Raw genomic sequence first — 106,625 nt, 5'->3', positions numbered from 1 at the left:
CTAACTGCACGCTCCTATTTATTCTAGATGATATGCAGAAACTTGTGGGATTACCCACATGGCCAGGTCAAGCCTGATCAGCTCTGACTAGGATATATACCCCATCCTTTTTTTGCCACCTGTAATCACAATCAACAGATGGTACTAACAGTAGATAGGCAGTAGTAACTGATAACTAAATCAAGGCCTCAGCCTAGAAGTCTCTCTTAACCCAACTTTGATATATATACTTTGATATAAAGTAACCTGGCTGGTGTTTTGGTATCATCAAACACTTCCTTTTATCTCTTCAGATATAAGAATTTATGCATAGAGACAGTAACACTTATTTTCTTGATCAACAATCTTGGGGATGCTCTGACATCAGTTTTCTGAGAGACAACTAGTGGCACAGTGGGTAGAAATCTGAGTCTGGAGTCAGGAAGACTGGAGTTTAAATTCATCTCAGAATCTTACTAGCACTATGTGCCTGTGCAAATCATTCACTTCCATTTGCTTCAGTTTCCTCACTTATAAAATGAGGAATAATAATATCTACCTCACATACTTGCTATGAGTCTCAAATGAGATACCATTTATAAAAATCACTCAACATAGTGCCTAGCACATTATAGGACACTATAATGTAATGCAATGTAATATAATTCATATAAATAAATACTCATTTCCAAATGATAAGCAGAGAAGCCCAGCTAGGACATTTCCCAAATACCATCAAATGTATCCTTTTTCCTAACAGACCCATACAGATTAACAGGCTATAGATTCTATGAATCCAAAATCAAGATGAACTATTCAAAGTCTTATGGTATTACAGATATGCATGATATACATGAGAAGCAATGAGTTTTATCTATAGATGTCAGTTATAGAAAGCAAGGGTCCCTCTATAACTACAAGCTCTAGAGACAGTGAAAAATAATCACGACTTTTCGTTCCAGCTGTTTCTGGCTTTGAGATACGTTGGGAGGAAGTAAGAGACTGAAGAACAGACTATTCCATTTCAAGTAAGGGCAAAGGGGTGACCTTGAGTTTGGTTCCTTCCAAAGAAGACTTAGTCAGCGGATGTTGATTGCGTCTCTTAGCAACGGAAGATGGCTGAGCCTGAGAAGCAAGGTCCAGGGTGAGGGGAGCTACCGGCATACTGATGGGAAACGAGAGAAGGAGCTAATCGGGTGGAGGGAGACCTTAGTGAAGTAGAGCAGAAAGTTCAGGGAGCATCTTCCTCAACTTTTTTTTTTTTCCTCTCTTTCAGGGTCTGGGCTTCGACCCTTCAGTTTATTTCTTGTCTCTGAGATTTCTCCCGTGTTTTTTCTCTTAGCCTTTTCTTTCAGCTCTCTATCTCCTCCTCTGTCTTTTGTCCTGCTTTGTTAATCAGTAAAAGGTAACATGTTCCAACAGAATTTGAAACTAAGGCACTCCAAAGGCAAGTAGAAAATTAATTTATTACAAGTCTGTTCAAGACACACATTTAACAGTGGTTTACCTGAGACCTCCAATATTTTCACTAGTAAGAAGGAAAAGGACACTCATCTCCAACTTGTCTCTCTTCCAGACACATCCCCTTTCTCTCTCCCTTCTTTCTACTTTCTACTTATATTTTCTCCCATTCCTTTTCTCTCTTCCTCACCCCCTTTTTGATCTCACTCTTTCCCCTTCTTTCCTCCCCTTTTTTCCTAAGGAAAAGATCTTAGAGAACATTTGGTCCAATCCTTTAATTTTAAGGATGAGGAAACATGATGCCCTTAAAAGTTGAACAATAGCAAATAAACTTTAAAATTAATGGACTACATGAATGTGTAAGGAGCACAATGAGATCATCTATTCTTTGCAGTTATTCTTAGCCTTATAATGCTTGAAACATTCTGGGAAGATGGGTATGCCTATTTTAGCTGTCAAGAATAGCAGAGAGATCTGATATTATAGAAGCTGTTGCTAATCGCCAAAGTTCCACATTGCTGAGAGTCTAGTAGATATCCTTCCTCACCCACAGTATCATAAATCCATATCATGAAGACTCTGTCTATATAGAGAAATGACAATGGATTTGGAATTAGTGAGAAGGGAGATTTATAAAAGAACCAGTATGAAATCTCTAGTCCTTTATTCTTTGTTATAAAGGGGAATAAATACTATCACTTTATAGGACAGAATTGTACTTTTTATGTTACACAGGTATCTGATGTCCTAGAAAGGGATATGTGTGTGTGTGTGATCCCTACATGGTGAAATGGATTTTAAAAATAGTTACAAGATTCTTTTCTTTTTAGTATGTTTTTCTCTGGTTTTTGTATTTTTGCAATTTTGTCATATAATCATACTCAAGATAATATTTCTGGTCTTGCTTTATCCAGATGCAATGCTATTTTCACTTTTCATATCATTGTTATTTGAATCTATTTTTTAAATTGTTTAACTGATACTAGGTCCGAACCAGAAACTGAACCAACTTCTCAAGATTTGGAAGAACAGCAAACAGAAGAAGATGGGGTAAAGTTACAGATATTTATGACTAACATTAGAAATTCAAGTTAGTGAGAATGTGCCGAAGGACTTTATACATTCTTCTTGCCTTGTTCATAAAACACATAGATATCAATCTTAGTGTGAAAGGTGCCATGTAAGCATGTAAAAGAAATTCTACCATTAGATTTCCTAAATTATTTGAAGCCAAGCCCCTCTTTTCCTTCAAAATAACTAAACAGAATAAAGGAGACATAAAAGGCAGTCTAGTGAATAAAAAATTGGCCTATTTGTCAAAGATTCTAGGACTAAGTCCCAATTCTGACATTCACTTGCTATATGATGCTGAGGAAGTCATTTAACATCAATGTCAAGATACAAATTATCTCTCTGCTTTAGTAAACAGTAGTTTCCTCAATTAGAGTTTCATACTTTAAGGAAATTCCAGATCTGACTTAAAAAAAAAAAAAGCTAGTTGATGTTTAAGTTTAAAATATAGTTGTTTTGCTAATTCTAGCATTCTTTCAATGTAATTTTTGTGAGCATAATTATTGTGTTTCCATAATATGCTGATCTGCTCCATTTTTGCTTCTGTTGGTACAGCCAGTGGGAAGTGAAGAAGAAAAAAAGGCAACCCAAGAGGAGGCCAGTGAACCATCTCCACCAGAAGAATATAGCTCAACAGAACCAAGAGAAGAACCCAGCTCAACAGAACTAATGGAGGAGCCTAGTTCAACAGAACCAATGGAGAATGCCAGTTCAGCAGAATCAAGAGAAGAACAAAGCTTGATGGAACTAAGAGAGGAACCTACCTCAAGAGAGCCCATGGATGAACAAAGCTCAATAGAATCAGAAGAGGAAGCCAGCTCTACAGAACCAGGAGAGGAAGCCAGCTCAACAGAAACCAGAGAGGAAGCCAGCTCAACAGAACCAGGAGAGGAGCAAAGCTCAACAGAAACCAGAGAGGAGCTCAGCTCAACAGAAGCAAGAGAAGAGCCCAGTTCAACAGAACCAAGAGAAGAAAGAGTTAGTTCTGCAGAGCCACCCCAAATTCCAGATGTTTCTGAAACTCCCACATCTTCATTTCTATCAGTGAGTCGGCCAGAATTCTGTTGTGGCAAAATATTAGATAATATTCTCTGTTAGAAATTACATATGGGACCTAGGAATAAGAATCTAATATATAAAATTTTAAGCTCTTAGATCCTACTTTCTATTGTATTTTATAAACAAAAAGTATATCTGGGAAAACCAGATAGCTTATTATTAAAGATAAGTTATAAAGACAATTTCTATTTTATGTATGAGATCGATAAAAGTAAACTAGACTTGATAGCACATTACTTAAGTTTAGAAGTTTTGAACTGCTAAATTAGGTATCTGCATTAAGTCTAACACCCAGGAGCCATTCAAACTCTGCAAAGGAAATGTAAGGAAGAGTTATTTTCTTTATTTACTCAGTTCTCAGTGCTAGAAACAGAGAATATAAAAATAGAAAGACAGAGCCTACTTAACACACTTATACCTGTCATTTTTGATATCATATTTAATCCTTCTAAAATTTGAGTTTTCTAAAAGGGAGAATTGTCAACTCTTTACCTTTGTATTTGAGGCTGAAGTCACTACATTATCTAGAATTTTTAAAGAATTCTATGTATTGAGGCAGCTAAGTGGGGTAATGGATTGATTATCCTTAGCCTTAGATTCAGAACCTAAATTCAAATCTGGCCTTAAACATTTGACACTAGCTTGACTCCAATTGCCTTGCAAAAAAAAGAATTCTAAATACTTTATAGACAAATATCTTCTGAGAACAGTCTCTGACCTCAGGTAGTTATAATTTGACTTGGGAGATAGGAAAAAGATGCAACAAATGCATCTATAATTATTTATCTATAATTAAATAATAAATTCAAGGGTATCTTTCTATTAAGGATAAATAAGTATATGGGGATTTTTGGGAAAGTAATATGGATAGTAGTTGATGTCAATCAAGGAAAACTTCCTAGAAGAATTTTTTTTCGTGGAAGTCATCAAAAGTAAAGGCAGATAAATGGCTAGTAAGAAAAACAAACAAGAAAATCAATAAAAAATTTTGAAAAGTATAATATACAACAAAAAGAAATACAGAAGAGGTCCAAAAAAAGCAATTTAGTTATTCCTTTGTTAAATTTATAAGTATATTATAATACACAGTATAATTTCATATAATAATAATTACAATATAACATTGTTAAATTTGTAAGTACATTTCTTTTAAAAATAAATTATATATATATGTATATATGAGACTAGAGAATTCATAGTTTCTTATATATATAATACTCTTCCTAGCTCATTTTTGTATTTGAAATATTTTTTGGTTTTGATGATTAAGTTTAAAATGTTTTAAATTAGTTTAAAATAATAAAGAAAAAAATGTTATTCCTAAGTGGACAAAAAAGAATATATGGTTGGTAGCTTCAAAGTAGAGCCTTCTAAAGGATCATATGAATGCTGAAACAGTAAGAAAGTGCTACTGAGTGAATCTGACAGAGGGAATAATAATAGATCACATTTCTTTAAAGTTTAAGATTTACAAAGTATTTTTCTCTTTTTTGAGAGATGGAATATAAGTATTAAATCAGTAGCTCAATATGTCATTCGAGACCTGTGATTGTTACAAGTATGTGTATTCCTTCCACATAATTTAGAGAGTTGTCTGAAGCTCTGAGAATTAATTGACTTGTGGAGAGTATAGCATTCTGTCCCCTGTACCTTATATCTCTCTTGTATAAGTATCATTGTCCCATTTTAGAAAAGAAAAAACTGAGACTTAGCAATAACCAAAAGGCTATTAAATGTCAAAGCTGAGATGTCTACCTGAATCCAAGTCTTTTCCATGATCCATAGATGATAATATTTAAAGATTTCATATAAATAGATGGTCAGAAAACTTATCTGTATTGCAGACCATGAGAGATAAGGATTTCTCAAAAAAATACCCAGAGAAGAAGGATAAAATAGAACATATTCCATTCAGTGACCAAGGCTATCTTCTCCCATCTTCAAGAAGCAGGAGCTCTCCAGGAACATCAGGGGGACGAGACCCGGAGCAATCAGGTAACTTTGACAAATACTAAAAGTATCCTTTATTAACATTATTCATAGCCAATGTTTTGAGCTTCTTGAACACATTAAAATTAAATTTAAACATATTGGGACTTCAGAAAAATAGTGAAGGGAGAGACTATAATGGAGCCAGACTTCCTATTATCTCACTCAAAAAAAAAAAAAAAAAAAAAAAAAGATAGATTGAGGAGCTGCAAAGAGACTGGCTCTTTCATCTATTCTATGTGGATAAATAGATAGGAAGAAAGGAAATAAACATTTATTAAGTACCTATCATGTGTTACACACTCTAAGGGCCATACAAATATTATCTCATTTAATCCTTACAACAAATCTAGAGGTGCATGTTATTATCCATTTTGTTCAGTTAAGAAAACAGAGACAAATACATCTAAACACAGATCTTCCTGACCTGATACTATATCTACTTTATCACCTAGCTGAGAAAATTATTCAAATAGATCTGCTATCTCATCAATCTGACATTTCTTTCCAACAATTCAGATCCCAATCCACTGATTCCTGTGTGATTTTTATCTGATTTATTTGCCACAACTAACCAGCTAATTTGACAGCCAACATATGAAAGATCTTATTTACTTTTCTTCCAACATTTCAAGGGTAACATTGGAAGGCTTTGACTGTCTACCTGTCATCCTTTGCTCTTACCATAAAATCAATCATTCAATTTCTTGAGGACCTTCTTCGATCGTTCTTTAGAATCTCTCATGTTGTCACCTGCTTGCATTCACCATGTACCTTTTCACTGCCTTCTGTAAAATGTTCATTCTTTTTTTTAATATATTTTATTTTATTTTATAATAACTTTATATTGACAGAATCCATGCCAGGGTAATTTTTTTACAACATTATTCCTTGCACTCGCTTCTGTTCCAATTTTTCTCTTCCCTCCCTCCACCCCTTCCCCTAGATGGCAAGCAGTTTTATATATGTTAGATATGTTGCAGTATATCCTAGATACAATATATGTTTGCAGAACTGAACAGTACTCTTGTTGCACAGGGAGAATTGGATTCAGAAGGTAAAAATAACCTGGGAAGAAAAACAAAAATGCAAATAGTTTACATTCATTTCCCAGTGTTCTTTCTTTGGATGTAGCTGCTTCTGTCCTTCATTTATCAATTGAAACTGAGTTAGGTCTTTTTGTCAAAGAAATCTACTTCCATCAGAATACATCCTCATACAATATCGTTGTCAAAGTGTATAATGATCTCCTGGTTCTGCTCATTTCGCTCAGCATCAGTTCATGTAAGTCTCTCCAAGCCTCTCTGTATTCATCCTGCTGGTCATTTCTTACAGAACAATAATATTCCATAACATTCATATACCACAATTTACCCAGCCATTCTCCAATTGATGGGCATCCATTCATTTTCCAGTTTCTAGCCACTACAAATAGGGCTGCTACAAACATTTTGGCACATACAGGTCCCTTTCCCTTCTTTAGTATTTCTTTGGGATATAATCCCAATAGAAACACTGCTGGATCAAAGGGTATGCACAATTTGATAATTTTTTGGGCATAATTCCAGATTGCTCTTCAGAATGGTTGGATTCGTTCACAACTCCACCAACAATGCATTAGTGTCCCAGTTTTCCCGCATCCCCTCCAACATTCATCATTATTTTTTCCTGTCATCTTAGCCAATCTGACAGGTGTGTAGTGGTATCTCAGAGTTGTCTTAATTTGCATTTCTCTGATCAATAGTGATTTGGAACACTCTTTCATATGAGTGGTAATAGTTTCAATTTCATCATCTGAAAATTGTCTGTTCATATCCTTTGACCATTTATCAATTGGAGAATGGCTTGATTTCTTATAAATTTGAGTCAGTTCTATATATTTTGGAAATGAGGCCTTTATCAGAACCTTTAACTGTGAAGATGTTTTCCCAGTTTGTTGCTTCCCTTCTAATCTTGTTTGCATTAGTTTTGTTTGTACAAAGGCTTTTTAATTTGATATAATCAAAATTTTCTATTTTGTGATCAGTAATGGTCTCTAGTTCATCTTTGGTCACAAATTGCTTCTTCCTCCACAAATCTGAGAGATAAATTATCCTATGTTTCTCTAATTTATTTATAATCTCATTCTTTATGCCTAGGTCATGGACCCATTTTGATCTTATCTTGGTATATGGTGTTAAGTGTGGGTCCATGTGACTTTAATTCTTAAGAGATAATGGTATTCCTTGCTGCTCTGACAACACAGCAACATCAGAAAAATGTTTGTGTTGATAATGTTTTGATATTAGAGGAAGCTTAGAATCAGTAATATCATGAAAACAATCCAGTTGGCTTTCTTCTTCCTTTTCAATTATATTGTCTTGGATATACATTTTATTGGACAAACTCTATTGTCCATTCAGAGGCATGTTGAAATCTGAGCAATAAATATGTTTTATCCATGTGGTCTTTCCTAGATAGATAAGTCAAACTCTTTTGAATGATTGAAAACCTCATTCAGGAGCCTGTTCAATATCTTTGACCTTGATACAATTAATAAAATGTCATCTACATATAGATTATTTACATTTGTTTCTCTAGCACCTGTCACAGTGCCTGACTCATGATAAGTTCTTAATAAATTCTTATTGATTGATATACTTGATCCACTCTGTCCTTTCCCCTTCAGTTTTTATACTCTTTAATACTATTTCTCCATAAATATTTTAGGGACTGTCAGGTGTTAGGGTCCTTATTTATGTGGTAGCTCCATTCTTCTTGATGGAGAAAACTATTAGTTTTAAGTTTTTGCAGACCTTTTTATATTTTTTCTTTTGTTTATAACTCTCTTTCTGTTTTTATTTTTTATTTACTGGGATGATTTGACTTATTCAGATATGTTGCTAAGTTTTCTTTAGGTTAGTATTGCCATCTACTACTTCCTTCTATTTTATGAGACAATACAGTTCATTTTTATGTGTAAGAATTTTACAGATGAGTTTATAGTTTAGCTCAGTGTTATCTTTGGTTGCTCTATCTCTCCATTTGGCAAGTAAGTCAAATGCTTGTTGACTATGGTTTTGTTCTGGCTTCTTTTTATCTCCTTGTAGCACTTAATTTGTTGATTTAATTTCTGGATGAAATTATCTTAGTTGGTACAGACACCATTTTTATTATCCATTTCTAGTTTTTTCAATAAATTGTTTAAATAATTTAGAGTTAAATCTTCTTAATTAGACACAGTATTTTCTCATTACGATTCTTCTTGCTTATTATTAATTCTGATATTAACTTTAATAACTCAGTGGTCTGATTAGTGTGTGTTGCCTCAAGGATGATACCCAATCTGAGATATCTTTCCCTACCTATTAAAGGATGGGAATGGGGACAGATTAGAACAGGACATCAGAATGGCAGAAGTTTTGATATCCTTTTTCATTCTGGGCTATCATGAGGGAAAATCAAAACAGCAAAGAGTTTTTAAAAATTAAATTAACATTTGTTAATTCTCATTTTAATCAACAAGAAGTTACACATGGGATTCTTATGCATAATAATGCTAAAAGATAAGCAAAGTTGGGGAAGATTAAAAAGATAGATTTTTTGACTTTGCCTTTTACCAATATTGAAATAGCAGGAACAAGTTAAAACAAGCTATATAGATGCCATACAGGTGTGTCACCTATGTCCAAACATATCCCAGTATATGTATGTGTGTGTATAAAATATTATTTCTTATTTTAAAGTAAAGTTTAATTTGTAAAATTGTTTTAGTTTTTTTAGTAATGAATTTTTAAAAGTTTTCATATAATTGAAGACTCAATAAACGTTCACTTTTTAAAATTAAAAGCCTCCTGACTATTTTGATGAAATATATTTTCCATGTATTCATCTCCAGGGGGAGAGGTAAGAGTAACGGATTCTAAAAGCAATAAGCCTATAGAGAACAGTAGAGGGAGACAGATAAAATACTTGAAAAGGGGAAAACATAGACTCATTGGTCCAGTAGGTTGTAGAGGGGAGTATTTGGGTCTTTCTTTATCTATTGGCTTTTTCCTTATTACTTCTAAATATTCCCACATATCCATTCTATAATCTATTTTTTAAAATAAATGAGTAAAGTCAATTAGCATTCAAAGTTTACTTTGACCATCCTACCCCGCAAGCTATTAATATATTTTTAAAAGTTTTTTAGTGTATTTAATTTTTAAAATTATACTTACAAATTATCTCTACTTCATGAGAGGTCCCCTGTAACAAAGTAAAACAAGTAAAACTAATAATTTGTTCTTTTCAATGATGCCCAACTCTCTATGACAATTTGTGATCTTAGATGAAAATCTGGAATGTTTGTCACTTCTTTCTCCAGATCATTTTACAAATGAGAAGCTAGGGCAAACTGGGTAAAGTGACTTGCCTAGGTTCACAGCCTGTCTGAGGCCATTTTTGAACTCATAAAGATGACTTTATAGTTCCAAGCCCAGTGTTCTATCCACTATGCAACCTAGCTACCCCAAACTAATTATATAGTAATATTATCTGAAAATGCACACATTTCAACACCTTTACCTCTCTATTTTAAAATTTAGTTTAAGTTATTATTATATATCTTACCTCTTTTTCTCACTTAAAATCCTACGAAAATGTCTTTACTTATTGTCTCCATATCTCTCCTATTACTTCTCAACCCATTCCAATCTAGCTTCCAGAATTTTTCACACAATTGATACTGCTTTCTCCACTGTCAGTGATAATCTCCTCCTTTTTTTTTTTTAACATATATTGATATCTGGTTTTAATATCACCTTTATCTACAAATATATCCCTTTTTTCCATTTTCTTCAAACTATCCCTTCTAACAAATAAAAATGAAAGAAAAGAATGTTCAGCTAAACTAACCAATACATCAAATCAATTTGATGACTATATGTAATGTTGCATGCCCTTAGTTCTCCAACTCTGAACAGAGGGGAAAAAAGTACATTTTTCTCTTCTCCTCTAGGAGAGGATCATCCCCTCTAAAGCCATATTTGTTTATTATAATCATACAAAATCACAGCTTTTTCTTTCAATTTACATTGTGATAGTCATTATGTATATTGTTTTATTTTTTAAATTATTTCTTCCTATATCAGTTTTTTTTTTTAAATCTTCTTAGTTGCTCTGAATTCTTCATATTCATTATATTTATTGCATGGTCATTCATACACTATTCATACACTATATTCATTACATTCACATACTAATTGGTTCAGCCAATCCCCCAATTAATGAACATCTATTTTGCTTCCATTTCTTTGCTACCATAAAAAAGGTGCTATTAATATTTTTTGATGGGACCTTACCAGCAATCCTCAAATACTAAATCTGATAGCCTTCTTTTAATCCTTAGATTTTTTTGACTTTTCTGTAGAATTTTATGTCATTGATTACTCTCTCCTCCTACATACTTTTTCATCTCAGGATTTCTATGACATTGCTCTTTCTTGATACTTTTATTTTGTGGCCTCTAGTTCTTCTCCTTTGTTGAAGAATCATTTTTTTCTGTCCTCTAAATAAAGATGTTCTCCGAGGTCCTGACCTGTGCCCTCTTCTTTTCTCTCTGTTTTCCTTGTCCCTTGATGATTTCAAAAGTTCTCATTGATTTAGTTACTATTTTTGTATCTGGTACATGTGCAGATAATATCAGTTTGCTGAAATGGAATCATATTCATGGAAGAAGATAGAGAGCTCTTTTTGGCAGACTGGAGGCCTTGAACATGTGTATACCTTTGACATTGGCCTACTATTTCACTGGAAGCATCCTTTTTCCAATTGACTGTTTATCTAGAACTACATATGACTTTAAAATGTCCTGACTCAGCAACAGTCAAGGTTTTTTTACTATATTCCTTTATGAGGTTGAAGAGGACTCCTTCAGGTAATAAAAGGGGGAAGACCTGAAGGCTAAAATGCAGAATATCCATAAAATCTTCAGCCTTGGGAAAGTAGTTCCCTATCATATTCCAACAGATTGTGTCACATTTGCCAAAAAAAAAAAAAAAGCATTACATAAGACATATCTATATATCCAATTTAATCTCTCCTGATCTCCAAGGCTGTATTTATTAACTGCCTATTGGACATTTTTAATTGGGTCTCCATTAGGTATCTGAGACTCAAACTTTCCAAAACATAACTTAACTTTCCTCCAAAAATATACTCTAGTTCCTAATTTCAATGTTTCTGTTGAGGTACCATTATCTTCCTAATCATATGAGTTCATATTCTCAGTATCATCCTTGACACCATTCCCTCAAATTCAATCAATTGCAAACTCTTTTTAATTCCATTCCCACCATATCTTTTGCCTCCATTTCCTTTTCTTTGCTCACACAGCCATTATCCTGGTTCAGACCCTCATTACTTTTCACCTGTATTATTTCAATAGTCTTCTAATTGGTTTCCATAGATTCTAATCTCTTCTTTCTCCAAATAGGTCAGATGTTGTCATTTCCTTGCTTAAGAAGTTTTATTGATTCCTTTTACCTAATATAAAATAGAAATTCTTTTACTAAGTGTTTAAAGGTCTTCAAAATCTGATTCCAAGCAGTCTTTTCAGATTGATTTCACTTCATTTTCCCCCAGTACTTTCTGTTTCAGGCAAACTAGTCTACTTGTTTTCCATATGTGATATTCAATTTTACCATCCATTGTACCTTTACATAGAATGTCAACGCCTGGAATATATAACCTCCTTCCCTCTTCTTTATAGAATCCTAACTTGTTTCAAAGGTCAAGCAAAGTATCAATTTCAACACAAAGTCTTTACTGATTCTCCCCAGGTTTTAATGGTCATTTGCCTCTGGACTACTTTGTAATGTGTTTAGTATTGATTTATCTGTGTGTATATTATAACAGAATGTAATCTCCTTGCAGGGAGGGACTCTTTCTTGTTTGTCTTTCTATCTCTAATGCATAAAATAATCTAGCACATAACAAATACTTGTTAAATATATGAGTAGATAAAGGAATGAATTCTTATAGAGCTATTAGTTGAATTTGATAACTGTTCAGCACCTTTTAAATTCTATGATTCTGTGAATTTGTCTAGAACTTTAGAGTGGATGCTGTAGAGTTTTACTGGAGTATATCATTTGTAATAAACTGGTTAAGTGAAATTGTGAGTATTTATAAAAACCAGGATTTTAATTGTGTTGTGTTTGTAAGGAGGTATCAGAACAAGCATGTGCATGTATGCATGTAAGAAAAGATAAAGAAAATAATTGATAAAAATTCAACTTTGGATTTTAATGCATTTAATTCACTTATAAAAAGAAAATTAGTTACAAAGTGGACCCTAAAATGTTGCCTTGCTTACATGTCAAAGACAACAATGATACCTAAATATTTATAAGAAATTAGAATAAAAATTCATCAAAAAACCAGGAATTAAAATCCTTACTTTAGATAAGAATACTTTTTAAATTAAAAAAAAACCTATTAAGATAAATAGGACAACTATATCACAAAAAATATCAAAGTACTCTTAATATTAAATAAGCATGCACATACTTGGACTTGTCTTGAAACTTCATTTTTAAAGGCATAATTAATTAAATTACAAAATGATAAAAACTTGATTAGTGAAATTTCATGGTTTCATTTTCTGAATATAATAAATGAGAAAATTACAAAATTGAATATTATATTGGAAATTTTTGTTTTATATATATATATAAAATTTAATGGATTCTTTTAAAACATGAGGAATTGAAAATGGACTAGAATTTGGGATTTTGTGATTCAGAGAGACAAGCCATGAGAAGAAATTTGGCCATCACTTTTCTATCTTACATGTAGATGTACAGATGTACAGAATACAAGATTAAATTTGTGTTTATTCCTTGTTATGAAAAAGAGAGAGGGAGGAAGGAGAGAGAGAGAGAAAGAAAGAGAGAGAGAGAGAGAGAGAGAGAGAGAGAAAGAGAGAGAGAGAGAGAGAGAGAGATTCAAAAAGATAGAAACAGAGAAGAGCTGACCTAAAACAGAAAGAGGAAAAATCTCAGTGGGGCACCAGGTCCCATTTTAGAATGAAGAACTTGGATTGAAGTTGCTATTTATTGCATATCAAGGAGGCATAAAAATTCCAAAAGGTCGACTTTTTCCCTAATTTCTGCATACAGCTTTTACAGAAATCCTACTGGAGCTCCCCTCCTTACCTTATATCATTCTAGTCAGTGTTGTCACTGAGAAATTCTCAGGGTCTGGATTTGCCAAAGCCAAAAGCAATAACATTATAAATGTAACCATATATACATATATCAAGGGCATCCTCAAGAATGGGAACAGGCAGGCTTTCACAAGTGATATCCTATAATGGACTATACCATTTTTGCCATCTCATATGGTAAAAGGTGTACAGAATACAATATAAAATTGTGTGTATTCTTTGTTATGAAAAAACCTTTGATTTAGAAGAATGAAATACCTTCTTATAGGATATTTGTTGTCAAGATATCTCATCCACATGTCAGTAGTCATTCAAGATTTCTTGACAGTAATAACAAGAGAAATAACCTTATTCAACAAACATCTTATCATAAACATCAGAAAATCTACAAAATATGGAGATGTAAGCTAGCCAAAGGTTTTCATTATAGTGATGGAAGCTGTCCAGCATATATTCCAAGTTTTAAAAAATTCCTTTTGGATAGTGAGATCCTTCAGATGCTATTGTTTACAGATGACATTTCAAGCCCTCAAACACTGCAAGGTTTCAAAGAAGAGATTCTCTCTCTCTCTCTCTCTTTCTCTCTCTCTCTCTCTCTCTCTCTCTCTCTCTCTCTCTCTCTCTCTCTCATACACACACACACACACACACACACACACACACACACACACACAAAGACACAGAGAGAGAGAGAGAAAGAGAGAGACAGAGAGAGACAGAGAGAGAGACAGAGAGAGAGAAAGAGAGAGAGAGAGAGACAGACAGACACAGAGACATAGAGACAGAAACAGAAAAGAGAGGGAGGGGAGCAGGGAAGAGGGAAAGAGAGGTAGAGAGATGGGAGAGAGTAGTAGAGACAAACAGACAGAAAGAAACAGAGAAAGAAAGAGCTTGGCTTGACTATTCAATTCACATAGGAGAAACCAGATGAAGAATGTTTCTTTCTCAGATTATGCCATGCAGTTAGATGGATATGTTATATAGAACTTGTTCATCGGTGTGTATATATTTTAAGTACTTATTACTATCAAATTTGTTCTAAATGTTGGTTATAAAATACAAAAGTGAAAAGTAGTCCTTGTAAATGAGGATTTTTTAAAAATTAAATATCATCTTTTTGAAGCGTTTTTAAAAAATTTTTAAATCAGGGCAGCTAGATGGTACAATGGATAGAGGACCTCCATGGAGTCGGTAGACCTGAGCACACATACGATGTGTGGTCCTGGCCAAGTCACTTAACCCCAATTATCTTGCCCACCTCTCTCCAAATTGTTTAAATATTCATATGGATAGAATTCATTGGGTTATTTATTGCAAGATATGGGATATTAGCATTAAAGCCAGGAATATTTGGATTCAGGTCCTACCTCTGACACATATTAGCTGTGGGACTATGAGCAAATCACTTAGATGTAATTTTTTAGAAAATTCTCTAAGATTGTAATTGGCAGAGGAGGTGTTGACCTACATGGGTAGAGATTTTATTTTTAATCTAGGAGTTGCCTACATCAATGAAATCACAATTCCAATTCCTAGCCCTATTAAGTTGTTGGTATGACTATAGATGTGAGACTATATCCTAAAATTGTTATTACAAGGTGAGAGGGGGAGGAAATATATCTATACAAAAATACTTATAGCTGCTTTATTTGTAATTTTAAAAAATCCCTGGAAACAGACCACAAAATCAAACAATTGTAGACTAGCTGAATAAACTATAATAATATAATGAATTATAAATATATATATAATCAGTGTAGTGAATGCTATTGTGTTCCCCCAAATTTCAAATATTAAAAAATAAAAAGATGGAAATATATATGATATAAAGTTAATTTAGATTAATTAAAAAAACATACATTGTCTTTGACTATTCTGAAAACCCAACATAACAAAGCTTTATAAATATTGTTTAAAAATTAGAAAGGAATGCAAAGCAATAAATTATTGTAAAATTATTGCTATTTTGTTAAAGTTTAGAATTTTTATCAAAATGTAAATAATATTTTATGGATATACTTGAAGTTTAACTACATAGTTTATTTATTTGTATTCACTCAGAGCATTTATAGAAAAAATTTATTTTATAGGAAAAAAAAGCAAATAGCTTTTTCCCACATGAATAATACTATTAATGAGAAGTAAAGTACAATAGTGATTAGAATGTTGAACTTAAGAGTCAGGTAAGACCTAGATTCAGATCCTGCCACACTATGAGACTATAGCATAATCTCTCTGAGTCTCAGTTCCCTCATCTGTAAAATGGGTATAAATGATACCTGTATTATCTAGCTCATATGGTGTTTGTGAGGATCAAATGAGATAATTTATGTAGTGTTTTGCAAACCACAAAATGTTCTACAGATGGCCAGGTTTTTAGAATGCTTTAAGATTTTTTTTATTTAATGCTTTTTTTTTCAATTACACATAAAGATAGTTTTCAGCATTAATCTTTGTAAGATTTTGAGGTGGGGACAGAATTGAGGCAGGGAGATCAATTAGGTGGCTGAATGCCTGGATCCAAAAACCAATCATTAATAATTAGATATCAATTTGGAAAAAAATCTCTATGGCGTACCCCATGGATCTTTCTTTCAGCTTTTGCTATTTATGTCTATATCAATGATTTGGATAAATGAAAATATAGTATGCTTATTTAATGTGAAGGCTATACCGAGCTAGGAAAAATACCTAATATACTGGATCACAGTCAGGATCCAAAAATATCTTAAAAGACTAGAACACTGGGATAAAGCCAATAAAACAAAATGGAATACAAGTGATACAATGTCTTATACTTGGCTTTCAAAACATCAGTTTCATAAGCACAATATAAGGGAGACGTGACTTGAAGTCAGTTCTTCTGAAAAAAGTGATTAGAGAATTTTAGTGTGCTGCATATTGGATATGAATTGACAGTTTGATATGACAACCATAAAAGCCAATGAATACTTAGAAAGCATGAAGAAAAGCATTGCTGTCTGGATCTAAGGAAGTAGCAGCCCTGCCATATTTATTGTTCAAATAATTTTAGAATAATGTATTCAAAACTATTAACCCATTGTTTATGTTGACTTCTAAGTGATTTTTCTTGCTGTACCACCTGACTTCTCATTTTTTCTTACCTCCACCCCTCTCAATTACAATAGGAGTCGTAACAGCTACTCCATTGTTGGATGCTATTAATTTCTACAGTCCTGGGGGAGTTGAGATGGAGCATGTATCAGAATCAGAAATAAGTGAGGAAGCAGAAGAAGAAACTCAGTTGGTGGTTTTGGATCCTGACCATGTAAGAAGATTCTTAAATTTTACTTTTGACATAAGCAGCTGAAGACAGATTGAGAAACAACTAGATTGATTAGCAACTGCATTTTATTTTTTAATAATTTATTTTATTTAAAGAAACAGAATAAGAAAAAAAGAAAAGCAGATATGGAATACAAAACAAAGTGAAACAAAACAAGAGAACATTGTCATGTGCCCACCATAACATCAGGGAGAATTCAAAATATATAACTACAAATACCAGTTCAAGAAAGTGTATATATTAATAGAAGAAATTATATTCATGAGTGTCGACTCTTTCTTTACTTCCTTGTAAATGGTTATTTTATTCTCTGCTATGTTCATTTTTTACACACATACCTTGACACATATACATACACACAGGCTGACTCCTGACTCTTGCCTTCATTCTGCTCCTTAACTTGCTATTACTTTCCCCCCACCCATGGATCCCTCCCTTGTCTTGTTCCCTCACCCTTTGCTTCCCTGCCTGCTCATCTCTTCCTCCTTATTTTTTTATTAATTTTGGAGGATGCTATACCCTTCATGTTATCTATGAAATGTTGCCTATTTAACCCATTCCCTTTGTGAGTAGGTTTTCAGAACTATGAACCCTCCTCCCCCCTTTAATGACTTTGAATTTATTTTTTCTCTGCACCTCATTTGTATAACATAATTACTATTTTTACCCTAACTCTATCCCAATCTTTCTTTTAAGCTGTCCTGTTGTTTATGTCAATCATAAACTTAATGCTATACATTTCCCATGTAAAAAAAAAAAAGATAAAACAATTTGTCCATATTGAGTTCCTTGAAACTGATCTTTGATATTAGCTATGTTAAATTTACAATTAAGCTTGAATTTGGTTGATAGGAAGTACTGAAAATCTGCAAGTTCATTGAATGTTTCATTTTTTTCTCATTCAATATTGTAGATAATTTTGCTGGATATTTTATTTTTGGGTGCAGGCCTAGTTCTTTTGATTGTCAATAGATGTGATTCCAGGACCTTTAGTCTTTTATTGTGGCTGCTGATAAATCCTGTACAATTCTAACTGTAGCTCCATTGTACTTGAATTGTTCTTATTTCTTGAAAAAATTTCCTTTTGATCTGGGAGTTTCGAAATTTGGCAATAATTTCCCATGTATTTTCCACAAAGGCTCTCATTGAGGTGGTGATCAGTGGATTTTTTCTATTTCTAATTTCCTTTCATGTTCTATCACTACAGATCAGTTTTCTTGGATTATTTCTTGCATTGTTGTGTCAAGGTCCTTTTTTTGATCACAACTTTCAGGCAGTTCAAATATTCTTATATTTTCTCTTCTTAATCTGTTATCCAGATCTGTCATTTTTCTTATAAAATATTTTACATTCTGTTCTATATTTTCATTCTTTATGATCTCATATGTTATTTTTTGGTCTCTCATAGCTTCACTGGCTTCCCCTTGTCCAATTCTGATTTTCAAAGAGTTATTTTCATCTTTGAGACTATATCTTTTTTTCTAGTTACTTTTTTCCCATAATCTTCTTGTTTTTCCCAAATGGTTTTTAGTTTTTAGCTTTTAGTTTTTTCCCAATGTCTCTCATTTGATTTTTAAATTCTTTTTTGAGTTCTTCTATAAATTCTCTCTGAGCTTGGAGCCATTCCATGTTACTCTTTGGGGTAGAAGATTTTTTTTTTAACTTCAGTATCCTCCTCTGAAGATGAACCCTGGTTTTCCCTGTTCCCATAGTAAGTTTCTATGATAGGGTTCTTTCTTCTTTGCTAATTCATTTTTTTTAAAATAAAAAGTATTAGTATAACTTCTGATCTTGGAGTGCGGGGAATGATGTTTCTAGCTTTACTTCAGCTCTCTCCTTTGACCAAGAACCCCAAACCAAGAGTTTTCCCCTCCAACAAGTGCCTGCAGCCAGCAGCATCCCTATCCCACTGCCCCCTGTACTCACTGATTGTAATGGTTTCTCCTCCTCCCGTGCCATGCTTTGCAACACAGCTGGGCCTGGTGTTCCCAATCAAACAGATTCCATCAGTCCTCTGGGACTCAGACCCAGACTCCATAAACAGTCCAGGAGGTGAAAGTTTCTGAGGTTCCAGTAGAGACTGCAGCCACAATCAGCTAGACCCCCCAGGGTTCTCCACTTAATGTTTCTGTGGAGTTAGACCAGAGGTGTGTTTTTACTTTATACTGGTTAATCCTGTCCCTCAGGTCTTTCTTCCTATCTTCTCAAGTTGTACCTGGAAGAGCCCTCTTCTGCCCCAAGTCTTCTTGATTTTTAACCAGTCTGTTTGCTCTGAGGTGCAAATTTGTTCTATTTGTGGGAGAAATTGGGAGAACTTGAAATTTATCAACCTCCTCTGCTATCTTCCCAAAATCCTCCCCAGAAGCTGCATTTTAATCATATTTTCTCCCTCCACTGTACCTAGCCATTTCCTATTTCCCTGACCATTCCAGTCCAATGTTAACCTCTCCCTCCTCTAAATTCTTGTCTATGACATTCACTTGTCATTTAACATAGATTGTCATATATTTTAATCGCACAATGCATTTATTTCCTCACTCCTTTTAAGAACAAAGACAATTCCTGACAGATTTTTTTTCTGTTCATAATGCATAGCATTATTGATTTTTCCAAAATGATTATGTGGCTTATGTGAACATATTAAATGCAAGCCAATTTGGTGGATTATGGTTCTCAGGCTAATAGAAATGGGGAATTAGAAGGATGCTGCCAAAGTGACCAAAGTAATGTGCAGGTTTTTACAGTTAAATTTTATCACAAATTTTAATCTTACCTTTAACAGTTTATACCTTTTCTAAAACCAAGATAATAGTTGTTTGCCATGATATGGTATGTATTATGACCCTGTACACCTGCCTCCAACTTCTACTCACATTGGTGAGTGAGGTCCTTGAGGGATGACAGACTACTACTTACTTCAGAATTCTAGGGGTAATTTTAAGAGATTAGGTTTCTAGTTCTGTCATTCATGAATTTCTACCACCCTGCTTCTCACTAACATCAGTCAACCAGACTAGTTTTTAGAAAAGGGTATTTGCTAAGGTGAAATAGTAAGAATGATTGATACAAAACATACCCCTACCCCACAAGCTACAGGTACATTTGGCCCTTCTATACACAGGGTCTCTGGAGAGAATAGGCTCAATCTTAAAATACAAAAGTAGTGAGGTACATATATAGGGATCACATTAGGCAAAGGAATATCTCACAAATCCTAGCAAGGGAGTCATTTTCTTCTTTGGGGAAGTCCCATGGAATTTCCCTTAGCTGTAGCGCTCTGGAAAATTCCAGGAACTGATGCCTTTTTGGGATCATAGCTGGCATTCTCTCTACCAAAAGGGATTATATTCCTAGAAGCTATTTTCCTCCCTTGGGTGGCTATTCTTCTGAATCTGTGTCTATCCATATTTGTTCTCAATTATATTATGTTCTCTAGTCTCAATTATATGTGTTGTCTGCTACTGGTCTAGAATCTCCAGTAACGTGATCAATGAAAAAAGGAGAAACAGAGACAGATAAACAGAGAGACAGAAACAGAGAGTGGCAGAAACAGAGAAACTCAGAGATAGAACCAGGGACAGAGAGACAGAGAAAGAAACAAAGAGAAAGAGAAATGACTCCATACACAACAGCTGCTGCCAGTGATTCTCAATGGTTCAGTTGGAATCCTTAGCTACAAAACTTGACTCTTGCGCTTCTGAGCTCAGTGCTTTTTTCATACATAGTTCCAGAGATATGTCTAATTCATCTAGCTAATCTAATTCAATAGCTCAATAGCTCGAAGACCTATGTTCCTTTTTTATTGTTCAAACTTTGTGTTGAAATTGTGGGAAAATTCTTTAATACCTTGGTAATGTCATTCATTGATTAACTAATTGGGGGAGAGAGGGAACTGTGCTCTGACATTTGTTTCTAATAGCAGGAGTTTACTAAATGCTCCCTTGTGCAAGCATTTATCTATGCACATGCAAATTACACAATGGTAAAAACAAACATATAAAACATTCTTATTTCCCAACACTGGATTGTAGGTAATAAAAATTTCGGTTTTTCTTTCTTTCAGCCCTTGATGAAAAGATTCCAATCTGCACTGAAGAATTACCTAAACAAACAGATAGATAAGCTGAAACTGGATATCCATGAGCTGGTACAGTTTTTACTTGATCAACTACACAAGTTTTGTCCAATGTAAGTGGCACTGATTGACTTCTTTTCTGTACAGACTGTGGCTACAAAGCATGGCAAAACTCAGAGGGAGGAGCTTGGTGTACAACTTTATGGTGTGCAGCAGCATTTGGCCCAGCTACAGATGGAACTGGAGAAGCACCACGATCAACATTCTGTTCTTGAGTCAGAGAGGAGGCAAACAGAGGAGGAACTACGAAACACAAGGGCTCTCTACAACAAAACCATTGCAACTGCCAAGGAGGAACAGAAAAAAAGTACATATCTTTATTATTTGCTTTTTTCCCTCCAATTTATAGTGCAACCTTGTTGTGTCTTTCACAACACAAAGGGCCCATAGAACTTCTCTGTTCCTGGGAAAATACATACATGATCCCCAATATACTGAGATTTGAAAACATACAATTTGCAGTATTACAGAGTAAAGTTTTATTAGGAAAAGAAGGAAATGGAACAAACATTTATTAAGTAACTAAGGACTTTATAAAGTTTGTTCAATTTATCCTCACAACAACCCTGAGATATAGGTGCTTTTATTATCTCCATTTTACAGTTGAGGAAACTGAAGCAAATGGGGGTAAAAGCATTTACCCAGGTTCACATAGGTAGTAGTGTCTGAGGCTGGATTTGAACTCAAGTCTTCCTCAGTTCCATCCCCAAAGCTACCCAGATGCCTCTTTTACAGTGAGGGAAATCAAATAAAAATAAAAGAATAAGTAATCAATTGTTTTAAAGCTCTTTATGAATCCACAGAGGCATATATAGTCCTGATTATGGATCTTCTCTCATAAATACTGGTTGGTTTGCACAAGGAAGGGGGTAGTGTTTTGGTTTTTACTCTGTGCTGCTCAGGGTGGGAGAAGGCACGAAGTTATCAGTTTTCCATAGCCTGACTACCACTCTCCAAGTTTTCAGATTAGCAAGCAAGTCTTTACAGACTCCTCTATTTTTCCTTGACACCTCCTTCATGTAAGGGAAGAACAAAAACTGTCTTTGGAATCCTTTCCTCATGGCTAACAACTCCCTACAAGCCATTTCTTCTTTCCCCATACATCACTATGCTTTTGGCTTGGAGAAGACACTTTATTAGTGTCTTCAGTTACTTAAATAGTAAAGGAGCAGGGAAGAAACAATTTCCATCACAAACTACAATATTATACAACATACTAAACATCAACCAACAAGTAAATACTTATTTTAAAATTAAAATGAACTTTTATTGCCTTTTTAATGTCACTTTAATTTGTAAAAACATCTTCTCTCCTTTACCCAACGAGCCCATGTAAATGAGTGGGGGAAAAAAAGGAAGAAAAGAGATCTTCAAAATTAAGGAAATATTTACAAAACACTACATCAGGTATTATGAAAGATGTAGAAAAGTATCAGATGAAGTCCCTGACTTCAAAGTATTTATAATCTCATTAGGGAATGAACAAATTAATAAAAAATCAATTATTAGATGTTTAATATGTGCCAGGTACCATACTAAGTGCTGGGGATGCCACAAAAGCATAGGGGAGAAGGGACAGACTTAAGGTTTCAGGAAATATAAGACAAAAGCTCTCCCATCAGAAATTGGGATGGAGTTCAGTGTATTGTGGACAAAGGTTGAGGAAGATGAGCAGAGCAGATGATAGGACCAGTATCATTGAAGACCAGTTTCTACTGATAAAATTAAAGACTTAAAAAAGAGTCGGTATTAAATAAAAAGATTTTATCATTTCCTGGATAAGGGCCTAGAGAAAAAAAACCTTATGAGAGAAAAAACTTATTTATATTTTATAAACTTCCCAAAGCAAGTTAAAAGCATGAATACAATTTTTCCCCGTTACACAAAATAATGAATTCAATAATAGTTGCCATCAGCACAGACTTAGGATACTGCTTGTGGTCATGTTGCATTGTCGATTGTCTCTGCAAGATGGAACTGACAATGGTGACTAAAGAGTAGGCCATACCTAGTGGGAGTAGTAAGAGAAAGACTGGAAAAGAGGGGTAACATTCACATCTAAATGTAAAGGCTGAAGTAAAGTGAAACTCTTACCTCATTACTCCTGCAGCAGTTTGGCGGGTGAACTTTTTATGTCAAATAAATAAATCTCATTGGCACACCTCCAGATATTCATTATACATGAATATCAATGACAATACAGAGTAGCTAATATTTAAATACTAAATGTGTGGTATATATAAACAATTCCTTACTTGTCTCTAAGACATCAGAAGCATAAGAAACCTAGATTTCTTCTTACCAGTTAAAGTAGATCCCAAAAAATAACTAATCCCAGTGGGATTTAGATATACATAGAAAAGAGATGAGAGAAATAGTCTGAACAGAGAAGTGAAGATGTGTTCAAGGAATAATGAATAGACAAGTTTGACATGAAGATTAATATAGAGAGTAAATTTGAAAAGATAGGTCAGGGCCTGATGTTGGAGGACTTAGAATATATTTTTATATTGAATCCATTTTCTATTTCCAGAAACAATAACTTAACAGGTATTATACATTTTAGTTAAATTAATTAAATTTATTTATATATATTTTTCTCTTTCAACTGCTCCTCAACATTAATAACATTTTAAGATTGAAGTATTATTGTTTTTTGTTTGTCACAATAATTTCTTTCAGTATACCTTCCCCTTCCTCTATCAAAGAGCCATCTGTGGCAGGTCAAAGATGAAATGACTGAGGAAAGAAAGGTTTGAGCTTCTGAGTTTATCTATTTATTAAGCAAATCTCTGCCAATTGCTCAACAAAATTGGGATGGATTGCTTTCCTCAACTTTGGGGCTGAACTCCAAATAGAGGGAGAGACATTTTTATACATTGAAAACAAATAAGGCCAATTAATTAACAGGAAACAATTAATCAGGTTACACTAGGTAACCTTATTTCTAGTTGGAAAAGATTAGGAACTTTCCAAGTTGGAAGGGGAAAAGCAACAGGTGCAATTCCATGAATTCAGAAAAAGATTGATCAGTATGGACAAGTTTTTAGATATAGATTGCTTGAAATGTACAATTATTTTCCTTATATTGATCTTTGAATCTGTTGGGCTTCTGGTCAGCATAACTTGGGTCCTTAATTAAGAGTCTTTCTAAGCAAGAGATAGATATGGTTCAACTTCCCAGGCATGCAGGGCTAGGTAAACAACACAATATCGTTTTCCCTCACAATTCCCACAATTGAATAAAATTTTCTGGGAACTGGGCTAGTCCCATAATTGAATAAAAAGGTAATTGAACCAGCTCTAGAACTGAGTCACAAAATGGAGTCAGTGTAGTTCATTCAATTCCAAAAATAACTTGCTGCTCCAATTCCTTCAATTCCTTCAATTTTCTCCTTTTGATTCATGAGGGAATGAACAACCCACTTCCTCCATATATCATTTACAGTTTTTTCATATAATCATAATCAAAATTACATATCAGATTACAGATCAAACTACTTAGAAGGTTTAACAATGAACTAATTCTGAGAGGAAAGATTGCCAGAGCAATACAATAATGAATACATTAAAATTCACTTATATCAAATCTTCTTGTAGCTTAGTAATCCACTCCCCATGTCCATTTAATCAGTACATTTTGACTTCTAGTTGTCTCCTGTAGTTGTTTACGTAGTTGTTAAGGGCAACTGTAAAGAGGACTCTGCTCTACTTCTCTGGTTCCAACTCATTTATTGAGATTTCTAGATAATTCTGCTAAAATCTGCCAGTTAGTCCAATTTCTTAAATTTAGTTCTCCAAACTTATTTCAGAAGACAGTTGTTATTTTTATTTTCCTTTACATAAAACTTGTAGCTGATATTAGAATAAAAAAAATCATTGTTGATCTAATTTGTAAAATAAATTCTGTTATCTTTTAAAATGATAAAAGTACATAGAGTACTAAAATGGGAAAATAATTTTATTTCCTTAACAATTATAAATACAATTTTTTGTGGAAAATTATTAATCCAATTTTGAGTACTTATTACCAAATAATACTCAAAGTTTAAATTTTCATACTAGATACATTGGAAAGCTAATTACATATATGTATCTTTGTATATAATTCTTAGAGAAAACAGTCTAATTCTGTTAATTTCTCAAAATTTACTATTCCGTTTAACCTTTATATTATATCTTTGTCATATTACTTTGTCTAATTTACCCTTTTGAAGAATATTATCCTTATATTAATTTGACCACGAATACAGATTAAAATTGGAAGATTTTTCATATTTGTATCCTATTATATTAATTCAGAGTGTTCTAGTATCAATCTACTAATTAATGAATTTAGTATTGCATTTAAATAATGTCTACCGCTCATTATTACAGGAGGAATATAGTTTTTAATAATGTCAAGATTCATCCCTTATGGGTACAGATTGACCTGACATATAGTATAATAGGAAAAACTCCTTTAACTCTGTTTGATTCTAGGCATGATTCATATCTGACTGCTACAATCATGTAATCAAAGGTTATCAAAAGTAAGGCTCAAGGTAACCAGGTAGAGAAATTTCTTATTCAAAAAAGAAATAGTTTTACTATTGGATTCATGACAATTCAGACAACAAAAATTTGAAACATGAGTATAAATTATAGTCTCAATAGTTTTTAATTCAAATAGCAAAATTTTACCATCTACAACTTAGTGCTTGAATATTAATTTTCTTATTTTTCCTTAATAGTTACATTTCACTTATCCTTTACTTATACATTAAATCTAACCATATTCTGGGTTTCAGACATATAGCAAATACTTGAGAATTGACTCACATTAATATATTACATGCATATTACAAGCATATCACTTCATTAAGCAATGCATGCCAATTGCCCAAGAAATCAGGATTACATCCCATATAAAAACAGTATTTTTTTAAAGACAAGAAGAAAAAGAAAGAAGAAAAAAGTCAGCATAATTGATCAGTACATCAATACAAGTAAAAAAAAGTCTGAAAATATATGCAATATATAACACTTGTAAGTGAGCTACTCAAAAGATCACAATGACTTTTCATAGATCTTTTTTTGACCCATGAATTTTTTTGGCAACATTCAGTTTTGAATTTTCTTTTTATTTTGGGAGTGTTGGTATTTTTTCAGTTTGCATTGTTTTAGTCATATTGTTTTTCTTTATTCATCATATTTGTCATTTTGCAGCAATATTCCATTATAATTACATATCACAATTTCTTTAGCCATTCCCTGACTAAAAGACATCTGCTTTGTTTCTAATTCTTTGCTATAACAAAAAAAGTCCTACTAAAAATATTTTGGTGTACTTGAGGGCTTTCTTATCAATGGCCTCCTTGGGGTATAAACTTAGTAATGGAATCTCTGGGTCAAAGGGTCTGGACATATTAGGCCTTTATTTACATATTTCCAAATTGCTTTCCATAATGGTTATAATAGGATTAAAATAACAATCTTCTATCATCAGTCTTTGATCTTTTGTTAACTAAAGCTTCTCTACTAATTGAGTTTGTGGAAATGTTCAACACAGTCTCCTCTATGCAATGAACAGAGGATTAATTCAATTGTAGAAATTAAGGATATTAGTTGTTTAAAGGAAATTTTGCCAGGTGTAATCTATGCTAAATGTGATTTGGAGACAGGTTTCTGATGATAAGTAATATGTCAGTTAGAAAATAGTCAACCTAAAATATGAAAATAATAAATAAATTTGAAAATTATGGCATTATGAAAGTGTCAAAATGAAAGATAATATTGTAACGACTAGATCATATAGAAGTCTGGTAGTCATCATGAATTCCATGAAAAGGAAAGATAAAGAGCAATAATTTCAGCATTTATCTGACAGGAGAATACTGTAATTTTAGATACATTTTCTAGAATAGAAGAGCAAACCATGTCTTGATAAATTATATTCATATTTTCTCTTTCCTAGTGGCTTCTCTACAAAATGAGTTGGAGAACTTGACATTACGGCTGTTCTACATGCAGAATATAGATCAGGATGTACGAGATGATATCAGTGTAATGAGACAGGTGGTAAAGAAAGCTGAAACTGAGAAACTAAATGCAGAACTTGAGAAGAAAAAACAGGTATTTAACAAGATATATATATATATATATATATATATATATATATATATATAAAATCATTTCTATTTCCTATATGAATTTACCAAGGAAGTCTTAAGTTTGCTTACAATGTGGCTCCTACACTCTGGATGGATCTGGTGGGATGGATTTGAGACAAACCAAACACTAGATGTTCCTTCTTACCTTATTTTAACTCTATTTTTAATCTTAATGATCCAGTGTATCCTCTATATTGTATATCTTCTCTGCTAATTTTTCAGGATCTATTTGTGGATCGGCTCACTAGGAATGCCAACCAGTTAGAAGAACAGATTGCTTTATATGAAGCTCAATTAGCTTCCCAGAATGAAGACACAAAAACAATAAGACAAGCAGTGGGAGAGGTAAGAGGAGATCTTATAGCAATAAACTCTTATATGTATATGGGCCTTATCCTAAGATAACATTGACCCTTGCATAAGCTTTTGTTCCAAATTTTCCCCTCCTTCCCCTCACCTCCTCCCCTAATTGGCAAGTAGTCCAATACATGTTAAATATGTTGAAATACATGTTAGATCTAATAATACAGTTGTCTTGCTGCAAAAGAAAAATCAGATCAAGTAGGAAGAAAAAGAAAAACCAAGAAAGAAAACAAAATGCAAACAAATAACAACAGAGAGGGTGAGAATGCTATGTTGTGTTCCACCCTCTGTTTCCATGGTTCTCTCTCTGGGTGTAGATGATTCTCTTCATCACTGCATAAGTGGAACTGGTTTGATTCATCTCAATGTTGAAAAGAGCCACATCCCTCAGATTTGATCATTGTATAGTCTTGTTGTTACGGCTTTAAAATCTAAACAAAGGCATTTAGATTTTATCCTAAAGGCTAAAGACAATATGAAACCAGTCGAGTTTATTAAGTAGAGGAATAAAATGGTTAGATGTGGATTCAAGGAAAATCATTTTGTCAGTTGTGTGAAGGATAGTCTAAAGTGAAGAGATTAGAGACAGAAGAATCACTAAAAAGACTGTGACAATAACCTAAACAAAAGGATCTGAACTAAGGTGGTCATGTAAGTAGATAATAAGAAGGGGTTGGATTTGAGAGATTTCATGGAGATAGAAATGGCAAGATATGGCGACTGATTGAATATATGAGGTAAATGTGTAAATAAGCATAATGTCAAAGTGGTCTCTTGAACAGATAAAGAGAAATTTGAGGAAAGGCTGTAGTTTGAAGGAAAGATGATGGATTCTATTTGTTTTTTTTTTTAATAATATTTTGTTTTTTCCAAATACGTACAAATAGTTTTCAACATTCATCTTAGCAAAACTTTGTGTTCCAAACTTTTCCCCTCTCTCTCCCTTTCTCCTTTCCCCAAGACAGTAAGCAATTCATTGTAAGTTAAACATATTTCCATACAGTCATACTAAACAAGAAAAATTAGATCAAAAAAGAAAAAATTTGAGAAAGGAAAACAAGGAAACAACAGCAGCAACAAAGGTAAAAATATTATACTTTGATTTACATTCATTCTCCATAGTTCTCTCTATATATGTGGGTGGCATTTTACATCACAAGTCTATTGGAATTAACCTTGAATCAATTCATTGTTGAAAAGAGTCAAGTCCATCACAGTTGATCACCACATAATCTTGTTGTTGCTGTGTACAATGTTCTCTTGATTTTGCTCATTTCACTCAGCATCAGTTTACATAAGTCTTTACAGGCTTTTCTGAAATCAGCCTGCTCATCATTTGTTAGAGAACAATAATATTCCATTACATTCAGCTCCCATAACTTATTTAACCATTCCCCAACTGATGGGCACCCACTCAGTTTCCAGTTCCTTGCCACCACAAAAAGGACTGCTACAAATATTTTTGCACATGTGAGTCCTTTTTGATGTCTATTTGTATAAGTTGAATTTGTGATATCTCCCAGAAAAACAAGTTTTAAATTTTCAATAGACAGCTAGTGATAATTATATGAAGATCAATTATTATGGATGTGCCTCTTTTCAACAATGAGATGATTGAGGACAGTTTCAGTGATCTTGTGATGAAAAGAGCCATCTGCATCCAGAGAGACAAATATGAGAAATGAATCTGGAACACAATATAGTATTTTCATTTTTTGTTGTTGTTTGTTTGCATTTTTTTTCTTTCTCCTCTTTTCCTTTTTGATCTGATTTTTCTTGGGTAGTATGATAATTGTATAAATATGTATACATATATTGGATTTAACATACATTTTTTAACATTTAACATATATTGGATTACTTGCTATCTAGGAGAGGGAGTGGAGATAAGGGGGGGGGAATTAGAAACACAAGGTTTTGTAAGGGTGACTATTGAAAAATTCTCCATGCATATATTTTGAACATAAAAAAGCTTTAATTTTAAAAAGAAAGCTAGTGATAACAGGACTAAAACTAGAAGGAAGACTGAGACTGGATAAATTGATAACCATAGAAATGATAATTAACCCTGTGAGATAGGATAAGGTCACCAGACCAAAGTATAAAGAGAGAAAAGAGGAGAGACCAAATCAGAACCTTAGGGAACACATCTGGGGACCATGATGGATTTTGATGAGCCAAAAATTGAGGAGGTTGAGAAATAGTGCCACATGTAAGAGGAGACACAGAAAAGAGGAGAATATGTAAGGGTTCCAAATGGTTGTTTATTTCTTTATTCTTATTTTATCCTGGGTAAAATGAATATGTAAACTCTATTTGTAAATTAAACTTCCTATCTCCTGATATTATCCGTTGGCAGGCCTGCACAGAAATAGACACTATCAACTTAGAGAAAAAGCAGCTATTACAGAACTGGTCAGCCAGTTTGGTGGGAATGAAACACCGAGATGAAGCCTTCACTGCTATTTTAGAAGCTCTCAGGTATGGGGACTGACAACAGGTAAAGGAATAGGACACATCAGGTCTTTATGCTGTTTTGATAGGATTAGGAATAAGAAGGGACAAGATCTCCTCCATAAGGGGAAGATAGTCTCTTCTCTATTAGCCTCCTCTTGGTGAGCTGCTTCAGGGAATCTCCTTGCTCACTCCTAACCTTGCTTAGCTCTTGACTCTTCAGTTTAGTTCCCAACTTGCTCCTTCCTAGCTTTACAGGCCCTTTTAATATGTGGTCTCCCCGTCCCACCCTCTCTTTAAGATATAAACTACCCAAGGACAAGGGTTGTCCTTCTTACTCATGTATATATTCCCAACACAGTACAGTACATAGAAACTGTTAAATGAATACTTTAACTAATCTTATTTAAATGAAATAATAATTCTCACCTACCAAAGTATAAAGTAATATGGTATAACTAAAGAATTTTAAAGATATAAGGTACTCTGTAAATACTGTAATAAAAACAGACCATAATTAAAGACCAATCTGAGCCTTCTTCATGTATATACTCCAGTGACTAGTCAGTAGAGGGGATATCTCTTGCATTTCTTTTGTAATAGGATCTCCAAAGACCAAAGACTGTACATGTAAAAATATTATTCAGTGTTAGGTTAAGAAGGGTGGGGCTGGGCAAAGTCTTTCTAAATGTTTTTATTTATTGCTATAGTAAGGACAATAATATAAGGTTATCATTACTTTCTCATGGCAGTGATGTGTTAATTATCATTCATTTTTTCCTCTTTCTCTCCCTTTCCCTCAAATTCCCTCTTTCTAGGTCTCTTTCACTCATTCTGACTCTCTGTTTCTCTCTTCCACCCATTTGTTTTTTCTAAATATGCTAATTAGATAGCTGTACAAAAATAATTATAATGTGATGTCATATATTCTTATTCAGGACTACCAATTATTGTAAGAGGAAGAAATGGACAGCTGGTAGAAACACATCATGGATGCATTCTGTCAGATTCTGGACTATAAAATACAGCCTGACCTTGCATATTTTTTCCTGGGTTTAGTCTTTTCTAATTTAGTTTAAAATTCAAGGTAGAATTTTGATCCAGTATTTTTAGCTGTAGCCTAACCCTCTACAACCTTCATCCCTGGCAGTGAGGATTTCATCCCACCTAGTGAGTCCCACTGAGAAAATCCCCATAATTGTTTTCTAAGATTTCATTCATTCTTGAGTTCTTTAAAAGTGCATATTGTGCATAATCAGCAAAATGCTTTCATACTCAAATTTCCTAGGAAGATTAAAAGAAAGAAAAAATACTCATTTTGGAAAATAAAGCTCTTCTTTTGATTTAATTTCCACCATCTGTTTGATACTTTCACATTTATTTATCTTCTTTGTTTTAATCTCTGAATTTGAATCTGAGAAGAATGAAAAGCTCCATTGTTATCAAATCATTGAGTTGATGATAAAGTTCTATTTGGAGATGTTTGTATATATTTTTTTGGATTTCATGGTTCTAGGAGAGGTTGCCAAAGTATATTTTTGGGAACAAATAATGTGACTGTGATCAACTGACATTTGTAAGATCAAGGAATTGGTGTAAAAAAAAATTTAAAAATAGCATAAAAGATATATATATCTCAATAAAAGAAATACATTTTCTCTGGAAAAATTTTATATTGTGTGGAAGAATCTTATAGTTAGAAGGGACGTGAGGGATCATCTAGTCCAATGGGCTACAAAAATTTTTGATAGCATACCCCTATGTGTAAAAAAAAAAAAATTGAGCAGACAGCTTCCATTACTTGGTTACTTATAAATTACTTTTACATATGCTATTATACTAATAATCATGTACACTCTATAACTCAAGCAAAATAGACATTAAAAGGATGATATTGAGAAGAAATATTTCAAAAATACTCAACTAAAGTCCTACCTCCTGCAAAAGCCTTTCTTTATGAGACTACTCTCAACTTATCCAATATATATCTTGCTTGCACAGAGTTGTATATATGGTATCTCCCCTATTAATTGAAAGCAAGGATTATTGTTTGCTTCTCTTAGCTAATACCTGACACATAGGCATTTAATAAATGATATTTTATTGACTCACTGATATTTTATTAATGATACAAAAAATCTTTTTGCTTTAACTAAAAATATCATTGTTAATCATTTTAAGTGAGAGCAATGTGATTGAATATGCTTCAAAATGATATAATACTTTGTGATAGAATGATTTGAAAGTCAGATTGTAAATTCAGTTTATTTTAGGAATTAGTCTTAATAGTTGAGTAGAATATATGCAGTAGGGCCATATATTATAAAGAGACCTATGTGTGATATGGATAGATATCAGATCTGAGATCTGACCCATTCTGTTTTTAAAGAGGCAGCAAATGGAAAGAATCTTGAAGAAAGCATCCAAAACCACAAGTAAAGGGTGGAAGACTTTAACAGCATTTAAGTATGCTCACTGAACATTAGCTGGACAAAATAGACTCCTGCAGCCTTCCTGAGGAAGAGGACTTAATTTGGGATAACTATGTCATGTTCTATAAATGGAGTAAATATTCTATATATTGTAAATATCTATTATTTGGAGAGTAAGAGAATGACTGTTGGTATTGCAGTCTAGCAAAGAGTGGCAGGCAGAATCTAGGTTCTTGGTAACTAAATAATCTCTTCTTCACTTTCCTATCTCCAAAAATAATATTGACTTGAATTTTTTCTAATTAATTTTTTCTAACATCAAGTATTGGTGGTCTAGGGCTAAGAGAGATTCAGGATGAAAGTTTTTTTCCTTGGTTATTCTCAAGGCCTGGGGTGATAGAAGTGGTGATGATGGTAATGGTGATAGAAATGATGATCCTTACCTTATTCTTTCTAATTTTACTCTGTCCCATCAAATGCTAGTTAGGGAAATGACAGTCCCAATATCTAATATGCCTCCTTAACAAGTATGAAGTAAATAGAAATTGGGGATATCTTACAGATTAGAATAGACAAAAAAAAACCTTAAGAATAAATGACTTCTTAAGCTCAAGGAAGGAAGAATAGAATGATTTTACCAAGATGAATTTACTCTTAGTAGTCTTTAGGGTTGCAAGCACCAGAAATCAAGAGTTACTGTAGGATATATATTTCTTAACTGTCTGTGACTCTAGGGAGATGACCAGTTTGCCATTTAAAGCTAGTGCTTGCCCAAGCTCTCTCCAGCTCCCTTTGGGAACTGGGTAGGAAGCATAATGGGCTCAACTTATCTATCAGCCAATCAGAAGTCCTGTCTCATTCCCCATAGACAAAGTTTAGTTTTATAATCCTGGGAAAACTGTCCCAGACTTGGGTTGGAGTTAGAGTTGTCAGACGTAAAAAAAAAAAAAAGATAGCATTAAAGATATATAAAGCCCAAAGAAAGAAATACATTGTTGCTTATTATACCATATGTGTTTTCTTTTTTCTTTTAATATATTTTTTTCTAAACTTAATTTCCAGAAAGGAGCATTTCCATCTATGTAGCAGAATTTTTTTTAAAAAAGGACTGTATATCAAACTGAATTTCCATATTGCTAGCTTACTTTTTCACAAGCTTACTTTTAAAAGCATATTATAAATTACTATCCTATCTGTCTATGCTTCCTTCTGAACTTCTGTGTAGTTAAAAATGTGCCAATGTCCTTTTTTTTGTTTCTGGTATCACTATTTCTTCCATTCTATACCCTTTTTTTTTTAAATTAGAAGAAAAATCTTTGTAACAAGTATAATTAAGCAAAATGAATTTACACAGTGACTATGTCCAAAACTTTTTGTCTTTTTCTGTACCTCAAGTACATTATCTCTCTATCAAGAAGTGAGAAACATGCTTCCTCAGAGATCCTCTGTAGACTTGATTTGTCATTGCACTGAGTTCTTAAGTCTTTCAAAACTTTTTATTTACAATGTTATTATCTTAATGTAAATTTTTCTCCTGAATCAGCCTCAGTGCATCCTCCCAGTATTCTCCAAATGGGTGCTTTTTTTAAAAAAATAATTTCTTACAGCAAAATAATATTCTATTACATTTGTATAATAAAATGTGTTCAACTACTCCCCCAGTGTTTAAAAGGCAACCTAAGGGACATCCTTGGATTGTATTTTTCCTTTTTATTCACTCCTTCAAAATCTGGAATGTTGTTTTTTTTAATTTGTTTTTGTTTTTGTTCTCTGATATTTTCTTCTCTCCAGGCCAGTTGTTTCCCTGTTGAATTTGGTATATTTTTACCCTAAAATCTGTGTCCCTTCTTTCTCCTTTCAACTGCAGCATATTACCTTCCTTTCTCATAAAACCTTCAGAGTAGAATTCATTTATCCCCAGGTCTTCTGTTTTTATTTAACTTCCTCAAATTTACCTTTGAAGATGTTGAATTTCTGAAGGAATGCTTGCTTTTAACCCTCTGCTAAAACATTAGCTTTATATTATCATACATGTCCTTTCAATTAATCAAAATTGAATTGCTAAGTTTCTCTTGCCTCATGTGTTTTCATTTCAAAGTTCCTGCTCAACTTGTCTTTTTATTAGAAATGCTTGAAAGTTCTCTCTTCCATTATAGTTGCATTTTTTGCCCTGTTGTATTATTTGTATTATATTCAGCTTTATACAATATTATTCTTGGCCATTACGCTATATGTTTTGCCTTTTGGAATATTGTATTCCAAAGTCTTCTCCCATATACAGCTCCTGTGTGAGTAATAAATGCTTATTGACCAGTTGAGCCTGAGTGTGGTCCTTTGTTTTTTGAACTCCTTTCTTAATAGATATTTGAAATACTTTTTTCTTGAACAAGAGCTCTGTGGGATCTTCATATGACATTCCTGGGACTTGACTTTTGTTTGTTTTTTCAGGAGGTAGTTGGTAGATTGGTAGATTCTGTCTTTGATTTCTGGATCTAATAGATTTGGACAGTTTTCATGTGTGATTTCTTGAATAAAATGTGCAGGCCATTTTTAAAAATCATGCTTTTTAAGGAGTCCAGTGACTCTTAAATTATTTCTCTTTCAAGGTCAGTCATTTTTTATACCAGAGATCTTATATATAAAATCAATATGTTGGTTTTAATATTTCTTCCAGTTTCATGAAACCATTGATTTTTAAAATTAATTTTTAAAATTTAAGTAGCAAGTTTTTTTTAATTAACCAATTTCTCTCCTACCTATTCCTCCCCATCCCTAAATGAGCAAATTGAAAAAGAACCACAACAACTCGCAAAGCCCTCAAACCTATCTGTATAGTCCATCTAAAAGTGAATGTCTCCTCCTGCATTTTAATAAATTAATCATATGTCTGATGTAGCATGTTTTATCTTCACTTTTTAGGACTTGTAGCATATCATGCCTTTGATCAAGTTTCTAAAGCCACTCAAAGTTGTATTTACTTTGTGTTAAATTGTTCTTCTAGTTCAGCTCACTGCACTGCATCAGTTCATAAAAGTCTTCCTAGCTTGAAATTGAACATTTTCATAATTTATTATTGCCTCATACCATTATTTTTTCTAGCTATTCTTCAATAGGAGAGTGGCCCATTAATTTTTAAATTGGAGCTACCATGAAAAGAGCTACTATAAATATTTTTGTACATATAGATCTTTTTCCTTTTTCTAGTATTTTGTTAGGAGTACAAGGCTAGCAGTGATGGCTCAGAATATTAGGCTAGAAACTAGGCTATTCTCAAGGCTCTTAGGTTTAGGCTACTGGGCTGTCTCTGTTAGAGTCTGAGGAGAGATGATTATCAAGAAAGAGATAGTGGTCTGAACTGCTTGACAAATGTCACTTATTGTCTCCCCCTGGATCCTGCTGCCTTAACTAGGTTGGTTTGCTTATCTTATAGGAAGCAATTTATTGGCAGTTATAGCATTGGTCTTTTCATGGAAGTTGCTTTGCCAGATGATCATTACTAGAGTTGTACTGAAAGCAGGACTGGAGATCAGGTTGTTAGTGGTACTTATGGGGCTCTTGTGCCTATCTGATCATTGGTGGCAGTTGGGCAGCAATTGTTTGTGGTGATGAGGAAAGTGGGCTCCTTTTCCACAATGATTCTTTCCCTCAATGATGGCTCTGGGAAATGGACTGGGAACAGGTCTGAGCTGAAGGTCATTGCTATTCTCAAAAATATTGGGCCTAATGTCATGGGCTATCCCATTAGGGTTTGAAAAGGAATAATGGTAGCAGTGGTTTGACTTTCTGAAAAATTCATTTGTCTAATTATTATATGGCTAATAACCTGGATTTCTTTGTTTGAAAGCTATCAGTTCATATTTTTGATTACTTATTTGTTGAGAAATGTTTCTTAATTTTATAAATTTGAATTAGTTTTTGAAAAATTTGAATATTTCTTATATGCCTTAGAAATGAGAACCTTATTACTGAAATTTTCTAAGACTTTTTCCCAGTTACCTATTTTCCTTCTAATTGTTACTATGTTAGATTTGTTTAAGCAAAAATTTAATTTTACATGATCAAAATTGTCCTTTTTATCTTGTGCTTTCTATCATGAACTTTTCTTCCATCCATAGATCCAAAAGGTAATTTCTTCTTTGCTCTTCTAATTTTTTTATGACATGACTTTTATGGTATAGATCCTAGGGCATCTAGATAGCACAATGTATATATAGAGCCTGTAATCAGAAAGACTACTCTTCCTGAGATTAAATCTGACTAAAGACACTTACTAGCTATACTAGCTATGTGACCCTGGGCAAGTCAACCCTGTTTGTCCCATTTTCCTTATCCATAAAATGAGCTGGAGGATGAACTTGCAAACTAAATACTTCAGTGTCTTTGCCAAGAAAACCCCAAATGGGGTTACAAAGACTCAGATAACAACACCCATTTGTAGCTTATTTTGGAATACAGTTGAGGTGTTGCTCTAAACCAAATTTTTACCTAAGTTCCTTCCAGCTATCATGGAAGACCAGTAATTCTTAAAAACATCTCTTCTAGACTTGTTTTCCATGCCATTTATTTTTAGCATATATATCTGACTTTTCTTAATTTTTATTTTTATTTCTAATATTTCAGTGTCATGAAATTATTGATTTCTGATTGATTCTGATTGTTACTTATTTTCAAGGAGTCTATTACTTAGTTGTTTACGTATTTTTGTATCCAGCTGTGTGGGTCAGCGACCTGTTGAAGACCTTAGCTTAAAAAGTCATCTAGGACCATCTCCAGGCTTCCTGATCCATATTTGGCCACTAGACCCAGATAGCTGTGGAGAAGAAAGTGAAGCAGATGACCTTAAACAGACCTGCCTTACTTAAATCTGATTCACTTGCATGTCATGACATCACCTACCTGAATTCATGGTCTTTGAGAAGGAAGGACAAACAACAATTAAGGTTAAGGCTTTCTCCACTTCTAAACTATTTCATCTCCTTCCCCTTTTATCCTCCTGGGATTTTAAAAGAAAACTTTTAGTTTATTTCTTCTAGGTATTTATATATATGGTCCTCATGAAATATAATTTTTTCTCTTTGTCTCCACTTGTATTTATTATGGCACTCCTTTTTTTTTGGAGAAATCTCTCAATCTACAATGATTTTTATATGCTGGTAAGCATTTTCTTTGGTTTTCTCCTATCTCCAGTCATAGTTCCTAAGCTGAAGCTTTAGCCAGGGTCAGATTTCACTCATTGCTGTGCTTTTGGATAGTGTTGGAAGCTCATCATTGTCTTACCCTAAATCTCCGATTCCTACACTGATTTTTAACCTGCTGAAATTAGACTTCCCTGAATCTTTGAGGTTCAGAGCTCATGATCTTCAGGGTCCTCTGTGGCATTTCAGGACAGACTATTAAGGACCTTAAATCCCCTAAATACCTGGATGTCCAAATCCATGTCTTGCTGCCTTGATATCATAGTCTCTGCAGATCCCAGTGGTTTCCAATTGCCTCCTCTCTAAGGCTTTCTCACTACTCCTCAATGCTTTCTCAGGAAGACTCTCCACTTTTGTTGCCTGTAGACAAAGGATCTTGTAGACAAATGTCTCTGACCCATCTTTGGTTGTACTAGAAAGTTGCTAACTAGGTGTCATTGGTAGATATGGTATAAAACAGGAAAAAAGAAATTTGAGGGAATAAGCATAGGCAAAGAAGAAATAAAATTATCACTTTTTGAAGATGATATGAAGGTATACTGAGAGAACGTAAGGATTGAACTCACAATTAATTGAAATTATTACTAAACATTACAGTTACAGGATAGAAAAAAATCCACCTACATATTGGCATTCTTGTATGTATTATATAACCATCAAAATCCATTAGAAAAAGCTAAAGAGAAATTCTAATCAAAGTAACTACAAGAAGCTATAAAAATTGAGATTGTATCTATCAAGATATACCTAGAAACTATATGAATATAACTATAAAACATTCTTTTCAGAAAGAGTAGAGAAACATTAATTGGTTATGGGTAGGTTATCATAAAAGTAACAATAGTACCTAAAGTAATTTAAAGTAAATTACCTATTCAATGCTGTATCAATTAGTGTCCCCAAGGAATATTTTAAAGATCTAGAAAAAAATAAGTAAATTCACATGGAAACAAGATGCCAAGAATCTCAATGTAATAACACTCACGTAAGAATCTCAATGTAATAAAGAAAGTGGAGAAGAGGGAAGAATAACAGTACCAGATTTGAAACTATTCTTCAAAGCAGTAATCATTAAGACAATTTTGCTACTCGTTTAAAAAAAGAGAGAGAAAGAGAGGTCCATTGGCAGGGTTAAAGAAATCTAAATATCATAAGTGTTCATTACACAAGTAGGAATGAAATCTATTTTCTTTTTTATAATAGTTTTTTGTTTTTCAAATATGCAAAGATAATTTTCAACATTCACCCTTGCAAAACCCCGTGTTCCATATTTTTCTCCCTTCTTCCCCACTTCTCTCCTCCCGTAGAGAATAAGTAACAAGGTTAAACATGCAATTCTTCTAACCATAATGAAATCTATTTTCCACCTCTTTTCTGTGTAAAAGTTTGTAACATTGTACTATATAAAAATGTACCAAAACTATTATGGTATGAGCTGATCTTTAGACTATGTGATTAACAGCAAAGTTTGCTGCATGTTCATTTTTTAAGAAAAAGCATGTATTTGATATATGCCTTTTCCTGTGAGAAAACAGGTTTCCTTTTTACTATTTTGAGTGATCATTATACCCCATAGAAGAAAGGAAACTTGAAATGGGTGGTTCTATTTTTCATATGAATTGATTCAATGATGCCCATACACAAGGAGGCAAAGAACTGGCTCTGTCTTTGCTAGAATTTTTACATTTACAAAATGTTTGGGTGACTAAAAATTAATTTAAATAGAAAATTATTCTAATATAAAGACACAGATGGTTTCTTAGTATTCTCCAAAGAAAAGCAATAGGCTCTTCTGACTTTGGCCTAAGGAAGAACTAAATGAATGTCCTTCCTTTTGTGCTTTTCTGAAGTTTGCTTTGATATTTTCAGTATTTGAGTTGCTTTTCTCTTCTTAGGCCTAATGCTGGACTGAAGTTCATGTGATAAGTGTGAGGTAGAGACTTCAGAGTAATTTTAATTTATATTTTATTTTTAATGATTTGGATCATTGTTTAATATGTTTGATTAATATTTTGCTTTTCTACATATGAAAACTGCCTCTCTTTCTTTCTTTATATATATATATATATATATATATATATATATATATATATATATATATATATAGTATAATTAATCAGGAAATGTCTCTTGATCCTATGTGTTTCTATCAAATCTTAAAATATCTTGGATATTAGACCTTAATTAGAAAAATTTGTTGTGAAGATTTCTCCCAGTTGTTTCTTTCCTAATTTTATTTTGCTTATGAAAAAGCTTTTAAATTTTATGTAATTCAAATTGTTTACTTTCTTTTTTCATGATCACCCTTGTCCCTTCTTAAAGACCTCTTCTAGCCATGTAGAGTTCTCTATTTTTTAACATGATAGGATATTTTATATTTATCATATATCCATTTGGAGTTTATAGTGAAGAGTTGAAGAGAAAGTAAGAGGCCATTAACTGGAGACAGCAATTGTGGACAGCTTCAAAGAAGTGGGTGCTGGCACAAGTAAAATTTAGAAAACCAAAAAGCCTATGTACTCTTAAGCAGAGAGGGGGGAAAAAACCCTAAACCAAAAAGGTTTCTTTTCCCCAAGATTAGGGGTTCCAATTTGAAACCCCATTTTGTGTCACCATATAAATTAATAAAGGCTCACAGATTTTTTTTTTCTTTTTAAATCTCAAGATGAATGGTCGCACGGTTCATATTTGTTTTTTCCACCTGATATTACAGGGAGCTAGTTACGCCATATATTCTGGTAACTAAGCAGATTTAGAGCCCCAATTAGGGAAGTTTTTTCTTTCCCTGACTACTGAGCAGAATTGACTGGTAGTTCACTTTGGGGAGGAAGGTGGGGATTGAAGGGATGGGGGAAGCGGGAGAATCTCTGCTAATCGGTATATTATTTTCTACATAGCAAAAGCACGTGTTCATTCCCCTCCCCCCTCCAAAAAAACCCAACTTATCTGTAGACAAAGCCCAGTATACCAAAATAAAAAGCAAATATTCAGAGCTTAAAAAATAGAAAACTCCAAAAGGGTAAAGCGACGCTGCTTTGCCAAGGCAGGGACAAGGGCACCGGAGAGGGGAAGGCAGCCAAAGGTAGATAAATTCATCCATTCACCACAATACTCATTGGCAGACATATTCAAACAAACAGATTCTTTTGTCCAATCAAATCACTTAAGTGGATCAAAGATCCAGAAAAGGCTTTCACTGCTTCTCATTATAAATCAATTTGAGCCTTCATTTGCAATCAGCTCTCACCTCTGGCTGAGCTCCACCCTATCACAGGGCTCCAATTATCCTTGACCACATGGCTCCAAGATCATCCTTCTACCTCTCGACCTAGAAAACTACACTTCCCAGTAGCCCTTGGAATTGACAAGGGGCTACACCATGGTTTTGTTTTTTTGTTGTTTTTTCGTTTGTGTTTGTTTCAAAGATTCTACCCAGCTCTAATTTTCTCGGGAATTTTTTTTTTTTTTTTTTTACCGTTTAGAATTACATTTCGTGTGACATGATTAGTTTATTCTTCCCCTCCCCAATCAGCTGCCATTTATTAGTCTATACAGGAAATGAGGTTTGCCAGCTTCAGCTTCAGCTTGCCAAGAAAAGCTTTGGCTACATACAGCCTTATCCAGCTGGCTCTTGTTCTGTGTTGAACACTTATATGTAATATAAGTAGTATATGTAATATTCTACTATGTAATATAAGTAGTAATATGTTCATATTACTACTAATTCGCGCACATCCAGAGTTCACTAGCCAGCTCAGGTGACTTTGGTTTACCTCATACTTCACTTTCATTTTCTTGACAATGTTTTCATTTAGCCACTTTTATTTCCACATCATAGTATTGGTATTGCTTTTTATCTAATCATAAGGCCCGCCCAGCATGCAGTCTGTGGTAATGGCATAGACACTTCTTGGCAAATTTTATCCAATCATGGTCACCTCGAAGCCTTCTATAGAGGTCTGCAATATACTGATGGGAACTATCTCTGTGATGATGATTCAGGTCCCCAAACCCCAAAGGGTCTGAATACTGCCTTTGACCTCATCCCCGTTGTCGTCGGCCACCACAGTTGCTTTGTCTGGAGTACTCTTGATGCCTTCCATGGGTGACTAAGGCAGTCATATAGATTGTTAAACCTACTCTTGTGATAGAGAAGTCCACGCTGATGATTGGCACCTTCAGAATGCCACTGACCTCATCTTATATTGATTGTGGAAATCTGTCCTAGTTACCGATTAGATGCCTTTCAGGAGTTGAGTATTTGGGATGAACATGATTGATGAAATTCCCCACCATCATTAAGGATCATGTTGAGTAGTTTCCCATCTTTGAAGTCCAGGATCTGCTTAATTTACCAAAAATACTCCTTATCTATTTTCCTTTCCTAGGCATATATAGGAATATCATTTTAGGCAATTATAGCTGCCATATGGTTCTGTGTAGATAAAATGTTGAAACTGGGTAATTGTCCTTCAGCACTCAGGGCCAATGTGAACATCTCAGTGAGGACTTTAGAATCAGGAAATCTTGAGTTTTAATATTGCTACAGATATTTCTTAGTTATCTGACTCTGGGTTGGTTATCTACCTCTATACTTCAGTTCTTTCATCTGTAAAATGGGGATGATAATAGCACCTACCTCCTAGAATTTTTGTGAGGATAATATTAGGCAATATATTTAAAGCATTTTGCAAACCTTAAAATACTATTTAAATGTGATGTATTGTTTATTATTATTAGTTATATGGAATGAGCCAGTAATTTAGGTGCCCTCCAGCAATTTGGAGGGTACTATTCCATGGAAGTTTCATCAAGCTAGGTATCTTTAGTGACTTTATAAGGCTCTTTGTCAGACAGACTAAGTCATCTTCTACCAAATTGCACCAATGATGGGGGAGGTAAGGTCAAAGCAAAGTATACTCCCCCAGATTTCTCTTTTCTCCAGAAAACTCTTGATCCTAGAAGATCAGTTCAGCCCTGGAAATACCCTTGGCCCCTCCCATTGTAAGACTCCTCCACTTAAGGCTGGCATCCAGGCCAACCATCTCTCAGTTTCTCACTGGGGATTCATTTCTTAATGCCCCTGCTCCTCTTGCTTTTAGTTTCCTGTGATGTGCTTTCTTCCTCCATTAAAGAGTAAGCTCTGAGAAAGAACAGGCCTACCATCTTTTTTTGCATATTACCAGTTTTTAGCTTAGTATGTCTTAACTGTTGACCAAAGCAGGAGGTGGAAGGTTTTTTTTTTTTTTAATTATTTCAAACAATTAATCAGCAAATATTAAGTATCTCCTAAGTGTCAGACACTATGCCAGATGCTAAGGATCCAAAGAAAGACAGAAAAGAAGCCCTGCCCTCAAGAGCTTATATTCTAATGGGGAAGGAAACATGTAAATAAATAAGTACTTAGGAGATATAACCAAGTAGATGGAAAAAAGGTATGGAGAGGACCTGCTATAGAACTTGCTATTTGAGCTGAGAGCTGAAGGAAACCAGAGATTCTAAGAGATGGAGGAGGATAGGAAGCACATTCTAGGCATAGGAATCAGCTAGAGGAAGAGCATGGGACATGAGAGGTGGAGTGTTGTGTAAAAGAACAACAAAGAGATGATTATGGCTAGGTTGTAAGAGTTTGAGGAAGATAGTAAAATATAAGAAGCCTGGAAATATATGAAGGGGGCAGGTTGTAAAGAGCTTTAAATACCAAACAAATGGCTTTATAAGTCACCTGTAGGGTTTAGGGAGGCACTGGAGTATACCGAATTGAATGAGGTACTTTAGGCTCAGGTCCTGTCTCCCAAAGTTATATTGTAATGAAATTCCATTTTATTCAGATTAGGTCCTGTTTCTTCTCCAATGTAGAGATAGAGTGCCATTCTGTGGTTCTAGATGAGGTGACTAGGTCTTGGAACTTCTTCTGCTTTAATATCTGGATGGGAAATTTCTTAGGTAAGGCTTTGTTTTCTGATGTATTTCTGGCTTGGACATGGAGCTTCTGGATTCCCAGAGAAAAGAATAGATCCTACTCACTGTCATTTACTTTGGTCCTTAGACCAAGAGGATGCACAAATTTCAGCCTGTCTCATGTAGGAACGACCTTAACTTATATAGACTTCAGCTTTCTTTCCAAAGGTCTTTTCTTTTCTGTCAAATGTCCCCCCACCCCCCTGCAACAGACCCCTTTCCCTAGAACTATCCTATAAGAGAAAAATACCATGCAAAACCTGCCCCTATTTTTCTGCCCCTAAAATATTCCCAGATTGCCCCAGTTCTATTCCTTTTATCTGGGCAATCATCTAATGGGAGTATTGGAGCTCCAGGCTTCTTTCTTTAGTTAGGTTTCTATATGTACAACCATATGAGAGATTGTTCTGCCTTCAAAGATGGTCCTAGATGTAATGAAGCAATTCAGTGGAGTTTTTCTTTTTTAATGCTTAATCTTTATGTAAGTCACAGCCCAGGAAGCCCTTTTACACAAAGAGGCTTAGCCATTAGATTCAGATAAACTGGATTTAGTTGTGGAGAAGCTGACCTCAAAAAAGAGATTCAGCCTTTTTTTCTTATACTTTCTGGTCCATTATACCTCTATCCTGGAATCCTAAGGAAAATATCTTAAATATTTAGTTAGGTATGGTTACTGTCTAGGGTCTTCCCTATAACAAGATCCATACTATAAAACATGTTCAATGAAAAAAACTAGTAAATATCAGATATAGGACAGATAATTGTTTTCTCTACCACCAAAAATGTTTAATACATAAAAGAATCCTAAGTGTGCAAGAGTACATACTTAAAACATGAAACACTTTGTGGAACTTCTGAACAAGTAATTTGCTTTAAGTTTATATCAGTACTATCTGGGCAACTTACAAGTCCATATCTCCTCGTCAGCTAAATATGGCTTTGGCATTAGCCCCTTGGTTGTAGAATATTGCTAGCATTAGTGCTCTCTTCTCTTTCTCTAAGAAGTTACTGTGGAAATTACCTCCTGTAGTGCGACCAGCACCTGACTCTGGAACTTTAATGAGGCTAAAAACATCCATCCCTTAGGATTATTGTTCAATTTCTTGTACTGAAAGAAACAAAGCAGAAGAGAGGATCACAAAGCTGAGAATAATAGATTTAGAGGTAAAAAGCAACTTTAGAAGTCAAATCCAGTCTCCTTCCTCCATTTTACATATGAGGAAAGAGGAGACAAATAAGAAAGAAATGAGGTTTGAAACCAGGTCTTCATGCCTCCAAGTCCAGTGCCCTATCCTCTTAAGATGCTGTCCCATTGAATCTATCTACCAAAGGAAAGTCAGGAATTATATGAGCAAAATTATAAAAAAGTCTCCACACAAATAAAGTCAGACTTAAATAATTGGAAAAATATTAAGTGCTCTTGGATCGGCCGAGTGAACATAATAAAGATGACAATACTCCCTAAACTAATCTATTTATTTAGTGCTATACCAATCAGACTTCCAAGAAAATATTTTATTGATCTAGAAAAAATAACAACAAAATTCATATGGAACAATAAAAAGTCGAGAATCTCAAGGGAATTAATGAAAAAAATCAAATGAAGGTGGCCTAGCTGTACCTGATCTAAAATTATATTATAAAGCAGCAGTCACCAAAACCATTTGGTATTGGCTAAGAAATAGATTAGTGGATCAGTGGAAAAGGCTAGGTTCACAAGACAGAATAGTCAACTATAGCAATCTAGTGTTTGACAAACCCAAAGCCCCTAACTTCTGGGAAAAGAATTCATTATTTGATAAAAACTGCTGGGATAATTGGAAATTAGTATGGCAGAAATTAGGCATGGACCCACACTTAACACCACATACCAAGATAAGATCAAAATGGGTCTATGACCTAGGCATAAAGAACGAGATTATAAATAAATTAGAGGAACATAGAATAGTTTATCTCTCAGACTTGTGGAGGAGAAAGAAATTTGTGACCAAAGATGAACTAGAGACCATTACTGATCACAAAATAGAAAATTTTGATTACATCAAATTAAAAAGCCTTTGTACAAATAAAACTAATGCAAACAAGATTAGAAGGGAAGCAACAAACTGGGAAAACATTTTCACAGTTAAAGGTTCTGATAAGGGCCTCATTTCCAAAATATATAGAGAACTGACTCAAATTTATAAGAAATCAAGCCATTCTCCAATTGATAAATGGTCAAAGGATATGAACAGACAATTTTCAGAGGATGAAATTGAAACTATTACCACTCATATGAAAGAGTGTTCCAAATCATTATTGATCAGAGAAATGCAAATTAAGACAACTCTGAGATACCACTACACACCTGTCAGATTGGCTAAGATGACAGGAAAAAATAATGATGAATGTTGGAGGGGATGCAGGAAAACTGGGACACTGATGCATTGTTGGTGGAGTTGTGAACGAATTCAATCATTCTGGAGAGCAATCTGGAATTATGCCCAAAAAATTATCAAATTGTGCATACCCTTTGATCCAGCAGTGTTTCTATTGGGCTTATATCCCAAAGAAATACTAAAGAAATACTAAATACAGGAAAGGGACCTGTATGTGCCAAAATGTTTGTAGCAGCCCTGTTTGTAGTGGCTAGAAACTGGAAAATGAATGGATGCCCATCAATTGGAGAATGGCTGGGTAAATTGTGGTATATGAATGTTATGGAATATTATTGTTCTGTAAGAAATGACCAGCAGGATGAATACAGAGAGGACTGGCGAGACTTACATGAACTGATACTAAGTGAAATGAGCAGAACCAGGAGATCATTATACACTTCGACAACGATATTGTATGAGGACATATTTTGATGGAAGTGGATTTCTTTGACAAAGAGACCTGAGTTTCAATTGATAAATGACGGACAAAAGCAGCTACACCCAAAGAAAGAACACTGGGAAACGAATGTGAACTATCTGCATTTTTGTTCTTCTTCCCGGGTTATTTATACCTTCTGAATCCAATTCTCCCTATGTAACAAGAGAACTGTTTGGTTCTGCAAACATATATTGTATCTAGGATATACTGCAACATATCCAACATATAAAGGACTGCTTGCCATCTAGGGGAGGGGGTGGAGGGAGGGAGGGAAAAAAAATCGGAACAGAAACGAGTGTCAATATAAAGTAATTATTAAATAAAGATAAAAAAATAGTAAAAAAAGATGCTGTCCCATTGGAATTAAGGTCAACTGTTAGGCTTATCCCAGAAAATTCAGTCTTACTGCCATGTATTTATAGCTTGTATAGCTGCTCCTAGAGAAGGGAAGGGGGGAGATATCCTCTCATCTTCCCCATTGTTAGAAGTCTAAATGAGAGCTGATACTGTTTGTATCTTAACAAAGGAACTGCCTCAAAAGAGACTGGTCCCTGTAGTGAGTTCAGCTTTTACATTTTGGGTTTGGAGTAGAATCAAGGTGGTTGAATGAAAGGTCACAATTGCCAAACTTCCTTTAAAACCTCTGTTATATCCATGATAATCCCAATGAATTTTGGATAGAAAACGCCATCTGCCTCCAGAAAAAGAACTATGGAGATTGAGTGTAAATCAACAGATGCTATCTATGTTCACTTTTTCCTGTTTTTTTTTTTCTCCTGTGGTTTTCTTCTTTTGTTCTAATTTTTCTCTCCCAACATGATTCATAAAGTAATGCATATTAATAATAAAAAAAACTCTGCTATCAAATGACCACAGAAAGCACTAGATCAAATCCTGACCTAGAAAAAGCAACAAAAAGTCACACTGAATTATTTTTGAGCTCATGGCACTTTGGGAAGACAGAAATAAGGCCTATAAACATTGTTGTGGAGGTAGGTTGGGAGTGTGGTACAAGGCATGGTGGAAATGGCATCAGCTGTAGGTACCACGAAGGGGTTGTTTTCACAAAAACCTAGGAAGATTTAAATGTTAAGTAAAGTGAGCAAAATCAGGAGAAAGAGCAATGTACATAGTAAGAGCAATATTGTAATGATAATCAACTCTGGAAGACTTGGCAACTCTTGATTAATACAATGATTCATGACAGTTTCAAAGAACTCATGATTTAAAAAAAAAGCCATCTTCCTTCAGAGAGAGAACTGATAGACTCTGAGTACAGCTTGAAGCATGGTTGAGGTATTTTTAAACTCTTTTCTTCCTTTCTTTCCTCCTCCCCCCAATAACATAGCTACTATGGAAAAATGTTTATATGACTTCATATGTATAATGGGTGTTATATTTCATGCCTTCTCAATGGGTGGGGAAAGGGAGAGAGGGAGAGAATTTGGAACTAAAAATTAAAATTTAAAATAAAAAAAAAAAACAGCCTCACCAGTTATATCTTTGGGAGTGAGAGATTACCAAATTACTTAGAGAGGGAAGCACTGACCCAGATCAAAGAGCAGTCTAAACTTCCCATGTTAATAAGCCTGAAGTCTGGTCTATGAGTAAGTGCTGAACTTCCAGGTTGGACATGAGAAGAAGATGGTTTTTTTTGTTTGTTTGTTTGTTTTTTTGCTAATTGGAGGCATAGTGGTATCATTTACAAATAAGATATCCAACTACTTTCTGTAAAAATGGGTTTCCTTTCAGGTCAAGTACACTTATATAAAAAATTACTTATCTTGACATTCACTCTCTCTTTTCTTCCTACCCACAGAGATTCCAAGCATCAATCCAAATCCATGGATGGTGAAATTGAAGCTTATAAAAAATCCATCATGAAAGAGGAAGAAAGAAATGAACTCCTGGCAAACATTTTAAATCGTGCTGAGAATGATACTAATGTTAACCAGAAGCTGATATCCCAATGCATGTCCAAGCATGAAGCCCTGCAAAAGGAGTTCACCACCTATACCCTGACACTGCATAGTACTGAAGAAGCCTACACTAGAGCCTATTCGGTATGTCACAAAACATAGTGCAGGAATATTTGGGTGTCAAGAAACTGACATTTATGAGTACTTGAAACCTATATCTGGCAACATGGTTCCATTTCTTACCTTGTTCTTTCTCTCTCTCTCTCTCTCTCTCTTACTCTCTCTCTCTCTCTCTCTTATTCTCTCTCTCTCTTTCTTCTCCTCTCTCTCTTTCTCCTCCTCTCTCTCTCCCTCTTTCTTCTTCTCCCTCCCTCTTTCTCCTTCCCCCCCCTTCTCTCTCTGTCTCTCTCTCCTTTCCTCCCTCTCTTCCTCTCTCCCTCTCTCTGTCTCTCCGTCTCTGTGTCTCTATGTCTGTCCCTTTCTGTCTCTGTCTCTGTCTCTCTCTCACCAGGAGCGGGCGGTATGCACAAATGAATTGCAAACGATCTGTCAAAACATAGAAAACGAGTTGGACTACAAGAAGAACAAGGAGAATAGCATCCTAGAGATGCTACAGGATCAGAAGATGTCCAACAAGATGACCAAATATTTCCATCACCTAGCAACTAAGCTTCAGAAGAAAAAGACAGACATGGTGAGGCAATTCTTTTCAAATCATCAGCAGCTTAGGGAGCATCTTTCCTTTCATCTTGCGCTGGCATTACAGCTTTATAGGCAAGAAGGGTGGTGCCATCTCACAAGGGCTTTTCTCGCTAACATCCTGCCCAGTTCAAGTATCTCATTTTGCTTGGTTTGGAATTAAAATGTCTAAATTCCTGCTGCCTTTGCTGCATTCCACATCATGCCTTAAGGGGACCAACATTTATTTTTGTCTGTCTTTTATGTAATACATTATCTTTTGAGCTATCAGTCAGATGGCTCAAAAGTATTTAGTTTTTACTTTGTTAGTAGATAGTGTTTACTTTGAGGTCTGAGAGGGCTCTGGACTTGAAAGCCAAGATAGAGATTATTTAGTGCAATTCCCTCATTTTACAAATTGTAGAAACTGAGAGGTTTAAGTCATACAGTGAGTCCCAAAAGTTAAAACTTTAACTGTACTGACACTTTTGGGACATTCACTTACAAGTAGTGAGTATCAGGACACAGATTCAAACCTAATCTACGTCCAAAGTTATTTTCACTATATCACCCTTTAGATTAACATAGAGATTCATATCTTCAGATCTTTTAGTTGTTTTTGTCATATCTCTATTTTGCCCTTGTATTTCTTTATAGGATATTTTAGAGTTGTAAATCAATTTGACTCTAATAAAGTTGAAATTATACTAATGAAAGTTTGGGCTTTGAATTGTTGTTCATTGTTCAGTGGAGAAATCAGAGCATCCGAACTGGAATAGACCATGGTGGTGAGGATACATCCTCCATTGTTCTCCTTATGGCCTACAATATTCTTGCGGTCCATCAGACAAACTATCTGATACTGACATTTGGTCCCAGGCATATAGTACTCTTTGAACCAAATGTCAACTATGTTTTTCAATTTCTAGGATTCTTGCTTTATAGTGAAAGGCCTACTTACTGATCTGGATATAAACTGGAAATGGTCCTTGGGTTTTTGACAAATTGGGTCTTTCGTGGGGCAAAATTTGCTACTCATCCTTAAGATGAACATTATAAGAAAAAGGACATTGGTGGGTCATCTCCTGGTTATGTATTTGGAATTTCTGTGGTTGAACATTCAGATGTAAAGTGAGAAGGTATGAGTTAAACAATATGAGAAAGCCCATATTCATTTATAACTTCTCAGAAGTTGTTACAGAGGAAAGCAATAATTTTAGGAAATATAATTTTTCCTTTTTTTTCCCTTCTAAACATTCAGATAACACAGCTTTCCAAAATTGATGGAGACATTGCACAGACTGCTCTTAATATCACAAATACCAATATCAGAAAAGAACAACATAAAGACACACTCAAAAAGCTGGACAAGGAAGTGGAAAAGATAAATGACCTCATCACCAGCAGTGAAAATGAAATTGCTAGAAGAACGACACTGATTGAGCGCAAGCAAGGGCTCATTAATGTTTTCAACAAGAGAGTGGATCAGATTGTTACTGATTTGGGGGTAAGAATCTATGATCCTGGTCTGGCTAGCCATGACAGCATTTTCCTTGATATGAAAGGTCCAAGGAGAAACCTAAATCCTCCTTGAAATCTTTCCAGTAAAAGGGAGGAGGAAAATGATTTTTCTCTTCTCCTTACCTCCACAACAACTAATTTAATTACAGAATATAATCACAAATAATGGAATTTTTAAAAGAGTAAATAAGATGACTTTAATGATGATATCTTTATGAAATGTAAACTTCTTCTATTAGATCAATATGTTCTTATTGTTGCTGCTGATATTTTTCATTTTTGAAGAGGACCATGACATCAAGGAAGTGATACTATGACATGCAAGTGAATTGGATTTAAGTGAGGGAAGGCTGGGCAAGGTTACCTGCCTCACTTTCCCCTCCGAAGCCATCTGGGTCCAGGGGCCAGTAGAAAGAAACAGCTGACTGGCTAACTAAAAGAGCAAATCATGCCTCTGAGGATAGTAAATAAGCATATTTTAACAGTGGGCCAGTCTAGTGCTGGGACAATTCAGTAGTGAGTTGAGGGCTGACCAGTTTAGGGGTTGAGAATTCTCTTTCCACGTTGGAATCAAACCTCTCAGAGGGAATTACTGCTGGGAAATTTCTTTTTCTTTCCCCTTTCCTTCTCTCTTTCATTGACTATACCATTGAAATACAACTAGCTGAGATCAGAGAGACTCCAAACCAGACCAAAATTAGAGTGATACACTGAGAACAAATAGATTCAGAAAGTCAGTCACCCAAGGAGGGAAATGGTTTCAAAGAGCATGTTTAAACCTGAGCATGGCCAAAGAATGGGTCAAGACTTATGAAATATCCCTTTGCCGCATATATAACCAACTTAACTATCATTGTATTCTTTTGTCTGAAGTATATTTTTCCCATAGAACTGTGAGAATGTGCCCCAGGCTTTAGGGAGATTGTATCAGCTTCTTACTATAAAATGTCTTTGCTAAAAGGTAACTGAAGTCACTAACTGGTTATTAACAAGAAGCACTAGTGGAGCCTCATGAATGATAGTGCTAGAAATCCATGCCCTAGACCCCTAGAATCAGGAGATGTAGAAAGTATCTGTCCCTTCAAGCCCAGCAGAACATGATTTTATATTGAGGGGAATAGCCTCAGAGGGATCAGAGTATATACAGGAAATATATGGCTGGGATTCTGGTTAGAAACATGGTAAAAAATATGTCAAGGTCACAGGTGTAAGAACTACATTTCGTTAAACATTTGGAGTTGCTCCTGATAAAAATACTCTGTAAATCTAAAGCTACACACTCTTAGGTAATGCTGCACTCAACTTCAGAAACTTCTCTAATCTATTTTCTAAAGTGCAAAAAGCTTCACAAGACACTATCAAAATAACATTTCTAATTCAGGGGGAAGAATTAGGACCAGTTGAATTAGAAATTGGAAGACTGACCAAGCTGATAGATGAATATAATGCGGAACTCCTTAAGCTTCAGATGAAGTGGCTTCTACTACAGCAAGATCTTGTCAAACTGACCCACGAAAGAGAGGATCAGTTGGCTTCAGTGGACATGTTTAAGAAGGAGTTAACAATCATGGAACAAAAGAAACTGCGGATAGAAAGTAAGTATTATTTATAGGACCAGGCTAAATAGAAGTAATTCCATATTCGAACACTACCTTCCATCAGTCCTGGAATCAGTAAATACGAAGACTTCAGGAGCCATGAGATATCCTGCTTTCTATATTCAGAAAGCTGTAACCTTCATGCATCTTTAACTTCTCTCCTTGATGAATGTCCCTTCCCCTCTCCCTGTGTTTTTTCCTTTCCTAATTTGAGCATTATATAAAAATTCAGAGTGCTAAGGGAATAAAGAATTCCCTTGCCTGAAATTGACTGCCTTTCTAATTATTATCCTTTTTTTGAGGCAATCAGGATTAAGTGACTTGTCTAGGGTCATACAAATACTAAGTGTCAAGTATTTGAAGCCAAATTTGAACTCCCCCTAATTACCAGGGCTGGTACTCTAGCCACTGTGCCACCTAGCTGCTCCCCTAATTTCTTCCAAGTCCTACTTAAAATTCTGTCTTCTATAGGAAATCTTTCCCAATCCTCTTTAGTTCTAGTGCCTTCCTTATTGATTATTTGCTATTTATCCTATATATAGCTTGTATATAATATATCCTGTATATATCATCTCTCCTACTAGATTGTAAGCTCCTTGAAGTCAGGGACTGTCTTTTGCCTCTTTTTGTATCCCCAGTGCTTGGTACACTACTTGGCACATAGTAAGTGCTTAATAAATGCTTATCCACTGAATATCGTTTTATTCGACAATTCTTAGAAGTTCTGCTTATATTTCTAATGCTTACCCACTCATTCTATAGTAGGGGGACATCTAATTCCCAAACCCCAGTGACCGTTTCTTTTAAAGTTCTTTATTTCATATCTAGAGAGAAAACTATGAAGACTGTATGTGGATCAAAACATAGTATTTTTACTTTTTTGTTGTTGTTTGTTGGCTTATTTTTTCCTTTCTTGTATTTTTTCCCTTTTGATCTAATTTTTTTTTGATTTGGCATAAAGAAATACATTTATAAGAATTGCACACATTTACCTATACCATATTGCTTGCTGTCTTGGGGAGGGGAGAAAGGAGAAGAGAAGGAGAAAATCTGGAACACAAGGTTTTGCAAAGGTATTCACCTTTTTGTTGAAAACTATCTTTGCACGTATTTGGAAAAACAAAATACCATTAAAAAAAGAAAAGAAAAAAATTATTTTAATAGTTGCTAAAAAATAAATTAAGTCCTCTATTTTGACATTAATGGAGGACCTACTTTCCTAAAAAGGTCCTTATGAGTTATGGAATCAATTTTGCCTGTGGTTAATTTTGCTCATAGATTTGGATTAATTGAGCTCAGGAAAGACTTTAAAAGTCTGCTATTTTAATTACATTGTTTATTGATCAAGTTTCTGAATAAGTTAGAGAGATTTTGTTAATTTGGACAGAAAATATACTACTTGGTCTGATATTCTTTTGGCTGCTAGGTCGGCACTCCTCAAACCCTGCCATGATAAGCAAGACCACAAAACTTCATTAGCTCACAAACCAATTTTTCTCAAAGTGGCAAGAAAAGCTCCCTGCAACCCACATGTGCAAAAATATTTGTGTCAGCCCTTTTTGTAGTGGCAAGAAACTGGAAACTGAGTGGATGCCCATCAGTTGGAGAGTGGCTGAATAAGTTATGGATATTATGGAATGTTATTGTTCTATAAGAAATGGTCAGCAAGATGATTTCAGAGAGGCCTGGAGAGATTTACATGAACTAATGCTAAGTGAAATAAACAGAGCCAGGAAATCATTATACCCAGCAACAACAAGATTATACAATGATCAATTCTGATGGACTTGACTCTCCTCAATAACGAGGTGATTCAGGACAATTCCAATGATCTTGTGATGAGGAGAGTAATCTACACTCAGAGAGAGGACTGTGGGAACTGAATGTGGACCATAACATAGTATTTTCAGTCTTTTTGTTGTTGTTTGCTTGTATTTTGTTTTCTTTCTCATTTTTTTCCTTTTTGATCTGATTTTTCTTTTTTTCTTTTTTTTTTTTTTTTTTTTTTTTTGCTGAGGCAATTGGGATTAAGTGACTTGCCCAGGGTCACACAGCTAGGAAGTATTAAGTGTCTGAGGTCAAATTTGAACTCAGATCCTCCTGACTTCAGGGCTGGTGCTCTATCCACTCACTACCTAGCTGCCCCTGATCTGATTTTTCTTATGTAGCTTTACACACCATGTAGGGAATCTTGTGACCCAGCAAAGGGGCACTCCTTATTTTAATAATTCAGGAGAATAAATATCCAGACTGAGTCTAGGTGACCAGAATTGGAAAACCACTTTGTCATCTGGACAAATTTTCAAAAGGTAAATAGGTGTCTGAACTCTGACCAAGAAAATAAACTTTGGATTTGAAGAAGTCTAGGTTATTTGTCTGGGATCTAAGCATGGATTCAATGCATCCAGGTAATTTGGGGAGGATCTAAAATAGGTATTGTCTAGAAATAAAAATATTTCATAGAAGAGTAAACTTAAGAATTGGGGAAATCAGCAGTCTGAAACTGCTCCTCTTTCCCTAAGGGCACACTGATTTGTTTTCATTATATCTCAGACATGCAGGCTGTTAAAACAAATGGAATATTTACACTTGAGATGATTCTAAATTATAGTTTCTCCTTTGCATGCAACTTGGTTTTCAAAAGTTAACAGTAATTAATATGCTATCTCACTGTGAGTGCAGTATCACAGAAACATCTATACAGTGAAACTTTAAGACTTCCATTAATACAGAGATCATTGCTGAGGGCTATCCTGGTAAATTGTGGCTGCATCTAAACTTTATTTAAAGATACAATCAATTTCTATTAAATCTGGTTATATGTCATCATATTAAAATTATACCATGCAATCTTATATAAAGAATACCTTCCCCTTTAAAATAAGTCTTTCCTTTTATCTTCTGCTTAACTGTAGTATCCCATGTATTATACCCCTTCCCTTCCCAAAGAGCCATCCCATGTGACAATAACATTTTTTCTGGAAAGGAAAAAAGAGAAAAAAAAGATCAGCACAACTGATCAATTTATTGGAAAAGTGCAAAAATATATGTGCAATGTGAGGCACTTGTAGATCTTCTACTTCCATAGAGGGGTTTGTTGAAGATATCTTCTCATATCTCTTTATCTCCCTTTATAAACTTTTTGTTTATAATTTTGTTACATTTTCTTTTGATTTGGGGATATGACATTCTTTGCATTTAAATTGTTATAGTTAATATATATATATACTGTTTTCTTGGGAGTGTTTACTTTACTCTACATTAATTTATATAAATCTTTCCATCACATACATCATTTCTTTTTTTAATTTTTAATAGTAGATTTTAATTTTCAAAATACATGCAAAGATAGTTTTCAACATTCATCCATGCAAAATCCTGGGTTTCAAGTTTTTCTCCCTCCTTTCTCCCACTTCCTATCCCTGGACAACAAGCAATCTAATATATATTAAACATGTGTAATTCTTCTATATATATCTCCACATTTATCATGTTACACAAGAAAAATCAGATCAAAAAGGAAAAAATGAAAAAGAAAGAAAAAAAGAAAGCAAACAACAAAAAGGTACAAATACTGTTCTGTAATCCATATTCAGTCCCCATAATCCTTTTTCTGGATACAGATGGCTTTCTCCATCACAAGTCTATTAGACTTGCCTTGAATCACATCATTATTGAAAAAAGCCACATCCATGAGAGTTAATCATCACACAATTTTTTGTTGCTATGTACAATGTTCTTTTGATTCTACTCACTTCTTTTAGCATCAGTTCATGTAATTTTCTCCAGGCCTCTTTAAAATCATCCTGCTGATGATTATAGAACAGTAATATTGCATAACATTCATATAATATAACATATTCAGCCATTTTCCAATAAATGGGCATCCATTTAATTTCCAGTTTCTTGCCACTATAAAAAGAGCTGCCACAAACAGTTTTGCACATGTGGATCACTTTCCCTCCTTTAAGGTCTCTCTGGGATACAGACCCAGGAGCTGGATCAAAAGATATGCATAATTTGATAGCCCTTTGGGCACAGTTCCAAATTGCTCTCCAGAATGGCAAGATCAGTGCACAACTCCACCAAAAATGTATCAGATATGCATCATTTCTTACAGCATAGTAATATTCTATCATATTCACATATTATAGTTTGTTTAGCTATGCCCCAATTGATGAGCATCTATTTATTTTCCAATTTTTGTTATTTTGTTGCATTGCTATTGTTATTGTACAATTTTTTTCCAATCATGTCTAATTCTTTGTGACCTCATTTGGGGTTTTCTTGGCAAAGATATTACATTGATTTGTCATTTCCTTCTCTAGTTCATTTTATAGATGAAGAGTTGAAGCAAAGTGATTTGCCCAGGATTACATAACCAGTGAACATCTGAGATCATTGAATTCAGAAAGACGAGTCTTCCTAACTCTAGCTATCACAAAAACTGTTGCTGTGATTTGGAGTTTGAAGAGACTTTTTTTTGTTAATGGCTTCCATGAGGAAATAATCTCAGTAATATAGTCTGTGATTCAAATTATATAGATATTTTGTTACCTTATTTGCATAATTCCAAATTATATTCCAAAATGGTTTTTATTTCATAGCTCCCCCAATAATGTGTTAGTGTACTTATCCTTCCACAACCTCTCCAACATTGAATATTGCCATTTTTGGTCATCCCTGCCAATTTGCAGGCTATGAGGTGAAGCCTCTACTTTGTTGGAATTTGCATTTCTCTTATTATTAGTGATTTGTATAATTTTTCATGTAGTTTTTAATACTTTGAAGTTCTTCGGAGAATTGTTTGTTTATATACTTTTTTCATTTATTTATTGGAAATGACTATTAGTCATATAAATTGTTTACATATATGTATATATGCATAAAATACATATATAATATATATATGGTAATTATATATCTTGGGTTCAAATTCCTTATCAGAAAAATTTAATACAAAACGTTTTTCTCCACTTAATCACTTACCTTCTTAACCTAGATGCATTAATATTGTGTTGCAGTTTTTCAGTTTCAAGTTCCGTCTTCTGCTGTAAAAACAGTATTATGTTCCCTTAATTACTTTATTTTAATCCATTTTTTTGAGTTTCTGGTTCCATTAGCTCTCCTTATCCTTTCTTCTCATTTTAATATTTATTCTTCCTTTCCTCCCCTTGAGCTAGTCCTGTTCCTTAGTTTTAAAATCTCCATTTTTGCACTTCTCACCAAAAAGATTACCTCTCTTCTCTTTCTATTTATTCTAGAGTCATTCTCTGACTCAAGATTCCTATAATTATCTATTTTCTTTTTTTTCCCCCCCTATATTCTTCATGCTGTCAAAGCTTCCAAAATATCTGGTTGAAAGTTTCTTTTTTAGATGTTTACTGACACTCACTTGTAAGAATTCACTCTGTGGATTTTTCTCTTTCATTGTGCTTCATTTCCATAACAATGCCAATGATAATTATTAGTAGTAACAATATTAATGATGATGAGTAGCAGATGACATTTATATAGCCTTACTATATGCTAAACAATTTACAATTGTAATCTCATTTGATCCTCCTGCCAATCCTGGGGAGATAAGTGCCATTATTATTCTTCCCATTTTATGTATGAGCAAACTGAGGCAAATAGAGGTTAAGTCAGTTGCCCAGGATCATATAGTTTGTGCCTGAGGCCACATTTGAACTCGTCTTCTAGGTACTTTGTACCACCTAGCACTACTCCATGGTAGGGGTTTTCTCTTATCATGTCCTTGATTAGGCAGCTCACCATTGATCTGTCTTTTGTTGACCTTTTTCTCTATATTTGCCTGTGTCCATGCTCTCCCACTCTTAAAGGTGTCAGTTACCTGCCCCATCCACCAAATCCCCCAGACCTTATCAGGTATAAAGTACCCATTTCTCTTTACTCACAATAACATTCAACAATGGAGCCCTCTCTCACTTCCCAGGCCAACCATTCTCCCTTTTCTCCTCTTTTTCTATCTTTTCCCTTCTCCTCCTCACTAACTAGCTCGTAGACTCTTCTCCTAGACCAATATCACCTGCCACCTTTGCTAGCCCTTGTTTTGATCCCAGAGCATCACACATTACTGTCCCCTTTCTCCCCTCCCTCCTGTTAGATATTCTTCCATGTTGTAATGAACCCACAAAAGAAACATTCACCTGTAGGCAGGGTATTATTGCCAAGTTCTATTCATCATACCCTTGTCTGCCTCTTCACTGTTACCTCTACTAGATTCCTGCGTTCTGTGTGGAAAGGTGAAGAATTTACAGATTAAGCACATATTATTCAGAGACTGTTAGTTAAAGTAGATCAAGTTCTATAGGCCTCAGTTTAGGCCTCTGAGAGTCACATGATTTTAAATAAGGCCTTGACTACATTCCATTGTCCAAAGAAGGGATTAAAAACATATATGTGGCCAAAGAAGCTGGATATCACCTTGTCTACTACATTCCACTGACCAAATAGGGGAATACAGACTTAAGTGACCAATTACAACATATAAAGGGTGGGATTTTGGAGGTTCTTTGTCTGAAATGTATAAAAGCTGTGAATATTTTCAAGGGAGTGGCTCTCTCCTGCTGTGAATTTGGCTCACAGACCAGGATGGGGTCCGCTTCTCAAGATTCTATTAAATAATTCTACTTTCTATGAGTGATCTCTGTCATAGTCAATTTGAGTAGATCTTTTTGTCCGAAACACTTCCTATTTATTTCCTTAAGTACCTTTGATCCCACTGTGCATACCCTTTGATCCAGCAGTGTTTCTACTGGGCTTATACCCCAAAAAGATACTAAAGAAAGGAAAGGGACTGTATGTGCCAAAATGTTTGTGGCAGCCCTGTTTGTAGTGGCTAGAAGCTGGAAAATGAAAGTATGTCCATCAATTGGAGAATGATTGAGTAAATTGTGGTATATGAATGTTATGGAATATTATTGTTCTGTAAGGAATGACCAGCAGGATGAATACAGAGAGGATTGGCGAGACTTACATGAACTGATGCTGAGGGAAATGAGCAGGACCAGGAGATCATTATATACCTCAACAACGATACTGTTTGAGGATGTATTCTGATGGAAGTGGATCTCTTCGATAAAGAGAGCCTTAATTGATCAAAGATGGACAGAAGCAGCTACACCCAGAGAAAGAACACTGGGAAATGAATATAAACTGCTTGCATTTTTGTTTTTCTTCCCGGGTTATTTCTACCTTCTGAATTCAATTCTCCCTGTGCAACAAGAAAAGTGTTCGGTTCTGCACACATATATTGTATCCAGGATATACTGTAACCTATTCAACATGTAAAGGACTGCTTGCCATCTGGGGGAAGGGGTGGAGGGAGGGAGGGGAAAAATCGGAACAGAAATGAATGCAAGGGATAATGCTGTAAAAAATTACCCTGGCATGCGTTCTATCAATAAAAAGATATTTTTAAAAATAAATAAATAAAAAATAAAGTAAATTAAGAACTTGTCAGTGCAAAAAAAAAAAAAAAAAGTACCTTTGATCCCTCTATGATCCAATCTGCTATTGCTAGTCTGTTTAATCATTCTTCCTGCATTTCTGTTGTTTGGGTTTTTCAAGAAGCAAATAATCTATTCAGTCCTGGTTTTCTTTCTTAAAAAGTTTCAAACTCTTTATTATTGAACATTCATCTTTTGTCTTACATAATTAAACCCAAATTTTCAGGATAGATTACCTTGAGTCTTCCCGAACTCTACTATTCCACAAATCATGTTATTTTCATTCCCTTCTTCTTTTTCTAGTGAGTGAATAGTGAATAATCACATTATTCAAATATCCTTTCCTTTATATTTGAAGATCTTTCTCCAGATGGCCCACAGAACTTGTGGTTTCTGAATCAATTTGTTAAATTTAACCATTATAAAGTTTGCAGGGATGGGTTTTTTTTTTTCTTTCTAGAAGTAATCTGTGAATTCTTTCAACTGAGCTTTCATTTTCTTTTTTTTTTTTTCATTTTTTAAAATTTTATTTTATTTTTATTTATTTATTTAATAACTTTTTGTTGACAGAACCTATGCCAGGGTAATTTTTTACAGCATTATCCCTTGCACTCACTTCTGTTCCGATTTTTCCCCTCCTTCCCTCCACCCCCTTCCCCAGATGGCAAGCAGTCCTTTACATGTTAAATAGGTTACAGTATATCCTAGATACAATATATGTGTGCAGAACCGAACAGTTCTCTTGTTGCACAGGGAGAATTGGATTCAGAAGGTAGAAATAACCTGGGAAGAAAAACAAAAATGCAAGGAGTTTATATTCATTTCCCAGTGTTCTTTCTTTGGGTGTATGAGCTTTCATTTTCTATGTTGACAAGTTCTCTGGACATTTATTTCCTTTACTATGCTGTTAAGATATTTTTGTTCTGCCATGGTTTTCTGGAAGATCTATGATTCCTTAGGTTGTCTCTCTGCATCCTGTCTTTGACTAAAGTATGTATCTTTCTTAAATAGTGAGCATCTTTTCTTTTAATGATTTTTTTCTTGTCTTGTTAATATAATTAGCATTTCTAATACTAAATCAGATAGTAGCATTGAAAATGCTTTACTTCTAATCTTATTAAAAAGACCTATAGTTTGTCCCCAATATTTATCATGTCAGCACTAGATTGTAGATATAGTCTACTTATCATTTTAAGAAAAGATCCATTTGTTCTTATTATGGGCCAGAACTTGAAACAAAGGATTCTTACAAGGTGTTAACTCAGTGGAATTGATAAAGACAATAGTTGTTTAGACATGGTGCTTAAAAGTTCTCTAGTTCAGTTCATGTACTTAGTACTTAACATAGTTCCACAAGATTCACACCTATCATAAAAGAGCATATAGGCTCAGATAAACTCAGCCAGAATCAGAACTAGGGAAGACAGAGAAGTGGTGGCAGGCTGTCCTCCTTCGCTTCTTCACTGAAACTAAGACATTCAGAAGGACCTCAAGAAAGCTGGCCCGAGCTCCAGGCAAGGAAACAATAAAGTATTTGGACTTTAACCCTGGCTATTCTTCTGGTGATTACTGAATTGAAATGAAGGCTGCCCAGAGATCCCAAGAAAACCAAACCAAAGAGAACACTACATGTTCCCATGTTTTCTAGTATTTTTTTAAAAACAGAAATGAGTATTATATTTTGTCAAAAATCCTTTCTATTTTGAACTTGTTGATATTATCATATTAGTTTGTTGTTATTATGGGCCAGTTATATTTATAGTTTTCCTAATATTGAATCAAGGCTGTATTTCTATATAATGGATTTCCAGCTCAGTCAAAATATATAATACTTGTGATATGTTTCTGAAGCCTTTTTGCTAATATTTTACTTTTAAATGTTTGCATGAATATTTTTATTAGGGATAGTAGTCATAGTTTTCTTTTTCTGATTTTCCTTGGCTTATATATTAATTCTATCACAAAAGTATAAGGAAATTGTCAGGGTCTCCTTTTTTTATAAATATTTTGTATCATATTGGAATTATTCTTTGGATGTTTGATAGAATTCACTGGTAAATATATCTAGTCTCACTTTTAATTTGGGAATTCATTATTGATTTCCTCCATTTCTGTTTCTCATATTTAAATTCTCTCTCTTCTTTAATCTGAATATTTTGTTTTATAAATACTTATCTATTAAGTTGTAAGATTTATTGGAATATATTTGAAGAAAATGGTTTTAAATCTTTTTATTTATTTTCTTGTAAATTCTTTTTCATTTTTAATAACTGCTAATTTGGTGTTTCCCTTTAAGGCAAATTAGTTAATGCTTTATCTATTGTACTTTTAAAAAAATCTAGTGTCACTTATTAAATCAAACTTTTCAACTTCAACTTTTCATAATTTTAATTTTGATTTTTGTATTTTAGAATTTTGTCAGTTTTCAAAGTTTTTCCCATCTCACCAATTGTTCTTTCTCTCTTCTGTTGATGACTTCTCCTAAGAATTGTGCATTCTATAAATCTTGGTTTGTTGTCTCATACTTGTTATTGTCTTTAATGAAATTATCCTTTCTGATATTTTCCCAAGAATTAAATTCAAGCTTACTAACCTATAGTTTGCAGACTTTGTTATCCATTTCTTAAAAATTGGAATCATATTTTGTAGTGTTTCTCATCTTTTTCATTCAGGTCAAAGGTTTGTATTTCCATTGTCACCTGTTAGGAACATTGCAGAATGGTAACATTCCCACCAAGAAAGTGGAGACTCTAGTGCTAGGAAAAGACATTAATGGTGATGATAGTTCAAGGACCACTAAACAAACCATCCTGCTTTGACTTGTCTTGATTTGTTCTTCCATAGAGATTGGGTTATTTTGTTTTGTTTTACATCAGCTTTGAACTTCTTCTTGAATTTTGCTCTTTTCTTTTTTTTGTTAACAGAAAAGATTGACCAGGAAAAGAGTGAAGTAAAGGAGATTGAATATCGCATGAGGAGCATGGACAATGACCTGAAAAAATTTAACACTTTGATCTGCAAGAACAGAGAGAGCACTGAGGAGCTACAGCAGGGCAACTTGGTGACAGAGAATGAGTTTGTTCGCTCACTTAAGGTACAGTAGCCTGATACCTCATCTACAAGAAGAAAATAGAGGAAATTATTTCTCTTGCTCTACTTTGAGGAAGATGAGGTCTTCGAAAAGATTTTGATGTTAAATTCTGCTCTGTTAAAGTAACAGTTGGTTTGATTTCCCAACTATAGGCATCTGAGAAGGAATCCATTGAACTGCAAGAAAAGCTGGTCTCCTTGAATGAAGAGAAAAAGACTCTCCTGAATAAACTGGTCGAAGCAGAGTGAGCATGTGACATTTGGTTTTGTCTATTGGTTGCTAAAATCTTCTAAATACTTTGTTAGAAATTTGACTTTTAAGATCAGAAATGCCCAAGGCCATTCCCTGACTCTCCTTAGTAAGGTTAATTTTATGTAATATTATCTTATGAATTATTTTCCCCAACAACTTTTGGGCATTGTATTATGTCATTATTGGTCCTTAGAACTCTATCAAACTAAACAACATAATTGAGAGCCTTAAAATCTGAAATACTAAATGAAATAATTTTTAAAGAAGAATGAAGGCAAAATAGCACTTCTAGGTCTCTAATTATGTTTCAAGTCAGTAATCAACTCTATTTGGTACTGGTTTGAAAAAATAGAAAAGTAGGTCAGTAGGACAATTTAGACAAAGAAAAATAAAAATAAATTCAATATTTTGATGAATTTGAAAACATAAATTAGGAAAGAACTCTTTTTCACAAGATTTATAGAGAAATTAAATAAGCAGTCTAGTAGAAATTAGTTTTAGATGAACATCTTATACTGTATACCCTAATAAATCCAAAATGGATAATTAAAGATCATAGAATTTAAAAAGTAGAAGAGAGACTGATCAAGTACTTTTCATAGCTATTAAAATAGAGGTGAATTCTAAAACAAATGTGGTAATGTATATATGCCAAATATGATAAGTACGTAGATAGAATAATTTTTATTTCAGAAGTTTTTCATGAACAGAATTAACACAACTAGGATATAATGAATTCTTTTGTAAATCTATTTTTCAGTGAATCAAGTATTAGTTTACTCCCCTTTCCATCCTCTACCTTATTCCATTAAAAAAAAAAAACCTAAAATAAAAATCTGACAATAAATAGGCATAGATAAGCAAAAGGAAGGGAAAGCGAAAGGGAAAAGAAAAGGGAAGGGAAAAGGAAAGGGAAACAAAATAAAACATGATAGATTTTTCTTATGTCAAAAATAAAGGGAAAAAAAGGGAAGGGAAAAAGGAAGGGAAGGAAAGGAAAGGAAGGAGGAGGGGAAGGAAGGAGAGAAAGAAACAAAGATTATTATTTCTACATTGGCAGTGCCCAGAAATGCATGTCTCATTGTGCATCTTAAGTTCATCTTTCAGAGGTGAGCAGCATTATCATTAGTCCTTTGGAGATATGGTTGGTCATTGTATTGATCAGAGTTCTAAGTCTTTCCTTTGAAAGACTTCTTTAAGTTTGTCTTTAAAATGCTGTTATGATATAAATTGTTCTGACTCAGATTTTCTAAAACCATTCCATTCATCGTTTATTTCTACACAATAATATTCCATTATTTTCATATACTATAGTTTCTTCAGTTCTTTCACAAATGACAAATAGGTTTATGCCAATATAAAAAGAGCTGCTATAAATTTTATTTTTTTTTCCACATATGGTTTTATTTCCTCTTTCTTTAACCTTAGAGTAATAGACCTAGTAGTTGCATTTAGTGACTTTTAGAGTATAGTTCCAAATGGCTTTTCAGAATAGCTGGACTAATTCTATGTATAGTAATTTTAGTATGCCGGTTTTCTCAGAGTCCCTTCAATACTGCCTGTCTACCTTTTTAGTCATTTTTGCTAATCTGATAGGTATAAGACATAAAACCTCAGAGTTACTTAAATTTGTATTTCTATAATTATTAGTGCTCTAGAAAGTGTTTTTTTTCAAATATGGTTTAAATATCTTAATATCTTAAGATTGCTTTGTTTGAAAAAAACCCTTTTTATAACTTTTGATAATTTGTCAATTGAGGAATGACTCATTCTTATAAATTTGAAACACTTCCTCCTATATCTTGGAAATGAGACTTTTATTAGAAAAATTTGCTGCAATAGATTTTTTCATAGTTAACTTGCTCTATAAAATTCTATGACATACAAAAGCTATAGTTATAATCCCTGTGTAGTGGCAACAGAATAGATAATACATTTAATTACTCCCAGGTTCTCTAATTTTAACTCTAAAATGTTTTGATTCTAAGTTCACAATGTGAACTCCGAAGGAAAGGCTGTAAGCTAACTCCTACCTTTTGAGATAACTGATACCTTTCAATTCTTCATTCTTTTTTTTCTTACCTTTCAAGACACCAAATTATGCTTTGGGAGAAAAAAATCCAACTGGCAAAGGAAATGAGAGCTGCGGTTGATTCAGAAACTGGCCAGGCTGAGATTCGAACCATGAGAGCAGAGATTCATAGGATGCAGGTGAGTAAACATGGAGAGAGAAAGAAAGAACACAGTTTGATGAACCAAACCTTGTGAAACACACCAAAATAACAGCTTACAAAGACAAATACAGCGTAACCTATTATCATTTTTCCCAAGTCACCCACGTATCTCTCTAAAAGATCTACAGAATCAAAATCTGAATTGAGTTGAAGATATAGTCCTGTTTTTATTATATTAAGATCACTATACCTTTATGTTAACCCTTAGCAATGGAATTCAAATAAGATTCTTCTAAGAAAAGAAAAGGAGCCTATTCAGATGCAAAATACATAGTTTTAATTTAACTATGGCCAGATAAACTTGTTCAAAAAGAATTTATTCACATAAAAGAGTACATATCCTTTCCCTTAAGAGCCTGTTTCCCCCTACTGTCATTTTTTTCCCAGAGTTCATTTGCCTAAATCTTTAAGATTAGCTAGGAAGAGACAACTATCAGGTCAAAGGCTCAGAGGAAAAAAAAAAAAAAAAAAAAAAAAAAAAAAAACATGGACAAAGAAGAAAAATAAATTCAAATAAAATACTAGCCTATTGCATTTTTACAAAATTTTTTCAAGAATTTGCAATTTACTTTTGTCACATGCATAAAACACTGTCATGACATTGAGTTTTACTCCATACAACATTTCTATTTAGACAAAATTGTGCAGGAACAAATATTTGACCATAGTTTGTTTGTTTTTTTAAAGTTTATAGTAGAACTGACTTAAAAAGAATGGTTTGATATTAGGAAAGTATACAATATAGTAAATTATATCAAGGAAAAGATTAAAATAATTATATTAATACACAGAAAAATCTTTTGATAAATTATCTATTTGTATTTAAAAAACTAAAACATGATAGATTTTTCTTATGTCAAGAAACAAAAATTCTAAGTAAAATCACAACAGCCAAGAGATTTTACTTGCTTAAACAAAAGGAAACAGATTTGAATACTGATTCAATTCTTAAATTCTTAAAAAGCACAGCTTTACATTTTTATAGGTTTTAAGGGGAGATGAAATAAGCAACAGTGGAAAAAATATCAAAGATATTATAACATTTTTCAATTTTTATGTCATTAGCTGAGACAATGGAAAGGGATGGCTGCATAGGAAAGGAGGTTTGGAACAGTTGCTGCAGGGAGTATGATAGTCAATCAAGAAAGAATAAAAGGATTGCCTTGTAGTGAAGACCTAATTGAGATTTGATAAAAAAGAATTTATAATAGGCTTAGGTGGTAAGATGGAATGACTTCCTCCAGTTATGTTTAGCATTATCAGAGTAACAGTAGAGAAGGTGGATGATGTAAATAACAAAATCAAGAATGAACCGATTTTAAGCAACACAAGAACAAAAAGAATAAGGGAAATAAGGGCTTAATAAACCCCAAATGATGAAAATACTTGGATTAGGCTACAAAAAGTATTAGGAAAATTGGATAGCCATATGTCAAAAATGGGATTAGACCCATATTGCACATCATATAACTATGCTAAATTACAAGTGGATTGACCATCTAAATTTAAAACATCCTAACACACACACACACACACACACACACACAAAGAATTCCTCTTCTATGTGAAGAAATGTAGTAGCCAAAAATGAAACCAGTCTGGAATAGACTCAATTGTAGATTCTTAAGGAAAGGAATGATGTGTGTGTGTGTGTGTAAAATCTGGGACCAAAAATACAAATAAAAAATTAGTTGGGAGAGGACCCTGGCAAAACTGAATTTAGGAGTTTGCAAAATAATTTTCATGACTCTAAATTTCATCCAGAAACAAAGGCCCACTTTTTAATAGGAATATTTTACATATTTGTTAAATGGCTACCAGTGACTAAGAAGTATAGTTTCCAAAGAACTTTTATAAAATATTACAAAGCTTAATAGAAAGGAACATAGCTACTGTGAGAAAACTATCACATATTACAAACAAGGAATTATGCCAAAGGAAAGCCAGCATAAAGGCTGTCATCTAAGAAATGAATGATTGCAAAAGAAGAATGGGGTAAGAATAAAGGATAATGAATGTATATCCTGTGAACTATTATCCTATTGATGTCAGGAGAAAGTAAGAAAGATCCAAACCAAATTGAGTGAATCTCTTGTGGTAAACTTATGGATTTGGGCAAGAATCCCATAGTTTGGGCCAACAAAGGTGAGTAACAATCTACAGTATTGAAGGGAATGCTCACTGTTTGGGGATCACAGAATCATTTGCATATTTGAGTATTCTTCAGCCATGGATTGGCAATTACTACTTTTCAACAGTTCTTACATATTTTAGTTGTCAAGTTTTAAATTTCATATATGCTGTAAATATTTTCCCAATCTGTTTTTCTATTTCATTATTATTGTTATAGAAACTTCTGTATTTTCAAAGTTAATTGGTGTTGTCCCTAATAACTTATTGAATAAATATTGAGTAGTAATTGATTTAATTAATAATGAATTGGCTATAGAATTTTGTTAATTCTTTTAATTGTAGAATTAACAATAATTAATTAAATAAGTTGAATTAATTTGATAAAAAACTTATCTTCCCTCCACAACTGGAATATTTTATTCAATTTCTTCTACATTTTTGTAGTTGATTTTTCCCTTAAAAGTTTCTCTCTCTTTCAGCTGGAATTCAGCAGGGGATAGGGTATAAAACATGAGGCAATATGGTGTAGAAGATAGAGAACTGGTCTTGAAGCCAAGAAGACTAGAGTTTAGGTTCTGCCTTTGAATACATATTGGTTATGTGACCCTGAGCAAGTCACTTAACCTATCAATGCTTTAGGAAACTCTTATAAGAACTCTCTTGTAAGACTATAACTTATAGAAAAGTGGTGACTTGTAGTGATAATGCTTTTTCCTGCCATGTTGCAAACCAGTTTTCCCAGGTACTTTAGTTAAATAATGAATTCTTTCCCCAGATTTTCTTTTTATAGTTTATCAAACACTAATCTTTTCTATACATTTGGTTGGTTATCTGGTACCTCTATTCTGTTCCATGTTTTCTCCAGTATTACTATATAACATGTTTTTAAGCCTGTAACTGCAAAATCACTATCATCAGCCTTTGTCTTCATTGTGTTCATTGACATTTTTCCTGCTAACTTTTCAATATGAATTTCATTATGGATTTCTTTTGTTCTCTAAAGAAGTTCCTGCATATGTTAACTAATATTACATTAAACATATAAATTAATTTGGGAAGTGTTTTCATTTTTTAGTATGTAAAATTGATCCATCTATGAACATTGAATGTCTCTCCAACTTAAAATTTAAGTCCTTCTTTATTATGGTCATTACTCTAACTTCTCTTAATTCCAGCATTAATACTTCTAATGTCTTTTTCCTGGTTTCCTGCAATTAATCAGAATTTTCAATCGTATGTCAAATAAAAGAGATGAGTGTATGATTCCTTGTTCTCTTTGCATATTATGTGGTTTTTGACTATTTTTCTTACATTAAGGAAAAATTATTGAATGTTCTTTTTACTGTTTTTTTTTTTTAATCATTAGTGACTTTGGATTTGACTAAAAGTTTTTTCCATATCTGTTGATAGAATTACTATTTAAATTTTTTTTTTGGTTTATATGCTTTCATTATGTTCATCTTTTTTGTGATATGAAGCAATCTTCATGTATAAACCTTACTTGGTACTGAACCCTAAATGAATTTTACAGTCTTATATTTGACTTAGTATTTTTATATCACAACTAAGTGATGCAGTTGCATAGAGTTAGAAGGTTAGAATCTGTACACTAAAGGCCTGAATTAGTAAAGTTAGAAAGACTTATTTTCCTGAGTTTAAATCTTGCCTTAGATACTTAGTAGCTGTGTTTTCCCTTGATCCTGTTTATCTCATTCTGTGGTTAAACCAAACTGGTTATCTTGCCTTGTTTTATGTTTATGATATCTTCACTCCTTGCTTTTCTCTCTTTCTTATAATTCCTGATTTCCTTTAAAACTATGAAGCCTGGGGCAGCTAAGTGGCATGGTTAGAGCACCAGCCCTGAAGCCAGGAGGACCTGAGTTCAAATCTGAACTCTGGGCAAGTCATTTAAACCCCAATTACCTCAGCAAAACAAACAAACAAGCAAAACAAAAAATTATGAAGCCTAACCAATCTTCCTCCCTCCTGTCTTCTGATATCTTTATCAACCCAAATCACCTGTTTTTATTTTTCATATCTATATCTATCTGTCTCATTAGAGAGCAGAATCTGTTTCATTTTTGTCTTACCTGGGCTGGACAAAGTAGCTGGTACATATTGGGTGCATAATAAATGCTTGATTATTGATCCTGCTAATATAATTAAGGGGGGGTGTCCTTTTTTTTTGTCCTTAATTCCCAGTCTCAATACATTCTGTGCTCTAACACATCTAACACTATTTGTATAATACCATACTATTGTTAAGCCTTTATTGATGCTCGTGGTTCTATTTTCTTCATATACATATATATATATATATATATATATCTTTTTAAAATTAACATTGCTTAGAAACACATTCTAGACACTATGTAAGTTCTTTGTGCATCTATATTGTTTTCTTCAAACAACTTTCATTTTTTTCCCCTCTGCCGTAGTTGTTTTCTTTTTATCTCTGTAATTTCATTCTCGAATTTCCCATTTATCCTGAATTGACTTCCCAAATAGAATTTTAGTCCACTGGATCCTATCCGAATCTTTTGAAATCTCTCTTTTTCAAAATGTAGGACCACAGCTGCCTTTCCTCTCCTCTTGTCTGTTACAAATCCCAAGAGGCAGTGATCAGTTCTATACAAGGATCTCATCATTTCTATTCTAGCCATCAGTTCCTTCCTGTTAATAAGAATAAGATCCAGTATAGACTTACTGCTTAATTGCTTGCTCCATTTTTTGAAAGATAAAAAATGATCATTAAATCAAGTTAAAAAATTATTTTGCTTTTGGCAGGGAGCTTCAGGGCCAGAATAATTGATGTCTCTTGATCTTTTTCCTGATTACTTTTTCATCTATTTCCCCTTTCTGCCTAGGTAGTATACTCCAATGGTTATCCCTATCACATACCTATTCAACAAATTCTTTATTATGTTTAGGGTCAAATGCAAACTCCTTTGATTTTGTAAATCCTTCTTAACCTTCCAAACTATCTTTCCAATGACATCACATGTTAACTCCTCTTTATGAACTCTTGTCTAGCCAAATTAGCCTTAATGTTTGGATGTCCTTTCTATTCCTTCTGCCTATTAGAATCCTTTGTTTTCTTTAAAGTTCACTTTATACATGAGAGCTTTCCTGGTTTTACCAACTCTTAATGCTTTTCCCCCAAATTATCTTATTTGTATATTGTTTTGATTATGCGATGTGTATGCATATGTTATCTCTGTTTGAAGAAGAGACCCCGAAACTCTAAAACTCTTTGAAGGAGAAAATCTTCAACTTTGCCTCAGTGAGGAACCTCACCCGAGGGAAAGGAGACAGTTTCATTCTATTATCTAGGTGGAGTTGGTTCAGTCCTGAGCAAAAGAATTCCAACCCTATTGAATTAAAGATACTCATTCAATTATATTCAAATTCTAGCTCAAGCTGAAACCCAGCTTGTAGATGAGCCAACTTGGGCTATCCCAACCCCCACTAAGACCCAATATAATAGCTTCCTTCAACAAAGGTCTTTTGCAGATGGACCTTGGTAGCTCACTCAGCTGCTAGGACTTTCTGTCCACTGAGAACTGCATTCTCAGTGCAAAACTCCATTTTCCAATAGATCTGCCACTATAGAAGTCAGTCTCTTGGTAAACTGATTTCTATTTAATAAACTTTCATTTTGCAACTAATAATTCTGGAATGAGTGAATTCTTTCACTTCACTAATCTAGACCACTCAAACAGCATCATGTTCAGTAGAATGTAAATAACTTGAGGGCAAGGACTACTTTATTTAGTAAATGTTCAATAATTACTTTTTGATTCATTGTCAAAATCATTTCTGTTTCTGTCTCCATTGATCTTGATATAAATGTTTTCTACTGTGCTTCCCCTCTGATTCTTTTATTTCTATACAAAAATATAAACTTCAATATACAGTTCATCTCCCCTTTATTTATCTTGTTTCTTTTGAGCCATGTTCTATTTATGAATCTATTATTCATTCTAAATTTCAGCAATAATCATGAGGCCAAATTTATGTCCTTCTAACATAGAAGGATCCCTCAGTTCTCTCACTCATTGACTAAACAGTAGGCATTTGCTTTTGAAATCACAGATTTTATTACTTCTTTCTTGGATTTTGTCTTCTGAGATCTGGAGTTTTCGGTTTCTTACTCCAAACTTCATAGATATCAGTAATAGTTTTCTGGTTTCTTCTGGTAGTTTCATGGATCATCAGAAGGAAGTAGTTGCCAACTGTCTTGATAAATCTTTGAAGGTTCTCTGTTGTGTATTGGAAACATGACCTGAGACACAACAGACTTATCCTTGTTATCAAATCAACAAATTGCTGCATCAGTCCTCCTGGGGAGACAATCACCAATCACCCTTCAGAACTTGTTCTGACTCTCTCCCAATATCTTTTATTTCAGTGATTTCCATTTAATACAATAAGAACAACATTATTATCTAACATTTATGTACTGCTCACTATGTTGCTGAACAAGGAAAGTCAGGCAAAAAGAGATAACTTCTCCAGGTGCCTGAGGCCATATTTGAGCTGGGATTTTCCTGACTCATGACCTGGTACTTGCTCTATTGAATCACTAGCTGTCCTATTCAGTAGTTTGAAAAGCCCAACAATAGTCCAAGGAAACTGTTTCACTCTAAAAATCTTTTAATAGTACCTCAAGCAGTACTAAATAACTAAAATAACTAAATAATAAAATAATAAGCAGAATAAAATGAACATATTAAATTACCCAGGGGATTCAAAACACAGTTTTGTTGTTATTATTGAAAGGAATTTGCTGAACAAAAAAACACTGGAAATCATTATTCTTCCTGATAGCTTCTTGGCCTCTACTATTTCATTCCTTAGAGGACAAATAGCTTCTGCTTCTTTAGAGCACATGGGTCCCTACTTTTGGAGAGAGAAAGCTTTAGATTTGTTTTTTAGTTCTAAATGGACACTTGTCCTTTTCCCTTCCCTTCCTTCCACTCTCTCTGTGCAATATCCTTCCATTTTCCCACTTTTTAGCAAAGATCAGGTTTTCCCTCCTTAACTTCAGATCCATCCCATATTCCTCCTCCCCAGAAGTCTCCCTTCTGAGTTTGTTTGTGGTAGTTATTGTTTTTAACGCTTCATTATTCCTGATCATGTGCAGGATAGAAAGATGTTCAAATGTCTTTAACATCTCTCCTATGAGGGAAACTAGCTTATACTTGGAATCTTTTCCATAGCAAATGGGGCTTTGGAAGAGCCCCTTCCTGTGCTTCTGGCAGAGGTGGGAAAAAGATAAGCCTGGGTCAGTTATTGTCTTTTTTGGGGTGGGGGGATTTGTTGGGGTTTCAGACTTATATTGCTCTGAAGGTAGCAGCCAATAGAGTTCAAGTTTTTTCTATTTGTGTATGTATGCATTTCTATTTTGAAATCTTTCGTTGTTATTCTTTTTACCCCTTCATTATTCTTAATGGGGTTAAAGGAGTGTGAATGCTGTTTCATAGTCAAAAAAAGATTTTTCATATTACTCAGCTATCTTTACTGATTTCTCTTCATGCTAATAAGTTATTTTATATAAATTTCCTAAGGGTTTTTTTTTAACATAAGAAAAAGCACACCTTGTTCAGAGTATAATTTAATACGAGGATTAACTGGAAAATGAAAAGTTCAGGCTGCTACACCATGGAACCTGGGACCATGTATATTTTACTTGGTTCTATATAATTATATCGTAAATTATATCGTATTTGTAAATCCTAGTTGTCTCTCTTCACATAACTTCAGGTTAAATTTGCACAATTGAAGAAACAGCAAGAAAAAATGATTCGAGAAATGGAAGCAGCCGTCATTCACAGAGACTCCTTTGTAACTCGAGGAGAAGGTCAAAGCAAAATTGACAAGAAAGCACTTACCAGAACCAATTTTCACCACCAACAAATGGAGCTTAGGAAGAAAATCAGAGAAACTCAGAAGGTGGGTAAGCACTGCAACTAAAAGAAAGGAGAAAAACAAATATTTTAATTTTATATGACATTGGCTCAATCTCTTCTGCTAAATTCCTACTGTGATGCTTTACCGTGGCATGAAGGTGACTTTTGAGTCCTCACTCAAGTTCCAGCTGGTCCTGCCAAGCTGGAGAGGCTTCAAGTATGAGCCTGATGACAGACTCTGTGTCTCTAGTCTTAGGAAACAATAGATTAATTTGTAGAACTTTGTTTACAAAGTTGATCACATTCATTTTGTTTTAGACTTGGTTTTTTGTTTGTTTTGTTTGGCAGGACTATTTTTGAGAAGAATCATTTGCAGAAGTCCAATTTATTTTGTAAAAGAAATTCTTAGGATCAAAAAAATTTGTAATGATAATAGCTAATATTTGTATAGTAGTGTTCTAAGATTTGTAAAGCATTTATATGTAAATTTGATTTGATTCTCACAATAACCTGTGAGGTAGGTATATTACTATTATTACCCTCATTTTATAAATGAAAAAACTGAGAAGGTTAATAGATTTGTTCAGGGACACAGCTAATAAAAATGAGAGGCAGGATTTAATTAATTCAAGTCTGATTTTCCTTACTCTAAGTCTACCACTCTATCCATTATACCATCTGATTGATTACTTAAAAATAAAACATTCTTTGCAACAAAAAATAATATAATCTAAAGAAAAATAAAACATTAGTGAAAATGTTTATGTCTGCCAAATTAAAAATTTACTACTTAAAATATCTAAGAAGTTATTAAAAATATTCAAAGGCAACAATCAATGCCTGGTTAACAGAGATCAAAAGATACCATTAGAAATAATGTGAGGCTCACTAATAATTAAAAAGATACAAATCAAAACACCTTTAATTAAATAAATTAATTAAATTTAAGTAAAATTAATTAAATAATTAAAATTACCTTATACCTGATGAGGTAAGTGTAGCAGTACAGAGAATTGTGGAAATCCCCTTTTGAATGGAGGAGCAGATTCTTCATGAAACAATTCACGAACCCAAAATATTAATGGCAAAAATGGAGGTTTATTGTTGGATAGGAAGCTAGCTTTACTAGGAAGTCTGACTTCCTCAGAGGCAAGTACTGTTAAAGAAATGGGGTTAGCACTGAGAAGAGAATGTCTCCACAGCAGGCAGGGCCTACTTTGGACATTCTGCAAAGAATGAGTTTAGAAATTGCCCTTTAAAAAGGAATCTTGAGGCTCAGGTTTCAGGTTGAAAAAGCCAAAGTCTCCAGGCCTAGATGCTTATCAATATCCAGCCTAGGTCTCCCAAAAGAATTTGAATGGGGATCTGGCTATCAGGCTATCAATGGGGGTGATTTGCCTTAGAAAGGGCCAGTCAGGAGGATATGCTCAAAGACTCTCTGGAGTCGGGGGTTGGGGGGAAGGGGGTGGAAGGGGTGGAGGGGGAGGTGAGGAATCAAAGGGGACAGAGTTTCAGAGTGTTAATTTTACAGATCAAAAGGGAACACAGTTTCAGAGTGATAATTTTAAAGGGAACACAGTTTCACACCCCCTTCATCACCCATCAAATTGTCAAAGATATGTAAAGGTGTTTTGGTAGGCTTTGGGGGGTTTGGGGATAAGTATTTTCATTACCGGTTTAGTTGCAAAGTAATACAACTTTTTTAGAAAGCACTCCGGCAAAATGCAAGAAAAGTTTGTTGTCATTGTTTCATTCTGTCTGAGACTTCATGACCCTATTTGGGATTTTCTTGATAAAGATATTGGAGTGGTTTTCCATTTCCTTCTCCAGGTCATTTTATAGATGAGGAAACTGAGGCAAAAAATCAGCTCTTCCTGACTCAAGACCCAGCATTCCATTCACTGAATCTCCTACCTACCAATCTTTTTTAGCAAGCAGTCTGACAAGATGAAAGAAAAGTTACAAAAGTAATAATAGCCATGAATTATATTAAAGTTTAATTCTATTAAAGTAATCATACTCATTAATTCATTTGCTGGGAATTGTTCTTGAAAACAGATCCCAAAATCTGAAATAATTTTAGAAATTTATTAGGTTATTTAGTAAAGAAAAGTGAACTAGTAAAGTGGTATGACTCCCTCTTGCCCAGCCCCTGAGAGTTTTATGTTATACACGATTTAGACAAGGGTGCCCAGCAGAGGAAATATTAGAATCACACAAGTCAAAACACAGAAGAATCTCAAACACAAGGTTGGGTGCACACATCATAAATTCTAGGAATGGTAAACCAAGACAAGAATGATTTGAGTAAGTTCAATACCTGGAGGAACTCCAGATACTTTATAGCCATCTCCATCATTCCTAGAAAGTTATTGGGGGTCAGGCAAGATTCTGGATGTTGCTTTTAATCACATTTAAATTATATGATAATTTTTCTTTCTTTTTTTAAAACAATTGCTTCTTATTTTCAAAGTACATGAAAAAATAGTTGTCAATATTCACCCATACAAAATCTTGTGTTCCAAATTTTTCCTTCTTCCTTTCCCCCTACCGCCTTCCCTAGACAACAAGCAATTCAATATATGTTAAATATGTGCAATTCTTCTATACATATTTCCATATTTATTGCTGCACAAGAAAAATCAAATCAAATAGGGAAAAATGAGAAAGCAAACAAAAAGCAAGCAAACAACAATAAAAAGTGTGAAAATATTATGTTATGAAACACACTCAGTTCCCACAGTACTCTTTCTGGGTGCAGATAGCTCTCTTCATCACAAGACCATTGGAACTGGCCTGAATTACCTCATTGTTGAAAAGAGCCACGTCCAGCATAATTGATCATCATATACTCTTGCTGTTGCCATGTACAATGTTCTCTTGGTTCTGTTCATTTCACTTAGCATCAGTTCATGTTAAGTCTTACCAGGTTTCTCTCAAATCATCTTACTAATCATTTGTTATAGAATGATAATATTCCATTACATTTATATATCACAACTTATTCACCCATTTTTCAACTGATGGGCATACAGGTTTGCATATGTGAATCCTTTTCCCTTTTTTATGATCTCTTCGGAATACAGACACAGTAGAGACCCTGCTGGATCAAAGGGTATGCTCGGTTTTATAGCTCTTTGAGCATAATTCCAATTTGCTCTGCAAAATGGTTGGGTCATTTAACACAACAATGCATTAATGTCCCAGTTTTCCCACATCCCCTCCAATATTTATCATTATTTTTTCCTGTCATCTTAGCCAGTCTGAGAGATATATAGTGGTACCTCAGAGTAGTCTTAATTCGCATTTCTCTGATCATTAGTAATTTAGAGCATTTTTTCATAAGACTATAGATGGTTGTATTTTCTTCATCTGAAAATTGTTCATATCCTTTGGCCTTTTATTAATTGGAGAATGGCTTGTATTCTTATAAACTTGGGTCAGTTATATGTTTTGGAAATGAGGCCTTTATCAGAACCTTTGAATGTAAAAATGTTTTCCCAGTTTATTGCTCCCCTTCTAATCTTGGTTGCATTGATTTTGTATGTACAAAAACTATTTAACATAATGTAATCAAAATTATCCATTTTGCATTTTATAATGTACCCTAGTTCTTTGACCACAGATTCCTTCCTTCTCCACAGATCTGAGAGGTAGGCTATTCTTTGTTCTTCTAATTTGCTTTTAGTGTCACCCTGTTTAAATCATGAACCCATTTCAACATTATCTTGGTATAGGGTATTAGGTGTTAGTTAGTGTCTAACTTCTGCCATACTATTTTCCAATTTTTCCAGCAATTTTTGTCAAAAAGTGAGTTCTTATCCTAGAAGCTGGAGTCTTTGGGTTTATCAAAGACTAGATTACTATAGTCATTGATTATTTTGGCTTGTGAACCTAACTTATTCCACTGATCAACTGCTTATTTCTTAGCCAGTACTAAATGGTTTTGATGTCCACTGCTTTATAATATAGTTTTAGGTATGGTATAACTAGGTCACCATCATTTGCATTTTTTTTCTCATTAATTCCCTTGAAATTCTTGACCTTTTGTCTTTCTAGATGAACTTCATTATTATTTTTTCTAGCTCTGCAATTTCTTGGCAGTTTGATTGGTATGGCACTGAATAAGTAGATAAATTTAGGTAGGATTGTCATTTTTATTATATTAGCTTGGCTTACTCATGAGCACTTGATATTCTTTCAGTTATAGAGATCTGACTTTATTTATGTGGATAGTGTTTTATAATTGTGTTCATATAGTTCCTGACTTTGTCTTGACAGATAGATTCCCAAATATTTTATATTATCTAGTTATTTCAAATGGAATTTCTCTTTGTATCTCTTGCTGCTGGACTTTTTTTGATAACATATAGAAATGCTGATGATTTTTGTGGATTTATTTTTTATCTTGCAACTTTGCTAAAATTATTAATAGTTTCTAATAATTTTTTAGTTGATTCTCTAGGATTCTCTAAGTATAACATCATATCATTTGCAAAGAGTGATAATTTTGTTTTCTCATTACCTATTCTAATTCTTTAATTTCTTTTTCTTCTCTTATTGCTAAAGCTAACATTTCTCTACGATATTGAATGGTAATAGTGATAGTGGGCAACCTTGTTTCATCCCTGATCTTATTGGGAAAGCTTCTTGTTTATCCTCATTAAATATGATGCTTGCTGATGGTTTTAATTGCTATTATGATCTATTGATGCTACTACTATGATGCTGATAAGGTTTAGATTTAGGGAACCAAAAGGAGATTAGGCTTTCTGGTAGTCAGTGAGTTAAATGATAAGGTCTAGTGGCAAGTTTGGGGTTCAGGGAACCAAATGGAGAGGTTTGGCTCCCCTGCAATCTCTTGGGATTTGGTGCAAGGATAGGGAGTTTTGGGCACTCCCTTCTGGCGGTGCAGAGGTTCTCTGTAAAAGAATTTACAGACCCCAAAACCTAGATTGATAAAAGGGGTTTATTATGGGGATTTGAAGTAAGGTTAGAAATCCTGACAATGAGGTATAAAGTTTGGTTAGGAAATAGGTGAGGATAAAGAGAGGCACTGGAAAGAATATTCCAGTGACAGAGGCCCTTGGCATCCCAAGCATGGCATAGCTGGCATGTTTGGAACCTCTGCAAAGAGAAGGTTTTCGTTTGGCTCTTTAATAATGGGAGCTTTAGCTGAAGGGAACTCATAGGTAGAGTCTCAAGTTGGCTCATCGCTGGGTTTCAGCTTGAGCTGGAATTTGAATTGAATTCAATGAATTTCAGGACTGAGCCAACCCCACCTAGATAATAAGGATGAAACTGTCACTGAGGTGGGGTCCCTCATTGAGGCAGAGTTGAAGAAGATTTTCTTCTTTAAGGATTTTTAGAGTTTCAAGGTCTCCTCTTCAATGCTACTGATCATTTTAAGGAAAACTCCATTTATTCCTATGCTCTCTAGTGTTTTTAATAGGAAGGGGTATTGAATTTTGTCTACTATCTTTTCTGCATCTATTGAGATAATCATATGATTTCTCTTAGTTTGGTTATTGATATAGCCAATTATGCTAATAGTTTTCCTAATATTAAATAAGTCCTGCATTCCTGGTATAAATCCTACTTGGTCATGGTGTATTATCCTAAGGATAACTTGCTAAAATCTCTGTGCTAATATTTTATTTGAGATTTTTGCATCAATATTCATTAGGGAAATTGGTTTACAATTTTCTTTCTCTGCTTTGGCTCTGTTTGGTTTAAGTATGACATCATATTTGTGTCATAAAAGGAATTTGGTAGGACTCCTTTTTCTATTTTCCAAATAGTTTGCATAGTATTGGAATTAATTGTTTTTTAAATGTTTGGTAAAATTCACTTGTAAATCCATCCGGCCCTGGAGATTTTTTCTTAGGGAGTTGATTAATAACTTGTTCTATTTCCTTTTCTAAAATGGGATTATTTAAGTAATTTGTTTTCTCCTCTATTAATCTGGGCAATCTATATTTTTGTAAATATTCATCCATTTCACTTAGATTATCAGATTTATTGGCATACAGTTGGGCAAAATAACTCCTAATTAATGCTCTAATTTCCTTTTCATTGGTGGAAAGTTCACCCTTTTCATTTTTGACACTAGCAATTTGATTTAATTCTTTGCTTTTTCTAATCAAATTAACTAAAGATTTATCTATTTTGGGTTTTTTCCATAAAACCAACTCTTAGTTTTGTTTATTAGTTGAATAGTTTTCTTATTTTCAATTTTATTAATCTCCCCTTTTATTTTCAGAATTTCAAATTTGGTATTTAATTGGGGCTTCTTAATTTGTTCTTTTTTTTGCATGCCCAATTCATTTATTTTTTCTTTATCTGTTTTGTGCAAGTAAACATCTAGAGATATAAAACTTTCCCTAAGAACTGCTTTGTTTAGATCCCGAGGTAAGGTTTCTATAAACAGGTTTCTATAAAAATCCCTCAAAAAAGGGATTGGGGCAATTGCCCTCTTCCAGACTAATATAAAAACTATACAAACAAACAAACAAACAAACAAAAAAGGCAAAGTAATACAATAATGATCATATATATTCAATAGCATCAAGTCTCCTTGCATACACTCCCAATATCTATTTAATCACAACATTTCATCTTGAGTCATAGGGGTCCCAGTGTTTGTCTGGTCCTTCTTCTCTTGCAAATTCTGGAAAAGGCTTTGTTCTTGGTGCACTTCTGGAGAAGAATCCTTCTGTGTACTTCTGCTAAAATCTGCCAACTATGAGACTCAATAAGATGTAGTACAATGTCCTAAATTTGGAAATTTTGAAAATAAATTATTGAAAAACTAATTCATAGAAAACCGGCTCATACCTTATAGAGCTAATCTTGTTAACAACAGAGTTAGAAGGACATCAAGTTATTGTTGTTGTGAATGTTGGCTTGTTCAGTTGTAGCCAGTTCATTATGACTGTATGGTGGGGATTTCTTGGCAAAGATTCTAAAGCAGGTTGCCATTTCCTTCTCTAGAGGATTAAGGCAAACAGAGTTTTTAAGTTATTTCCTTGGGATCACACAACTATTAAATATCTGAAGCTGGATTTGAATTCAGGTCTTTCTTACTCTAGGCCCATGATTCTATCTACTAAACTATCTGTCAAATTAGAAACCCATAATTCACTGAGAATTTTAGTTTTTATATATTACCTGCTCTTTCTATTTTTACTTGAACCTTTTATCTTATATGGACAATGACATCAACAACCTGAAAGAAGAATCTTTAAAATGATGGCTACTATAAGCTTCTAGACTAACAGATATCCTTATTGCCTATTAACCACTAAAGCAAAAATAAAATCTTTGAATCTAAGGTCTATTGCTACTAAGTTGGCTTTAAGCTGTAACTTAAATACATGTTATTTATTAACAGGTACAGTTTCATAATTTGATAAGGACAAACTGAGAAGTCTTTGCTACTCCCCCCCCCAAAAAAAAAAAAAACAAATAAGTTAGTATCCCTTGTAAAGCAAAATATACCCAATTAAATACTTAATAATTTTCCAACATTGTGATTATTTTTAACAGCTCATAATACTCTCTGGGTATCATTTTTCAAATTAAATGCATTTCTTACATAATGGTTCCCCAAAATTTACAATACCAGTAAAATTAGAAGCCTAACAATAACATTAAACATTATTATAGATTTTTAAAACATAATCCCAATATCACTGCAATATCCTTGCTAGTATTTTGTTCAATTTTTTTGTATCAATATTCATTAGTAAATGGAATCTTGTAAAATGAATGAAATAAATTGCCTTGACATGCAATTGGGGAAAAATAAAATACTTTTTAAAAAATAAAAAATAAAATAAAATAAAACATAATCCCAAGTTTTGTGTCAGTCAAATCATATCAGTTCATTTGAATGTATTTTGAATCTCTAATATAGAAAATCCCCATCTTTTTTACTTTCTATATAGCAATTATATTTTAAAAAACAATATAGAGTGATTTCACTTAATATAATAAAAGCTGACATTTTCAAAGTGATTACTATGTGCTATGTATATATCTAACTAAACACTTTACAATTTATTTTGCTGAATTCTTGCAACAACCTTAGGATGGAGGTGATATTATTTTCTAGATGAGGAAACTGAGGCAAACAAGGAAAAAATCCCACAGCTAATAAATTTTTGAGATCAGATTTGAACTCAGATTTTCCTAATGCATACTGTTTCCAAGAATATTGCTTTAATGCCAAATGTCAAGTGCATTTACCACAATTATCCTAATAGTAGACCACATCTCACTATAAATGAAACCACATTATAATTTGATTTCAGAACAAATTTCTACCAAATCAAATCTGAATTTATTACAAATATTAATATTAAAAATCTCAATTTTCCCAAGGGCTTCTCAAATGTAGAGCTTATTCTTTTGGTTAGTTTACTTTCAAAGATTCACAATGACTATCTCATATTTTTATCCCCCTCATTTTGGAATTTATGAGTCTCTGAGGTTTGGGAAACGTCCTTCTAGTTGGTTCTTCAAGAACAGATTTTTGGTATGCATACTCAAATGATTTCATGCTACAAATTTATTTCTGTTTTCCATTTGTTGAATGTTTTTTATTTGATAGAATACTGTCTATCTAGAATTGCTGATCGGCAATATGATATCAATAATACTTGTGAAATCATGCAAAACATATTTCCATATTAGACATTTCTTTTTATAAAGCTTTTTATTTTTGAAATATATGCATAGATAATTTTCAGCATCACCTTTGCAAAAACTTGTGTTCCAATTTTTTGGGTCGCTCCCTTTTCCCTACCTTCTTTTCTAGACAGCAAGTAATCCAATCATAATAGACATATTTCAAAAAGAAGAAAGAAAAATAAAGTAAGAAAATTTGCACTTATTAGAGTTTATCATTCTCTTTCAGAAGATGGTAGCATTTTTTTCGTCATGAGTCTTTTGGAATTGTTTTGGATTATTGTCTTGATCAGAGTAGCCGTGCCTTTCACAGTTGATTATCAGTGCACAATAATCTTTTCTTTTCTCTTCACTTTGCATCATTTCAAATAGATCTCATCATGTTTTTCTATAAACCCCCCTCATCATTTCTTTTAGCACAATAGTACTCCTTCACAATCATATACCACAATTTGTTCAGCCATTCCCCAAAATTGGTGAGCATCCCCTCAATTTCCAATTATTTGTCACCATAAAAAGAGTTGCTATAAATGGTTTTGTATCTATAGAACCTTTTCCTTTTTCTTTGATTTCTTGGGGATTCAGACTTAGTTGTGGTACTGCTGGGTCAAAGTGTATGCACAGTTTTATAGCCTTCTGAGCAGGAAAGTTCTAGAAATTATCTCACCCTAGAGAGTTGATATTAATGTTACAAATCAAGAACAGAATGTTTCTCAAACAGAAAGAAAAAACAAGTAAAAAATGCTAATTGTGATGTTAGAGTATAACAGTAAAGTTTCAGGGACTTCTATGATAAGAGAAAGATAGTGCAATTTTTTGAGTACTGATTTTGTCTATTCTTTTAAAAAAAAAAGGATCATTTGCTGATTGATGTGTTCCATTATTTGCACAGAGGCTCTTTTGTTTTGATAAGAAACTAGTAGCATTTAAAGTTTAATAAATTTTAGCTAAAACTTATGCATTAATTTCAATTATCTATAACTTTAAGACCTTAATGATGAGGTTTAGATTTGGGGTACCCAAATGAAAATGAGGTCTAGTGTCAGGTTCGGGGTACAGTTAGCCAAACAGAGCTCTCCTGCAACCCCTTTGGATTCTGCACAAGAGTGAAGAGTAAAATGAGATCTAGTGGCAGTGCAAGAGTCCCACATAAAGGAATTTACAGACCCGAAAAACTAGATTGATAAAGGAGGTTTATTAGGGGGTTTGGAAGTAAGGTTAAAGTCTAGTTAGTAAAAGGTGTTAAGTAAAGAGAAGAGGGCACCGGGAACAGTATTCCAATGGACAGAAGTCCTTGGTGCCAGGCATGGTGCTGGCATGTTTAGACCTTCTGCAAAGAGAGGACTCCAGCTTGGCACTTTTATAATGAGAGATTTAGCTAAAGGGGCCCATGGGTGGAGTTGCAAGTTGGCTCAGATCCGGGCGGGTCTGGAACAAGCTTGGATCTCCTATTGGAATTCAAAGGGGTGCTTTTGACCAGGATTTGTGAATTAAAGGCCCTAGCTTCTTGAATTGAATAATCTTGAAATGATAATGATAATAACTAGGAAGGGTTGGGAATCAGAAAGGAATAAATCAATATGAAAGGACTAGTTTCTTAAAGGGACCACAATCTGCTTCATTAAGATTGTGCTTACTTAATACTCCAGGATGTATTAGCTCTTTAATTTTAGTGCCAGCCCCAACTCTTTTTCCACGTTAACCCATTTTCCCTTCAGCCACTAAGTGATTTTCCTAAAAAGAAAGGTTTCATGGCACCACCACCTCTTCTACCTTCCACTCAATAAACTCCAGGGGCTTTCTCTTGCCTCCAGGAGCAAATAAAAAAGTCCTTCACAACCAAATCCCCTTCTACCTTTCTTATTCTCCTTTAAGCAGAGAGAGGGGTTCAGTGGATAGTGCACTGAGGAGTAAGAACAAATAGTTCATATCTGACCTCAGACATTTGTTAACTGTGATCTTGGGCAAGTTATAGCCTCATTTCCTCACCTTTGTTGTTGTTCAGTTGTTTTAGTCATATTCAACCCTATGTCCCCCCCCCCCCTTTTGGGGTTTTCTTGGTAAAGATACTGGAGAGGTTTTATATTTCTTTCTCTAGTTCATTTTAGAGATGAGAAAACTGAGGCAAACAAGGTTAAGTTTCTTGTCCAGGGGCACACAAATTACTAAGTATCTGAGGCCAGATTTAAACTCAGAAAGATGAGACTTCCTGACCCCAGGCCAAGCACTGTATCCACAGAGCTACTTTGCTGCCCTTTATAAAATAAGAATAATAATCGTATATAAGCTCCCAGGGTTGTTGTGAAAATCAAATGGGATAATATTTGTAAACTGCTTAGCACATGCCTGGCACCTAGTGGACACTTAAAAAATGCTTATTCCCCTTTCTTTTACCTTCAATTTACTAGCCTATTTGTTCCTCACACAGGATTTTTCTTCTCTATGCTTTTTCACTGGTTTAATTTATACTTGAAATGCTTTTTCATTTCACCTCCACTTCCACATAAAACTCTCTTTATTGGCTTTTAAAGTCCTTTATAGCCTGATCTCTTTTTAACTTAACAGTTTTCTTATATGTTACACCTTTCAATACTTTTCACTCCACTATAATTGCTAATTTTGTATTTCCCATCATCATCATATTCCTGAGGATTGCATTTCTCACCATTCTCATCAGATTACATAAGGGTAGGGATGATGTCATAATAATAACAATTGACATTTATAGAATATCTTAAGGTTTGCAAAGTATTTCATATCATTTGATCCTCACAACAATTTGAAAAGGTAAGCTCTAAAGATTATATTAGACCTATTTTAAAATTAAGAAATTGGATATAGGATATATTTAAGTAACTTGCCCAAAAATCATATAACTAGTGTCAGAGATAGGATTTAAGCTCAGAGCAACTCCAAATCCAATGCTCGATCTGCTACATACCTCCTCAGCACTTGTTCCTTTGAATACATGTTGAATTAATTGAATGAAGAACATGCAGTAATTCCCCAAGTCAAGCCCAAACTCCTTTTAGTTTTCGAAGTTTTCCATATCTGATCCAATTCTACTGTCCATCCAATTCTGTTTCTAATTTCTCTACAATGTTGCTGTTTTCAGGTCAGTCCAGTTTTCTTGCTATATTCTCTTTTATGTGTGCCATATGCATTTTCTGCCATCATGTTTTTACCAAGATAACTGGCATTTTTATGGAGCTTTAAGCTTTGGAAAGTGCTTTCTTTACATCTATTATCTCATTTGACCCTCACCACAATTCTGAGAAATACAGCAGGTTTTTGTATTATTCCCATTTTACAGATTAAGAAACAGACTTAGAATAAAAGAGTAGGTGATTTGCTCAATGTCATATAGATAGGATTTGGGTCGCCACAGCATGTTTTCTTATTGCATTATACTGCTTCCTGCACAAATCTGTCTTCCTTCATCTACTAAATTCTTACCTATCTCAAAGTAGTGATATTAAACTGAAATAGAAATGGGGTTTTTAAACTGCACATAAGATTTCTCCTTAAGCTGTAGATTGACTTAGAAAACTAATTATTAATATATCTCTGTTCCTTTTTATTTCCCAAGCACATTATAAGCTGGTTTAGCCACACTCAGGGAATGTTGTGACTCAGTACAGTTATCACAAATGTATTTGATAACCTCTCTTATGGTATATCCCAAGTTCTCAAGAAGTTTTCTCCAGCTTATTCAAGCCTACATGGAACTCGCTTTCCTTTGAGGTATTGCATTCTATAACATTGGAATGTTATAGAATAACATTATTCTTGTTTCCTCACTGTTTCATTTTTAAATCTTGTCTCCCTGGGAGATAAGGCAGATAAGATATACATCTTGTATATCTTCAATGCCTAGAATTTTATATTCCCATCAAGGTCACTTGACCTAGGTACACTAGGTCAGGTACATATTGTATACTTAATATTTAGTATAGATAATTGATTTGTTGATCAATTATTGTGGCTTTTTATAATTGGCAGGAACCAAAAGAATATCTTTATCTATAGTTTTAATCTTGGAATCCGTTTTTTTTCATAGTTTACTGAAGACTGCAACCAAAGCATCTCTGAGATGGAAGAAAATCAAAAATGCCTAAATGATTCTCTTGCAGAAAAGCAGAAAAAGCTTACCCACCTACAGAAAGAGGTTGACCAACTTGACGCCACTATCAGTAACCTCATAGACCTTAAGAGACAGGTAAATATATTCTTTTGTTCAATCAAATGGATAGCAGGCTCTAAAATTCTATATTGTTTTATAGAACTGGTATAGTTCCATAAATTAGAACTACTAAAGTAAAAGCACAAGTTCTGTATTTTAGGCTATTAATGCTACCAGATACAGTATTGCTAATGAGCTTTTGTTTGATAATATCTTACTAGATAAATTAGGTCCCTTGACCATGGCAATTAGAGTAAGGACATTCTGGATGACTTAAAAGAATTTTAAAATGAGAAGAGATTGTTTCTCCCACTCATTCAAATTACTATATTTGGCAGCAAAGTCTTCTCCAACTGAATAATTATGTGATAATTCAGTGCCCAGTGAGTTAGGAAAGGAAAAAGGTGGGAGGAGTCCACAACAAGATTTGCATTTCCAAATAAGCTGACTGTGGCCTCAGAAAGATGTCAAGGGATGCTTCAGCTTTCCCTTTTGTATATGTGGTACCCGCTCTGAACTCTCTCTACCAACTTTCATTTGCCAGTTGGGTCTTCTGGGGCATGATACTCTTTAGAGCCATCTCCTAAAACCATACATCAGAGTCCCTATCAATACATCTGCCTTTTATTTCAATTGGCCAGAAGATGCAATTTACTCAAGACAAAGACATTTACTAAGTGACATATTACAGCAGCAATACAAAGCATTTCCTTCAAAAACATGGAATTTTCCCATAAATATAATAGGACTAGAAGCTGGAACTGAAACTCTGCTCTATTCCTGGTATCTGAGCCACACTATTGCTACTTGCTTCTTTTCTAATTTTTAGGAACCTTAGATACTATAGACCTATAGATAATATTGAATGGGAATATAAAATAAATACCTATTTTTAAGCTTTGTGTGACATCTTTAAAAAAAAAAGATAGAATTAGGACATAAAAACTCATATAAATGTAGAAAAGCAAAAATATTAAATGCGTCCTTTCTGAACCATAATGAAATAAAAATTACATTTAATAAATAGTTTTTGAAATATAGATTAAAAATTAATTGGAAACTAAATTATCCAATCCTAAAGAATAAATGGATCAAATAATAAATAATAGAAACCATCAATAGTTTCATTAAAGACAATGACAACAGTGAAACAATATACCAAAATTTGTGGCATGTAAAAAAAAAAGAGGAATTAAGGAAAATTTTATATCATATTTCTAAATGTTTTTGTCAAAAAAAAAAAGAAAAAAAATAAAGAACAGTTCAATAAATTGGGCAGGCAACTGAAAAAAAACCCTAGAAAAACAACAAATGAAAAATACCTAATTAAATGCCCAAATAGAAATTCTCAAAAATCAAAGGAGAGATTAACAAAAATGAAAGTTAAAAAATGAATTGAACTTAAAAAACTAAGTGATGATTTTGTGACACAAATGATAAAATGAATCAACCATAGGCTAATTTAATTTTTAAAATGAAAGAAGAAAAACAAATTACTAGTATCAAAAATTAAAAGCGTGAATACACAATAAAGATGAAGTTAAAACAATTATTAGGATCTAGTTTGCCCAATTTTATGCTAATAAAATTATCTAAATTAAATAGGATATCTATAAATATTTAAATTGTCCAGGTTAACAAGGAGGGAGAAGAATATTTAAATAACTCTATCTAGAAAAAGAAATTAAACAATCCATAAATGAGCTACCTAAGGGGAAAAAAAATGCAAGATGTATTTGCAATTGAATTTTGTCAAACATTTAAAGAACATTTAATTTATAAATTGTTTTTAAAAATAGGCAAAGGAGTTCTATCAAATTCTTTTATGACACAAATATGGTGATGATACCTAAACCGGGAAGAACAAAAACATATAGACTGATTTTCCTAATGTTGATACAAAAATAGTAAATAAAATACTAGCAAGGAAATTACAGCAATATCTCAGAAAGATCATATATTATGACTAAGTGGGATTTATACCAGGAATGCAAGGTTAGTTCAATATTAGGAAAATTATAAATATAACTGACCATATCAAAAACCAATAGCAACAAGAATCATATGATTATATCAGTATATGCAGGAAAAGCTTTTGACAAAACTCAATACCATTATTATTCAAATCACTAAAGGAATAAACGGAGCTTATTTTAAGTAGTATGTCTTCTAAAACCAAAAACAAATATCTGTATTGGGGATAAACTAGAAGCCTTTCCAATAAGATTAAAGATGAAGCAAAGATGTCCATTATTATTTAGTATTATATTAGAATTGTTTTCCATAGCAATAAGAGAATAAAAATATTAAGGACATATAGCAAGGAAACAAAACTCATTTTTTGCAAATGATATGATGATATACTTAGAGAACCTATGGAATCAACTAAACTTCTAGTCAAAACAATTAGCAACTCTAGTAAATTGCAGAATATTAAAAAAACACAATTCATCAGCATTTCTATATATTATCAATAAAACAAAAAAGGAAGAGATAGAAAAAAATAGCTGAAGTATAAAATACTTGGGAGTATACTTGCCAACACATACATGGAAATTATATAAACACAATTATGAAATACTTTTCATACAAAGATAGATTTAAACAATTGGAGAAATATGAACTTCATATGGGTAGGCCAAGCCAATATAATAAAAATGACAGTACTGCCTAAATTAATCTACTTTTTCAATGCCATATCAATCAAATTACAAAAAAATCATTTCTGGAGCTAGAAAAAAATTGGGGATCACAGAAAAAATTGTCAGACCTATAGAGAAGAGTTTATAGTCAAGAAAAAACAGAGAGCATCATAAAGGGATAAAATAGATAATTTACAAGTAGACCTAATACAAACAAATGGAAACAGGTGAGAGGAACAACTGACACTTGAAACTCACTCATCCAATTAAAAGAATGAACAAATACTCACACAGTTGGATGTAGAAATACTTTTACTCAACAAGGAAATAGGAAGGAAAGAGGAGAAGAAAGTAGAGGGAATTAAAAGGAAGACAAAAGATAGAATTAGGCCTAAGCAGAACAAACTCTTAAGGAGGTACAAAAATATTTCTAGCTTTTTTTGAAGTGGCAAAGAATGAGCATCGTGAGGGGGTACCTATCAGTTGGAGAATGGCTGAACAATTTATGGTACATGAATGAGATGGAATACTATTGCAAGAAAACGTAAAGGAGATGGTTCTAGAAAAACCTGAGAAAACTTAAACTGATCCAGAGTAAAGTAAATAGAACAAAAAAAAATTACCAAGAGAATAATGACAATAATATAATAAAGGCAAACCACTTTGAAAGAATTAGGAACTCTGATCATTATAATGAAATGATGCTAGAGGACCAGGGATGAAACAAGCTATACAACTTTTTATAGAGAGGTGAAGGATTCAGAATACAGACTGTGAGATATTTCTTGGACATGGCAATGTAGAAATTTGTCTTTCTTGACTATACATGTTTTTAGTGGTTGTTTTCCTTTCATTATATATTAGGAGAAGGAGGAAATAAGGATAAAATATGCTGATTGAAAAAAATATTTAGATTGGGGAAAAGACTAATATGGGTTTTACAGGTACTTCTTTATCATCCTAGGAGCAAGGAGACCATTAGACCAAAATGAATACTTAATCTTTGAATTACATAATTAGAGATGGAGGGATAGATGTCTTCAGCTGGGTTTATAGATTAAAAGCAAAAGAAAGTGAGAAGCAATTAGAATTATACCAATATTGGGATATAGTCAATTAATATGAGCATGAATCTTCTTGAGAGTTCTGCCTCTTTAGCTTAAAGAAGGCCAAAGTCTCCCATTGCCTCCAGGGCCATCTACAGTTATCCTGATTTATAGCTTAGCACTGGTGCCAGTTGACTCTGGAGGGAATTGCAGCAGGTGACTTCACACAGCCTCAGGAAGGACAGCAATATAGCCAATATCAGGAGGTTGTTGTTCTCACAACTAAATATCAGAGGCCTTCTAATGGCAGTGCTTACAGCTTTTCCCCTTGGGATTATTTTTGAATATACAAAGATCCAAACAAAAGGGTAAAATACCTTAATTATTAATATATTTGTATCTGTGTTTTCAAATATCAATGCTGTTTTTATTCTCAGAGGATGATACTTAAAAGTTATTAAATTTTCAGGAGAAGACATCCTCATATGTAGCATAAGAAAACCTTATAGACACCAGAAACCAAAGACTATGAAATGAATCCTGGAAGTCATAGTTTAAGTCTCTCAAAACTAAGAATGAAATTTTAATTGCCTTATTTTTGTTCCTTGCTGAAAACTTTCCTCTCTCACCTTAACCTTCTCCTTGCTTTAACTTTGATCTTCCTTTTAAGTTGTGTGTTTCAAAAACAGAGTTTCTCTTCTGGAATGAATACAACAAATATTTCCAGTCAGCAAATTGTAGTTTGTCCTCTTGGAGGAGCGGCAATATCTCTCTGTCTTTAACTGTTTCATTTGATCATTCCAACTCCCTGTGGTTGGTGAAGCTTCAACTTAGTTTGACCCTACTGTTGGTGAATCTATGGTAAATAAATAGTTCTGCTATGATCAGGACCAGCTGGTTTCATTTTATCCTATGATCTCAAAGGTACCTCTAACTTTGGTCAGCTTTCAAGAAAAAATACATGGTTATAAAGAGAAGGGCCAAGAGACAATTACTAAATTACTGCAAATTGACCCATGCTATTTTTTAAAAAATTTTTTAAATACATTTTTTCCAATGATTGGTCAATGGCTATTTATTTTTATATAAGAAAAATGGCAGTCACCATTGTGTAGAAACCAGCTGTTAACTTATTCTCCTTTCTCCTTCCTTATTCCTTCAAATGTTAATAGATTTATGAAGGGTGAAGACTTCAGGTAATTTTGTTGTTATGAATTCCCTCTCACTGATACAGATTAAAACACTGGTGATTCTTGGGATAACAGGCTAATTGGTCCTTGAATCACAGACATATTTTACTGTCATTAGGCCATATTGAAAGTATTTCCACAGCTCATATTCTTCTGGCATAGCCTTTAAGAGTTCAGCATCACCACCAGAAAACAATGAGAATCAACATAGTAATAGTAAAAGGAAGTTGAAATGACAATGGAAAACAAATTCAAAATGCCATTTTAATTTTTTCTAATATTTACAGAAAAAAATTTTTATGGTTGTCTTGATGGGTTTGACTTTTGCCTCCTTTCTTCTGCCACTTTCTTCACCCCATGTATTGGATTCCAATGAATCAGGTTTGAATTTGTGCTATATTCCTCTTCTTTCATTGTAGTTAAGACAATTGGACAAGATCTACTTGACTTCTTAATCTGTGGGAATATTTCAACATATACCTTTATCTAAAGATTCCATTTTTCAGTGGTTATTGCTTATAATTATTGAGGTTGTATTATATTTTACTTGCAGTCTAATATTGCTCTTTTCCTTTCTAAGAATTTTACAGAACTTGTAATGCTTCAGAAACGTGCTAAGTATCTCCAGGCTACAAAGGAAGGAAAGCATGTATGTTTGTTCCGATCTATACAATCTCTGCAGAATGAAAGAAAGAAACAGGAAACCCGAATGAACCTCATATGCAGCATTCTCGACCATGTTAAAAATGAATATCCCCATTTCCAAGCAGCACTTCAAAAGCTCGACCAGGCAATATCAGCCAAGCCAGATTTAAGTCTGCCTTCTTAGAAAACAGAGAGGACTAACTCTCCTGAAGCAAGTTTGTCAGAATGGAAATGTGTCAATTTTAACTAAGCAGAACCACATTTTAACTATTTTTTTCTCTAAACAAAGAATGTACTTGCATGGTAAGGGTATTTTAAGAAAGATTTTAAAATACCCCTAAAAAAGCCTTAGTCAAATAATCTATGAAATCTTTACTCCTTTGATTCCAAATATATATCTCCTGAATACAACCTAAAATTTCCAAGTTATACAGATTAAAATAAAGGAAATCATAGTTTCATTTATTTGGAATCAAAATGGTCTCAAGGAAATGTTTATCCTTTTGTCATCACAAATTTTAGAAGTTTACAGCACAAGGGAGAAAGAAGTAATATGTCTTGAGAGCAAAGATCCTTTAAAGAAACTATCTTTGGTCTTTAAAGAAACTTTAAAGTACCAGCATGTTTTTGAGAACAAGACAGTAATTTTTATTCTTTGGAGGCTCACATAACAAAAATCTGAGAAATCCTTTTTTCCCACAGATGGAGTTCTCACAGGCACTAAATCTATATGAAATAAAAGAGGTCCTTAGTTACATTAAACTTGAACATTAAATTATAATTAAGCTTATAGTGACTTTAATACAGATGAGAACTGAACATTATAGTTTTTAATATTAGAAATATTTGTTGCATTTCACCTATTCATTTATTTCCCCTACATCAAAAACTATGATGCTTTACTCCCCTTCTCTCAATTTCTAATTGTCCACTACTCTGAACCCTGTATAGAACAAAGAAAGTGTTGTAAGATAACTTAAAATTTAAAACTTATTTCAGTAGCAAAATAAAAAATTAATGTAAAATTTGTCTTTTGATTTTGTCATTTTCAGAAGCAGTAAGCATTTTAAAATACCTACTATATATCAGGCACTCTGCTAGAATAAAAATAATTATAGCATTTACATAGCACCTACTATGTGTCAGACATAGTGCTAAGCACTTTACAAAATATTTCATTTGATTTCATAGCAACCTTAGGCGAGAGGTACTATTATCCACATTTTACAGTTTTAGAAAACTGAGACAAATAGAGGTTAAGTGACTTGCCCAAGATCACACAGCTAGTAAACATCTGAATTTAGATTTGAACTCAGGTGGTCTTGACTTCAGGCCCAGCATTCTTTTATCAGCTGTACCATCCAGCATAAAATTATTTCAAAGAAATGAAATAGTTCTATCAGTGAACATGTACATTTGCAGATAAACACTATTTATTCCATGTGTATATACAATATACTGATACAAAGTAAATACAAGATAATAGAGGTGGAGAAGGAGTAAGAAATAGTAGCTTAGTGATCAAAAGGGGCTTTATATAAAAGGCAGGTTTGGAGTTGTACCTTAAAAGAAACCTTGGTTTTTAAGAGACAAGAAATGTTCTGTAGAAGGAAAGAATAGTAAGGCCATTTTGCCTTTACCATATAATATATGAAAAGACAAGTTGAAACCAAGTTGTGAAGAACTTTAAACAACAAACAGAAGCGTTTAAATCTGTTTAAGAGATAATAGGGAACAGGGGGATAACTTGGTTAGATATTAGCTCTAGTAAACTCACTTCGGCAGTAGTTTGGAGATTAGAAAAAGAAGATAAGGTAGGAAAACCAATTTTCTAACTAGCTCAGACAGATGATGAACTAGGACAGAGGCTAAGTAAAGGGAAGAAGGATGCAAGAGATACTGTACAAAAAAATCAATATGGATCAACCAAATTTCACAACTGATTGGAGGACTTACAGAAGAAAAGGAAATATGGAGAAGGAGGTGAGTTTTGAGGGAGAAAGCGGAATTCTGCTTGAGATAGGCTGCTTAAGATGTCTATATATATCCAGTTTGAAAAACCCAGTATGTAACTGGTTGGGGGTAGACCCAAGGTGGTTGATTAGAGAAGTAGCCAAGTTCTCCCAAAATTCCCCTCAAAACAATTTGAAAATAAAGCCCTAAATAGGGTTCTGGAGCAGCAAAGTCAACAAAAGGTTAGAATGAGATATTTTTCCAGACTAAGACAACCTAGGTCATCAAATCTGTCAAAGAAATCTGTGACATGGGGGTAGAGGCTGATCTAGAATCCATGTGAATGAAACACCAGTAATGGAATTAATTAGTGGTGACAACAGTTTTGGTAACTCTCAAGTCAGAAATGGTAAGAGGACCTGGAAACTGTTAAAGATTTCAAGGGATGTCTCTGTTAGGACTAGACACAGTAACAGATGCTGTTTGGCAACTCCATTACCTACACCCATTTTGGGATTATAGTTCAAGGGTGGAGAAGAGCAGTTTCAGGTGAGGGAATGGAAGTATGTTTTCTGGCCTCAAGGGATCATAGACTTTGAACAGAATCCTTTCTGGTCCTAACGGAGGAAAAACCCTGAGGAGCAACATCTATTATAATTTTAGGAAATCAAGGTCCCTTACTGGGTAAGCAATATAATAGAGATCAAAAGTAATGATCACATGTCTCCTCAGATCACACAACGTTGGAAGTACTAAAAACTTCCAAACCTCCGTAACTATCACTGAAAATAGCATTGTGGAAAGAGTTTGAATCTGGAGTGTTCCTTCACATCACAAACAGTGTCCAATATTAACAAAGTTCTAAATAAACCGGGTAGAGAAATAAGCAACATAAAAAAAAAAAAAAAACAACCTGACCATAAAAACTTCAGTGATTAAAAAAATCAAGATACAAACTCAGAAGAAGACAATAAAGTCAAAACAGCTATATGTGAAGCCTCAAAGAAAAAAAAAATTGGACATAAGTCCAATAAAAATTCCTGGAAGAGCTAAAATAATTTTCAAAAGTAGGAAAGGATAGCAAAGGAAAAACTAGAAATTGAAACAAAGGAAGAAAATTATGAAAGATCGATAGCTTAAGAGGGACCAAAAAAGAAAACTAGGGGTGTTTTTTAACACCGTAAAATAGAATTGGCCAAATGGAAAATGAGAGACAAAATGACACTGATAAAAATAACTCCTTAAAAAGCAGAATTGGCAAATGGAAAAATAGGTACAAAAGTTCACTGAAGAAAAAAAAATCCTTAAAAGATAGAATTGGGCAAGTGGAAGCTTAGGACTCTAAGAGCATCAAGAAACAAAACTAAATCAAAAGAATCAAAGAACAGAAGAAATTGTGAAATATCTTATAGGAAAACTAAGCCTGAAAATAGATCAAGGAGAGATAAATTAAGAATTATTGGAATACTGAAAGTTATGATCAAAAACAGAGCCTAGACATTATATTTAAAGAAACTATTAACTCTGAGATACCATTACACACCTGTCAGATTGGCTAAGATGACAGGAAAAAATAATGATGAATGTTGGAGGGGATGCGGGAAAACTGGGACACTAATGCATTGTTGGTGGAGTTGTGAATGAATCCAACCATTCTGGAGAGCAATCTGGAATTATGCCCAAAAAATTATCAAATTGTGCATACCCTTTGATCCAGCAGTGTTTCTATTGGGCTTATATCCCAAAGAAATACTAAAGAAGGGAAAGGGACCTGTATGTGCCAAAATGTTTGTAGCAGCCCTGTTTGTAGTGGCTAGAAACTGGAAAATGAACAGATGCCCATCAATTGGAGAATGGCTGGGTAAATTGTGGTATATGAATGTTATGGAATATTATTGTTCTGTAAGAAATGACCAGCAGGATGAATACAGAGAGGACTGGCGAGACTTACATGAACTGATGCTAAGTGAAATGAGCAGAACCAGGAGATCATTATACACTTCGACAATGATATTGTATGAGGACATATTTTGATGGAAGTGGATTTCTTTGACAAAGAGACCTAACTAAGTTTCAATTGATAAATGACGGACATAAGCAGCTACACCCAAAGAACGAACACTGGGAAACAAATGTGAACTATCTGCATTTTAGTTTTTCTTCCCGGGTTATTTATACCTTCTGAATCCAATTCTCCCTATGCAACAAGAGAACTGTTCGGTTCTGCAAACATATATTGTATCTAGGATATACTGCAACATATCCAACATATAAAGGACTGCTTGCCATCTAGGGGAGGGGGTGGAGGGAGGGAGGGGGAAAAAAAATCGGAAAAGAAACGAGTGCAAGGAATAATGTTGTCATTATAAAGTAATCATTAAATAAAAAAAAATTAAAAAAAAAAAAACTATTGAGGAAAACTGCCCTGATATCTTAGAACAAGAGGGTAAAATAAAAGTAAAAAAGAATCCAACAATCAACTCCTGAAAGAGATCACACCCAGTAATATGCTAGCTAAATTTCAGAGTTGCTAGTTCAAAGAGAAAATATTCAAACTGCCAGAAAGAAACCATTCAAATATTGTGGATCCACCATCAAGATCATACAAGATTTAGCAGCTATCACTTTAAAGGAACAGAGGGTTTGGAATATGACAATTTGGAAGGCAAAAACTGGAGTTACAACCAAGAATAATGTACCCAGCAAAATTAAGTATAATCTTTCAAGGGAAAACATGGATACTTAATGTCATAGCATCACTGGTGAAAAGTCCAGGACTGAATAGAAAATAAAGGAATCAATAAGGTAAATAGCAAACTATTTACCTGTCTATATGGGAAGATGATAAATGTATTTTCTAAGAAATTTATCATTATTAAAGCAGAAGGATTCCAAATAGAAAGAGGGTGGAAAAAGTGACCTGATTATGTCAGGATATGTTAAAAAAAAAAAAAAAGAGGGATGCTTTGGGAAAAGGGTAAAGAAAGAGGAACAATGGGGAAATTATCTCACATAAAAGAGATGCAAGGAAAAAGTTTTTATAGTAGGTAGGGAAATGGCTGGATGGAACAAACAATGCTTGAAACTTACAAAGGGGAATACACACACACACACACACACACACACACACACACACACACACACACTGAATTGGTAACAAAAATCTATCTTACCTAATAAGGAAGTAGGAGGGCAAAGCAATAAGAGAAAGGGAGTGAATGATAAAAGGTAGGGCAGATAAAAGAAGGTAATGATAATTTAGGTGCAAGCATATGGGATTCTGCTGAGAGGAAATATTGAGGCCACCTCGACCCTTGATGCACAATAAGCTTTCTGCCACATTGCAGAAACACCCTTGTTGAACAAGAAGCACTGATATGTGATCGTGGGAACAAGTGTTAAGCCGAGGGTCAAAGCCAGTGGCTACATGAACAAGGATGCCTGAACAGGGCCTCTTGCCTGTGTGCAAGCTGCTGAATTGCTGGATTGACTCTTCTCCCATTGGCAGATACCATGCATTTGCAAAGCCCACAAGCTGCTTCTCTGAATGGTGATTGGGGATTGCCTACTGTCCATACTCTGATCATGGTTGCAAAAATGTATATCAATAAGGTTGTACAGTATAATAAGCTGGAGCTCTTTTCACACGCTGTGAGTCTCCCACTCCATTCATTTCACCTCTGAAATCAAAGGGCTCATATGCCATGAGCTCTTTTTTAAAAATTTTTATTTTATTTAATAATAACTTTATATTGACAGAATCCATGCCAGGGTAATTTTTTACAACATTATCCCTTGCACTTGCTTCTGTTTCGATTTTTCCCCTCCTTCCCACCACCCTCTCCCCTAGATGGCAAGCAGTCCTATATATGTTAGATATGTTGCAGTATATCCTAGATACAATATATGTTTGCAGAATCGAACAGTTCTCTTGTTGCACAGGGAGAATTGGATTCAGAAGGTAAAAATAACCCGGGAAGAAAATAAAAAATGCAAATAGTTCATATTCGTTTCCCAGTGTTCTTTCTTTGGGTGTAGCTGCTTCTGTCCATCATTTATCCATTGAAACTTAGTTAGGTCTCTTTGTCAAAGAAATCCACTTCCATCAGAATACATCCTCATATAATATCATTGTCGAAATGTATAATGATCTCCTGGTTCTGCTCATTTCACTTAGCATCAGTTCATGTAAGTCTCTCCAAGCCTCTCTGTATTCATCCTGCTGGTCATTCCTTACAGAACAATAATATTCCATAACATTCATATACCACAATTTACCCAGCCATTCTCCAATTGATGGGCATCCATTCATTTTCCAGTTTCTAGCTACTACAAACAGGGCTGCCACAAACATTTTGGCACATACAGGTCCCTTTCCCTTCTTTAGTATCTCTTTGGGCTATAAGCCAGAAGTAACACTGCTGGATCAAAGGGTATGCACAGTTTGATAACTTTTTGGGCATAATTCCAGATTGCTCTCCAGAATACTCCACCAACTCCACCAACAATGCATCAGTGTCCCAGTTTTCCCGCATCCTCTCCAACATTCATCATTATTTTTTCCTGTCATCTTAGCCAATCTGACAGGTGTGTAGTGGTATCTCAGAGTTGTCTTAATTTGCATTTCTCTGATCAATAGTGATTTGGAACACTCTTTCATATGAGTGGTAATAGTTTCAATTTCATCATCTGAAAATTGTCTGTTCATATCCTTTGACCATTTATCAATTGGAGAATGGCTTGATTTTTTATATATTAGGGTCAGTTCTCTATATATTTTGGAAATGAGGCCTTTATCAGAACCTTTATGCCATGAGCTCTTAAAAGCTGGCTGCAACAACTGGATCCTGGGGAACAGGGATGAGAAACCTAGAATTGCCAGAGCGACCACTTTGTAGTCAACACTGCTACATGGTCAAGACAACCTCTATGAGGACTCCAGAAGGAAAGCCTGCTGAACTGTGCTGATTCTGAAGCAGAAAGAGTGCAGCAAAGAGCAATTAAGTAACCTAATGGGGCAGAAAATAGGTACCCTACTCCTTTCAGACAGGGAAGCATATGTCAACATTATATATAAATGTTTAAAAGATCAGGAGTGCACAATTCAATTAGGAGACATTAGGAAATTCCTGAACATTGCTTACAAAGTTTCTCCATGGCTACCTGAGGAGGACTATTATAATTGTTATAGATGAATTGTTTTTGGTGAACAGCTCACCACTTTTGATAAACAATGCCCAGGAAAAATACAAAATAATCTCATTAAACAAAGTCTCAAATCAGAACCAGAAAAGGAGGTCAGGAAATTTACAGTTGGAGCACAGACAGGTCCATCTCTTAGCAGTAGATGTTCCTCTCTAAAGCCTGAGCAACAAGATTTTGAATGATATCCCCTTCTGCTCCTCTACCACCTTCAGTCCCATCTTGTCCATACCTATAGCCTTTCAAAGGCTCTCCTAATGTAAAAAATGAAATAAGAACTGCAGAAAAGCAGGATCAGAAATATAAAACAAAGACTGCAGGAACACTTAGTGAACAAAAAGCAAAAGATAAGCAGTTATATTATTTATTTTCACTTCAAAAAGTTTTGCAACAGACTAGAGATCAAAGAAAAGTCACGGAGGGGTGGAAAGAATTATATCCTGTTATAGAGGAGAATGACCCTTTTAATGCAGGACAGAGAAGACACAGGCATGAATCACTTCCCTTTAAAGTTCTAACCCAGTTTAAGGACTCAGTTCATAACTATGGACCTATAGCACCTTTTGTTATGTTACAACTTGAAACAATGTCATGGGAAATTTGGTCCCCCAGTAATTGGAAAGCACTCTCACAGGTAGTGTTGACTCCAGGCCAGGCAGTGTTCTGGATTACAGAATTTTAAAAACAGACTCGGTTGACTGTCACTCATGTTGCTCCAGGAACAAACATGAAGTTATATTTTGAGCAACTTAGCAGCACTGGGGCCCCAAAACTAAGCTGGGGAATGTCTGATTAAGTAGGGACAGATAGAAATCAGGAATAGATATGCAGCTTTAGATACCAAGGGACAATCACAGTAATAAAACTCAGAAGCAATGATTAATACCACCTACCCCCTCATGCTATTTGTGAAGTGCGTTATTCAACAGTATCAAAGAGAAAAACAACTAAAAATCTTTGTTATAAATCCTCCACTACTTTGGTATTCGTTAGCTATCCCAGTCATACAAATATATGAGAAAGTGCCTGTGTCTGTAACTATGACTAACACTGACAATAATGAAACATCTTAAAAGGGGCAATATAGCTCAAGGAATAGTCATTCCATCTGAACTTACAGTTAAAACAGAAGATAATAATTGTGAATTAGCCCCACAGATGGATCCAAATTCAGAGGCCATTGTATAAACATATTTTACAAAGGCTATCACACTCACTAGGCCAATACTAATCCTTATTTTGAATAACCAACAGTTTGAAGGATTAATAGACACTGGAGCTGACAGGACTGTGGTGGCTGCTTCTCAGTGGCCCCCTTGGCAGGGGTACTTGGCAGTAAGGAGGATGTCTGCTTTGATGTCTGCTGAACTGGTAAATTGGCAAAAAGATGGAAAGACAGAAACCATTTTTCCTTTAATAATTGATGGCTTACATATTAATTTATAGGGTAGACACATATTACATCAATTAGGGATGAAATATCACCACAGAAATTTTAGGAGAGGTCATTGCTGTTGAGGTTTTCACCGCTCCAAAAATGACTTGGATTCTTTACAGGCAGGTTTGCTATCCCCAAACATGATCCCCAGGGAATGGCCCTTATGGATAATAGATATTAAAGATTGCTTTTACTCTATTCTTCTTCACCCTGAAGACAGGGATAAATTTGCTTTCTCAGTACCAACATAAAATTCTCAAAGGCCCGTAGGGCTGGGGACTAACCCCAGAAGTGACAGGCCAAATGATATATGGCAAATGGATGTTACACATATGGGAAAAACATGCATTCATGTTACAGTTGACACTTATTCACGCTTTGCCGCTGCATCCTCTCAAGAGGGGAAGCTGCTTCACATGTAATCACCTATTTCACTGTTTTGTCTCTATGAGCATCCCACACACCATTAAGACTGATAATGAACCCTCATATACCTCAAAAATATTAAAACAATTCGTACAGGAATGCTCCATACATTATATTTTTGAGATTCCTTGCAACCCTACAGGACAGCTCATTGTAGAAAGGACTAATCAAACTCTCAAGAGATTTATCAAAAAATCAAAAACAGGGAGATGGAGGTAGAGTCACTCAGAAAGATATAGATAAAGCAGTGTACACAATAAAATACTTAAAATTTGATTCAAATGATTTAATTCTAGCTATGAAATATTCTTTGGTGAACATAGATAATCACTCAAAGATAGCACCGTATCTTCATTAAGAAGGCCCCCTATGAATGATACCATGGTAATGAAAAAGAGTCCTAAAGGATGGGAGGGATCCTATAGGGTTCTAATGTGGGGGCCAGGATATACTTGTATCTCCACAGGAGAAAACCTTCAGCAGTGGATTCCCACCAGACATCTCAAAGTTGTCTGTGGGTAGCATATATGATCTCAGACAAAGCAAAAGCAAAATTATACCTAATTAAAAGGGATAAACAGAGAAACATCATCTTGCTAAAGGAAACCATAAATAATGAAGTAATGTCAGTATTAAAAACATATGTACCAAGTGGGCAAGCATCCAAATTCTTTAAAAAATTTTTTTATTTAAGTTTTTTTTCCAAATACATGCAAAGATACTTTTCAATATTATTCTTGTAAGAATTTGTGTTTCAAAATTTTCTCCCTCTCTTTCCTTCTTTCTTCCCAAGACAGCAAGTAATCTGATATATAGGTTAAACATGTACAATTTTTCTTTTTTTTAATTATAGTTTTTTATTTACAAGTTATATGCATGGGTAATTTTACAGCATTGATAATTGCCAAACCTTTTGTTCCAATTTTTCCCCTCCTTCCCCCCACTCCCTCCTCTAGATGGCAGGATGACCAATACATGTTAAATATGTTAAAGTATAAATTAAATAAAAATAAGTATACATGTCCAAACCGTTATTTTGCTGTACAAAAAGAATCAGACTCTGAAATACTGTACAATTAGCCTGTGAAGGAAATCAAAAATGCAGGCGGGTAAAAATATAGGGATTGGGAATTCTATGTAATGGTTCTTAGTCATCTCCCAGAGTTCTTTTGCTGGGTGTAGCTGGTTCAGTTCATTACTGCTCCATTGGAACCGATTTGGTTCATCTCATTGCTGAAGATGGCCAGGTCCATCAGAATTGATCAGAATATAGTATTGTTGTTGAAGTATATAATGATCTTCTGGTCCTGCTCATTTCACTCAGCATCAGTTCATATAAATCTCTCCAGGCCTTTCTGAAATCATCCTGTTGGTCATTTCTTACCGAACAATAATATTCCATAATATTCATATGCCACAATTTATTCAGCCATTCTCCAATTGATGGGCATCTACTCAGTTTCCAGTTTCTGGCCACTACAAAGAGGGCTGCCACAAACATTCTTGCACATACAGGTTCCTTTCCCTTCTTTAAGATCTCTTTGGGATATAAGCCCAGTAGTAACACTGCTGAATCAAAGGATATGCACAGTTTGATAACTTTTTAAGCATAGTTCCAAATTGCTCTCCAGAATGGTTGGATGTATTCACAATTCCACCAACAATGTATTAGTGTCCCTGTTTTCTAATCTGGAAAAATTGCTAATATCTTATTTAAGATTTTAGCATCAATATTCATTAGGGAGATTGGTCTACAATTTTCTTTCTCTGTTTTCAACCTATCTAGTTTAGGTATCAGTACCATGTCTGTATCATAAAAGGAATTTGGTAAGACTCCTTTGTTCCCTATTTTTTCAAATACTTTATATAGCATTGGAGTTAATTGTTCTTTAAATATTTGGTAGAATTCACATGTAAATCCATCTGGTCCTGGGGATTTTTCTTAGGGAGTTGATTAATAGCTTGTTCTATTTCTTTTTCCAAGATGGGACTGTTTAACCAATTTACTTTTTCCTCTGTTAATCTGGGAAGCCTATATTTTTGGGGGTAGTCATCCATTTCACTTAGGTTATCAAATTTATTGGCATAAAGTTGGGCAAAGTAACCCCTTATTATTTCTTTAATTTCCTCTTCATTGGTGGAAAGTGCTCCCTTTTCATTTTTAAGACTACTAATTTCATTTTCCTCTCTCCTTTTCCTAATCAGATTTACCAAAGGTTTATCAATTTTATTGGTTTTTTCATAAAACCAACTCTTAGTTTTATTTATTAATTCAATAGTTTTTTATTTTCAATATTATTAATTTCTCCTTTTAATTTTAGAATTTCAAGTTTAGTAATTAATTGGGATTTTAAAATTTGGTCTTTTTCTAGCTTTTTAAGTTGCAAGCCCAATTCATTGATTTTCTCTTTCTCTATTTTATTCAAGTAAGCCTTTAAGGATATAAAATTTCCCCTTATTACTGCTTTGGCTGCATCCCACAAATTTTGGTATGATGTCTCATCATTGTCATTATCTTGAGTAAAATTATTGTGTCTATAATTTGCTGTTTCACCCAATCATTCTGTAAGATGAGATTATTTAGTTTCCAATTACTCTTTGGTCTTTTACCCCTAACTTTTTGTTGAATGTAGTTTTTATTGCATCGTGATTTGAAAAGAAAGCATTGACTATTTTTGCCTTCCTGCATTTAATTTTGAAGTCTTTATGTCCTAATATATGGTCAATTTTTGTGTAGGCTCCATGAACTGCTGAGAAGAAAGTATATTCCTTTCTGTCACCATTCAGTTTTCTCCAAAGATCTATCATATCTAATTTTTCTAATATCTATTTACCTCTTTAATTTCTTTCTTATTTGTTTGGTGGTTTGATTTATCTAATTCTGAGACTACAAGATTGAGATCTCCCACTATTATAGTTTTGTTGTCTATTTCCTCTTGCAACTCTCTTAACTTCTCCTTTAGGTTTAGGTTTTTTTCCTTAGAAACAGAAGGAATTCCTCTATTTCATTAAATGTCCGTCTTCTTCCGTGGGAAAAAATATTCAGCTTAGCTGGGTAGTTTATTCTTGGCTGCATTCCAAGTTCTTTTGCCTTTCGGAATATCTGATTCCAGGCCCTTCGATCCTTTAATGTTGAGGCAGCTAGATCTTGAGTAACCCTTATTGTGGCACCTTGGTATTTGAATTGTTTTTTCCTGGTTGCTTGTAATATTTTTTTCTTTAGTCTGATAGTTCTGAAATTTGGCCACAATATTCCTTGGAGTTTTTATTTTAGGGTCTTTTTCAGAAGGTGTTCGATTTATTCTTCCAACACCTAGTTTACCTCCTGGTTCTATTACTTCTGGGCAGTTCTCTTTGATGATTTCCTGTAAAATAGTATTGAGACTCTTTTTTTTCATCATAATTTTTATCATAATTGGTAGTCCAACGATCTTCAGGTTATCTCTCCTAGATCTGTTTTCCAGATCTGTTGTTTTTCCAAGTAAATATTTGACATTTTTTTTCTAATCTCTCATTTTTTTTGGTTTTGCTTGACTGATTCTTGATGTCTCAATGAATCAGTCATTTGTTCAGTTCTGATTTTTAGTGAGTTATTTTCTTCATTAGCTTTTTTTTACTTCTTTTTCTATATGTTCAACTGAGTTTTTAAATGAACTGTTTTGCTCTATGGAATTTTTTTCCATTTCACCAATTTTTTTTTTAGTGAGTTATTTTCTTTTTCCAATTCACAAATTCTGTTTCCCTATATTTCTTGGAAGTTTTTTACCTTTTCCAATTCACATTTCAGGAAGTTGTTGCTCTCTTGCATAGCTTATCTTTCCTTTCACCATTTTTCTTGTCTTTTAAAGTTTTTAATAGTCTCTTCTAGGAGAGCCTTTTGTGTTAGGGACCAACAATCGTCTGAAGACTGTCTGCTATTAGTCTCCTTGGGGTTGAAAAGCTGCCCTCTTTCTGTATAGAAGCTATCAATCATCCTTTTAATTTTTTTACTCATTTTGTTAAAGCCTGTACAGTCTGCCTTCAGGTCCAGGAGGTTACCAGCTTCCTCTGCAGAGCAGTGATAGGTGTATGGATGGAAGCTGTCCTGTCAACTGGCTACAAAGAGCAGCGAGGTACAGGAGTGCTGTGGGAAAGAGTTCCCCCTGGAAGTAACTCAGGACTGCACTGTGGAGCTGCAGAAGTACCCTGCAAAGAACCCCGCTGCGCGGGTTAATGACTACCCTAGGGCTAGATGCTGAGCAGTTATAGACTTTGCTTTTTTCTTTCTTATTTTTTTTACCCTTTTGGCCTGATTTTTCTTGCACAACATGACAAATATGGAAATATGTCTAAAAGAATTGCACATATTTAATCTATATATAAGACTTTGTTTCCAAATGTTTCTCCCTCCCTTCCTTCCTTTCCCCCTCTCCAGGACAACAAGTTAACTGATATAGATTAAATATGTCTTGATTGGCTAAATGCATCCTTTTTGTTCCACAATGCAACAAAGTTCCATTTAATAAGGCATTGGAAGCATAGATTAAAAGTTAATTTGGGAACTAAATAATCTAATCCTAAAGAATGAGTGGGTTGAAGAACAAATCATAGAAACAATAATTTCATTAAAGAGAATGACAACAATTAGATAACATTTCAAAATTTGTGGAGTACAGCCAAAGCAGTACTTAGAAGAAACTTTATATCTCTAAATTCTTGTACCAATAAAAGAAAGAAAATCAATGAATCAAATATGCAACTAAAAAAATAGAAAAACAACAAATATTAAATTTCTAATTAAGCACCAAAATGGAAATCCTGAAAATCAAAGGAAAGATTAATAAAATTTAAAATTAAAAAAAATTGACTAATAATTAAAACTAGAGGGTGGTTTTATGAAAAAGCCAATAAAATAGATAAACCATTGGTTAATTTGATTTTTAAAAAATAGAATACTAGTGTCAAAAATGAAAAGGGTGAATGCACCACCAATGAAAATGAAGTTAATGCAATTGTGAGGAGTAATTTTCCCCAATTATATGCCAGTAAACTGATAACTTAAGTAAAATGAATGATATTTACAAACATATAAACTGCCTAGATTAATAGAAGAGGAAATAAAATACTTAAATAACCAGAAAAAGAAATCAAACAAATCATAAGTGAGCTCCCTAAGAAAAAATCCTCAGGACCAGATGGATTCATAAATGAATCCTACCAAGCATTTGAGGAACAATTAATCCCAATACTATATCTGATATCTGAAAAAAAAAAAAAAAAAAGAAAAGGTAAAGGAGTCCCACAAAATTCCTTTTATGACATAAAAATGATTTTGATATGTAAACCAAGAAAAGCAAAAACCAAGAAAGAAAACTAAACCAATTAGTGAGTACTGATGCAAAAAATTTTAATAAAACCCAAGTAAAGAGACCACATCAATATATCACAAAGACTATACACTATGACCAGGTGGGATTTATACCAGAAATTCAGAGATTGTTCAATATTGGGAAAACTATAATTATAATTGAAAAATATCAGTAACAATACCAACAAAAATCATATGCTTTTATCAATAAATTCAGAAAAAGTCTTTGACAAAATACAATACCCATTCCTATTAAAAACAATAGAAAGTTCATTCAATAGAACGAATAGTATGAAGCACTAACTATAAGGGCAATAAATCTGAAGTCTTCCAGAGATCAAGGATGAAACAAGGCTATTCACTATTATTCATCTTTGTATTAGAAACACTAACAATAGCAGTAAGACAAGAAAGAGAAATTGAAGGCATAAATACAAGCAATGAGGA

General features: G+C 33.9%; 1 protein-coding gene across 1 annotated transcript; it reads left to right on the top strand.

The window, feature by feature from the left end:
• The first annotated feature begins 1,062 nt into the window (after positions 1-1,062).
• On the top strand, positions 1,063-92,837 carry CCDC40 (coiled-coil domain containing 40). Its single transcript, XM_051995431.1, has 20 exons — positions 1,063-1,123; positions 2,427-2,490; positions 3,067-3,555; positions 5,415-5,565; positions 16,900-17,039; positions 21,121-21,204; positions 21,280-21,499; positions 27,149-27,306; positions 27,567-27,689; positions 30,067-30,188; positions 48,425-48,668; positions 49,036-49,218; positions 50,464-50,709; positions 52,105-52,318; positions 62,718-62,887; positions 63,037-63,128; positions 65,227-65,347; positions 73,270-73,458; positions 86,167-86,325; positions 91,748-92,837. Exons 1-20 carry the CDS (start codon positions 1,095-1,097, stop codon positions 91,994-91,996), a joined length of 3,447 nt encoding a protein of 1,148 aa, XP_051851391.1. The 5' UTR covers positions 1,063-1,094; the 3' UTR covers positions 91,997-92,837.
• Positions 92,838-106,625: the final 13,788 nt, after the last annotated feature.

This window comes from Antechinus flavipes, chromosome 4 (assembly GCF_016432865.1).
Source record: "Antechinus flavipes isolate AdamAnt ecotype Samford, QLD, Australia chromosome 4, AdamAnt_v2, whole genome shotgun sequence".
NCBI lineage: Eukaryota > Metazoa > Chordata > Mammalia > Dasyuromorphia > Dasyuridae > Antechinus > Antechinus flavipes.
Note: the sequence above shows the minus strand (reverse complement) of the source record. Positions and strands in the feature narration are given on the sequence as shown.

Bases quoted from the DNA above. Each gene is read 5' to 3' on its own strand.
- CCDC40 (XM_051995431.1), top strand. From the start codon at position 1,095: ATGGCTGAGCCTGAGAAGCAAGGTCCAGG. The intron at 21,500-27,148 runs GTACATATCTTT...TCTCTTTCCTAG, and splicing joins CAAGGAGGAACAGAAAAAAA to TGGCTTCTCTACAAAATGAG. The intron at 30,189-48,424 runs GTATGGGGACTG...TCCTACCCACAG, and splicing joins GCTATTTTAGAAGCTCTCAG to AGATTCCAAGCATCAATCCA.